The sequence below is a fragment of the Salmo trutta genome, chromosome 34 (assembly GCF_901001165.1).
Source record: "Salmo trutta chromosome 34, fSalTru1.1, whole genome shotgun sequence".
Taxonomy (NCBI): Eukaryota; Metazoa; Chordata; class Actinopteri; order Salmoniformes; family Salmonidae; genus Salmo; species Salmo trutta.
The window spans coordinates 33022715-33147282 of NC_042990.1; the positions used below are offsets into that span (position 1 = coordinate 33022715).

A 124568-nucleotide genomic window follows, 5' to 3' on the forward strand; every position below is an offset into this window, starting at 1 on the left:
CCACATGGAGTGTTATCCCAGACAGACGCCATGGTGGGCAGGGGACAGGAAGGTTTCCTTACCACTCATTTACGACATCAGAGAGAGGGAGCACTATAAAAGGAATGGATGCCATCGTCCCTGGTCACAAGTAGTGCACTGTAGAGGGTACCACTTGGGATGCAACGTTATTAGACACTGCCAGTCACTATACCAAAACAACACACCTTTACTCACCATGTTGAATCTATCTTTTGTATGTCTGTAGAGGGTACCACTTGGGATGCAACGTTATTAGACACTGCCAGTCACTATACCAAAACAACACGCCTTTACTCACCATGTTGAATCTATCTTTTGTATGTCTGTAGAGGGTACCACTTGGGATGCAACGTTATTAGACACTGCCAGTCACTATTACCAAAACAACACGCCTTTACTCACCATGTTGAATCTATCTTTTGTATGGTAGTCACAAGGAGCCACTCCACAGTCTTCCAGTAAGTTGGTATATTAATTTACACAACACCTTGCATAAGGGTCTATTTCTCCTAAAGGCTTGATGAAATGAACCGTAGCTGTAAATAGTCCTTTGAATTGTGAGGGAGAGCCCAGAGCAGGGGTGTCAAACTCACTTCCTGGAGGGCTGTGTGTCTACTGGTTTGGCTTGTACTCCTTTCAATTAATATCCAATTAGTAAGGAAAGTCCCTAACTAATCAAATACATTCAATGATCAATCATGTACAAGAGAGGAAAGAGAACTTACAGACACTAGGCCCTCCAGGAATTCAGTTTGACATCCCTGCCATAGATTAATCAATCACATTTATTTACAGGCCATTTTACAGCAACAGTTGTCACAAAGTGCTTCACAATTAGTCATAGTCTAGGTAGTGATGTAATGGTTTGAAAAGCCGATGAGCAGTGACATTGAAGACACAGCCCTGGTTGTCCTGTTCATGCTGGTCTCCCCCTGCTCTGTTTGTTGGGTCTGTGTTCATGTAATTTCTTTGTCTCAACAGGTCATCCTGGTGTAACAGAACAGACACAACCTGCTGGTAAGCTTCATGGGAGTTCAGGTTCAAACGCTGTTACACGCCTGCGTTTACAAACTGCCCAATTTGGATCTTTTTACACTAACTGGTCTTTTGACCAATCAGATCAGCTCTGAAAAAGATCTGAGATGAAAATATCTGATGTGATTGGTCAAAAGACCAATTAGTGGAAATAATGTGTAAACACAGACAGATGTCTCAGTAATGTTGATATCTAGTTACCTATCAATTTCACTACAACGGCTGCGTTTACACAGGCAGCCCAATTCTGACCCTTTGCCCAATTATTGCCAAGAGCTGATCTGATTGGTCACAAAAACATCAGAATTAGGCTGCCTGTGTAAATGCAAACATCATTGAAATGGTGTAATGTATAGATGTGATAAATGTAGCAGTTTTAGTAAAGGTGATATTTCGCTGTATAGGCTTTAATTAGTAGTAAGGCCATTAGCTGTGGCAATCCTGTGCTAAATAACAAGCTTTCAAGCTTAACAAGCTTTTTTTTAGTTGTGTATACTCTCCTGTTTAAACACATACAATTGAATCTTATAACTAATCATTTTTATTGTATGGATTAGCTACAGTAAGATGGCAGTTTCTGACTACAAGGTTTCAGGTGATAATACAGTGCTGTTATACTGTACCTTTGAAAGAGACAGAGGCAAGCTCTTGATTGGTACTACAATAAAAGTGAGTAGTCAAAATGAAAAAGGACTCTAAACAATCTATTACTACCTCTTAGGTAGGACAGAATACTACAGTATACTGCCATTATACAAAATATATTGTAATTCTGTGATATTGCATTATTTTAGTATTTATTTGATGTCTTGTCCATAGACTGCTTACAGGGTAATGAAACCAATATGTGAGATTTTGATATTTGGATTAACTATTCCTTTAATCAGCATTTGATGGTAGTTGAATTACAGATGTGTGTCAGAGACTAAAATGTATCTTCACTTCTGAAGGTGCAGAGCATGTGGAACTGGAGGGTACCTGCTGACTTCCATATGAAACCTCGTGTCAAGTTTCTACGCTACAGATTTCAGTGTACGGTCCAGTTGGCAGAGCAGAGACAGTGATCCAGCCCACTAGCAAATCTAGTTGTTTGTGTTGGTCTATTTACATTTAAAAATGACAACTTTTTGTGCAATTATTTGTAAGTTATCCTGTACCTTATGTTTTATTCGTGGCATAAACGAGAAAGACGAGGCTACCAAAAAAAGCTGATTCAGATGAATACAGATCAGTGTTTTAGTCCCTGTGAAAACTGTACAAAAGCTCAAACAATATACTAAATCTTTATGAAGGTTTGTTATTTTGTAATTTCTGCAAGTACTGTACTTCCGAGTATAGAAAGTGAGAAATATTCATCTCCACTGTCAGAAATGGTACATTGCTAAATGTATGTAATTTGAAAGTAAACTCTACATTAAAAGTAACATCTATTTTTGAACATCAATCATTTGTCTCCATATTTTTCCATGTTCTGAAAGGGGAGCACTGTTTGTATGTTCTCCAATTGCAACTACAATATCACCTTAAAAGCAGCAGATGTACAATTCATTTATTTTAAAAACCATGTTTATTTGAAACATACTATATACAAAATATTCTCAAGCATCATTTGGGATTCTCAGGCTGTGACATTGTGCTACGGTAAAATTGATAAAAGTCCAAAACAACTCAAAATTCCGCACATCAATACACCAATAATTCCTCCTTCTCCGTCTCAATGGCCATTAATTAATTTTACAAAACTAGTTTGATCAAACTCAAAATGACTTCCGGGGGCAGTATAGGTAACATTTTAAAGTTCCTCACACTTGAACCAAGATTCAATGGTACATTTGTTTTCCTAGAAAAGTATTTGACTAAAAAATAAGAACGCTCGAGGGAAACGGGCTTCCAGATGAGAAACGAGGCCCATATGACTGAGTACACATTGAGGATATACATGTCATCCTGCTTTAAATTAAACTATTCTCCAAAAAGCAATACTCATAATGGGATGTGCTGGCTCTCAAATAATTAACTCGGGGTTATTATGTCTGTCTCGTCATATACAGAAAGCGTCCTAAAAGCAGTCTGTACAATTGCATAAAAGGCCAGTCTTAATTCGATCGATTTCATTTCAAGACATGAATACTTGCTGTGAACAGAAGGGTTATCCACTAAAACAGGGTTCAAACTCATTCCTGACCCCTCCCTCCCCCCGTTTTGGTTTTTGCCCTAGAACTACACTGCTGATTCCCTGCACTAGAACAGTGTTCCTCAACTCCAGTACCACCAACAGCACACGTGAGATTCTCTGGAGCAAACCTGATTCAACACAGAGGACTTGATGATTAGTTGACAAGTTGAATCAGGTGTGCTGTTGGGCTCGCGTGGTCCAACCCAGGTACTAGATGATGTACCTAATAAACTGGCCAGTGGGTGTATATACACTTTAAAGCTAGAGTCCTTTATCAAAACAATAAAGCCCCCCTGGATTCTGTATTGGTAAAAAGCTGACGTATGGGCCTAGAGAAATGTAACCTCTCAACTTCATAGAGCTGAAGATGCAAGGACTGACCATCCGTGAGATCCCAATTAAGTCCCCCCCCCAATTTCGTGGTATCCAAATGGTAGTAACAGTCTTGTCTCATCGCGGTGACTCCCGTACGGACTCGGGAGTCGAAGGCCTTGCGTCCTCTGAAACACAACCCAACCATGTTGAGGCTATATAGTGTTTGTTTACATTTACACTGAACAACAATACAAAACCCAATATGTAAAGAGTTGGACCCATGTTTCATGAGATGAAATATTCCAGAAATGTTTCATACACACAAAAAGCTTATTTTTTATCAAATTTGTTTACATCCCTGTATTTCGCCATTGCCAAGATATTCCATCCACCTGACAGGCGTTGAATATCAAGAAGCTGATTAAACAGCATGAACATTATACATGTCCAACTTGCGCTGGTGACAAAATGCCACTTTAAAATGGGCAGTTCTGTCACAACACAATGCCACAGATGGATCACGTTTTAAGGGAGTCTGCAATTGGCATGCTGAGTGCAGGAATTTCCACCAGAGCTTTTGCCAGAGAATTGAATGTTAATTTCTGTACCATAAGCCGCCTAAGTAATTTTAGAGAATTTGGCAGTACGTCCAACCGGCCTCACAAAAGCAGCCCACGTGTAACCAGGCCAGCCCAGGACCTCCACGTCTGGCTTCTTGTCTGAGACCAGTCCCCCAGACTGAGGAGTATTTCTGTCTGTAATAAAGCACTTTTTTGGGGGGAAAAAAACTTATTCTGGTAGGCCTCTACACCCTCCAGGGCCCAATCATGGCTACACCCCTGCCCAGTCATGTGAAATCCTTAGATTAAGGCCTAATTTATTTATTTCAATTGAGTGACTTCCTGATATGAACTGTAACCAATAAAATCTTTGAAATTGTTGCATTTATATTTTGGTTCAGTAAACATTGTTTACAAACAAAACAAGAGTTTAATTTTGGGTTCTGACGGGGAACGACAGTTGAACTAAGCTCATGAGGCATTGCTAAGTTACATTCTTCTAGAATGCTTAGACGTAGCAACTAAAGGATTCTAACATTAAAACTTGAATAACTATAAGGTGCTGAAATACCAACAGCATTCCATTATGCAATGAAAACACTTTCTGCATCTAATGTGAATAAATCCAGATAATGGTGCAGTACAAAGGTTTAAAACACTTAAAATTATAAAAGAGGTACTACCCTTATATCAATAGGTAAAATAAAATAAAAAGAAGAAAAGATTCTATGCCCTGTGTTACAATTATTCTGAACACTTCCACTTTTAATAGTTAAAGGAGCTTGGTGATCAATGCTTAAAACTTGACCTGGTAATGATTAATCTTGTAGGGAGTTTAATTTAAGGCCCGCCAATAAGACCACAGATAATACAACCCAGGAAGTCATTTCCAAGAGCTGAACAAACCATGGCAGTAATTTAAGTCGAACTTCTGTTTTGATTAATCTAAAGCAAAATTCTTTCACTAGGAAGTTTAAGCCTTGAAATGAGTGAAGCTCAATAGCTCAGAGAATAGTGAACAACCATAATTTGGATTCAACCAGGTTGATTTGTCATCATCTGCACATGAACATAAAATAAAATGAAACATACTAGTACATCCCTTTATAAAACATTTCTTTAGGATAATTTGGGCGTGTCTGGTGCTGCTGTGTCAGAGGTGAGGAGTGAGACGATAGGTTCCTCTTCAGGGTCCTGGCTGAAACACAAGTCCCCTTCCAGCAGAGTGGGGAGGTCCGCCCCCCCGTTCTCACTGGTCAATGGGTCAGTCAGTAACATTGGCTGGGTGGTGTACTGGACAAGCTGCTTCCCTGCTTTAAATCAACATATGAAAACACATGAGATTATCATCCTTTTTTTGCATAGGGAAAGAAGCATAATTACATCTAAAGGCTGAGCATTGTATTATATAAATCAAGGAAAATTGGAAGCAAAGTGTAGTTTTTTTTAATTGATTGACTACCGGAGTGATCTTAATCCCTTGACAGTGATACGCTTGCTGGAGTTAGTGTTGATAACTGGAGTTGATTGAGACGAGTACGTTTAACTCCATAAGAGTAGCCAGAGACAGGGAGAGATATCCACGGGGTGAGTATCCACAGCCCCTTTACACTTCTTTGGAGAATACAGCAAGAAGTTTAAGCCGCACATTTTCCAGAGTTGATTCAACCGTGTGAATTTTCACAGTATGTGCGGAGTATGTTGCTTTTTGGGCGACGTGACCAAATTCACATTGACTGATGTATAACTCACATTTCTCTCTCATTTAAAGCAAGTCGGAGAAGTGGTAGCTCCATTCTACGTGCCCCATTTGCCTGCTTCCCATTCTTAAGTTTCGTTTTTCACAGCTGAAGGGTTTTTCCTTGGCTTCAAACAGCCGATAATACAATATTTTTGGTTATCGGAAATATATTTCACAGTGGTTTAAAATGGTACAATGATTCTCTGCACTGCTTGTTCAGTCACAAACTTAAATTAGTCGATCAGTTGAGAATATTTAGCAACCAGGAAATGTTGGAGCAAATTCCCAGCATGCTCTGTTGCAGGTAGATTTTTTAAAATTGTTTGTTTTTGTACATTGATCGTTATTGACCTTATGGTATACAAAGAAATACATTTTTCTAAACTAACCCAATTTGTAAGTGGTTGAATTTATTGCAGCCGTTAGTATACCTGTTCTAGGTAGTCATTTAAATGGATGTAAAGTTACGATTGTTGGATGTCCTTCTGGCTGGATTCCATAAGGAATTAGATGTCATGGTAATTGGTGTTAACCTGATCATTCATTCATTCATTCAGCAGTGGGAAATATGCTAATTATGCTTTACTCCTACAGTGTTAAAAGGTAGTAACCTATTGTACTCCAATTGAGTTGATAGTTCAAAACACAGAAAAATCGAAAATGACATGCGAGTTTATTAAAAACACAAAACTGTGAAACCAGAGTAGTTTTGACTCTAAAATGGGGGTGGGATCAAATGGTGTTGAATTTGACTCCATGGTGATGGCATCAGCAGTAGAAGTGGCAGCAGCAGCAGAAGTGGCAGCGGCGGCAGTAGAAGTGGCAGCGGCGGTACTAGCAGCGGCAGTACTAGCAGCGGCGGTACTAGCAGCGGCAGTGGCAGCGGCAGTACTAGCAGCGGCGGCACTAGCAGCGGCGGCACTAGCAGCGGCGGCACTAGCAGCGGCGGCACTAGCAGCACTAGCAGTAGAAGTGGCAGCACTAGCAGTAGAAGTGGCAGCACTAGCAGTAGAAGTGGCAGCACTAGCAGTAGAAGTGGCAGCACTAGCAGTAGAAGTGGCAGCGGCAGTAGAAGTGGCAGCGGCGGTACTAGCAGTAGCAGTAGAAGTGGCAGTACTAGCAGTAGAAGTGGCAGCGGCGGTACTGGCAGCAGCAATAGAAGTGGCAGCGGCGGTACTGGCAGCAGCAATAGAGGTGGCAGCGGCGGCACTGGCGGCACTGGCAGCAGAAGTGGCAGCGGCGGTACTGGCAGTAGCAATAGAAGTGGCAGCGGCGGTACTAGCAGCGGCGGCGGTACTAGCAGCGGCAATAGAAGTGGCAGCGGCAATAGAAGTGGCAGCGGCAATAGAAGTGGCAGCGGCGGTACTGGCAGTAGCAATAGAAGTGGCAGCGGCGGTACTGGCAGCAGCAATAGAGGTGGCAGCGGCGGCACTGGCAGCGGCGGCACTGGCAGCAGAAGTGGCAGCGGCGGTACTGGCAGTAGCAATAGAAGTGGCAGCGGCGGTACTAGCAGCGGCGGCGGTACTAGCAGCGGCAATAGAAGTGGCAGCGGCAATAGAAGTGGCAGCGGCAATAGAAGTGGCAGCGGCGGTACTGGCAGTAGCAATAGAAGCGGCAGTACTGGCAGCAGCAATAGAGGTGGCAGCGGCGGCACTGGCAGCGGCGGCACTGGCAGCAGTGGCAGTAGCAATAGAAGTGGCAGCGGCGGTACTAGCAGCGGCAATAGAAGTGGCAGCGGCAATAGAAGTGGCAGCGGCAATAGAAGTGGCAGCGGCAATAGAAGTGGCAGCGGCGGCGGTACAAGCAGTAGCAATAGAAGTGGCAGCGGCGATACTGGCAGTAGCAATAGAAGTGGCAGCGGCGGTACTGGCAGTAGCAGCACACTGTCACTCCATTCAAACGTCACATAAAAATTAAATGGATGTTCAGCATGATATACAGTATATTAGAAGTTCTTACCGGTGTAGTTGTCACTTCCCTCAGCCCCTTCAGGTGGATCCGATGAAAGCAAGTCCTGGATCTAGAACAACGGGGGCCACAGTGAGACTAACTTATTTCATGAACAAAACAAAAGCAGAAAACAGCTAAAGACACAATAATTTTGTCCTGCCAAGGCAGAGGGTCGATATCCATACCTCTTCCACCCCCTCAGGTCAATCACAACCAAACCTCCCACCACCTGGACAGGTTTTTCCACTGTACCGTGGCCCTTACCAACCAGGCCACAGTGATCTTCTTATTCATGGACTACAGTTTGCTATTCATCCACTGACTACGCATCCTGAGTGGCGCAGCGGTCTAAGGCACTGCATCTCAGTGCTAGAGGTGTCACTACAGACCCTGGTTTGATCCCGAGCTGTATCACAACCGGCTGTGATTGGGAGTCCCATAGGGCAGCGCACAATTGGCCCAGGGTTTCCCGGTGTAACCCGTCATTGTAAATAAGAATTTGTTCTCAACTGACTTGTCTAGTTAAATAAAGGTCAATACAAAAATTCAAGGAACTGCACATTGCTCTTTGCGCTCAGAATTGACCCAATCCAGATTTATGTACGTACATAATGAACACAAAGCTATCCTGCCCTTTGCCCTGGACTGAACCTTATTTAACATGCTGTAAAGTGCTTTATTTACACAGAGTCAAAATATTAAGAACTTTGCTAATATTGAGTTGCACCCCCAGGCATGGACTCCACAAGGCGTCTAAAGCGTTCCACAGGGATGCTGGCTCATGTTGACCCCGATGCTTCTCACAGTTGTGTCAAGATGGCTGGAAGTCTTTTGGGTGGTGGACCATTCTTGATACACAGAGGACACTGTTGAGCGTGAAAAAAAACAGCAGCGCTGCAATTCTTAACACAAATCAGTACGCCTGGCACCTACTACCATACCCTGTTCAAAGGCACGTAATTTGTCTTGACCATTCACCCTCTGAATGGCACACATACACAATCCATGTCTCAGTTGTCTCAAGGCTTAAAAATCCATCTTCAACCTGTCTTCTCCCCTTCATCTACACTGATTTGAAGTGGATTTAACAAGGGATAATAGCTTTAACCTGTCTCCTCCCCTTCGTCGACACTGATTGAAGTGACATCAATAAGGAATCATAGCTTTCACCTGGTCATGGAAAGAGCAGGTGTTCATAATGTTTTGTACACTGTGTATACATCTGTACACGCAACTCAATGCAGCTTATAGTGTCGTCTGTAGATTTTAGCTTGGTGTTCATTGTGTACATACTGTGGATTGTGTAAATTCTGTCTGTATATCGTCTGTGTATATTCTGTTCATTGTCGCAGCACCATTTCACAGTCAAATGTATTTGGCGAATAAAGGTGATTTTGATTCTGTCTAACTTACACTGTCAAGGCTCTCCAGGTCGAATTCAGAGCCGGGCAGGGAAGAACTGAAGAACTGAAAGACGAATAGTGGTAGAAAACATTATTATTCCCTGGTGTTCAGATAAAGCAGATTAACAAAAACAAGACACCGGAGGAATTAGAAGAAAAGACATGAACCAAAACGAACTCTTGTTGGTTTCATCTAGTCATTGTCCTCACCTCACACCAGGTTGACCACCTAGCATCATCCTTCACAAAGACACCGTCCCTTCAAAACACACCTAGAAATGCCCAGCAGTGACAAACCTCTAATCTGACCAGTCAGTGTTCCACATAGGAAACGCCTCAGCATACTGTTGTTGGGACAGAATATAGTAGCCCGATGTCGATCTGGTCCCACAAACAGATCTGGGATCAGGCTAAGAAAAAGGCTAAACTTACTTCAAAGAAGGGTGACGACTCAAAATTGATGGACTGTGCATTCAGGATAGTCTGGAGGTTTTCCAGGCCATTGTCGATGCTGTCCAAATGGTCACTCAGTTCACTCCTACACCAAAAAGAGAAATCAACATGGTTAATATTCATCTTTCAACATCTCCCTGACTAAACACACGCATTAAAGCAAATTAGCTATTTAAAACAAATGGTAGTCAAATAAACCAACAACTCATTTAACTTGAGCTGCAGAAGCCATTGGAAAAGCAATGAGTGGGGCACACAATCACGGAGTTGTGAACCTGATGCCCAGAAAGTGGAATGGTTTGCCTATAGTTCACTGGGCCTGCCACATTAAAACCCACTCACAGAATGATTGCCATTTGACCTAAATGGGAGGGTAGCCTATGGGGTTGAGCGGTATGCAGTTAGATTAACATTTGGACAAACCATGCTAAATCAGCTGTTTTTTCAAGCCCGTGTGTGTTCAAAACATTGTTAATAATCAACAATGACACTCTCAGTTGGTGCCAAATACTGAGAAGCACTATCCACTTGTAGACCCAGAGAAAATGTTGTTACATCCAGGGATATGGTAAACTATTAGAAATGATACAAGCCTCAATAATGATTCAATATATTTGCTCAATAGATACACAAACCACTTTGTTTATTTCTCTTACTACAGACCACATAGGTTTGACCATTCGTTTTCTGGGCTTGTTGCTGGTGGCAATGTCAGGTACAGCGGCAATCAATCAAACATTCTGGGAGAGGACAACACAACAGGGTTTGTGGGCCAACTGAAATGCTAACCCTGGGATAGGTCTGAGGTGTAGAGACGAGGAGGGGCAGGGGAAGAGGCGGGAGACCTCTGACTTCTGTGTAGAACTGAAAAGATAAAAGAACAACAGCTGGAAAGAGGAGAGCAGACTACTACACACTGCACTCATAGGTTGACTAAAGCCCAGGGATAGGGATTACATTGGCTACTCGGGCTTCTCATTGGCTGAAAATTAGAATAATGGGCATTGGGGGCACAGGAACAGAATTCACAGCTGGTTTAAAAAGGAATCCTGTAATAAAAAAATACGGACAGTCTAGGATCCATGTATTTTATCAGAGTAAGATTTCAATATGACAAACACTTTCATCTCAACAGTGACACAGAAACTGTACAAGTCATTAACTAAGACAACAACCCCCCCCCCCAAAAAAAAGAGGTAAAAAAAAAGAGGTTGCTTGGGTGAGAGATGAAAACAGCATCTCTAATGTATCATAAGCCCATCTACATAAAGATAGATGAGTAGATTAAGATATACAGTACGCATTAGTTTGATTAAACATTAAGCAGTTTATTACGTACCGTTAGTAACAACAGCCAGGATCCTACAACTAAAAAGCCAGGATGAAATGCAACAAATAAACAGAACTATGTCTAAAATGCCAAATTATCCATGTTTGGTTTGAAAGAATTAGCTAAGTCTTTGAAGTGTATACTTAGCAACACTCGGGACAAGCCAGTGGGTTTGTTAATGTAGAGCTTGTTGAACGACGGTGCTTATTAAACTAGCATAAAGCGCTAACAGCTGCCCTATTTATCAGTGGAGGAGCTGCTTTGCGTCGCTAGCACATCCTCCTGATGCAATGTGACGTGATACACACAGAGACGGTGGCGCATGGGGAGAAACCCAGGGCATTAGGCTGGCTGCAGATGTCGATTGGCATGGGACAACTGAATATAAGAGGTAATGAAAGGCTAATGTGATACAAGTGGATCGTAAGCGATGGACACACCCCGCGACGACCAACGGTTAAAAGCGCCAGGTGGCCTTCCTATCACTTGCTGTTGCCACAGTGTGTTGAACAAATTTGATATACAAGAAGTGAACCATTACTTAAAAACTTTTTAGGGTAGAGAACTAGGCTCGTTGTGGTGATCTCTGTTGCTAGGTAGGAGGGGCTGAGGGACAGACTGGCAGTGGAACCTGGTCACGGTGACATAATCTGGGGATTACTCACTTGTCTAGACAGGCGAGGCTGAGACACTTCTGCTCCGTAGGGGTCGTGGGGGCGGGGGCTGCATTAGGCTCGTTGCTCTCCTGCAGGATGGAGTTGATGAAGTTGATGGGGGACAGAGGCGTGTCAACCTGGACCCCTGCCCCGCCAATCACAACCTCAGCAGGACACACCTCCAACATGTGACTGGACGGCTCCTCCTTTATGTGGACCAATGGGCTCGTGCTGAAGACAGGAAGAAAAATTGATTTTTTCTTCATTAGTGTATAGTTGGTATAGGGTCAGGAGTTGTTCCTGAATTTTAACAGTCACTAACCTTTCCTCTATCCACTCATTGGTGCCTTCCACATGGCTGGCCTGAGCCAGGTCAGTGACATCTGAGATTATGGGGCCATTGTTAAGTGACGACTCCGCCGTGAAGAGACCTGTACTGGTGAATGGTGAGCCCGAGGGCTGGGAGTAGGACACACGTTCACAAGAATACTAAATCTGCCCTGACATCCTAACAAGATCAGTTATGTAACACACGCTTAAATAACATTACACCTTAGTGGTGCTCCAGCAACCACACCTCTCGGAATGCATTACCTCTGGCTGGTTAAGAGCCTTAAAAAGAAAGGTGACTTACAGTAGCTACATTCTCATGTCTGAGATATGAGTTGGCCGTCTTTCCTGGGGAGCGGCACATTTCTGGGTAAATTACTTCACTAGCCAACATCAAAACATGCCTTACAAATCCCTCAAATTGTAAAGTACAGCTGTATCAATAGCATCATTTGGCCTAAATATATTACTGTGAATTCAAATCAGCCTCACATCCCCCCCCCAAACTCACAATACAAAGAGTGCCTTCTATCAGCTATTACTACAGTATTTCAAGAGTGCAGGCCTGTTCCATTTCTACCACCGGAAGGTGCCAATCTAGGCTTTCAGGAGAAGGTGAACTCACAGAGATAGAGGACGAGGCCTGCAGCGAGGCCTGAAGGTGTTCCAGAGAGTACTGCCTGCTGTACTTGGGCATGGAGTGGGCGGAGCTGCTGTCATTCAGCATCAGGGGACTGTAGTACCATAGAGACCAGACAAGAGTCAGACAAAAAACAGACCACTATTTGAGTGAATGAGAGGTTGCTATTCTAAATGACTTGCATCTTTCTCTTCATCCCCAGGACTCTGTTGGACTGCACCAGGGTCACTAGGAACTGGATCAGCTGGGGGAGACATTAGCACAGTAAGCAGTTGAACAGTATGATACGAAAAAAAAAAAAAAACATTTCACAATACATTTACTGAATTATCACAATAATGATAAATAGAATGTTAGGTTTATAACATGAATGTGCACTGATTAGCCTACTTGTGCATATTACTGTACCCATAGTACTATCCCCACCTTTGAATATGGTTGTTAACGCAAAATGACAACGACTAGCTTCCAGTTTACTTCACCGTATTACCACAGTACATAGTTTCATCACACTCAAGCCAGGTCCATCTTCAGTCAGACTACTGGGCAGGCGTACTAATAACAGAGTGATAGCACCGTAATAACAGAAATATAGGGATACTTAAAACATTAACTTAATCTCCTACTTTTCTTTAAAGTCAAACATTTTTACAAAATATTTAAAAATGTCCCAAGTATTATTTAAGTTCCCCAATTACAAATGTGTTGTGCGACAAAGTTTTTATTTCTATTACTCAAGCTGCCCCTTTCCATTACAACGTGCCTTTAGAAGCACAAGACCAGATGCTCCCTTTTTAGTCAGACAGCCAGCAAGCTGTTCCTTTGTGGCCAACCACAGAATCTGTTTGATTCTCTGTGTTTGAAAAAGTTTATTGATGGTGCTAATCTCAAGACGAAGTCTTTTCTCCGTGACAGACTTGGTTGGCTTGACAGCATCAACTAGGGAGTCGTTGCCAGTGAAACTACAGTTGAGAACAGAGTTGTCAAAAAGATGGCATAGTCAATTCCATCCGCAAGAACAAGGGTTTCTCCAGCAAGTGTGCTTCGGAAAACCCTTCTGATCCGTTTTGACTGTCAACAGATGTGAGAATGTTCCTCCTTCACCCATTAACACGATTACATGTCCACCTTGTGTGCCTCCATCTGTAAGGTTCCCTAGGGAAGCATCACTGAAGACAACTAGTTTCACAGTCATCTTCTCCAACATGCTGAAACTTTAAAGTCACTTGTTATGATTTCAGTTTACGAGCAACTTTGTTTGCCTCATGGATGGTTTTGTACAGTGGCGTGTTGTGTTGGCTGCCAAGTTGCAGTCAAACATTACATGAGATCTACTGTCTAGCAACCCATAGAATTTGACCTCTGACCTCAATTGATCAGCTTCAATTCCACAGAGGGGAAATCCTTTGTTCAGCTCTTTAAGTATCCATGTGGATGGGATGAAGATTCTTGACATAGCTTTCCTTTTGCATCAGTATAGTTTAGTCAACTGCAATAAACTCTATGCCAACATAAAAACTATGATGATCCTCACGGCCGACCTGGAAAACAGCTTTGAGGTGTGGAATCACAGTTGTAGCAAAGGTCTGTGAGCCACCCCAGATGAAGTCATCAACATGACAGGCAAATACTTCAGTCACATTGCAGTCTTGATCAAGCCAATAGAAGACTGCAGGATCCACTTGTGACATTTTTCCACCTGTATTCAGCAGTGTTGCCTTGACTTTGTTGTACCAGTAGAGTGATGCATCTGCCAGGCCACACACACACACACTTTTTTCGTTTCCACAGTGTTCCTCCGCGCTTAGCTTTAGGCGGAAGTTAGATGTGAATGTCCCTTGACAGCTCTGTTCCCTGCAAAACTGCAGATTGATGTCTGTGGAATGAAGTTTCCATTTATTCTGGCAGATCACTGTCAGCAGCAATCTGAGTGATTCTGAGGCACATGTCAGTGAGTCTTTTGGGAGTCCTTTAGCAGCCAGCTTTTGAAAACCTCTAGCCACTAGACATGGTTTTCGCACTATTCAAGTCAAGGATTCTTTAAGGGTACAAGCCCACCTTGTTGAGACACATTTTTGGCCAATGTCTGACTTCCACAAACACTCAATTTGTCCTCCAATTACTGAGTTAATCTAGTTTAGCTGAGTCAAATGACATGTCCTTGGTTTCAAGTACATCATTTTGAATGTCATTCTACTTTTCTTGATTTTCCATTGGTTCAATTCTGAGACGATCTACAAGTGACAGGTCAGCTGACCCTGTTGTACCAGAAAGTGTAGCTGGTTCAGAGTACTGCAAGTTGTACCAGTTCCGGTGTTTTCCTTTGGATTTCCCTGCTCGTCCAATGACTGAATACCACTTTCTCTGTCCATGTCTTTAACAGTTTGTCCAGTTTTTAGATTGGAACAACCATGTAACTGTTGAACGTTTTCCTCATTTGAACCCTCAACAGTATTACCTGTATCATGGTTGAAGGTCTCTGCTCCATTTCCTGTGTCAGTTTCCATATCATTGGATGCGACATCTGGTAGGTTTGTGTCTGTTAATGTGTCATTTTCAGGAGGAGGCAAATTCTCAGCAACAGCAATCGTGAGTGATGCACCCGGACACTGGTGCCTCCGTGCCTCACAAATATCACCACACCATCTTGGCCAATGACCCCACTCTGGGTCCTTTCCACTCGACAGTCAACTCGTTTGTAGTACACTTTGTTTCCAGTCTCATACTTCTGATCTGTGGATCGAAGCAGATGACGCAGAGCCCTGTGAATTCTCTCTGAACACACTGCTTCAGTGAATGCTTTTCACTGCATGTAGTGCTGAAAGGTGCTGTCCCACCCATGCACTCACACTGGCCCCTTCTAGTGCTGGTGGCTTGTCAACCAGTACAGAGGGAAGATTAGGGTTCTGCCAGAACACTAGTTGGTATGGACTGTAACCATGAACATTGTGCATTGAGTTTTTTGCCATCAAAGCCCAATCTAGGGCGATTTTCCAGTTACATCCATTGTCTTGCTTCACTTTCAGCATGATCTCTGTGAGTGTTTGATTGTGTCTCTCCAGAAGTCCATTGCTCCATGGACTGTATGCAGCAGTTGTCTTTACTTCCATGTTGAAGTTCTCTGCCATTTCTCTATTTCATTATTATTGAATTCTCCTCCATTGTCACTGTACAATTACTGGGGAGGGCCATGCACACATATCCAGGAATGAATGAAGTGCCTGACGATGTCACTGGGTTTCTTTGTATTCACAATGCTTCCAGCGCTGAAGCGTGTGAAGTGGTCTATTATGTGAAGGTACCACACACTTGGTCCCAACTCATGTAGATCTACAGCCACTGTTTCATTGTACTTGGAAGCCAGTGGCAAACCAACAGCTGGTCTGGGCTTAGGTTTGCTGTATTTCTGGCATGTCTCACAACTGTTAACTATCTGCCATAGAATGGAAGTACTCTCATCATTATTCCTAAAACTGCTGAGTAACTTCTGAAGTCTGTCAACTGTAGCATGTCCAAACTGTTCGTGAAGTTAACAATACTTTGTTTATTTCTGTGGCCATGTGCTCCGTGTCTGTCAGAATCTCCATGTGCTCCGTGTCCGTCAGAATCTCCATGTGCTCCGTGTCCGTCAGAATCTTATTCTTACATGGACTCCCTGTGATGTCTTTGTCTAAAATGTTTACACAATAGTGGCCTGAGGGAGTAAGTTCAAGGTTCACTGGTTATTTAAACATCACTGCCTTGTCATTTTCTATGTCTAGTACAGCCCCTGCCTTCTTGAGGGAAGCTTTGCTTAATAGTAAGGGGATATCTGCAGGGACCACCTCAGTTTCAATGTGACAGTCTGACCAATTTTTGCTGGTATCGTGACTCTTGGTAGAATGAAAAACATGAAAGCACTGTTGCATCAATCATATTTTGTACTTCATATTTAGTTTACTGACATAACTATCAAGACATTTTGCACCACACACTGTGCGTACATACAGTTTCAATAACAGCAGATCCTAAGGATTCAACTATAAAGATCTCAGTATCAGAAGCAGATTCATTTGAAAACAGTGTAATGTTACACTGCTCTCTCTGCGTTTACATTTTCCTGTTAGTTTAACTTGTTCATTTTTATGAGGACAGTCTTTAACACAATGGTAAGTGCTTTGACAAATTCCACATTTTGATCTCCTTCTATACCTGTCCAGTGGATTTGTGGCGGGCAATGGTGCCCTCGTCTGGTTGTCTTGAGAACGTTGTTGGTGCCTTTTCTCTGCTGCTCACTGTAATATGCCGTGTCACTCACTTGCATTCCATCAGTTATTGGCGCGAAAAATCATTTTTAGTGCCGACTTCAAATGACGCAAGTCAGCACAGTACAAGCAGTCAAAGACAACCGTTTCTCGCTACCATCCAGACAGGCAGAATCTAGCAATTTGAAAGCGAACACGGCATCCGGGAGAACCATGTTCTACTTGCGCATCATATTCCGCATCCTATTCCGCATCCTATTCCGCATCCTACTGAGCAAGTACAAAATCAATGATGTAGGCCATTCAAAATCAATTCTATAGTCCGTCATTGCAACCAAAATGTCAATAGTAACACTGTCAGAGTTTGAATATGCCTCTTAGGTGAGGTCTTTCTCTTCTCTAAGAAACAGAGTCCAGTGCCTTGATCAAAGTTCACATACCGTCATCCTTGTTCAAATCCCCCACCGATATTTCCAGTGCTGTATCTCTCGCTCTTCCCTCAAGCGATAATACCACTGGAAGTGCTTGCTTTCCCTCATCCAGATTAGTAACCCGTGTCCAGATTCCAAGTGAATTTTTCTAACTTTCATACGACCTCTTCTCGTCGAAGCGAGATGGCACATTGTAGTTATTAGCCATCCTCTGCTACCAATGTTAACTCAAAATGACACAACAACAAGGTTCCAGTTTAACAATGTTTACTTCACCATATTACCATAGTACATAGTTGCCATCACACTCAGGCCAGGTTCATCTAGTCAGACTACTGGGCAGGCGTACTAATAACAGAGTGATAGCACCGTAATAACAGAAATATAGGGATACTTAAACCATGAACTTAACAGTTGTTACCATCACATTTCTCTAGTACAGGCTACTTATCGTGATTTCCGATATCAATAAAATGGCCTCGATAATTGGTTGGTATAGTCTGTGTTGATAATGTTCAGTTTATGGTCCCAGTTATCAGGACATTTGTTGATTTACACAGAACAAAAATATGAAAACGCAACAAGTGTTGGTCCCATGTTTTATGAGATGAAATAAATAAATCCTTATTTCCATAGTGAACGTCATTCCAAGAGTTATCACATGAACTACTATGTTACCATAGCATAGAAGAGCCTACTTGTTCTGGGTGGTCAGAGAAGCAGCAGGTAACGCAACTATCTTTTACCTTGTTGACGACTTTCTGTTGCTGGACGTGTTTCTGTCGGAGGCTGGCCACCTCTCTCCACAGAGTTTCATTCTCACTGGAAAGACAAAGGGTATACTCGTTTACAGATAAATAAACCACACATAACAAATCTATTGAACTTTAAAATGGAATACAGGGACAGTACATTTCCCTTCCATTCCCAAACCCATGACATCCTCTTAGGGTATGTCATGGATGCTTGCTATGATGACAGCAGTCCTTGACATTGTGATGTTTCCTACATCAAAGTTGAATAGCCCAATAACCCGTTGCAAAGCATATTTGAAATAAATCAAAAAGTAAAAATCTCAGAACAGCAAGTCATCCCTATTCTAGACCCCCAGTACATGTAGCCAAGATGGGGGGGGGGCAAGGGCTTAGGCTCTAATCTTTAAGACCCCCCCCATACTGTGGAACGCCTATCAAGGCACAGCAGATCTCTTACTGCACTGGTAAAGATTTGAGGAATACTTGAGGCAGTTTATTTTGTTAAGTTAATGGCTATTGAAAGATCTTAGCGCGCTGTATTTATTCAGCTTTTTTAGTGCAGTCTAAAGATCCTGCCCCTCCACCTGGCTCTTAAAGCCTGGCTCCTCAGACTCTGGTTCAGATACTTTGTAGTTGTGCTCATGGGCCTGATTCATCCATACACATGGCTCACATTAAATGACATGCCCTGGACTCAGACAACACCTAGCCCAGTCCCACATCTATTTGTGCTGTTCTGCAATCTCCTATGGACTCAGTCCCACTGGAGTTATCAAACAGAGTAAACAGTTCTAGAACCAGGCTAGACAATACCTTGGTGAAATATGTCAGATTGAGTCTTCTGGCGCCATCATAAAATATGTAACAATAAAAATCTTTATTTGCAAAGTACATCAACATGTACCAAGAATTTGACGTGGTGAAATGATGCTGCCACAATAAACAGAACACACATTTTAGATATTTCAGAGTTTGTTTAGCATTTTAGTCTTGTCTTTAATAAGGCTACTCTCAGATTCTGCAAATGAAACTATTCTAGACCCCCCCCCCAAAGTAAATAAACAAACATAAGGCCTAGCTTCGAGGACAAAATGAAAAATACATTTGCTGATAATCAAAGCTTAGGCCTTACATCCTGGCATTGTTACAGAGTAACGCACGTTAACCTTAAGAACCTCCAGTACACTGATGTGATATTAAAACCGCGACCAAACCAGGGTTGAAGGACGTGAGTACTGGGGTGCCATCGGAGTGCTACAGGGCCTCCATACTTCCAGTGTGGAAAAGAGAGGTCCTTTATCAGTGGTCTCTGTTGCCTTGTAAACCCACTCTTCCCTGTAAAAGCCCACCATCTGTGCTGACCTCCCTGTGGGGCAGACGAACAGGGATTTATAGCATCAGGTGTGGATTCCTCACCATAGGCCCCAACCCAGAACACCACTCTGACCAATAGTGAGGGATTATTTGACATGTGAACGGGATCAGATAATTGGAAACATACCCATTACTTTTTGGAGCGTCAGATTTGTTCGAGGGTCAGAGGGGAGGTGGAATGTGGTAATAGAGAACAATCCAGTTTTTTTCCCCCCTAAGAAAGCGTGAGAGCCACCCACCTCGGGTGATGGACAGCCATCATTCTTGAGTAACATATCTTAATCAAATAGGCAAGTTGGATAAAACAGATGATTAGATAAAACAAGGTAAATAATCCCATCTATTCTAAGACATGGTGAGAGAGACGGTCATGCCGTGCCGATGGACACGATGAATGAGGTCACAAAATCTGCTGTGCGTATTGCATCATGGTACCATGCAGAAAACGTCTGGTTCATTAACCTGTTTGGGACAGGAGAGAAAGCCCTCGTGGCAATGAAGAGTCCAAGGGTGAGGTCCAGCTGGAGAATCCAAGCGTGCCTGTGTGCGCGTGTAGGAAGCATTGTAATAATGGTGTGGGTTCTGACATGCACCCTGACGGGCTACAGGCAGCTGGTGAACAGCACACCCACATCATCCCAGCTGCATGAGAAGAACCTTACGCTTTTAGAATGGCAACCAAGTGTCCTGAAAGATGAGCCACCATTATATTGTCCCAGAGTGGGGCACACTGACACAACCCACTGGGTTGTCCCACATAACTGCTACAACATGGGAACTCTCAACTTTGAAACCACATCTGATGAAGACATTATAACCAATAATTAACCAGGTTGAGTTATGTCAGTATGCACATCATTACTGCTACAAAACATGGAACTCAGTCTGATCAAGTCATCCAGAAAAAAGGTCACACAAACAAACCCTGACCCTAATTCAAACCAAACCTGGACACACACTGGATCAAAACATGGAAACAGACCAGGTCCAAATCTCCACAGCTGCAGTTCTACCACCATAAGAATGTATATCAATAGACGTACTCCATTAATCATTGTTTCAAGCTGGTGAAAAAAGTGTGAAAGCTACAATTTATGACAGCTCTGTAGATTTAAACAGCACACGGACAGTCAGGTGCCAGCATATCTCCCACATACAAAAGTATGTGGACACCCCTTCAAATTAGTGGATTCGGGTATTACAGCAGAAAATCGAGGAAATAGCCATGCAATCTCCATAGACAAACATTGGCAGTAGAATGGCCTTACTGAAGAGCTCAATGATTTTCAATGTGGCACTATCAGATGCAAGTCAGTTCATCAAATTTCTGCCCTGGTTAACTAAGTGCCGTTATTGTCAAGTGGAAACGTCTAGGAGTAACAACAGCTCAGCCGTGAAGCGGTAGGCCACACAAGCTCACAGAACGGGACCGCCGAGTGCTGAAACGCTTAGCGCAACACTCACCACCGAGTTCCAAACTGCATCTGGAAGCAACGTCAGCACAATAACTGTTCTTTGGGAGCTTCATGAAATGGGTTTCCATGGGGGAGCAGCCGCACACAAGCCTAAGATCACCATGTGCAATGCCAAGCGTCGGCTAGAGTGGTGTAAATCTCGCAGCCATTGGACTCTTGAGCAGTGGAAACGCATTCGCTTAAGTGATGAATCATGCTTCACCACCTGGCAGTCCGATGGATGAATCTGGGTTTGGCGGATGCCAGGAGAACGTTACCTACCCGAATGCATAGTAACAACTGTAAAGTTTAGGAATAATGGTCTGGGGCCGTTTTTCATGGTTCGGGCTAGGCACCTTAGTTCCAGTGAAGGGAAATGTTAATGCTACAGCATACAATGACATTATAGACAATTCTGTGCTTCCAACTTTGTGGCAACAGTTTGGGAAAGGTCCTTTCCTGTTTCAGCATGACAATGCCCCCATGCACAAAGCAAGATCCATACAGAAATGGTTTGTCGAGATCGGTATGGAATAACTTGACTGGCCTGCACAGAGCCCTGACCTCAACCCCATTGAACAATTTTGGGATGAACTGGAACGTCGACTACGAGCCAGGCCTAATCGGCCAACATCAGTGCCTGACTTTACTAATGCTCTTGTGGCTGAATGGCAAGTCCCCGCAGCAATGTTCCAACATCTAGTGAAAAGCCTTCCCAGAAGAGTGGAGGCTCTTATAGCAGCAAGCAAGGGGACCGACTCCATATTAATGCCCATGATTTTGGAATGAGATGTTGGACGAGCAGGTGTCCACATACTTTTTGCAATGTAGTGTGTATATATACACACACACACACACACACAGTACTTCAGCCTATGACAGGCCTTTCGGAATCCTGCCTCATGCAGCCTAATCATCAGCTTTAAATAAACTGGCTTACACTGCCTTAATGCAGCATGGTAGGCTACTGCAGCACTATAGGGACACACAGTATGCATACTTGCTAATTTGGCAACACTGCAGCAAGGGGGGTGGGGGGGATGGGAGAATATCTAATTGTGTGGAACTTAAAGGGTAAGCTGGTGAAGAACGTTTTTGGCTCATTCAAGGGGCAGTCAATTCTGAAAATGCTTTTGAATCTTGCATCTATGTGGAGTTGTGGACTTGTACTTTGTACTATGGTTTGCCTGACATTCTGTTTGATTTGGTTCCCTTCAATTTATTAGTTAAACTGAGTCGACCGTCTAATATGCATGAGATTGAATCAGAATATACCTCTCAACGTTTCACTTACTGCTTCATGGCGATGATTTGGGAGTCTATGGTCTCCTGCTTGCCCTTTATGTTCTGCACGTTGGTCAGGATTTTCGAGACATCGTCTGAGCTCATCTTGAGGTCTTCATGTTTAACATTGGACACCTGAAAGGGAGAGAGAACATGATGAAATGGTTAAAGCAAAGAAAACTGCTAAAGCAAAAGAAAAGTATTAAAGTGAGGAGGGAAAGAGATGAAAACGAGCCTTCAGTGTAGGCCTTGGCCCCGAACGGAACCCTGAGGGATAGACAATGGAAACACAATGAAAAGAGTATGATTTGGTTATCAGTTTTTAGCCTGAACTGATCAGTTGGCCCGAGGCAGACTATATCAAGGTGCAGATGGAAGCGGCTGTAAATCAACAGACTGAGCAGAGTAGAAAGTGGCTGTGTCAGGCAACATCAGATTACGATCTCCCTGGCCTGCCTTCTCTAATCCTCCCATCCTCAGCTGTCTGGCTCCACAGAGGCCCCTAGATCAGCTCAATCTGGCCTGGGAGGAGAGCAGAAGAGCAGACCAAGCACTTGGAGCACATGCCGTCTGACATGCTGTCTGTCTGAGGATCCTGACTATACACTTTATATCTTGGTAATACTGTCTAGGCTATGTCAAGCCCAGTATGAAGAAAGGTTTGATAGGTGATTCAAGACATATCACATGATGCCATCTCATCGTTTTGCACTTACATTGGTAACTTTCCGTTTTATATTTTCAAGCAGAGGCTCCTGTCCGCGGATGAAGTAGGGATGCTGGAATTCCATGTCATCCTTCTCAGGCTTCACCAGACCGCCCTGCTCAATGTGGACTACTTTGCGGAAGCCGTCTGTAGAGAGTTAAAACAACAACTTACAGTTGACTATGGCACTACCATTCAATTTCTAGATACGTGGCAATTACCTAGCCTGTATTTATCATTTCTAAAATGTGCCTGGTTTCTAGGTCACTGCATGCAATTATATCTTCCTCATCCAAGTCTTTTCAGTCTTAATAAATAACATGCAAGTGGATTATATAACCAATTATAAATTGGGTGGTTCGAGCCCTGAATGCTGATTGGCTGAAAGCCGTGATATCAGACCGTATACTACGGGTATGACAAAACATGTATTTTTACTTCTCTAATTACTTTGGTAACAGTTTATAATAGCAATAAGGCACAAGGGGGTGTGCTATAGGACAAATATATCATGGCTAAGTGCTGTATCCAGGCACTCCGCGTTGCGTCATGTATAAGAACAGCTCTTAGCAGTGGTATATTGGCCATATACCACACCCCCCGTGCCTTATTGCTTAAAGACACAAACAAAAAGCACAAGGCTTTCACAGTATAAGAAATACATGTTAACATCTACCTCAACTTCCGAGAAATAGCCTCTATTAAAAAAGGTCCTCGGTTGAGTGTAATTAAAGCAGGGGCCAGCAGGCCGGATACCGCCCGAGAAGGGGTCTAATCTGGCCCATGGAAGTTTGAGTAAAAACAAACTCAATATACATTAAAATTACTAAAACCAAATGGAAACTGTGGAGTAAGGATAATGGACCTGTAGTCATACAGTTTGACTGTCCAGCTTGTTAATATATCATAGGACAGTTAGGGAGCATCGAAAATTCAAAGAATTACAGATAGAGGACTCCCCCCCCCCCCAACTTTGACTGCAAGGAAACATACATTTTTGGTGCAGCCCTCAGGACCTCGTTGAAGACCGAATGCAGCCCCTGGGTCAAAATTAGTTTGACACCGCTGGTTTAAAGGCTCATTATAATATAAGCAAATAATAGATAGAATCTACCAAAACCAATCAGTGTAGATGCTGGAGGCAAATGTAAAAGTATAAGGGTGGCTTTATATTAGTAAAATCTCTCTTCAACATAAGATTTGCTACTTTTCTGTTTACACTATACTTACTTTAGCCTTGTGGGAGATGTGGCAATTACTAGGTCATGTGTCATACCGTAAATACCATAGTATATAGACAAACAAAATAAGGATAGCAATTCAAACTATACAGGAGCTTCTCATCTAAACGATGTTGCATATAATGTAGCACACATGATTAACTGCACGATTTAATTCCATGGCATTGCCATGCCTAACATGTTAAATACATGAATGACAACTCACACATATTGAGCTGGCGTACAAAGCTGGTCATGTTATTGTGTTTGAAATACTTGGGAAGAACCTCCTTGGAGAATTGGCCCTGATCAAACACATGGAAGCTGTTGCCATTCTGTAACGGAAGAGAAAGAACAGTAAAAGTTAAAGGAATACTTCAGAATTTTGGCATAAAGACCTTTATCTACTGTATCCGTTTAAATAAATAGTGCAGAACCCCAGTTTACCTTGGCTAGGCCTATAATTATAACCAGGGCTCATTTGTAAAAGAGACATTGGTCTCAACATGACTCCCTGGCAAAATAAAAATGTACTAAAGTAAGAACCAGGTTAAGCTGCTTTGGCCGGCCTACGACAAAGCTAAACTAATTCACAACTTTGGGTCTGATAAAGGCTCTACTTACACTGATTATGGAAGGTAGAGAATGGTGTAAAGTCTAAGGCAATGGACAAGTTGGATCATGACGCAAGAACTGATTATGTAGGCTAAAGAGAAAACAATGACTCCGACCGCTAATGGCAGTGCATCCTAAAAACTTTATCAAATCAGTTAAGAAATGTCCTAATTAGTAGATTTGCTTGTACATAATCTCAATATTCTGGGGTTAGTTCACACACACAAAACCTCCTACAACTTCCCCATTGTGAAGCAATTCCTGTGCAATGACGGCTGAAATAGTGGAAATGGTCCAGCACCAAAGCACAATAGAAGTGTTTTGTCTGAATGTTTGTCAGTTATTTTGCTATTTATTCACTTTCGGGGAAATGGATGCACAGAGAAGTCTGCTGCTTAGACCAGAGTCCATAAACAGAGGAGGCCCTTGGACGGACAGCGTATCAACACATACAGGATTGTCTCCTACCCAGTAGTTAGAGAAAACATAATTATGACTGTCTATGCATTCACGCTCAGGGTCAATGAGTGCAAAAGGTAGAGGCCAGATAATTCCTTATTAGTCAGCAACATCACTTGACATTTAATAAAATAAGAATAATAAATCGGCAGGTAGCCTCGCTGTTTGAGCGTTGGACCAGTAACCAACAAGGTAAAAAAATAAATAATAATCTGTTGATGTGCCCTTTTGTGCCACAAAACAACACATTTCACAGCACCTATCCAGTGTATGACACACCACATATGCTGCTTCAACGGTTTTTCGTCTATCGTGTTGCCAAGTCACTTAAAACTTCTTAGGGCTAGGGGGCAGTATTGAGAATTTTGAAAAAAATATGTGCCCATTTTTAACTGCCTCCTACACCAACTCAGAATCTAGAATATGCATATTATTGTTCAGGTTTGGATAGAAAACACTGAATTTTCTAAAACTGTTTGAATGGTGTCTGTAAGTATAACAGAACTCATATGGCAGTCAAAACCCTGAGACAAATTCTGACAGGAAGTGGATACCTGATGTGTTGAATTACTTTAAGCCTATGCCATTGAAACACACAGGGGCTTATTAATCGTTGAGCACTTTCTATGGCTTCCACTAGATGTCGCCAGTCTTTACAAAGTGTTTTGAGTCTTATACTGTGAGATCTGACCGAACAAGAGCCATGGAACGGTGGTGGCCGATTAGACTCTGGCGCGCGAGTTCATGTTGGGTACTCTCGTTCCAATACGTTTTAAAAGAGAATGCAATCGTCCGCCTTGAATATTATTCATGTTCTGGTTAAAAAAGGCACTAATGATTTATGCTATACAACGTTTGACATGTTTGAACGAACGTAAATATTTTTTCCCCCCTCGTTCATGAAGTGAAGTCCGGCGGGCATAGATCATGTGCTAACAACACGGAGCTTTTTGGACATAAATTATGAGCTTTTTCGAACAAAACTACATTCGTTATGGACCTGGGATTCCTGGAAGTGACATCTGATGAAGAGAATCAAAGGTAATGGATTATTTACATAGTATTTTCGATTTTAGATCTCTCCAACATGGCGGTTAATCTGTATCGCAAAGCGTATTTTTCTGGGCGCAGTGCTCAGATTATTGCAAAGTGTGATTTCCCAGTAATGTTATTTTTAAATCTGGCAATCCGGTTGCGTTCAAGAGATGTAAATCTATAATTCTTTGAATGACAATATAATATTTTACCAATGTTTTCGAATAGTAATTATTTAATTTGTTGTGCTGATTTGACTGGCGGTTATTGGAGGGAAACGATTTCCTGAACATCAACGCCATAGTAAAACGCTGTTTTTGGATATAAATATGAACTTGATAGAACTAAAAATGCATGTATTGTCTAACATAATGTCCTAGGAGTGTCATCTGATGGAGATTGTCAAAGGTTAGTGCATAATTTTAGCTGGTTTTCTGCTTTTGGTGACGCCTGTCTTTGAATTGACAAAACATTACACACAGCTATTGTCAATGTACTCTCCTAACATAATCTAACTTTATGCTTTCGCCGTAAAGCCTTTTTGAAATCGGACAACGTGGTTAGATTAAGGAGATGTTTATCTTTCAAAGGGTGTAAGATAGTTGTATGTTTGAGAAATTTGAATTATGACATTTAATTGTTTTCAAATTTGGCGCTCTTGATATTTCACTTGTTGTTGATAGGGTGTACCAGGGGTGGGACGCTTGTGTCCCACATAGCCCCTAGAGGTTAATCCCTACCTACAGTGCCTTCGGAAAGTATTCAGACCCCTTGACTTTCCCAAACATTTTGTTAAAGCCTTTTTCTAAAATGGATTAAATTGATTTGTTTCCTCAATCTCTACACAACAGCCCATAATGACAAAGCAAAAATAGGCTAGAAATTTTTGCAAATGTATTCTAAATAAAAAACAGAAATAGCTTATTTACATAAGTATTCAGACCCTTTGCTATGAGACTCAAAATTGAGCTCAGGTGCATCCTGTTTCCATTGATCAGCCTTGAGACTTTTCTACAACTTGGAGTCCACCTGTGGTAAATTCAATTGATTGGACATGATTTGGAAAGGCAAACACCTGTCTATATAAGGTCCCACAGTTGACAGTGCATGTCAGAGCAAAAACCAAGCCATGAGGTCAATGGAATTGTCTGTAAAGCGCAGAGACAGGATTGTGTCAAATCACAGAATTGGGGAAAGGTAATCAAAAATGTCTGCACCATTGAAGATCCCCAAGAACACAGTGGCCTCCATCATTCTTAAAAAGGCAGAAGTTTGGAACCACCAAGACACTTCCTAGACCTGGCTGCCTGGCCAAACTGAGCAATCGGGGGAAAAGGACCTTGGTCAGGGAGGTGACCAAGAACCCGACGGTCACTCTGATAAAGCTCCAGAGTTCCTCTGTGGAAATGGGAGAACCTTCCAAAAGGACAACCATCTCTGCAGCACTCCATCAATCAGGCCTTTATGGTAGAGTGGCCAGACAGATGCCACTATTCAGTAAAAGACACATGACAGCCTGCTTGGAGTTTGCCAAGTCTGATGAAACCAAGATTGAACTCTTTGGCCTGAATGCCAAGCGTCACATCTGGAAAAAACCTGGCACCATCTCTATGGTGAAGCATGGTGGTGGCAGCATCATGCTGTGGTGATGTTTTTCAGCGGCAGGGACTGGGAGACTTGTCAGGATCGAGGGAAAGAGGAACTGAGCAAAATACAAAGAGATCCTTGATGAAAACCTGCTCCAGAGTGCTCAGGACCTCAGACTGGGCCGAAGGTTCACCTTCCAACAGGACACTGACCCTAAGCACACAGCCAAGACAACACAGGTGTGGATTCGGGACAAGACTGAATGTCCTTGAGTTGCCCAGCCAGAGCACCGACTCGAACCCAATCAAAAATCTCTGGAGATACCTGAAAATAGCTGTGCAGCAACGCTACCCATCCAACCTGACAGAGCTTGAGAGGATTGGCAGGAAATGGGACAAGCTCCCCAAATATAGGTGTGCCAAGCTTGTAGCATCATACCCAAGCAGACTCCAGGCTGTAATCACTGCCAAAAGGTGCTTCAAGAAAGTACTGAGTGAAGGGTCTGAATACTTGATAATTTGATATTTCCATGTATTTTTTTAAACTGGCACATTTCTAACCTTTCTTTTGCTTTGTCATTATGGGGTGTTGTGTGTCGCCCGAGGGGAGGAGGCAATTTAAATACATTTTAGATTAAGGCTTCAACATAACAAAATGTGGGAAAAGTCAAGGGGTCTGAATACTTTCCGAATACACTGTACATACATATCTACCTCAATTACCCCTGCACATCGACTCTTACTCATTGTATTTATTCGTCTTGTTATTAATCTTTTTTCTATTCATTGTTGGGAAGAGCCCGAAAGTATTTCACTGTTAGTCTACAGCTGTGGTGTATGAAGCATGTGACAAAACGGATTTGTGAACATAAATGATAATATTAGTTTTTTGACATGATAATGACCCGGCGTTAGCTGTACAACTTAGAGTAACAACTTATTGGCTACTGACAAGTCCAACATTGCGGCGAGAAAAGGCTGTCAAATTGTTTACACAGTCACACCCCCTTTTCACACACCCCCTTTTCACATTACAGTGCTGTAGCTAACGTTAGCTAGTCTCAATTTGGTTTTTCCCATGGCTTTTTGGACACACAGACAGCTACATACTGTCTACACTCACAGTTAACCAAATTAAGTAGTTATCTGCAGACAGGTGGCTTGCTAACTAACATAGTTAGTTAATGATAATTGACACCCAGGAACAGCTGACTCGTGGACTAACAAAACCTTCCGCCACGAAGCTCCCCCGGCCTAGCTTTTTCTCGCTGATTAATTGCAGATGAATAAATGTATCACATTAACGTTTTACCAAATTAGCTAAATTGTCTAGTTAGCTTGCCGGATAGCTAACCTAGCTACATCTTTCGGACTCAGAGTTCGTTACTCGTATAATCTGGTTAGGAAGTTAGCTAACGCTAGATAACTAGTTAACGTTAGTTACATGATAAAACATAGTGAACTAACGTTAACTAGATATAAAAGTTATGCCCCGCTAACATCACATATGAAATGTGAAACCATCTTGACTGACAAACTACTGTCTATAAAGCGAACCAAGTCTATGTTAATTTACATAGATGTCCAGCAGCTAGCTAGCAGGTTAGATAACTAGTTTGCTAGCTACTAATGCTAACTCACTGGGCTCCAGCAGATCAGAGGATCGGTGTCCGGATCCTCAATCAGAGTCCAAAGTTTCGTAAGAAATGCAGGTACGTTACTGCCACTGACCACGACCCCACCAGACCCACCACCGTGGAACTCCATATCAACGAAAAATAACTTCAAAAGTTGATCAACTTCAAAAATAGCACAAGGGAAAGAACTCCAGAGAAAAACAAGCACAATGCTCTTGACAGGTCGATATTTGCTGTAACAATTATATAATTCCGTTTGGCAATGACGCAGTATTCGCCTAAATTAACATTTTTCTAAAACGAATGAATATATGACTTATAATTGCGAAACTATTACGAACGGAAATTTCCATCAACAAGACACTGCTACAAAGTGCGTAGAAAAAGGCCATTGCACAGGCGCATGGTGGTCGCCATTTTGTGACATCACCAAGGGGAAGAACAAAATAATATATCCTTAAATCACAACTAAAATGCCATGAATTAAATGCCAAAATAGTATATAGTTAACTTATAGTATTTATAAAATAATATAGCACAATATGCGATGATAAAATATAAAATACACCAAAACAACTTTTTTTTAATACTTTGACCTCAATTAACAATTTGCAACATATTTAGGCTGAATCACTTTAGGTATCAAATTATGTTATGTACAAGAAAATCATATCATGTATATTTTTTATAATCGTTCTAGAAAAGCACAGTTTTAAAACAGACGTTCAACTTTCAACTTTGACCTCTTACCGGAGTCCCACATGGTTGGCTGTTGACGTTCAAGAAGCATGCGTACGGTGAATCTTGAATCACAGAAAAACGGCACCATGAGTAAAGCTAAAGAAAAGAGTGTGAAGAAAAGAGTTATTGAAGAGGACGATGACCAGGTACGAAAGTATTTCTGAAATGTATATGCGGTAAAAGGGTAATGTTAGCTAAAACATGTAATTCGTTGCTAACCAGCTAGCTAGGCTAACACGTTGGCTATGCTATGCAGGAAAAGGTTAACACACTTTTTTTGTGTTAATCACAGCCCCCTGATGTATTTGCTAATAAAATAAGTAAGGATGTTTTTGTATGAATAGTAACTAGCTAATTGTCTGTCTCACCTTGATCAGCTAGCAAGCATTCTTGTGCTATTGCCAATGTATCACTTGGGTCAGGTAATTAGCTAACTTTCGATGATTCTATATTCATTTTGTTTCCGTTAAAGTGCTTACTCATTCATGTTTCGCCCATCTATTCAAATCTGTATGTGTCTGTTTTTCTGTCTCTCTGATATTTCAGCTTCCCATATTTGACAAAGATGTCACTGAGAAGAAGGCTGGGGAGGAGGAAGATGCAGACCTCTCAGATAGCGAGGAGAGTGTGTTCTCTGGACTGGAAGATTCTGGGAGTGACAGCCACGATGAAGAAGAGGATGCTGAAGAAGGGGATGATGAAGAAGATGATGATGATGCTGTCATTCTTGATGAGATTTTGACGACGAGTAGTGGTGAAACAGCTACAGAACTGCCTGCAACAGATAAGAATACACCTACGGTGAATATGGGAGTCTTATTTATTTTACAGAAGCAATATAGTAGGGTCAGGAGTTTTTCCTGACCACCTGACCACGCCAGGAAAAACTTTAGGCTAGTTAAAGGCAGTTTGAGTGCAAACGTTTTGACCTAAAGGTCTTGACTTTATCAGACCTTGCACTCAGTAAACTGTGATAGCATTCAACAGTGTGCAGGAATCTATTTTATTTTGTGACTTTACATTTTGTACCTTGGCTGCTCCGGACTCAACAAGGTGACATATTTGTGTGCTTGCAAAATACATTTACACTGAACAAAAATATAAACGCAACGTGTTTCCTGAGCTGAAATAAAATATCCCAGAAGTTTGACATACCCATAAAAAGCTTCTCTTAAATGTTGTGCTCAAATGTGTTTACATCTCTCTTAGTGAGCATTTCTCCTTTGCCAAGATAATCCATCCACCTGACCGGTGTGGCATATCAAGAAGCTCATTAAACAGAGTGATCATTACACAGGTGCACATTGTGCCGGGGACAATAAAAGGCCACTCTAAAATGTGCAGTTTTGTCACACAACAGAATGCCACAGATGTCTCAAGTTTTGAGGGAGTGTGCAATTGGCATGCTGACTGCAGGAATGTCCACCAGAGCTGTTGCTTGTGAATTTAATGTTAATTTCTCTACCATTAGCCACCTCCAATGTCATTTTAGAGAATTTGTCAGTATATCTAACTGGCCTCACAACCACAGAACATGTGTAACCACACCAGCCCAGGACCTCCACATCAGTCTTCTTCACCTGCGGGATCATCTGAGACCAGCCACCCGGACAGCTGATCTAACTGTGGGTTTGCACAACCAAAGATTTTCTGCACAGACTGTCAGAAACCATCTCAGGGAAGCTCATCTGTGTGCTTGTTGTCCTCACCAGGGTTGTAACCGACTTCAGTGGGCAAATGCTCACCGTCGATGGCCGCTGGAGAAGTGTGCTCTTTATGGATTAATCCTGGTTTTATCTGTACCGGGCAGATGGCAGACAGTGTGTATGGTGGGTGAGCGAGCGGTTTGCTGATGTCGACGTTGTGAACAGAGTGCGCCATGGTGGGGTTATGGTATGGTCAGGCATAAACTACGGACAACAAACACAGTTGCATTTTTATCGATGGCAATTTGAATGCACAGAAATACCGTAATGAGATCCCGAGGCCCATTATTGTGCCATTTATCCGCCACCATCACCTCATGTTTAAGCATGATAATGCACAGCCCCACAGCCTCAGACAACAATCAACAGCTTGGTCAACTCTATGTGAAGGAGATGTCGCGCTGCGTGTAGCAAATGGTGGTCACACCAGATACTGACTGATTTTTCTTATATTTGACCCTACTTTTTTATTTATTTAAGGTATCTGTCACCAACCAATGCCTATCTGTATTCCCAGTCATGAAATCCATAGATTAGGGGCTAAGGAATTTATTTCAATCGTCTGATTTGCTTACATGAACTAACCTGGTAAAATCTTTGCAATTGTTGTATGTTGCGTTTTTATATTTTTGTTCAGTTTATACATTCTTTATTACAGCAGTAAACAGCTATTCATTTATTGCAGTGTTGGTGGATGGGTGAAGTGAGTTGTGTGATTATTAGCTGGGTAATATCAGACTGCTGGTTTGCAAATTAGTTTTCTAGCCGAAGTGGTGGATTTCAGAGTGTTTTGATTTCTCCAATGTAAGGAAGAAGCATTACTCTAACACGCTAATGTATGCTATTTCCTTAAATCAGCTTTTCGTAAAGTATGGGGCGCGGACATGTCAGAGTAAAATTGTAATATTGTTTTCTTGGAACTCCGTCGGGGTCTTAACTCACTGTTGAGAGTTAGAATAGTAGAATACACAAGGTGCAATCTAGTAATGTGGTTGTTTATCAGCAGTTTTTCCTCTGTCAGTCATTGATAGTCACTCAATTAGCCATGTCAGCCAAACATTTTAGATTGGTAAGTTAGGCTTGCCAGCTATCTAAACTTGCCAGTTGTCTAAACTATCTAATACTGACCGGGCGGGGGCCCCCCATTTGATTTTGTTAGTCACTCTCACTCAGATATCATATTAACATGGCATAAGTCATGGCAAAAGTTGTAGAATTGCAGGAAATTAGCTTTAAAACCGCAAAGATTTCTCTACAACCCAAGGCAAAATGTGTAATGTACTTTAAAACAACATGTTCTCTCTGCCATCTAGAGAGGAGCCACTATACTGTTTTGCCTGTGAGGTGGGAGGGACCCTCAACTAAATCTCGCTTAGGGCCCCAAAAGGGGTCAGGTTTTCATAAGCTTGGGTTCCAGGAAAGCACAGAATTTCTCATTTGAGTCCAAGGCTGAAAAAGTTTAAATTAATGGGAGGGAACAGCTCTCCGTTACTTGAGTTATCAAGGAATGGTAGCCATTTCGTTAGACCCGCGAGTGACATTTTGTACCCAGGCATACATATCTTTGTCTGATAAATCCATGTGGATATGAAATGCAAGAAATACATTCAGGAAATTTTGACCCACAGTCAAAACCACCCATGGGTTACTACAGAAACAGAATATCCAGTGACATGTACCCTCAAGGGAGGGGACGTGTGTCATTTAATTATGAGCTGACAGACGATCAGCTGCAGAAGTAGGGCTCGTCATATGCTCTACTGACATCCCTGAGAATTTCTATTTGCCAGGTATAACAATATGAACAATCTAAATGACCTTATATTTAATAGATCTTTTTAAAGTGTTATAAATAACACATTATGCTAGGTGGATGGGGGCAATCTGTCTTAAAGCTAAAACATTTACCATCTTGAGTTCCACTCTTCAAGGTATATTTGGGTGACGCCGATGTTTAATTTTCAGTTAAAAATGTCAGCAGGAACACTCAGGACAATTGAGGGAGTGGTTTCGATCATATTTCAGAGACTTCTGAGTATAGTGACACTGAAGTTGCACCCTTGCAGGCTCGCTCTGAATGGGGGCGAGAAGAGTGGAGGGCTGGGGTCAAAGGCCATGGTAGCAATAAAGGCTTGCAGCTGAGAAGCATGGTGATGAAACACCATATCTCGACAGAAATGGAACAGTGTGGAGGACAAAGGTGTGCAGCAGCAGAGACATGTCTAAATCAACCAGATATTACAAAGCAGTTGAATCGTTTAATTTGTTTCTGACCTTAGAGATGATTGACACGATTGCGCTTCAAACAAACGGAAGCTAAATAAAGAATACATGAACGGAATAAGAGCCATCCCGGAAAAAATGTACATTTTATTTAACTAGGCAAGTCAGTTAAGAACAAATTCTTATTTACAATGACAGCCTACTGGTCTTGTGATTATAGCAGGATTGTGTATAAATGAGACTCAAACTTCCCTCTGGTCAGAAGCTGACGGCAGACCAGTGTTTACTGCAACTATGTCCTGGAAAGATTCCAACACATTATGAAATACATGAGGTTTGACGACAGAGCAACGAGGCATGAACGAATTGCAGCAGACAAGCTTGCCCCTTTCATGGATATCTAGAGCATGTTTGTAGCCCAGCTACCAAAAATATCTTATTCCTGGCACAGATCTGTGTGGATAAGCAGCTCTTTATTTTCGGAGGTTGATATAGTTTCCGACAAAGCATCCCATTGAAGCCTGACAAATATGTGATAAAGATCTGGTGGAACTGCGACCGAGACCAGCTACCCCAGGCCTGAGCTACCCTCAAAAGTAGAGGCATACCTCGGCAAACCACATGGAAAGACACACAGTTGCTCTAAGTAAGTTCTCAAGGGCTTGTGGCCCCTTGGCGCAAAAGTGAAATATCACCACAGAGAACTATATATCTGTACCATTAGCTGAAAAGCTTCTTAAAGATGGACTAACATACATCGGCACTGTTAGATCCAGCACACCACACATTCTAGAGGCGATGAAGGCTAACCATGGCAGACAGATCTACAGGTCATTGTTGGGCTGCTTACCTTGGTGTCCCACGTTCCATCACCAGGCATGGCCGTACAGGCGCTGTCCACCAGGCACTATGACGCCAAGGTTGAGGACGAGCATCAGAAACCAGTGATCCTACAACACTACGATGCCACCAAGAGTGCTGTTGCCAATCTCAATAAGCTCGCCGCGATGTAAACATTGAGAAAAAGATCAATAGGTGCCCAGTGCTCCTCCTTCAAGCTGATAGATGTTGCTGCTGATTTTGTCTTCATCATCTGGATGGGAAACTTCCCCGGCTGGAAGTCCCCTCAGCAATGTTCCAACATCTAGTGGAAAGCCTTCCCAGAAGAGTGGAGGTTGTTCTAGCAGCAAAGAGAGCAACCAACTCCTCCATATTCATTTTGGAATGAGATGTTTTAAAAATATATATTTTATTTAACCTTTTATTTAACTAGGCAAGTCAGTTTTTAAGAACAAATTCTTATTTTCAATGATGGCCTAGGAACAGTGGGTTAACTGCCTTGTTCAGGGGCAGAACGACAGATTTTTACCTTGTCAGGTCGGGGATTCGATCTAGCAACCTTACGGTTACTAGGCCAACACTCTAACCACTAGGCTACCTGCGTTTGACAAGCAGGTGTCCACATACTTTTGGTCATATATAATCTTCAGAATATATACATTCCTGTTAATTTTTTTATCAACTTTATTTAACTAAAATGTGACTGTTTTACTTTTGTTATTTGAAGTATAATCCATTTTCTTGTCTTAATAAAGAACTTTTGCTCTTGCAATAAAATCAAATTATTTTTTCCCAAGCTTTTCCTGATCATCAACTCACATTTATCTACAACTCTAGATTAGTCTAGATAATAATATCCATCATCCAACTCTAGATTAGTCTAGATAATAATATCCATCATCCAACTCTAGATTAGTCTAGATAATAATATCCATCATCCAACTCTAGATTAGTCTAGATAATAATATCCATCATCCAGTTATACACTGGAAGAAATATCTATCAGTTTGATTTAATAGATATTACTCTTTGCTACCCCGTAGTGGAAGTTGTATTTATTACGTTGTTTGGAATCAGGAACAGGCAAGTGTGTCTATCGGTCTCTATTCTCTTGCCAGTCTACAGTAAAGTCTACATCTGCCATAGTACCATCTACCCTCCTCCTGACTCCATCTTCAAATGCACAAAGTCCTCTGTCACAAGTGGTTTGCAAATTGAGATGTAGCCACTCCAACTATGGGTAGGGTAAATGGATAGGGTAAATGGGTAAATGGGTAGGGTAAATGGATAGGGTAAATGGGTAGGGTAAATGGGTAGGGGGCCGGTGTCTGGGACTTCCAGGGATAGTTGCTATGTTTATCAGCCAATGTTAAGCTCATTGTTCTGTCTGGTGGTGTGTTCAAAAATCTCCAACAGTCATGCAAATGGCTGGGATTGACTTCATTGTATTACATCAGCTTATCCTCCCAACACCTTCATTGTCTCTTAACTTTTTGACCAGTCTCAATTCTACAATTGTGTTTATTGTCCCTACGATGAAATCGGGGAGGGGACTGGATCCGTTCATTCTTTAGTCTCATGAGCAGTCTGACAGCACTGGCCTGATTTTTCACAACTTGGGTGAATGATGCATCTTTCCATAGAGATGAAAATTACACTGATTGGCCAAATAGTGGCGCTATAACAAGAGTTTGTATTTTGAAACTGAACGGTCATGTCCCTCACGTCATTTGACCTAAAGTCATGAAATTCGGTAGGAGCGCTTACAGGTCCCTCTCCTCACAAGGAACACATTTGCCTCCGTGACTCATAAGGTCTGCTATGATGGATTTTCCACCATTTAGAATTTTGTGAAAAACACAGCGCTACTCTACTGGCACCGAATGACCGATCTGCACGAAACTTGATGTGGCATTTTGGTTGAAAGTTCTCAGCCTCGTACCTAAAACAACATGGCTGCTGTTGATCAATAAGTATTCACGAAGGTCTGGTCTGGCAAATCAATCAGTCAAAGATATTCCTATTCTAACAATTTTGTTGCGAACGCTGTCAAGACTTAACATATGCAAGAACATTCATATCAAGCACATGGTGGTGCTATAATGGGTGGATGTTTATATCGAGTGCTGCAATTTTGCAAACGTGCTCAGGGCTATGAGTCTAAATAACTCAGACACCACTGGCTCGATTTCTGACAACTTGGGTGAATTATACGTCTTGCAATAGAGAGCCGTCTTTTACAAAATTACAATGATTGGACCTTGCGTCATTCATCAGGGACAACATGTTTACTGTTGCCTTTTTAAAATTTTATTACTGCCATGCAGATTTTAGCACCACATGCATCACTCAAATCAAACACTGGTCTTGGCTGTTTTTAAGTGTGCAGTCCTTCAAGTTAGTTTGGCAATTCCAAGAGATGCAAACAAAGGACAACGTTTTTAAGCAAAACATAATAGTGTGTTTTGTTATTGCAAAGACACACTGGAACAAATTAGAAACCTTGAAATCATCATGTGCAGTTGTCTGGTAGCGGGAGGAACATCTGTACCCCGCTGCAGCGTTCTAATCCATCCAGACTCACTTTCTCTTTTCTCCTCCCTGTTCTTGTGAATAAAGAATCTGGGCCTTCAACACACCAGGCAGAAGTTAATGTGGCTGCTGGAGGCTTTATGGTCCCTGGGAGAGTCCCCTGGTGCAACGGCTGGCTGCGGCCAGCTCACTTCGATCGGGCCAGCCAGCTCTGCCGTTGGCCGGCCAGTCGCTCCTCGCTCTCGGCGTGTGAGTGGGTGGGAGATGGCGATTTTAAAATGGGGTTAGAGTTGGGGAGGAAAGGAGAGACTTTGACTGGGGGGGCTCTCATCTTACAGTAACCAGGAAGGCTTTGCTCCTAATGCACCCACGCAGGAGCTCTGGTCTTCAGACGTGTCTGGGCCACTTCCACCGTGGGTTACACATGTCTCCTCCATCCACCAGCCGTTAAAGTTTTGGAGAGGTGGAGGGATGTGAAGGCAGGGGTCAAATTGAGGGTGGACATGGGGGAATGGTATCCCAGACAACAAGACAAAGTGCATCTCCTTTGTTTACTCGATTTAGTCCCTTAAAACACTTAACTCCCACCCCCGCTAATACAACTCCCACCCCCCTAATACAACTCCCACCCCCGGTAATACAACTCCCACCCCCGCTAATACAACTCCCACCCCCGCTAATACAACTCCCACCCCCGCTAACTTTTGACATTTTTCCCTGGGCCCTGTGAGGGTTGTGTAGCAGGGTTCACCCCAGGATGACCCCTCTCTCTGGATGGAGGTGCTGCAGCAGGCCAAGCCAGGGACAGAGAGCCTAGGTAGGCTTATCGTTTGGGTTTTGCTCCCAATTAAGTGGAAGTGTGAACGGGACGTGAAGGCTTTCTGATGGATCCATTCAGGCCTGGGGCCTCCCTGTCCTCAGCCTCTCTCTCTCTCTCCTGACTGACTCTGTGCAGGGCCTCCCTGTCCTCAGCCTCTCTCTCCTGACTGACTCTGTGTAGGGCCTCCCTGTCCTCAGCCTCTCTCTCTCTCTCCTGACTGACTCTGTGCAGGGCCTCCCTGTCCTCAGCCTCTCTCTCCTGACTGACTCTGTGCAGGGCCTCCCTGTCCTCAGCCTCTCTCTCTCTCCTGACTGACTCTGTGCAGGGCCTCCCTGTCCTCAGCGTCTCTCTCTCTCCTGACTGACTGACTCTGTGCAGGGCCTCCCTGTCCTCAGCCTCTCTCTCTCTCCTGACTGACTCTGTGCAGGGCCTCCCTGTCCTCAGCCTCTCTCTCTCTCCTGACTGACTCTGTGCAGGGCCTCCCTGTCCTCAGCCTCTCTCTCCTGACTGACTCTGTGCAGGGTCTTCCTGTCCTCAGCCTCTCTCTCTCCTGACTGACTCTGTGCAGGGCCTCCCTGTCCTCAGCCTCTCTCTCTCCTGACTGACTCTGTGCAGGGCCTCCCTGTGATCAGCCTCTCTCTCTCTCCTGACTGACTCTGTGCAGGGCCTCCCTGTCCTCAGCGTCTCTCTCTCTCCTGACTGACTGACTCTGTGCAGGGCCTCCCTGTCCTCAGCCTCTCTCTCTCTCCTGACTGACTCTGTGCAGGGCCTCCCTGTCCTCAGCCTCTCTCTCTCTCCTGACTGACTCTGTGCAGGGCCTCCCTGTCCTCAGCCTCTCTCTCCTGACTGACTCTGTGCAGGGTCTTCCTGTCCTCAGCCTCTCTCTCTCCTGACTGACTCTGTGCAGGGCCTCCCTGTCCTCAGCCTCTCTCTCTCCTGACTGACTCTGTGCAGGGCCTCCCTGTCCTCAGCCTCTCTCTCTCTCCTGACTGACTCTGTGCAGGGTCTTCCTGTCCTCAGCCTCTCTCTCTCCTGACTGACTCTGTGCAGGGCCTCCCTGTCCTCAGCCTCTCTCTCTCCTGACTGACTCTGTGCAGGGCCTTACTGTCCTCAGCCTCTCTCTCTCTCTCTCTCCTGACTGACTCTGTGCAGGGCCTCCCTGTCCTCAGCCTCTCTCTCTCTCCTGACTGACTCTGTGCAGGGTCTTCCTGTCCTCAGCCTCTCTCTCTCCTGACTGACTCTGTGCAGGGCCTCCCTGTCCTCAGCCTCTCTCTCTCCTGACTGACTCTGTGCAGGGCCTTACTGTCCTCAGCCTCTCTCTCTCTCTCTCTCCTGACTGACTCTGTGCAGGGCCTTCCTGTCCTCAGCCTCTCTCTCTCCTGACTGACTCTGTGCAGGGCCTCCCTGTCCTCAGCCTCTCTCTCTCTCTCCTGACTGACTCTGTGCAGGGCCTCCCTGTCCTCAGCCTCTCTCTCCTGACTGACTGACTCTGTGCAGGGCCTCCCTGTCCTCATCCTCTCTCTCCTGACTGACTGACTCTGTGCAGGCCCTCCCTGTCCTCAGCCTCTCTCTCTCCTGACTGACTGACTCTGTGCAGGGCCTCCCTGTCCTCAGCCTCTCTCTCTCTCCTGACTGACTCTGTGCAGGGCCTCCCTGTCCTCAGCCTCTCTCTCCTGACTGACTGACTCTGTGCAGGGCCTCCCTGTCCTCAGCCTCTCTCTCCTGACTGACTCTGTGCAGGGCCTCCCTGTCCTCAGCCTCTCTCTCTTTCCTGACTGACTCTGTGCAGGGCCTCCCTGTCCTCAGCCTCTCTCTCTCTCTCCTGACTGACTCTGTGCAGGGTCTTCCTGTCCTCAGCCTCTCTCTCTCTCCTGACTGACTCTGTGCAGGGCCTCCCTGTCCTCAGCCTCTCTCTCTCTCCTGACTGACTCTGTGCAGGGTCTTCCTGTCCTCAGCCTCTCTCTCTCTCCTGACTGACTCTGTGCAGGGCCTCCCTGTCCTCAGCCTCTCTCTCTCCTGACTGACTCTGTGCAGGGCCTCCCTGTCCTCAGCCTCTCTCTCTCTCTCTCTCTCCTGACTGACTCTGTGCAGGGCCTCCCTGTCCTCAGCCTCTCTCTCTCTCTCCTGACTGACTCTGTGCAGGGTCTTCCTGTCCTCAGCGTCTCTCTCTCCTGACTGACTCCGTGCAGGGCCTCCCTGTCCTCAGCCTCTCTCTCTCTCTCTCTCTCCTGACTGACTCTGTGCAGGGCCTCCCTGTCCTCAGCCTCTCTCTCTCTCTCCTGACTGACTCTGTGCAGGGTCTTCCTGTCCTCAGCGTCTCTCTCTCCTGACTGACTCTGTGCAGGGCCTCCCTGTCCTCAGCCTCTCTCTCTCTCCTGACTGACTCTGTGCAGGGCCTCCCTGTCCTCAGCCTCTCTCTCTCTCTCCTGACTGACTCTGTGCAGGGTCTTCCTGTCCTCAGCCTCTCTCTCTCCTGACTGACTCCGTGCAGGGCCTCCCTGTCCTCAGCCTCTCTCTCTCTCCTGACTGACTCTGTGCAGGGTCTTCCTGTCCTCAGCCTCTCTCTCTCCTGACTGACTCTGTGCAGGGCCTCCCTGTCCTCAGCCTCTCTCTCTCTCTCCTGACTGACTCTGTGCAGGGTCTTCCTGTCCTCAGTCTCTCTCTCTCCTGACTGACTCTGTGCAGGGCCTCCCTGTCCTCAGCCTCTCTCTCTCTCCTGACTGACTCTGTGCAGGGCCTCCCTGTCCTCAGCCTCTCTCTCTCTCCTGACTGACTCTGTGCAGGGCCTCCCTGTCCTCAGCCTCTCTCTCTCTCCTGACTGACTCTGTGCAGGGCCTCCCTGTCCTCAGCCTCTCTCTCTCTCCTGACTGACTCTGTGCAGGGCCTCCCTGTCCTCAGCCTCTCTCTCTCTCTCCTGACTGACTCCGTGCAGGGCCTCCCTGTCCTCAGCCTCTCTCTCTCCTGACTGACTCTGTGCAGGGTCTTCCTGTCCTCAGCCTCTCTCCCACATTTTATCCTTGTCGGCAGTTGTGGTCACATGGGCTCCAGGCCAAGCTCAGCTGGAAGTCCAGTCCACTGCTTGTTTTCAAGCTGTATGATCCATTCTGCGAGCCCTTCTCTTTTGGCTGATCTGTCACACATCATCTGGACAAGTCATCTGTCGTGGTCTCACTCTCTCCCTCCACCCCCGCCCCACAATCTCCTCATCCCTGTAACAGTAAACAGATTAGCTTGGTCCTCCTCCAACAGACTTGTAGCGTAGCCAGGAAGCCCCACTCTTCTATCTGGTCTGCTATTTTACAAGCGTTGGCTTCCGTGTTGTGGAGTAAACAAGCTTCCCTCTTGGCTTTCTTAAACAGCCTCCTACGCAAACCCCACTTCACCTTGTTTGTTCAGTTCAAGACGAGGCTACAGCAGAGCGAAACTCAGGTCTGACTGAAATCCCCTGGGTGTAAAAATGCATTTAGTATTAAAACTGGGCCCAGGCAGCTCTGTCTTGATGGGGATTTAACTAGGCATCAGGGAGGAAGTGTTTCACTTAGAGCTGCAGGCCAAAAGATACTGGGACTCACAGGAGGAATAAATCATAGCAGGTTACTCACCTGCCTGTCACTGCCTCTAGGGAAATGAGACTGCAACCTCAAAGAACATCTCTTGCTCTCTCCCTCCATCCCTCCCTCTATACCTCTATCTCCTCGTCTCAAAGCAGTTCATTCCCCCTTCCTCCCTCCATGCATCCATCCCACCCTCCCTTACGTCCCTCTATCCCCTCATTCCTGTTAAGAGAGCCTTTGACGGCTCTGCGTCTGTGTGACTGATGGCTCACAGTAAAGCATGTCCAGTGGTGGGTCCTTAGATCCTTTCATCCTCGCTGGCCTTTCACTCACACAGGATTTGCTTTTCTGGTGACTGTGTGATGTGTGTGTGTGTGTGTGTGTGTGTGTGTGTGTGTGTGTGTGTGTGTGTGAATCATGTGTACTGAATGCAATAAATCAATGGGAATCCTAAAACATGGAAACTGTCATTGAGCCATTAATGGCATCAAATAATCAGTCGTCCCTTCAAGCCTACAGGAAGTTTTATTTCCTAAAACTGCTTTTATTTTACTTACAGGTCTGACAGTTGATTGGCTGTCACGCATCACTTTTTTTTCTTCTTAGATAATTAGAGGACGATGCTTTTAACAGCACCAAGCAGGGAAGTAATCCCCCCGAACTTAAAAATGTACCAGAACTTGTTCGCATAGCAACCGGTTGCTATGAACTCTAAATGTCATTCCTTGGTGTCTTGTTTTCATAGCAGCCAGATGAAAAAACTGCATCAAAACAGAAGAGGAAGATGAAGAAAGGCGAGGGAGTCGCCATGGATGACGGAGGAGAGAAGGGACTGATCACCTCCCGGCATGGGGACGAGTATGAAAATGATACCTCCGATGAAGAGGTAAGGTCGTTGTTTTAACATCAGTCGACTCGATACCCAATCAGGGAAATGCTGCTGAGACAAACCCTGCATTTGTCACACTATTTGTTTTCTTCCACTGGGCCTCCTTTTTATTTGAGTATTCATTTGACTAGCACTTCTACATGCATTTGGATGCCTAACATATTGGGGATTTGGTGTACAAATAAGCTGATCATTTGCCCTCATGGCCATGAACTGCTGTTCCTTACCTACCCACTACAGAGTTGGTTGGAGTCGTGCTTTTTCAGAAACATCGCATATAAATTGTCCTCAAAGTTTGTACGGATATTTGGTCCATGGCATGTCCACCAGTGAGAACACACACGCTTACATTACATACATACATACATACATACATACATACATACATACATACATACATACATACATTTTCTAATGTCCTATACTCTAGAAATAAGATGCATTCTGTCCGAGGCTCAAACAGAATACAAAAGAACAAGGGACAATTTCATTGATTTGAAAGAATAGATTTAGCATATTGTAGTGAAACACACTCACCACCATCCATTGTTGTAGCTATAGTACAAGGTGAGGAAACATCTCTCATGTTCCTGCTGTAGTGCTTCCTGTTCCACTGCTGTTCTCATCCCTGCAGTCTGGTGAACAGGTCCTCCAGTCTGTCTGTAGTCAGAGACTCAACAGATTGGCTTCTACTTGTTTCTCGTTATTGGGTTGAAAACAGACTCACAGTACTTTTATGGTGTTGCTTTTCAAGTGAGCTCAGAAGCAGCGTATGATGATGCAGTCGTGTGCTTCATGCCACCGCAACCAAGCAGGAGATCTGCAGGACGGAGATTTTTTCCTTATTTGCATGTTGGCCTATTAAAGTCTTATTTTTGTACTCTGCTATTTAATTTACAGGGTCCGTTGAGAAGTGAACCCTGTGGTTTAGATCATTTGCCAGGCCATACAACCTTGAAACTGTCAGCCATCCAACACTGTTTCTGGCACTTGGCTCTGGGATGAGGAATGTGTTGTAGCTAGTGAAGGGGCCGTATTGTTCTTGGGAAGGGCTTTGCTTTTAAAAGAGAGGGAGGTGGGTTTAATGCCCTGTGAAATAATATAGGACACAACTGGAATCAAAACTGCTTACTTGATTTAGTTTCTAAAGAGACTTCAGCAGAGCTTTTGAATAGCTGAGGGCTTTTTAAGAGACCAGGGGCTTGTTTAAACAGAGGTTTCAGATTCAAGTCACTTTGTCCATAGTGGGGGGGCATCCATGTGCGCGAGCCAGAGCCCACAGGTGTCTGGTACTATGACTCAGGGGTCCGGGGGGGTGGGGGGGTGGAGAGGAAGGGGGAGGGAGAGTGGGTTGAGGGATAGAGTGAGTGAGTCAAGTAGAGTCAACCACAGGGAGTCAAGAAGAGGTGTTCCAGAGAGCAGCTCCCATTGAGGGAGAGGCAGAAACTCATCCCATCCTGATCCTTCCACTGATGGCATTAGCCTCACCTACAGTCTAACAGCGTCAGAATACTCCTCTATGGAGAGATGGAATGAGTCTTTTATTTATTTATCCTCTTGTTTCATTGAAACAGATGTTCTGTGTGTTCCCCTCCCTCAACTTCAGTTTCCTCTAATTTAAAGATCTGTCGTCTTCAACCCTTGTTAGAGTTCAGGGTTTACGGACTGTCCGACGAGAGGACGGAGGAAATGGGAAAACATCATCACTGGTTCCATCTTGTCATTCTGATCATTTCCTCCAGCAGCCGGTCTAACCCTAGACTAGCCGGTCTAACCCTAGACTAGCCGGTCTAACCCTAGACTAGCCGGTCTAACCCTAGACTAGCCGGTCTAACCCTAGACTAGCCGGTCTAACCCTAGACTAGCCGGTCTAACCCTAGACTAGCCGGTCTAGCTCTAGTCTGTGTGGTCACTGTGTTGCTGCTGCCCCGCATGAGTGGAACCACGGTGGTCCTGGCCCACTTTGGCCTGCGTTAAGTTAGTCCCCTGCCTGGGAACAGGAGATGGGGGTTCCTCGTCGCCGTCCCGTCGCAGGCAGCCTTCTGTCGGTGCACAAGTTATCTATCTACAAACAAACCGACGGATGGTCAAAAATGTTGCTCGTTTATTCTTCTTCTCCTTCCTTTTGTAATAAAGGGCTATTTCCTGTTTCGCGGCGTGAAGGGGGAATACGTGAGACTGCAGCAGCGCCTGTCCGAGGCCTCCTCGCCCGGCAGGAAGGGGCTTTTTCTCCCGCAATTGCTTTTCCATGTGCTCTTTGAGATGAATGAAGACACATTGTGGAATGGGGGGGAAGAGGGAGAGGGAGAGAACCCTGGCTCCCCACTACGCCTCCTTCTTCCTGCCTCTGCATAGCTACTGCTCAACGGGACCTGTGCACAATGCAGGAGAACTCAATTCGGTAGCACACTAGACTAGGAAGGGTGTGCACTTGCGAGTGAGTGAGGGACGGGGAGCGTAGGGGGAAATGCTCAATTGGGAGATTGGCAAACAGAGTTGGCAGGGCTGCCACAGCTCTTAACAGGCTGGGAGTGTTAGTGAGTGCATGTGTGCCCCCTGCCTTGTGCATGTGGCTGTGCTCACTGCGTAGTAGGCTTGTGGCTGTGCTCACTGCGTAGTAGGCTTGTGGCTGTGCTCACTGCGTAGTAGGCTTGTGCGGTATCCAGATGGTAATACCTTCATACCGACCTTGTGCCATACCGGGATATTTGGTAATACCGGCACCTAACACAAGGGACGCTGTTTTCAAACCCCACTAATACTCAGTAAATCGAAGGTTAGCAGTCCTAATAAGTACATGTAAAATCCGATAGAGAATGCTAACGAGCGCATTGCGAACATATTTTATACAGTCTCGGACCTAAACTATACAAGTCCATAATGCTACTCCCAGTTTACAACACAAACCAAATATCAAACAGCAAGGCTCTTGATCCAGGAGGGAATTCTCTACTGATACCAAGTGAATGGTTGATTTTGGAGGAAGTAACTTGCTACTAAATTAGCAAACCAAATGCACAACTGCAGAGCATTTAGCACATTTTAGACTGGTAACTTAATAGTTAGAACATATCTAGCTGGCAAACATTTATGGTGAATGCTGCATGACAGTGAGTGACTCACAAGGCTCTGGTCTCTCGTCGTTGTCTGCTTGTAAACAAACACCACGTGACTGGGGACTACCAATAAGCTTCATAATGAAAAATTGTGAAAGTTGAAATGAACGCCGTCTTCTTTAGCTCCTAACCTATTGAATAAGTTGACTGCGGGTCTTAACTACAAATATTGACATTTGATTAAAAAATGTATTGTTTTGACGGTATTGAAAAACCATCCTGTGTCTTTTTCTAAATACTAGAGGTCGACCGATTATGATTTTTCAACGCCGATACCGATTTATTGGAGGACCAAAAAAGGCTGATACCGATTAATCGGCATATTTTTTTTGGTTTAATTTTTTTAACTTATTTTTTATTTATTTGTAATAATGACAATTACAACAATACTGAATGAACACTTATTTTAACTTAATATAATACATCAATAAAATCAATTTAGCCTCAAATAAATAATGAAACATGTTCAATTTGGTTTAAATAATGCAAAAACAAAGTTTTGGAGACGAAAGTAAAAGTGCAATATGTGCCATTTAAAAAAGCTAACGTTTAAGTTCCTTGCTCAGAACATGAGAACATATGAAAGCTGGTGGTTCCTTTTAACATGAGTCTTCAATATTCCCAGGTAAGAAGTTTTAGGTTGTCGTTATTATAGGAATTATAGGACTATTTCTCTCTATACGATTTGTATTTCAAATACCTTTGACTATTGGATGTTCTTCTAGGCACTTTAGTATTGCCAGTGTAACAGTATAGCTTCCGTCCCTCTCCTCGCTCCTACCTGGGCTCGAACCAGGAACACATCGACAACAGCCACCCTCGAAGCAGCGTTACCCATGTAGAGCAAGGGGAACAACTACTCCAAGTCTCAGAGCAAGTGACGTTTGAAAGGCTATTAGCGTGCACCCCGCTAACTAGCTTAGCCATTTCACATCGGTTACACCAGCCTAATCGCGGGAGTTGATAGGCTTGAAGTCATAAACAGCACAATGCTTGAAGCATTGCGAAGACCTGCTGGCAAACGCACGAAAGTGCTGTTTGAATGAATGCTTACGAGCCTGCTGGTGCCTACCATCGCTCAGTCAGACTGCTCTATCAAATCATAGACTTAATTATAACATAACACACAGAAATACGAGCCTTTGGTCATTAAAATGGTCGAATCCGGAAACTATCATTTTGAAAACAAAACGTTTAATCTTTCAGTGAAATACGGAACCATTCCATATTTTATCTAATGGATGGCATCCCTAAGTCTAAATATTGCTGTTACATTGTACAACCTTCAATGTTATGTCATAATTATGTACAATTCTGGCAAATTAATTACGGCCTTTGTTAGGAATAAGTTGACTTCACACAGTTCAATGAGCCAGGCGGCCCAAACTGCTGCATATACCCTGACTGCTTGCACGGAACGCAAGAGAAGTGACACAATTTCCCTAGTTATAAGAAATTCATGTTAGCAGGCAATATTAACTAAATATGCAGGTTTAAAAATATATACTTGTGTATCGATTTTAAAGAAAGGCATTGATGTTTATGGTTAAGTACATTGGTGAAACGACAGTGCTTTTTTTCGCAAATGCGCTTGTTAAATCATCACCCGTTTGTCGAAGTAGGCTGTGATTCAATGAGAAATGAACAGGCACTGCATCGATTATATGCAACGCAGGACACGCTAGATAACTACACATGGTTGATGATATTACTAGTTTAACTAGTGATTATGTTTGTTTTTTTACAAGATAAGTTTAATGCTAGCTAGCAACTTACCATGGCTTCTTGCAGCCCTCGCGTAACAGGTAGTCAGCCTGCCACGCAGGCTCCTCGTGGAGTGCAATGTAAGGCAGGTGGTTAGAGCGTTGGACTAGTAACCGGAAGGTTGCAAAAACTAATCCCCGAGCTGACAAGGTAAAAATCTGTCGTTCTGCCCCTGAACAAGGCAGTTAACCCACCGTTCCTAGACCGTCATTGAAAATAAGAATGTGTTCTTAACTGACTTGCCTAGTTACATTATTATTTTTTTAATCGGCAAATCGGTGTCCAAAAATACCGATTACCGATTGTTATGAAAACTTGAAATCGGCCCTAATTAATCGGTCGACCTCTACTAAATACCCATAACTGCCCAAGCCTACTGCGTAGCCTCCTGGTTGGTTGTTCTTGTGGCTGTGCTCACAGCGTAGCCTCCTGGTTGGTTGTTCTTGTGGCTGTGCTCACAGCGTAGCCTCCTGGTTGGTTGTTTTTGTGGCTGTGCTCACAGCGTAGCCTGCGTTGATGTTTAGGACATCCATGATGTAGGCCCCCACCTCTAAACTCCCCATCCCAGATCCTGTCTACTTAGTTTGGGTACCCCTGCCAAGCTGCCCCTATGATGATAACTCCAGCATGGTGGGCCTCTTGCATACCTGAGCTCTTGTGGTGCTAGTAGTAGACGGTAGACGTAATGAAATCAGTCATTTTTTTTGTTTCTCTCTCTGTAAAGCTGTTTTTGTGAGACTACGGCTCAAGGGTACATTTACATCACAACATTTCCGTGTTTGGTGCACTCAACTCTTTGACATGGCATAATATCAATTTTAGTGTGTGCATTACTGACGGAGCGGCCAGGGACATGGAGATGCATTTAAACTCTCCACCTGACAACCTTAGATTACCCTGCAATGCTCTGTTGCTTGACTTACCAGCAGTTCCACAGGAACAGAACACAGTTCAGCCGGTCTTTTGAGTCCACCATTCAGTGTAGAACCAACATCCATGGCAAGACGTGAGTTTCCTGAGAGTGAATTGGTATCATCACGCACGGCACACCATCACACGTGCTGTGCTGGGAATAAAATAAATAAATAATACTTTATCATTGGTGAAAAGTTTCCTCACCATGTTTTGGTCAAATCAAGCCTTTTTTCACAACCTCAAGATGGAAGTTCCTTGAATAGCCGGCCTATGTCTAACATCTAGGATATGTTAGGGTTATGTTACTCTGGCTTCTCCGGCATGTGCTGAGACGGCCTACCTTTAAAAAAATAAAAAAATAAATCCCTTGACCCCCCCCCCTCCTATTATTCCAGCCTAATCAACAATAGGACTATTCAGATGTGGACTGGCTTTAATTGTGTGATCCTATCTGTTTCAGGAAGGCTGTTCCTCTGTCAGAACTCTCAGGTGCTCAGGAGCGAGCAGCCTGTAGGAGGTGGCTTATTTTCATTTCATTACCAACCATAACAAACAGGCTCTCTATGTTGTGACGTGTTGGGTGTCCCGTTTAACCATGAGCTAAGAGACCAGACTCGTATTCTCCTCCACGTCCTCCTCCACCCTCCTCTCGGAAATCTGATGAAACCAGATTTTGAAAAGGGGGTTGGAAATAGAGGTACTCATGTCTGGAAGTGAGGTTTTTTTCCCCCCGCAAAATGTTAGTAATCCCAAAGTTTAATTTTGTGATTGGGATGTCTCCAGGTGGTGGTTTCTAATGCCTTCCAGATGGTATCCACCACAATCCCAGTCCAATTCGTGATGGCAGTTAATTTCTTTTAAAGCAGGGATTTTCAGACTCTCTTTCGGACTGGGACTGGCGGCTCTCTGACTGGATGAGGGAGACCAGACCACAGCGTCCTCCTCTTTGTTTTTATTAGCACCTCTGATTGACAGCAGACAGGGAGAGAGTGGTTCTATTTCCAGTGTTGACATCTGGGCCCAGCTAGAGAGGACAGGACACGGTGTGATCTGGACCCAGTGTCCCTTTGACTGAGGAGGTCAAACTCTCCTTTGTCTCTCTCCGCTTTCCCCCCCTCTCTCTGTCACTCTGTCTCCATCTCTCCTCCCTCTCACTTTATCACTCCCTTGCTCTTTTCTTCCCTCCCTCTGTCCTCCGTGCTCAGCCACAATGCGCTGATTGAGCCAGAGTCTCATTGGGAACAGCTTGTTACCTAAAGCAGTCAAAATAAATGTTTTCAGGTTCCTCCTGGGTATAGTAGCTGTGGTAAAATGTAACAAAAACCTGCCTGTGTGGATTAGGAAAAAGAGAGGTGGATATCAACTCTGATTTCAGGAGAGGCTCATTGGCGTGTTTAGCTATCAGTGCTTTAGCAGAGTTTGCTGGCTGTTCCTCAGCTAAACTGAGGCCATGGGCATTGGTCTTAGTCCCTCCATAACTTCTCCCAGGTCCTTCTTCCCCATTATTGAGTTAAGAGCTGTCACGGAGGGCGGTCCATGGTTTCCTCTGGTCGTGTCGCTGCGTTCCAGCAATGAAATCGAATCGATTAAGGGAGCGTGGACCAGGGGGTCTATTTCAACACAACCTTAGCCCAGGAAGAGGCCTGAGGAGCAGGCCTGAACTCACCCCTACTCCCAGTACATTGAGGGTCTACTTCTATTATAAGTCCTAAATGTTCCTGAAGACCAGCACCAATAACTTGGGTGTGAGTGCAGCCTTTTTAAATGGGGAAAGCAGAGGGCCCATACATGTGTGAGACTGGAGAACATGTATGTATGTATGTATGTATGTATGTATGTATGTATGTATGTATGTATGTATGTATGTATGGAGAGGATGTTTCAACGCTGGTCTGGTCATGCCGTGGTTAAACCGATGGCCCCATGCTCTGTACAGACTTCCTCTAGTCTACAGCATTGAACTATGATTCTTTACCCCACTCCTGTTTATTCAATTAATTTCACTCCAACCAACCTCCCTCCCTCCCCAAATATTAAGTATTTTTATATTTTTACAAGCAGTAAAGTCCATGTTGCCGCAAAGGAGTTATGGCCATCCACCGCAAGCCAGGTACATCAGCAGCGGTCGGAGAATGGGGCCTTGCGTTCGACGGCTGAAATGAAATAACCATTGCCAGCCCTCAGCGGCCACTAAAACTTCCTTTATGGAAGTCAATGTAGCCGGCAGGAATGGTGGAAGTGCCGTTGGTTGGTTACGCCTTAACCCAAAGACATAATCAACCCTACTTTTCCAATATCTGCGTCTGATTTCAACTGAAACCCACCGCTTATTCGCTTAGTGGATTATTCCCTTGTTTTTTCTTCTCATTTTATTAGAGGAACAACCAGACCTGACATTTTAAATAGAGTATAGGATCTTTTGTTTCGCTTTTTTCCCCCTCAGCCGTTTTGTTTCTCTCTCACGAAAATGTCATCCAATGAGGAATATATTCTTGTGCTTCGGCAGACACGGCCATGGTTTTTATGAAATGTCTGCTGCGACGCTAGAGTGGTTTTGTTCAAGAATCCATTCTTAAAGATTTATCAAATTGAACCTAATAGAACGTTGGTGGTGATCTGTTTACCAGTATTAGAAGGTAGGATATTCATAAGGATTCCATAAGGAGCCATATAGACCCCTCTGACTACCCCTCTGACTACCCCTCTCATACAGTGTTGCCATCCAGATGGATGTCATAACCAATATTTCTCTCTTTTTGAGGGTGTTAATCTCAATATATTATGAAGCCAACTATTCTGAAGTAGAGTAGTTTTTCCAATCCAACCTGAGTAAAGAAATTCACGTGAATACCATGCCTATCCATACCTATCTGTGACAGAGATTTCCACTTGGGACAACTCATTTTTGTCATTGATTTAAATGGCTTCCGGTCCATAGACTTCTTGGAAATGGTCCGAAGTCTAAACCTCCTCCCAGCCACTTGGTCTCATTTTACCTCCTACAATAGTTAACCCATACCCAGCCAGCATGGAATTTAAGTCCATCCACTTTTTTTTTTTAAATAGTCAAGTCAGTTGACGGCCTACCCCGGCCAAACCCTAACCCGGACGACGCTGGGCCAATTGTGCGCCACCCTATGAGACTCCCAATCACGGCCGGTTGTGATACAGCCTGGAATCAAACCAGGGTCTGTAGTGACACCTCTAGCACTGAGATGCAGTGCCTTAGACCGCCTTGCCACTCGGGAGGCTTTACTCAGTGTGGTCATCTGAATGCAGCTAGCCCTACGGTTGGTGCTGACGTGTTTCACATGGACCCTGAAACAATGTCATGATTGATGGAGTCACCTTAGCAGGTTACCTAGTAGATGCATTCAGTGTCTCCTCAAACAGTCCAATATTGATCAGTGAACGCTGTGCTGCCCTCGGGCCAAACAAAGGACCGTGAGAGGCCTCCGAGGAGAGGACCAGGTCTGCCATTTGTATTGACCGAGAATAAACTACTTACCAAACCGTTCCTGTCCTAGGGACACAAACATTTGCATTCAAGCTCCACTACACTGCTGAAATCAATATGGTGATAAAATGAACAGATAGGTGGTAAATGATGTGGAATCTTGGCCTGTCTCTGCGCTGTCAGCAGGAAATCTCTTTTTAATAGTCTATTTAAGGAGAAGCAGGGATGTGTTTTTCTAAGTCAACGGGGGGGGGGGTGTTGATCCAAAGTCTGGGTGGATTGGGGGGGGGTCTTGAAGTGGCTGGGTGAATCGCGTGCTGCTCCAACAGAGCAAACCTGGGCCGTGGCGCGCCGGGCCCTTGCAGGTGCGCGGAGGTGGGAGGGGGTGTGAGTGTGGGGCTGCCAAAGCAGCCACCTGTCGTTCCGTAGTTTTTAGGACTTCCTTTTCATCCGGTCTTCAGCACAGCTCCCAGTTGGCCCAGTGTGTGTCCTGTTGCCAGAAGGCCTGATTGAAACCAACTGCCAGCGGGGGCTGCCATGTGTTTCAGTTAGAAGGGGGAAGTTCGGAGATGGAGGGGTGGGATTGTGAGGCGAAACCCTGGAGTGGGAAGCGGGGGATGGGGTTTGAGTGAAGAGGGAGTGGGGGGGCAAGCTGAAAGCTTGAAGCTCTCATCTTCTGCACAGCTGAGAGATGAGCTGTCTAGACGGCTTTATTTTTCATTTACACCATGCAGGCTCCCCCCCTCTCAGAGCTGCAGAGTTTCTACACAGAGACTGGGGTTGTAAAAATCTATTACGGTGGCTCTGGGTGAGGAAGAGCGTAGTGTGGCTGAAAAGCTGTCCTCACCTCGATTCCCTTCTGTCTTTATCCTATCTCTCTCTGTTCCTTTTGTAAAAAGTCTTCCCTCTATCTATGTACTCTGGCAACGGCCCTCCATTTTTACCTGAAAATATGCGTTTGTGCCATAGAAACCTATGGTGGTGGCCGTCAGGGCGAAAGTGAATGGAATTGACATCACTGGGATATTGGAGTTTATGGTTAGTTGGGAAATCTGCGTTCTCAGAGGCAAGCAAGCGAGGGAAGGCCTGGTTCTCTTTTTACCCAATGTTTTTCTCTTCTGTCATAACTGCAAGCTTTAGCAGAGTGGAGGGGAAAGGGAAGCTTCAGGGCATCATTAGATATTTAATTTCCAATAAATAACTACTTTCTCTGAATGATGTACCGGACGCTTTCCCCCAGGTGGAAAAACCATTTTCAAATAAACCTGGACGGGCTCGGTCGGAATGCAAAGTTTCCACAAGCCGTACACACTCCAAGGTTAAACGGCGTGTACGAGGATCCTCCAGAGTGTTTATCAAGTTAGCGTGTCGTGCGGTCCTCACAGTGGCCTGGCCTCACTGTGAGGCCTCACACTCAGCCTCACTATGAATAATGAGTGCCTGACCTCGCCGTGACCTCTCTGAAATTGTGGTTTTGCTATTTTGCGAAATAATGAACAGATTTATTTTTATAGGCCCCGGTTCCTACAGTACGACCGTATAGTATAAGACGTTGGAAATGAAAAGTGGGAGGAGGTTGGGACTCCTGGTTTCCTGGTCTCCAGCTGCAGTGTCAGATGAGAGATTCGTCTGGCAGAGCTAAGGGTCTTCTGCGTCGCTAAGTCTGGGTTTCTACACCCCCCTGTGGTTATCCCTAGCCCTGTGTAGGGTAAGCCTCCCACCCCTGGCCTCCCTCACGGTCATCCTCTCATTGGGCTTTGACTGGAGAGGAACCGGCTGATGTTGAACAGAGCTTCTACAGTCTATAGACATGAGTCTCAATGGGCTGGCTGCTAACTGCTAACCATTCCCTAGGCCAGATTGGGACCCATGGGGACTTAGAAGAGACAGACCAACCAACGGCATCATTTCCAACCCCATAGGAAGCTTACTCTGATTCATCATAACTGTCCTCAACGCCATGCAGAGACAGTACTCTCTGGTGTTCATCTGTCTGGGGGGCTTCACTTGTAGTCTGATTATTTCTGTCCTGTACTCTGTCTCTTTGAAGCGCCACAGATTATTCTGTCTGTCTCTACACCAGGAGGCAGAGGAACAGGAGAACAGACAGTATTTTACCACAGATTATTCTGTCTGTCTCTACACCAGGAGGACAGTATTTTACCACAGATTATTCTGTCTGTCTCTACACCAGGAGGCAGAGGAACAGGAGAACAGACAGTATTTTACCACAGATTATTTTGTCTTTCTGTCTCTATAGCAGGAGACTGAGGAACAGGAGTAGATTGTATTTTACTTGGAAGTGTAACAGGTGAAAACCATGTACTTTAAACTTGAAGTAGTAAAATTCTGCCACCCAGTACATTTGCAATGGCTTCCCGGTGTTGGTGCCACAACGTGGGCTGAAGTGATCTCTAGATTTCTCTACACAAAGGAACAGTAGCTAGGTTTCCATCCAATTGGTGACAGATTTTCATGCAAATATTTAAAAAAAAATATCCATCAAGAAAATGTGTGCATATTCCACCAAACGGACTTGTTGTGGATAAAAATCAGTGCGTGATGACATGGTCCACACACAATGTACCATTCACTTCATTTTTACCGAAATGAAAATTCAAAGTAAAATGTGTTCGAAATGATGGTTAGTATATCAATATGAAATGATGGTTAGTATATCAATATGAAATGATGGTTAGTATATCAATATGAAATGATGGTTAGTATATCAATATGAAATGATGGTTAGTATATCAATATGAAATGATGGTTAGTATATCAATATGAAATGATGGTTAGTATATCAATATTTGCGCATCAAGTCGTTTCCACCACCATTTCTCGCATAAATCATTTTACAGATGCAAAGAGAACCCACCGTGGAAACGTGGTCAGTGTCATGTTCTTAATGTCAATTTCACCTTTATTTAACCAGGTAGGCAAGTTGAGAACAAGTTCTCAATTACAACTGCGACCTGGCCAAGATAAAGCAAAGCAGTTTGACACATACAACAACACAGAGTTACACATGGAGTAAAACAAACATACAGTCAATAATACAGTAGAAAAATAAGTCTATATACAAAGCAAATGAGGTGAGATAAGGGAGGTAAAAGGCAAAAAAGGCCATGGTGACAAAGTAAATACAATATAGCAAGTAAAACACTGGAATAGTAGATTTGCAGTGGAAGAAAGTGCAAAGTAGAAATAATGGGGTGCAAAGGCGCTAAATAAATAAATAAATAAATAAATACAGTAGGGGAAGAGGTAGTTGTTTGGGCTAAATTATAGATGGGCTATGTACAGGTGCTGTAATCTGTGAGCTGCTTAAAGCTAACGCAAATGCTGTATGCATCTGGGGCAGCAGGTAGCCTAGCGATTTAGAGAGGCGTGCCAGCAGCTGAAGGGTTGCCAGTTCGAATCCCGGGTCAACAGGAACAATTTGTTGGGAATTGAGCTGGCAAAGGGAGGGTTGCTGGTATCAAATCCTAGATGCCATTGCCTTCCGTTGTGCCCTTGAGCAAGGCACTTAACCCCCCACAACAACAACTCCCTGGGCGCCCAGAGTGGCAGCCCCCCCACACCTCACCAATACCTGTATATGTGGTTGGACGTTCTGTTAAGTTGACTAATAAAGTGAGAGAGCGAGGGAGAATTTTTGCAAAGATAAACAAAATCTCTCGGTTTTCTTTTCTTCCTTTCCAACATGACACTTGAATCTATGGCCCTTTAAACATTACATTGCAAATATTTATTTTAGTTGCCATTAGAAAATGTGCACACGTACACAGAAGGTTAGTGGGTTCGTCCAGATTGTCATGAATGAAAGGAAAAAGAGCAGCTAACCTGGCTCCCAGCGGTCGTGAACATTTTCACATTTAGTTTCCACCGCTGACTGTGACAGGGCTGATGGGTGAGAGTGACAGCAGGGGTCAACCAAGAGGCCAGGCCCCAGCGGGTGGCAGCCCTGGTGGGGGAGAAAGACAGGAGGGAGCAGAGGGTGGCCTGGAGGTCAGGGAGTAGGGAACACACAGCTTTTTCTGGCGAGACCGACAGACTGAGAGAAAGACAGATTGGGAGACAAACCTTTTGGATTAGCTGGGGGGGAGGGGGGGGGTTCTTTAGGGGCGTGGAGACATTACGCGAAAGGGGAAGGAATTCCAGACGTGTGCAGGCTTCCTTTGCAGACAGATGGGATGGTCTGTGCTGGGGGACAGTGTGGGGGGCCGGGGGACAGTGTGGGGGGCTGGGGGACAGGTTGGGAGCTGGGGGACAGTGTGGATGCCAGTGTTCATTTCGTCAACAAATAGTGACTCAAATATTTGTCGACACCTATTTTTATTTGTATTTTTTTACATTTTATTGATGAGACGATAATTTATGGGTCTATTTAGTCACTTAACTAAATTATTTTTCATTTTACTAAAATGAGACGTGACTAAAATCTGACTACTAAATGGACTAGACATTTTTGGAGAGATTGAGAGCTTTTCAGCGGCACAGATGCGCAGTTCTGTTAAGCAGTGGCAAGGACGTGTCCTGCGAACAGCCTACTCAGCTGGTGAGCTGTGAGGAAGCAAGCCGTGAGTGTAGGCAGACCAGCTCTGCCTCCAATTATAGCCTACACATTGCACAGGCGACTCTTGTTTCACCACCAGCCTTCTAGTTAGCATCCCTGGGCCTGGTTAAGAAACACGAGCTGCTTTACAAAAATAAAAACAATAGCAGCATTGAGTTTAATAGTAAAACAACAGTGTAGCTATTTTTTTTATCTCCCTTGAGTAGGCCATGGAAAAGTAAATCAAAGGTTTTGAATTTGTATTCTTGCACAACACTTCCATTTTTTCCCCCCCCCTGCATTTCATATACTGGTTCTGTAGTCAAGTCTCACTCCTTTCCTCAGAAAATGTCTTGATTTTACCGTTCAAAAGACATGAGCTGTAATACCGGCGCTACGTTTTAATCAATCTTACATTGGCGGCTGCATTTTAAATTCCTGAAACATATATCATGGGCCGTTCTAAAACTAGGCTACTTGTGGACCGGATCGTTAACCTTCAATCATGTTACCTCATTAGCTAGCTATAACTAACAACCAGGGGGCGCATTCAGCAGGACGCAACGTTTTGGATCGTTCAGATAGGCGTGTTTGTTCTACATAGAATATTTCTGTCTGAAATGGTGAATATGGAATAAATTCATAGAAATTCTATCAGCAACGTTCAGTAATATTACCAGTAGCCTATATGCAAATACTTGGTGGCACAGAAAGAAAGGAAAATGTATCGCCAACAATTTGACTAAATTCCCCTTGCCTCTACGCTATATCTGACTCGGAAAATAACTTTATTTTCAGTTCATGTGGACCCAGTGACTCAGAGTTGAGCACTTGACCAGGATTCCAGCAGAGTGACTCAGACTTCAGCCATAGGGACTCGTGACTCGGACTCTGGCACAGGGACTTGGGACTCGATTTGAGTTTTAGTGACTTGACTAAATCAATGGGCAAAGCAGTCTTTAGCTTCCGTTGAGCCATTAGCTCCCGGTGAGCCATTAGCACCCGGTGAGCCATTAGCTCACGTTGAGCCATTAGCTCCCGTGCCTACTTGTGGATGTAAATGTGGCTGCAGCGTCTGGGGAACATGGATAACAATGTCAATGACGCAACCGAGTGATGGAGGTGCAACCCATACTACTTAGCCAGTAGTTTGCTGGTGATTGCTCTCTCGCACGCTCTCGCTCTGTATGTTTGTTTTGTATGTGATGTGGGCCGAAATTAGGAATTCCCATGGCCAGATAATTCTTCTATAATATTCTTCCTATATGTTTGTCCCATTGCTGCTGTTGGGAAGAATAGGATCTTATTCAGGAATATATGTTGGTAGGACATATGTTTGTGCACATAAGTCTGATTTTGTTTACTAAAGGTTCGTGAGGCAATGCAAATGTGATGTGACTAAAATTAAAGGACATTAAGTTGACACACATGGCCCACTGTTTTCATCATTTTGCCAATAACTAGACTGTCATTGTTCAAATATCAAAAATGTGACTTAAGACTTAATTGCATTTCAGTCAAAATGATTTAGACTAGAGTAAATCTTTAAAAAAAAGAGTGCCAAAATGAACACTGGTGGGTGCAAGGTGGGAATGGGCTGGGGGATGATCCAATCATCCCTCGCTAACCCACACAGATGACCCTTAACCTCTCTGGGCTATGTGGGACGATTTCGTCCCACCTACGTAACAGCCACTTCAATCCAGTGGCGCGATTTTTGAATCGTTAGAAATGCTATAACTTCAATTTCTCAAACATATGACTATTTCACAGCTATTTAAAGACAAGAATCTCGTTAATCTAACCCCACTGTCCGATTTCAAAAAGGCTTTACAACAAAAGCAAAACATTAGATTATGTCAGCAGAGTACCCAGCCAGAAATAATCACACAGCCATTTTTCAAGCTAGCATATCATGTCACATAAACCCAAACCATATCTAAATGCAGCACTAACCTTTGATGATCTTCATCAGATGACACACCTAGGACATTGTGTTATACAATACATGCATGTCTGTTCAATCAAGTTCATATTTATATCAAAAACCAGCTTTTTACATTAGCATGTGACGTTCAGAACTAGCATTCCCACCGAACACTTCCGGTGATTTTACTAAATTACTCACGATAAACGTTCACAAAAAGCATAACAATTATTTTAAGAATTATAGATACATTACCCCTCTATGCACTCGATATGTCCGATTTTAAAATAGCTTTTCGGATGAAGCACATTTTGCAATAATCTAAGTACATAGCCCGGCATTACAGGGCTAGCTATTTAGATACCCACCCAGTTCAGCCTCCACCAAAATCACATTTCCTATAAGAAAAATGTTCTTACCTTGCTTGTTCTTCATCAGAATACACTGCCAGGACTTCTACTTCAATAACAAATGTTGGTTTGGTCCCAAATAATCCATCGTTATGTTCCAACAGCGACGTTTTGTTCGTGAGTTCTAGAATGCTTCTTCGCGGTGTCGCGCATGGCGCATTGGCGTGTCAAAAATGTCTAAATATTCCATTACCGTACTTCGAAGCATGTCAACCGCTGTTTAAAACCAATTTTTATGCCATTTATGTCATAGAGAAGTGTTAATATTCCGACCGGGAGTATGCATTGAGCCTAAACAGCCGAATAAAATTTCTCCTCAGAAGCGACTCATGCACGCGCATCATTGAAAGGTCCTCCGAGCATCCACTTACAAAAGGCGATAATATATTTCAACCTGAGGTTCCCTCGTAAACCTTCAGTTATTTCGCGGGCTCTGAGAGCCTATTGGAGCCCTGGGAATTGTCACGTTACAGCTAAGATCCTTACTTTTCAATAAAAAGAGGTAAGACGCACGACTCCTTGTCAGACAGGGTACTTCCTGCTTGAAGCCTTGTCAGGTTTTTGCCTGCCATAGGAGTTCTGTTATACTCACAGACACCATTCAAACAGTTTTAGAAAATTCAGAGTGTTTTCTATCCAAACCTGAACAATAATATGCATATTCTAGCTTCTGAGTTGGTGTAGGAGGCAGTTAAAAATGGGAACATATTTTTTCCAAAATTCTCAATACTGCCCCCTATACCAAAGAGGTTAAAAGGCCCTAGCAACCGGGGCTGTGGCACCCTGTAGCCCTCCCCCCTTAGTGTGTTAGTCTGTAGAGACGGTAGCTTACTCCTGGGCTGTGGCACCCTGTAGCCCTCCCTCCTTAGTGTGTTAGTCTGTAGAGACAGGAGCTTACTCCTGGGCTGTGGCACCCTGTAGCCCTCCCTCCTTAGTGTGTTAGTCTGTAGAGACAGTAGCTTACTCCTGGGCTGTGGCACCCTGTAGCCCTCCCTCCTTAGTGTGTTAGTCTGTAGAGACAGTAGCTTACTCCTGGGCTGTGGCACCCTGTAGCCCTCCCTCCTTAGTGTGTTAGTCTGTAGAGACAGGAGCTTACTCCTGGGCTGTGGCACCCTGTAGCCCTCCCTCCTTAGTGTGTTAGTCTGTAGAGACAGGAGCTTACTCCTGGGCTGTGGCACCCTGTAGCCCTCCCTCCTTAGTGTGTTAGTCTGTAGAGACAGGAGCTTACTCTTGTCTCTACGGACTAACAGGAGGCTGCACAAATCACCTGGCTGATTCGAAAAACAAATGTTCTGTTTGTTTCAGTTGTCGAGTTCTTTACTGGCCAGTCTAGTTTTCAATAGTTGCAATATGATATTTTTGTTGAAGAAGCTAGATGTGGTCTTAGAAAAATCCCAGTCCCATTTCAGTTATCTCTCCAGTATAATAAGGGTTTGAGTGAACAGCTGTGTGCGTGAGTAGTGAGGTGTGGGAAAGACGGTAATCTAGCTGGAGAGAGAGAAGGTTGTGCTTCCTTCCTTATCACGTCACTGTTTTTATAGCTGTTTGTAGTGCTATAAGATCCTCTTGACCTGATTGGTGTTTGTTTTGACCTGTACTAGTGTTCCATACAGTACATCGTCAAACCCATCAGCAAAAAAAGATTTATCGCCCTAAGGGCCAGACTTCAAATATCTAGAAATTTAATTTTGGGTATTGCAAAATAACAATAAAATAAAGAAAACTTACATGTTTGAAATAAATGTAATTAATTCATAAGCATATTTATTTATTCACATGAATTTTAACACAAGCATCATTGAACAGCATATCAAATAGCATCAAGCCGCTGCATGTTGTCCTATCATCTTCAGGAGAAAGGCAGTTGTCCATGGGGGTAGAAACTCACTGTCCAGAACACATTTCAAGTGAAAGCTGTTATATATTTGGCTTGTGGAACAGTTTGGTCATTTTCCAGGAAGTAACCTGATAGCCAATCATCAGTTCCTGTTTGGCCTTCCCTTGTCCTTAAAGTCCCTCCTTACCACACCTTTAAGTAACTGTGGCGCTTCTCAGAGTCCGTCTCGTGCAGAGGCTGTTGTGGTTCTAAGGTTTCAGCATTATCAGTCTACGTATGCAGACGTTCTCCGGTAAAGAAACAATAAGACATTTTTGGTGTTCTCTTCAAGTCTTTTGTGAGGTCATGGAATCGGAAGTGTAGAATGTTTTTTTTTTTTAGAGGAGAAATTATTCTTGATACCCCCCTTTGAGTCAGGGCATGCTTCCACCGTCCAAGAAGTCCCACCGTCTCTTTCAATCAAACATGATTACCTCTTCAGAAACTAAACTTAGCAGTTCTGAGTTAGAAAAAAATAATGTTTTTTGGGGGGCATATAATTAAATACCGATTTGATATTTATGTACACTGTAAGTGTGTCAAGTTTTTGGTCCACAGTTCTGGTCCATATTCTGTCGTCCTCCAGATATTAACTTCTTAGAGCATTTTTTTGCCTGTCTTTGCTCTGAAAGTAAGAAGAAAAACAGTTAGAATTTCTAGTCAGCTCTTTATAGTCAACAATGCAAAACACTGATGTGAAGAATACATTTCCTGGATTGATTCTAACTCCTAACAATTTTACAATACACTTATTGATGAGGTAAGTAAAGAAAATAAATTGTTGAATTTCTTTTGTATAAAGTCTGACATTTGTCCTTTGAGTGAGTACACTGCTCGCTACTGTCAGTCTGGCCTAGTTCTAGTCTAACCCCCAATGAGTGTTTTTTTTATGTTTTATTTATTTGACCTTTTATTTAACTAGGCAAGTCAGTTAAGAACAAATTCTTATTTACAATGACTACCTACCCCGGCCAAACCCGGACGACGCTGGGCCCTATGGGACTCTCAATCGCGGCCAGATGTGATACAGCCTGGATACAGCCTGGATAATGCCCACTGGTCCAGGCTGCTGTGGAGGCTGTGTGGACTGGGGATGGATGTGTGGACTGGATGTGGATGTGTGGACTGGGGATTGATGTGTGGACTGGGGATTGATGTGTGGACTGGGGATGGATGTGTGGACTGGGGATGGATGTGTGGACTGGGGATGGATGTGTGGACTGGGGATGGATGTGTGGACTGGGGATGGATGTGTGGACTGGGGATGGATGTGTGGACTGGGGATGGATGTGTGGACTGGGGATGGATGTGTGGACTGGGGATGGATGTGTGGACTGGGGAGGGATGTGTGGACTGGGGAGGGATGTGTGGACTGGGGAGGGATGTGTGGACTGGGGATGGATGTGTGGACTGGGGATGGATGTGTGGACTGGGGATGGATGTGTGGACTGGATGTGGATGTGTGGACTGGGGATGGATGTGTGGACTGGGGAGGGATGTGTGGACTGGGGATGGATGTGTGGTCTGGGGAGGGATGTGTGGACTGGGGATGGATGTGTGGACTGGGGATGGATGTGTGGACTGGATGTGGTTGTGTGGACTGGATGTGGTTGTGTGGACTGGATGTGGTTGTGTGGACTGGGGATGGATGTGTGGACTGGGGATGGATGTGTGGACTGGGGATGGATGTGTGGACTGGGGATGGATGTGTGGACTGGGGATGGATGTGTGGTCTGGGGCTGTAGCATTGCCATGGGGAGGTATGATGTCTGTGGCTTTTTTTCTATTTTATTTTTTAGTGCCACTTTAAAGTCGCAAATTCTTCAGCTCCAGGGATCACTTACACCCAACTAATAGGATTTTTGTTTAACATTTGTTTTTCATATCCTGTATAACACATTGTAAAGATGTATAGGGCTAATTCTGCTGCAGCAGGTGAAACGTGAGGCTTTGTTGATTTGAACTTGCAGCTTTTTCTCTCTCCTATTTTTAAAAGGCTTCCACTTTGTTTGTACAGTATCTAATGACATGGGAAGGTTTTGTTGTTTTCACGAACACAAGCAACACAACATATTACATTTCCACAGACACAGAAGCCGATCTGTTTTTCTCTCCTCAGTTGTCACCTCAGGCTTCATTCTTTAGGCAAATATTTGGTTTGGTCTCGGCCTGACGGGTAACGTTGGCAGATTGGTTCAAGATTACAATGGAGGCACTTGTCAGCTGCTCTCACTGCTGGCCTGCGTGTGGGTGTGTAGATTTTCAGACATGTAACTCAAGCCCTAACAGACGATTCATCTGTTTGGGTTATTAAACGCAGCCCTCTTCTGTTCATCCTAACTATTCTGTGTGACTTCTTTACACCCTCTGTTTTGTCTTTGGACAAAAGTTGGACGTGATATTGCGTATTATTGAACAACTTGTTGGACAGGTGTTTGTGGGTGGATGTTTGTGGGTGGGTGTGAGTGAAAGTGTCAATTTTTATTATCACATGGGATTATTTTACAGTTGGCCCGTAGATTGAAGATGAGATATTTCAAGTGCTCTTTTTGTTCTAGCTTGCTCCTCAGCCCACTGTTTGGTTCACACTGGATAATTTCATAATGTGTTACATGTTCACACTGATTGGCTCCTGTTGCAGGGAGAAACGCTGCTCTAATAACTTCCATATGGCTGTAATGAAGGAACTCAAGATAATTACAGTACATATGAGCCTTGGGCTGCCAGGCTAGCGCATGGCTTTGGGAGTGGACTCTGAGGCTGACTGACTATACTCAATTAGTAATCCATTGGGTTACCCTCAGTCCCAGTACACAGAGAGAACTCGCCAAGTCCTTTCCCCTGCACTCCTCAAAACCGTTCCTGCACACGTACCGTCCATTTGACTAGGGTTTGTCTGCCCCTGTGTGTCCCGTTATGCAATCCCCTCGCCGTCCTTCATAACCCCTGTCTTCACCTGCTACAGCTATTAGGGAGAAGGAATGCTCCCTTTTCTAACGGACTGTGCTTTGCAGCCCCCAACGAAAGAGGGGGTGGGGGAGAAACGGCCTCAATTTTGGTGAATTTCTGACTTATGTCTACTTATGGGGGCTGTAGTTGAAGTGTGCTTTTACACAATGAATTAGCTGTCAATAGAAATGGAAGATGTAAAATGTTTCGTGATGGTCTGACTCATATTGGGGGGGGTGTGTGTGTGTGTGTGTGTGTGTAAGCATAAGATATTTAGCTCGTCTATGTTACATAGAATATTATATATTCCACTCAGTCCAAGCAAGTGAAATCTGTGCCAGTTGGAAAACATTGTATCTGATAAGATCACAAACACACACATCTGTTAGCCACTAATTGATAACTGTGTGTGTGTGTGTGTGTGTGTGTGTGTGTGTGTGTGTGTTTTTTTACACAAATTTGCCTTTGACTTCAGTGGCAGGAAAAAGCTTAGATAATTCAGTGTGAATGTATGACTTTGTGTCTCTCTGTTGATATAAAATGTTTGATATGATGACTGATCCGAGGAGTAGATTATAAAAGACCACATTGGAGCACGTTGAGTCCAAAACACTAACAGGTGATATCCGAACACTATGCTCATTTATTAATGAAGCATCTTCTAGATCAGACAACAACTCTGGAGTGGTGTACTTCTTCACCATCCTGTCCTCAATTTGTTCTGTCAGAATTGGGAAACTGTTTTGGCAACAAAGCGTTCCGTCCATTTTAATGTGTTCTACAATACCTCAATGGGTTCCTCATTTTATTTTCATCTTTCTTTAGAAAGTATAAAGAAATGTGTTGGCCGAGCAATGCCTTTCACAGAGTAATGAGCGCTAAGTACGGGTAAAGAGTAATGCCTTTCACAGAGTAATGAGCGCTAAGTACGGGTAAAGAGCAATGCCTTTCACAGAGTAATGAGCGCTAAGTACGGGTAAAGAGCAATGCGTTTCACAGACTAATGAGCACTAAGTACGGGTAAAGAGTAATGCCTTTCACAGAGTAATGAGCGCTAAGTACGGGTAAAGAGCAATGAGCGCTAAGTACGGGTAAAGAGCAATGAGCGCTAAGTACGGGTAAAGAGCAATGCGTTTCACAGAGTAATGAGCACTAAGTACGGGTAAAGAGTAATGCCTTTCACAGAGTAATGAGCGCTAAGTACGGGTAAAGAGCAATGAGCGCTAAGTACGGGTAAAGAGCAATGAGCGCTAAGTACGGGTAATGAGCGCTAAGTACGGGTAAAGAGTAATGAGCGCTAAGTACGGGTAATGAGCGCTAAGTACGGGTAATGAGCGCTAAGTACGGGTAAAGAGAGTAGTGCGGTTTGGAGCGGGTCGCTTCGATTCTGAAGCCTCAACTACAAAGCTGGGGCCCAATCTGTTTCAGATATCGTCCCGGCTCAGCCCTCTTATAGACGGGCCTTTCATTCAGAAAACGCAAACTGCCATTATCTCATTTGCTGCTTTGTTCTGCCTCACTGAAATCAATGAAATGGAGGAATAGAATTGCTTCCAGTCAAGGCGAATGTTGTCCATTAGTTTTTATTTGATTCATTGTGAGACTCTTGCATCTCTGTTGCCTCCATGCTCTTTTAAAGGCCTTTTGTAGCCGTGAATAAATTGGAAGGCGTCTGCAGAGCATTACATTAATAATTGGCTTTAACTTGAATTAGTTTGATGGATTGATTTATGATTCACTCTGTGGCGACACTGTAACTAGGTTGATCCAGATATGGTTCATGGGGGAGCGGGCTTGTGCTATTACACTTGTGAGTAGGGCATAGTTTTTCTCTTAGATTTGTCCGGGGTCAGGAGTTGACTTATCACTTTCTTTCATCATAAAAGAAAAATAGCTCATTTCCAGTACATTTCATTATATGAACCAGTGAAGAATACGGTAGGGTTCTGTGGATGTGCTAATCATCATCTCTAGTGAGCTGGTGGTGTTGTCCAGAATGACAAGTCATTATAGTCTTCATCATTATTTATTTTGGAAGCCGGAGGGGGACGGTTGTTAACATTGTTATTAATTGGAGACCTAAGAAGAGCCTTAGGTCAAAACAGGATGTGTGTAGAAATCGCTCAGAATGGCTCACTGGCAGATTTGGCAATACAGCAGATGTTCCCAGAATGCTTTGGACCTGCCATCTACCTCTTGGTAAGCGCGTAACCATAATCTTATGTTGTGACTTTGTTCCACCAGGAGCTAAAAGTAAGTCAAGTGTCTTCTTTTTTTAAGTTTAGGCTATTTGTCATTTTAGAGGCCTAACAAATCACTCAAACCACATTCAGCTCTAAATACATTGTAGACTCCGGGCTTTTTCATCTGTGCTTTTTTCAATGAAATGGGTTTTGGACGTGCTTCAAGTTTTCTGAGGGTAGAATACATATTGTGGTGGTTATATACCGAACCAAAAATGTTCCAGTGTCATGGTTGACTCTAATTATTTTGGGCGTATGGTGTATTTCAAGTTTGAAAGCTGCTTTGCTCTTGTGAGTTGAAATTACAGTTTCCCCCTCTGGTTTTGGTTATTGTTTCCCATGCTGTGATTTAGGGTTTTATTTTGAATTCGGTGTGGTGTTGGCTTTATGAGCCAGAGTCTGCCCAGGCGTATGCTGAGGAAGAGAGATGGATGTGTTTGTGTTCACTGTGACAGTACCTTGTTAATTTTCCGTTAGCCTCGGTTCAGTCGGTCTCTCACTACTCAGACCAAAGAGACAATGGGAAGTGCTACTGAATGCCGGCACCAAATTGAGAAGTCTGGGAGAATTGTCTTGGAGTTGGGTCTAACTGTTAGGTTTAGTTGAAGCTTGCCTACTGAGCCTCCTCATCTCACTGTCTCGGAGTATTGAGGGGCTGTTCTCTTACTCCTTGGGACAGCAGAGACCATATTATACTCTTTAAATTCACATTTTGAAAAGGTTTCTTTTTTTGTGGGTGAAATTTTCTAAAGGTTGCTTGTCTTCGAGTAAGTTTGAAAGCTTTTTTTAGTCTGAAATGTTTTTAAAGAATCATATAGGAACAACCATTCACTAAACCATGAAGCGTCATAAGTAAAACTCCCACTTGCTGGATATTACTGCCCTGAAGAGATTGGAGTTGTGTGGTGTTTTGTTGTCCTAGTTGTGACACGATGGCAAATGCATGGTGAGGATAGATGGGACATCTACAGCCAAACTCAACTCACCATTTTCCTCTGGTTGCTGAGGCAGAAGGTGCAGATCTGTTTGGGCTGTGAGTTCTCTGCGTCGCGGCCTGGCGATCCATGGTGATTTAGGTAGTGAGCAGAGGAGGTTGCTCCACCGTGGCAGGGCTGCCCGTCCCCACACATCTCCCCAACCAGCAGCACGTTGCCCAGGTGGGAGATGTAGCTGGACGCCAGCCGCAGTGTCTCGATCTTGGACAGCTTCCTGTCGGCCGGTTCGGTGGGGATAAGGGTCCTCAGGGCGGTGAAGGCCGTGTTCACACTGTTGGTGCGGTCCCGCTCTCGAGCGTTAGCTGCGTTGCGTTGCCGTGGCAGCCCGCTCGTCGGAGAGATGGATCCATCTGAGACCTGGAGGTGTGACATCTGGGGCGGAAGCTGACCCCCTCCCAGACGGCCCGCTCCGACGCTTCCAGGTTTCCTTTTGCGGCCCCCGACCTTTATGTCATAACCTCTGGCGTCCAGCCTGAAGGAGCGTTCGTCGGAGCCCGAGCTCTCGTTGCCGTTCTCTTCGTCCTCAGACAGCATGGAGATGTCGGAGTACAGGTACCGGCTGGGCGCCGGCCGCACCATGGCGAAGGACATCGTCAACGTTACCGTGCTCTGCTGTTCCACCAATTAGCTAACTCGAGCTCTGCTGTTCCACCAATTAGCTAACTCTAGTTCTGCTCTGGGCTTTGTTTACTACTGTGACACCTGGACTCCCCACTGCTGCTCACACATGCATGGACAGTTAAATGATAACACAGGAAATAAGTTACAAGTTTTACCTCAGTATACTTTCCTAAGTCCTTAGCTGCCAGTGCACTACAGTCCAGTATCACAGGCTCCTCTGTCATTAGAGTCCCATGTAGAGTTTGGACTTTTCCTTTGGTGGGAAAACCGAAACCAAATGGCTGAATGGCAGGTTTCACTGTGTCTTTCTCAGGTCCTCTTAGGATATGGTTGGTCTTTCTTTATTTCTCTCTTGCTCTCTCCTCTCAGATCGTCTGTCTCCCTCAACTCAGTTCCACATCTGTCCCTCGCGCTTTCTCTCTTACCCTCCCTCCTGCTCTCTCTCCCAGTGCTCAGATCCACGTGTGGTTTCTGTCTGAACGTTTCAGTATGGTTGTGCTTTATAGCCAGTGGGAGTGTCTGGTGCTACCTCCCCCTTCCCTCTTTCTCTCCCTCCTTCACTCCGTATGCAAATGTCCCAGCTGGCTGTGGGAGCTTTGGGAGGGAGGGAGTCCAGCAGAGTGTGGATCTACTATCTGCAACTTTCTGCTTCCTTATTTTTAACACTTACAATACTGGATCTTCCATATTTAAAGGTGGAATATGCAGAAATCGCTCCACCAAATTCTAAAATGTTGCCTAATTTCAGTTTGTGACAAAACAAGCAATGTAGCGAATTGTTTTACCACTGTGAAATATCTTTTCAATAAACAAAAATATTGTATTTTCAGCTGTTTGAAGCTGGTGTACAAAACTGAACGTAAAAGACATAAAAACGAAACTTAAGAATGGGAAGCATAGAAATAGCACACACAGAAAAGATTTACCACTTTGTAGACTTAATTTCAATGACAGATACAGTGCCTTGAGAAAGTAGGGGTTGCAGGTAGCCTAGTGGTTAGAGTGTTGGACCGGAAGGTTGCAAGATCAAATCCCGGAGCTGACAAGGTAAAAATCTGTCGTTCTGCCCCTGTACAAAGCCGTTAACCCACTGTTCCTAGGCCGTCATTGAAAAATAAGAATTTGTTCTTAACTGACTTGTCTAGTTAAATAAAGTATTCACACCCCTTGTCTTTTTCCACATGTTGTTGTGTTACAGCCTGAATTTAAAATGAATGAAATTGAGATTTTATGTCACTGGCCTATGCACAAAATACCCCATAATGTCAAAGTGGAATTATGTTTTTATTTTATTTTTACAAATACGTTTTAAATGTCTTGTTAATAGGTATTCAATCCCTTTGTTGTGGCAAGCCTAAATAAATTCAGGAGTAAAAATGTCCTTAACTATTTGCATGGACTCTCACTCTGTGATGATTTCAGTATTACTACCTCATCTCTGTACCCCACACATGCAATTATCTGTAAGTTCCCTCAGTTGAGCAGTGTATTTTAAACAAAGATTCAACCACAAAGACCAGGGAGGTTTCCAATGCCTCACAAAGGGCACTTATTGGTAGATGTGTAAAAATTACACTTTGATGTATCAATACACCCAGTCACTACAAAGATACAGGCATCCTTCTTAACTCCATTGCTGGAGATGAAAGGAAACTGCTCAGGAATTTCACCATGTTACCAATGGTGACTTTAAAACCGTTACAGAGTTTAATGGCTGTGATAGGAGAAAATTGAGGATGGATCAACAACATTGTAGATACTCCACAATACTAACCTAAATGACAGAGTGAAAAGATGGAATCCTGTACAGAATAAAACATGTTTTAGAATATTTATCTTGTTTGCAATAAGGCAGCAAAGTAAAACTGCTAAAAATGTGTCAAAGAAATGTACTATGTCCTGAATACAAAGCATTATGTTTGGGGCAAATCCAACACATCACGAAGTACCACTCTTCATATTTTCAAGCACGGTGGTTGCTGCATCATGTTATGTGTCATCATAACATGCTTGTCATCGGCAAGGACTAGGTATGGCAAGGATAAAAATAAACGGAATAGAGCTAAGCACAGGCAAAATCCTAGAGGAAAACCTGGTTGTCTGCTTTCCAACAGACACTAGGAGATAAATTCACCTTTCATCAGGACAATAACTTAAAACACAAGGCTAAATATACACTGGAGTTGCTTACCAAGGCAACATTGAATGTTCCTGAGTGGTCTAGTTACAGTTTTGACTTAAATCGCCTTAAATCTATGGCAAGACTTGAACATGGCTGCCTAGCAATAATGTGCAAATATTGTACAATCCAGGTGTGGAAAGCTCTTAGAGCCTTACCCAAAAAGACTCACATCTGTAATCGCTGCTGAAGGTGATTCTGACATGTATTGACTCCGGGTTGCGAATACTTAAGTAAATTAGATATTTATGCATTTCATTTTCAATAAATTTGCTTAAATATAGAAAAACAAGTTTTCACTTTGTCATTATGGGTATAGATGGGTGAGAGCGAGAAATCAATTTAATCCATTTTGAATTCATACTGTAACACAACAAAATGTGGAATAAGTCGAGGGGTATGGATACTTTCTGATATCACATTTCTATGTGAATTTGGTCAGGTTGCCCAAAAAGTTACATAATGCAGCTTTAGCCATTCCAATACTGGATCTTCCTGATTGAACCCTTCCAATACTAGATCTTCCTGATTGAACCCTTACAATACTTACAATAAAATAAATGAATACAAATAAATCTTCCTGAAACCAGTGCGTGAACGAGGGAGTCAGGTTGTTTTGTGTTGAGGAGCGGCTGCTCTGGGCTTTCTCTCTTACTGACAGATTGTGTGTGAGTGCTGGACACACACCGGGTGTCTCATAAGAAGCCCATAAAAATCCTGCAAAGTTCAAGATGGATTAAATGTCAGCGGTTCAAAGTGGGAATCCCTTTCCTCATCTTTTTTTCTTTCCCTAAATTTGGTGCATAGCCCCTAAATTACCCCCAATGCTGTCAGGCTGGGAGCTGAAACCTCTTACTTAGCTAGACAATGTGTCATCATTCAGCTCCATCTCTTCCCTCCATCAATGTTTTCCTCCCTATGACAGAGTGATTTGTTTTGGTGTTTTATTTAGGTAGTGAAAGGACTTTACTCCCACTGTAAAGACCTGATGCTGTCACCGTGTCTACACAGCTCCTCTAGTTTAGGTCCAACCCCCACAAGACTGATGCTGTTACTGTGTCTATACTGGTTCCACCACACTGTGGTGGGAGTGAGTTGTTTCCATTTATGAGTTCCTGTGTTAAACCCGGACTGGATCCATTTAGTCATGCTGCTTGAAGCAAAAATATACAATCTGGTCCAGAGGGACTATAGGTCAGGTAGTTTGCCTAGCACACCTGTTTGTCACTGAATCATCCCGTGGCAGAAAGACGAATGGAAGAACCTTTCTCAAGATTAATTGTTAGGTTTGCACAAATACAGTGCATTCGGAAAGTATTCAGACCCCTTGACTTTCAATATTTTGTTACATTACAGCCATATTCTAAAATGGAATTGAAAAAAAAATGTTTTTAGACAGGTTTTTCGAATTAAAAAATAAATAAAATGTATTTTATTTTTTGGGAAATGTAAATGTGATTTCAGGTTTTTATTTTGAACACATAAGTATTCAGGCCCTTTACTCAGTACTTTGTTGAAGCACCTTTGACAGCGATTACAGCCTTGAGTCTTCTTGGGTATAACACTACAAGCTTGGCACACCTGTATTTGAGGAGTTTCCCATTATTCTCTGCAGATCCTTTCAAGTTCTGTCAGGTTGGATGGGGAGTGTCGCTGCACAGCTATTTTCAGGTCTCTCCAGAGTTGTTCGATTGGGTTCAAGTCCGAGCTCGGGCTGGGCCACTCAAGGACATTCAGAGACTTGACAGTGCATGCTCTGATACACTGTCAACTGTGGGACCTTATATAGACAGGTGTTTGCCTTTCCAAATCATGTCCAATCAATTGAATTTACCACAGGTGGACTCCAAGTTGTAGAAAAGTCTCAAGGCTGATCAATGGAAACAGGATGCACCTGAGCTCAATTTGAGTCTCATAGCAAAGGATCTGAATACTTATGTAAATAAGCTATTTCTGTGCTTTATTTTTAATACATTTGCAAAAATGTCTAAAAAGCTGTTTTCACTTGTCATTATGGGGTATTGTGTATAGATTTATATTTTTTTATTTAAGGCTGTAACAATTTTAGAATAAGGCTGTAACATAACATCAAATGTGGAAGAAGTTGAGGGGTCTGAATACTTTCCGAATCTACTGTATATGACAGATGTCAGCCCTGCTGTTTGTGTGATTGGACGTTGAAACATTGAGGATGGTTATGTTTACTCATTACTGAAAGCAATTTGAACTCACAAACCAATTCTTAATGTTCCAGAAGCCCCAGAGATTTTTTTCCTGTTGCCTGACACCAGACGGGCATTAAACAGATTGTTCATCTAGCATGAAAATTCTCAATTACTCACAGTACTATACGTAATGTTTACATACAGACTGGGACAGATTGTAAGGGTTGACAGGGTCATTCTCATAGGGTTACGAACTGTTTGGTAACAAACATTAACTTCGGATGTACCCAGTACTTTCTAACATTTTCCCAGGGGTATCATCCAACTGCTTTCAATTGTGTCAGTTGAAAGAATATCAAATTAATTTCACTGGTCAAATTATTAAGGAAGTCCTTCAAGTGACAAACCAAACATTCTAATCTTGTCTGAATATTCTAAAGTTTGTGAGCAGCCCTCTCCCCTCTTTGTCCTTATAATTCATATCCTTTATACCGGTCCGTCAGTTCAGGGCTAGACGGCTAGTCTGACTAGTCCTATTTAATGATGTGGTCTCTCTTCATCTGTCTTAACAATTCTTCACAAATTGATGGCTTTGATATTCAATTTAATAATGGTGATTCAAAAAAACCCTAAAGCCGTTCTGGTTTTGGGGATGCCGTAAATCCACTTAAATGGCAAGTCTGGTTCCCCCCTTGGTCTGAGCCGACCGAAGCCTGTGCCGTCAGCCTCTTCCTGATTGTAACTTGGAGTCTAACAGGGCTGCTGGTCTATAGAGGACAGGTCATTTCCAGGAAGGACAGTGACGCTCCTTTTGTCTAATTCTTTGTAGTAACCTAGTTCTACCAGGGACAATCCCTTACTGGCTTCTCCTACTGAACGTACAATGTAGCCTACTGTCCATTTTTTTTAAGTCCTATTTTCTACATTTCATTAGAGCTTTAGGTAAGATGTTTATCGTTTTGTCAATGTCACTGCTGATTGAACTTGTTTTAACAAGGTTGGGACATACAAATGGCATATTTCATATTTATATCCACTCCTGAATTCAATAGAGAGATGTTGTCTATTGTAATGGTTGGAAGGAAAAGTTGTAATGTGTTATTAAAGAAGGGATGTTTGTTATATTTGCAGCAGTAAATAAACACTTTCCTCATGTTGAAACATGTCCTCCGATTAGCCCATCTTTGGAACAAGACCGGCTAATCGGAGGACATCTTTGGAACAAGACCGGCTAATAGGAGGACATCTTTGGAACAAGACCGGCTAATCGGAGGACATCTTTGGAACAAGACCGGCTAATCGGAGGACATCTTTGGAACAAGACCGGCTAATCGGAGGACATCTTTGGAACAAGACCGGCTAATCGGAGGACATCTTTGGAACAAGACCGGCTAATCGGAGGACATCTTTGGAACAAGACCGGCTAATCGGAGGACATCTTTGGAACAAGACCGGCTAATCGGAGGACATCTTTGGAACAAGACCGGCTAATCGGAGGACATCTTTGGAACAAGACCGGCTAATCGGAGGACATCTTTGGAACAAGACCGGCTAATCGGAGGACATCTTTGGAACAAGACCGGCTAATCGGAGGACATCTTTGGAACAAGACCGGCTAATCGGAGGACATCTTGTTCCAAATACACGGTTCCTTTTTTTTTCTCCCAGTCAAAGCAATTGGAATAAAATCTTGAGTTGTCTGATTTCGTTTTTTATTTCCCTGTGAAACCAATTTTGAAATAGAATGGATTTAACAGTCAACGTTTTATAATGCTCTCTGCAGACTAAAAAGTATCAATTTGCCCTCATAGGCTGAAATACAGTATTAGTCTTATTCCATGAAGATAAGTAGGCTATAAGTCAATGACGATTGAGGTATTTTTATATACTTATTTGTCCGTTGTTCGTTGCAATTTATTTTGACAGAGATATGTCTAACAGTGGGTCCCCAAACAAGCAAGGTCGTAAATCGTGAATGTTTTCCCCTCCAAATTTTCAGCACTAAATATTTATGATCGTTTTTACAGTAAAGAGAAATGGGCACCATTTATTCAGAATGCTAAATGCATCTTTTAATCCTCTTGATGGATTCATAGTGCTTGAAATTGGCACTCGATGACCAACATCAGATCAAATGCATGTGGTCTGACTGTGGTCATCTGTAGCATATGATTCAGTTCATGAGTAACTAAGTTCAGAAGGTTTTCATTTGACCAATACAATCCATGATCTCTTTTTAGGGTTGAGCTAATGCTCCCCTGTCTTGCTGTCACAGACAGAGGGCCATTTATCTGGCAGCACTCAATTAACAAGGGAAGGAATCGTCTTATAACGTGACGGCATTCATTGAGGCTCTGCAGCCCTACTTAGGTCCTCTTCTTCAGATGTCTCGTTTTGTTACCTCATAAATGCTGACATGCAGAGTAACAAATGACAATGCTTATTATCTCCCTGTCACAGAGCGGCCCTCCCACTCTTTCCTTCCCCCCTTAAAGGGGAAATACAGTCAGTCTGCCATCTGACAGTCATTAGCTCCATAACCTCCTCTTCCACGGTGCGACATCTAATCCAGTCCCCCATCTGTTGAAAGCACTCTCAACCCCCTCCATTCCCCCCGCCACAGACCTCCCTCCCTCTAGCCAGACACCAGCCCCCTCGCGTGGGTTTGTCTCAGGCCAGAGTCCTGTCAGGAGTCAGATACGACTCCCACTCTCCCCCGTGCCTGACCACAGCTGGCCCCAAACGGCCCATCAGAGAGGAGGCTTAGGCTGCTGTCCGGTGCGACGTGCTCTCTTTCCTTTATCTCTCTCTTGTGGGCTGCTGGACCTGTGGGTGTCTGTCTGGTCTGGACGGGCCAGAGCCGAGTAAAGGGCCTTGGCTGTATCACATTCAGTCTCCCAGCTCAGCCTCAGTACTGCTCCTAATGTAACCCAGACGACATAGCGGCGAGAGCAGCTGCGCTTATAAAATAAAGTACAGAGTGGGACGGCAGAGAACCTGTTAGGGTCACAACAAACCATGACTTCAATTAATTTATTCAATGGGGACGAGGTAAGTTCAAACCCCTGGAAAAAAATGACTTAAAAAATGCAATTAGGTCGGACCTTTTGTTCTCGGGTTTGAAATTGTTCTTACTCCTGCTTTTCCGTCGTTAAAGTGTTATTTTCTGACCCTTTTTCTTTCTTTTATGGCGTGTTTTCTCTCGGGTACATTTACAATCCATTAAGCATATAAACAGGCTGGAAATACAAGGGAACCAGAGCAATACTGCTCAGTTCTGTTGGTCTAAAGGTCTAGTAATAATGAGAGATGGAGAAGAGGGGACCACATTTGGACCTAATCGTCTGGATGTGTTCTGTCCAGTCACCCATGGAACACTCTACCCTGTTACACTCTTGATCATTAAACTGTATCTTTTTAACCTTAGGCTGGCTTTATTTAGATCGCTCATAAATACATGTTATCATATTGAGGAATTACATGTATTCAATTAAGAATAAGGCTAATAAGAATAACACCGATTTTAGTAGCGCCATTTCAAGGACCCAAAGTCACCATTCATTTTCCTCTGCAAAATATATTGTGGAGATCTCAAGAGAAAATTGAAACAAACTCTCAAAGCACAGCTAAATGGCTCAGTCATGGAGATTAATTATGGTGGAGGTTTTCATATTTCAGTGATACATGTATGTAGCATCACTGTTCTTCTGTCCAAACTGCAGCAACTTATCTCTTACCAGAAGGATCTTGCTTGCTGTAAGCAACAGACCCTTAAATGGACCTGGAGAAGTAGTAATGTGAAAATCTTTTCCCCCTGGAGTGTTTTAGGCCCGTGTTGATTTTTACCTATTATTGATGCATGCTTCTTGGGACCTGCCCAGTTTCATTTTTCCAGAGGCTGTTAGTGGTGGCTGTAAGCGACAACTCTAATGGGCTGCGTGCTGCTGCCAGTCACAGAAGCCACACACACACGCTCGCTCGCTCACATGCAACACACACACTCGCACTCTATAACACACATCGCACAGGCGCACTCCACACACATTATAATACACACAGCCACATCGTACACACAGTAACACACACACAGTAACACGCGTTTGCACATGTTCTTTCAGCAGGCGCATCATCCTGTTCTGGATGGGCTGAGTGGAAAGTGTAGGGGTGGTTAGATTCCTTTAGTAGAGTAAAGATTACTGGGATTATAAATGATCCCATTAGAGGGAAATGCAAACCTACATTTGTGGAGAGAGGAGGAGGCTGAGGCAGGCTGCTGTGTCTGCACATGCCTGTTACCAGTGACAATATCTAGCTATACGCTGAAGAATGGGCTTCAGAAGGTAGCCGGGCTCCAACTCCTACCCATTTTAAGTGAACTTTTTACTGGAGCTTTTCCATTTACTTTTCAGTCCAAGACTAGGCTCAATCTGCGTCCAGGCGGAAAACCAGCCATATCTCCAAGTAACCATGAATGTACATAATCTTCAGCTTCAATGCATTTCCATAGATGGCTACTGTATGTGTGACGTCAATTGAACTGACCAAAGAGGACCTGCCCAAACCAACCAGCCTGGCACTGCCCGTATAATTAGACCCACTTCAGCAACTGGGAAGGGGAAAAATGTGGAGGCCGCAGACACAATTGTAAATCATATCTGAAAATGTCAGGACTTTAAGTTTTCTAACACTTTGCAAACTTTAAAGCTCTGTACTCATATTGCTTATACAATATAATTTGCCCCAATAAATCATTTAAATGTAGTTCATTTCATTTAACTCGTTTCTTTTGTGCGTGAACAAGATGACCGACCGTTCCAAGCAAGCGGAGCAATTTTTGGGAGTTCAAACCCCCTCACTAGTTACTCTAATCCATCCAATCCCAATTTAAAGTTGCTCATACAGGGCTTTCTTTATGTTACACACTGCAGTCAGTAAAAACTGTTGCATGTGACTGTGCAGCCTAGCCTACTGGCTGTTATTCACAATAGGCAATACAAGTTTAAATGTGTCATGGACATGACAGCCTCAGATCTTGGTTGTTAAGAAGCAAAAGCATATTAATGACAGAACGCACAGGTCGATCAGGAGACTAAAAATGCATAGAGAGCACATTCAAGGCCATTTCGGTTTATCCTGAATGCTTGGATAACATGGTCACAGGTGCAGTCGAGGTGGAGACGGATGCTCATGGTTCTCATTAGAAGGCCACAGGAGCGTGAGCGGAAGACTAAAGAGGAATGCATGCGATGTCCCTTTTTAAAACCATTTTTTTAATGACATTCCTGTTAAAATACAAATAAAAGTGGACATTTGTGACAATTTGAAACAGTGGCTTTGAATAAACAAATCCTCCCCATCTAATAAAGTTGTTTGTCATTGAAAAGAAAATGAGCAGAAATGTGTGATTGTTTTTCCATCAGGCCAGCGTAGTGTTGCGGAGCGAGGACTGTCATTATTGTTTGATCAGATGGAGATGGGGCATGGAAAACTTTATTTTAAGGGTCCATAATATACCATATATAAGACATTTATAAAAAAAATGTCACCATTTATTAATCATCATTCCCACTGACAGATGTTACAGAATATTCTACATAGAAATTACAAGTGTTGTTTTTGTGCTCAATGGTGGATCTATTCATAATTATTTAAGAGATGACTAATCATTCAAGTTTACTAATCATTAAAGTATTTTTGCTGTCCCTAATCTTTAGCGAGCGTTTTGTAGTTTATTAATACTTTATAAATGTTTTCAGTGACCAGTGTAATTTCTCACAAAAAGATTGCCTCGCTGATTTTTACAGGTTTAGGGCCTAATGTAACATTCCTACAGTAAATTATCAAAATTATTGCTTTTTGTCTTTAAAAAAAACACTGTCTTTAGTAGGATAATGTGGATATGATTTAATGCTGTTGACTTGCTTTTCTCTATGGTTGTCTGTCTTTTACAGTAACTGTCTGTCACTTGACAACCAGTAAGACAGCAGCTCTATCTGTTCCCCGGAGGGTCTCGTTCTCCTCTGTTCCCCGGAGGGTCTCGTTCTCCTCTGTTCCCCGGAGGGTCTCGTTCTCCTCTGTTCCCCGGAGGGTCTCGTCTCCTCTGTTCCCCGGAGGGTCTCGTTCTCCTCTGTTCCCCGGAGGGTCTCGTTCTCCTCAGCCTCAGAGACAGACATAAATGTCTGAAATATCAAACACACTTTGCTAATAGACTTCTGTGGTTGTACAGGGCCCAGGGAACCGGGACCGCAAAACCTGCAACACAAACCAGCACATCCACCCTCCACCCCCTCGTCAGCTGGTGAAAGCATTAGCTAGCTAGGGGTCTGGTCCTGATTCCTGTGGTCCTTCATATGGGCCCCTCCACACTATCTGTCCCTTTTTTTTTTTTAAACCTGTTAAATCAGGAAAGCAGCTTAGTTTGACAAACTATCATGAGATAATTTAGTTCTCAGAACATCCATCTTATCTGGGTTATCATGATGTGCCCCTGTCGTTATTGGGGAACCATGACGCCAGTTGGTCCAGAACCATGACGCCAGTTGGTCCAGAACCATGACGCCAGTTGGTCCAGAACCATGACGCCAGTTGGTCCAGAACCAGTTGGTCCGGAACCATGACGCCAGTTGGTCCGGAACCATGACGCCAGTTGGTCCGGAACCATGACGCCAGTTGGCCCGGAACCATGACGCCAGTTGGCCCGGAACCATGACGCCAGTTGGCCCGGAACCAGGACGCCAGTTGGCCCGGAACCAGGACGCCAGTTGGCCCGGAACCATGACATCAGCTGGTCCAGAACCATGACGCCAGCTGGTCCAGAACCATGACGCCAGCTGGTCCAGAACCATGACGCCAGCTGGTCCAGAACCATGACGCCAGTTGGTCCAGAACATTTTTCCAGTGCAGAAACACTGACCAGTGGGTTGGACTTGAGAAACTGTCTGCAGGATCAGTTGAGTTCTGTAGTAGTTAAAGTCAGCATAACAATTTGTTTGCTGAACCGGAACAAAGTTTTGTCAATTTAATGTTTTATGAATGGATCCACTAGACTAACGGATCAACTAAATTCAGCCGCAGAACCATTTTTTAATTGAGAGGATGGTATATTTATCTATACTTGCCAATTGATGTTTGTTTTTGTATTGTGCAGGGCTCGCTTGCAAAATAGACAGACTTTAGTCTCTGACATCCCTGTTGAAATAAAGGTTAAAAAAATGATGTCCAAAAAATCTAACTAAAAACTTGGGGAACCAATGGATCCACTTGCTGAGTGGTGTTTTTATTGCTAATAAGTCATCTGGACAGTGTCACTGTGTTGCACGATGACTTTGAGACGGGTCTGAAATCACTTAGTGGAGAGATAAATCAAACAGACCTGTTACAGTGAAGGAGCAGTGGGCAGCCATGTTCAGACGTGTGTTTCTGACTGCGACGGACAGACAGCGATCCGGAGGGCTGTGACAATGGCAGAGGGAGCGTCTTGGAGCAGAGCAGAGCGTATGGCTAAACCTGCTTCGGCTACACGGCTACATCCTCTTAGGGGAGAGACTTGGGAAGGTGCGAAGGGGTGGAGAGATGGGAGGGGATGGGACACCCCCGGGAGAATCCTTAGACTTTTCTCCAGGGACCAGCAGAAGCATCTCTCATATGCAGAGCCACTCGTCTAAAATCCAGGCTTCTCTACTCTGCTATACTCAGCAAGTCCGGCTACAGCCTACAGGATCCAAAAGGAGAAATGGACTTTACTTGGGTGAGTTGTTGGGAAGAAGTGATGTCAAGCGGGAACTATTGTCTCCAGCCAGAGTTTGTTCACCAGTTTCTCAGTTACCTACAGTCCAGTCACTTTATTTTTAGGGAAGCTATTTTTGAGAATTCTCAACAACAAAAAATTCAGCTTCCAGGATTTAGCCTTGCCGGAGAGCTGGGAATGCTGCACGTGTTCCAGGAATGTGGCTCCTGGTCCAAAAACAACTTCCAGACTAGTGGTCCCAAGTGACAGCAGCCTGGCTAGAGAGGGAGGGAGGGAGGGAGGGGAGGGAGGGAGGGGAGGGGAGGGTAGCTAAAGAGGTTTGTTGGTTTCGGGTCATACGGTAAAGGGAATTTTATTCTGTCTAGTGATGTGGCTCTGTTGCAGACAGAAACACTATCCCTCTGACCTCCGTCTCATTGATGGACATAGACCTTCGTTCTTCACTAGACATAGTATGTAGGCTAGAGGTAGAGTTCAACATTTATTCCAAAATTACAAGATTTTCATGAAATCCTGGCCTTAGGATTCCTGGAATCAGGGGGGAATAAGTGTGAAATCAGGAAACCTGTAGCCAGACTTGTGCAACCCGAGCTAGACTGAACAGTAATGTTGAATGAATCTTCAGACTGAGATATTTCTAACGGACAGTCACATACATGTGTTGATGATTTGCTGGTTCCACTGAGTCATTGGGTACGGGGCTGATTCATTCCCTATGACACACAGTGGATTGGAGGAAGGACTGACTGGACTGAGACATCAGCCATCCCTGTGACCTTAGATTGTCATTCCTTCTTTCAGACGAGTGATAAGCAAGTGTCTTTCCATCGCAGAGAGAGAACCAGAGAGGGTGAAAGTAATAAGGCTAGTATTTTTGTATATATTAGGGTTCCCCATTATCTGCGGCCAAGGCAGAAGTTACTCTTCCTGGGGCCCTAACACATGAAGGCACTTAAATTACACACAAAACAAAAAGAAAACAGTACATATAACATGTATTACACCACTACATAACTACAATACAAAATGTATAATACCACCATACAACAATATTACAATGTACGTGTGTGTAGAGTGTCTTACTATCGCAGAGATAAATGAGAGCCTAAAGGTCATGACCCCCTCTGACATCAAATTCAGGATGGCACCACTGACCACTTAATTTCCCCCGAAGGATCAATACAGTTACATGTAATTGTTTACACGATAGAAGAGATAATCATGTCGGTCTACTAGTCTGTATATCCTCTAATGCTCTACTAGCCAGAAGGTTGATGCTTTTGATTGTGATAACACTATAAACTATACTGAACAACACTATAAACTATACTGAACAACAATAGAAACGCAACATGTGTAGTGTTAGTCCCATGTTTTCATGAGCTGAAATAAAAGATCCCAGAAAATGTACATATGCACAAAAAGCTTATTTCTCTAAAATGTTGTGCACAAATTTGTTTACATCCCTGTTAGTGAGCATTTCTCCTTTGCCAAGATAATCCATCCACCTGACAGGTGTGGCATATCAAGAAGCTGATTCAACATCATGATCATTACACAGTGCTGGGGACAATAAAAGGCCACTCTAAAATGTGCAGTTTAGCCTTCCCTGTAGCTCAGTTGGTAGAGCATGGTGTTTGCAACACCAGGGTTGTGGGTTTGATTCCCACGGGGGGCCAGCACAGAAAAATAATGTATGAAATGAAATGAAATGTATGCATTCACTACTGTAAGTCGCTCTGGATAAGGGCGTCTGCTAAATGACTAAAATGTAAAAATGTAAATGTCACACAACAGAATGCCACAGCGGTCTAAAGTTTTGAGGGAACGTGCAATTGGCATGCAGACTGCAGGAATGTCCACCAGAGCTGTTGCCAGAGCATTGAATGTTCATTTATTTTCCACAAGCTGCCTCCAACGTTGTTTTAGAGAATTTGGCAGTGCGTCCAACCAGACTCGTAACCGCAGACCACGTGTATGGCGTTGTGTGGGTGAGTGGTTTTCTGATGTCAACGTTGTGAACAGAGTGCCCCTTGGTGGAGGTGGGGTTATGGTATGGGCCCCATGGTGGAGGTGGGGTTATGGTGGAGGTGTGGTTATGGTATGGGCCCCATGGTGGAGGTGGGGTTATGGTATGGGCAGGCATAAGCTACAGGAAATTAACACAATTGCATTTTATTGATGGCAATTTCAGGTACCGTGATGAGATCCTGGCCCATTTTTGTGCCATTCATCTGTCGCCATCACCTCATGTTTCAGCATGATAATGCACTGCCCCATGTCGCAAGGATCTGTACACAATTCCTGAAAGCTGAAAAATGTCCCAGTTCTTCAATGGCCTGCATACTCACCAGACATGTCACCCATTGAGCGTGTTTGGCATGCTTTGGATCGACTGCGTGTCCCATTTCCCGCCAATATCCAGCAACTTCACACAGCCATTGAAGAGTGGGACAACATTCTACAAGTCAAAATAAACAGCCTGATCAACTCTATGCGAAGGAGATGTGTTGCGCTGCATGACGCAAATGATGGTCACACCAGATACTGACTGGTTTTCTGATCCACACCTCTAATTAAAAAAAGGAAAAAGCTAACTGTGACCAACAGATGCATATCTGTATTCTCTGTCATGTAAAATCCATAGATTAGGTCCTAATGAATTTATTTCAATTGACGGATTACCTTATATGAACTGTAACTCAGTAAAAACTTAAATTGTATGTAAAAGTTGCTATAGCTGTTTTGGTTTTTCGAAGGGCTCTTCAGCTTCACTCTGGCTTGGAGCCGTGCTCACTCTGTGGAAAGCACTAGTAGGCGTGAAGAGAGAGGCTCATTGGAGCGCTTTGATGCATTTGGTAGCAATGAGCCAGTCTGCTTCCCCCCTCTGTCTAGACAGACTCAGGTTATAGTCCATTTAAATAAGTGGTTGTGAGTGAGCAATATGGAGTTTTTTTTTTCTCCCTCTGCCTAGTGGAATAATGGGTACATTAGTGATGTCATTTCTGTCTGACTAGAGGAAAGGAACACTGGGATTTAGTCAAGAATGCACAGAAAAGTCTCCTCGTCCGCTGGTGTAATCTAAATCTCACACACACACACACACACACACACACACACACACACACACACACACACTCACTCTGCTTCTCTAGTGTCTAAATCACACACACACACACACACACTGCTTCTCTAGTGTCTAAATCACACACACACACACACACACACACTCTGCTTCTCTAGTGTCTAAATCACACACACACACACACACACTCTGCTTCTCTAGTGTCATAATCACACACACACACACACACACTCTGCTTCTCTAGTGTCTAAATCTCACACACACACACACACACACACACACTCTGCTTCTCTAGTGTCTAAATCAGACACACACACACACTACTTCTCTAGTGTCTAAATCAGACACACACACACACACACACACACACACTCTGCTTCTGTAGTGTCTAAATCAGACACAGACACACACACTCTGCTTCTCTAGTGTCTAAATCAGACACACTCTGCTTCTCTAGTGTCTAAATCAGACACACACACTCTGCTTCTCTAGTGTCTAAATCAGACACACACATCTCCTCTACTGTAAATCCTAAATCAATCACCCCACACCCACTCTCCTTAGCAAATATGATTGACTTTTTAACTCTGCGTTATTGGGAAGGGGCATGTAAGTAAGCATTTCATGTTAGTCTACACCTGTTGTATTCGGTGACCAATAAAATGTGATTTGATTCTCTAGTGTTACTCTATACTGAACAACAATATAAACGCAACATGTAAAGTGTTGGTCCCATGTTTCATGAGCTGAAATAAAAGATCCCAGAAATGTTTCATACTCACAAACAGCTTATTTCTCTCAAATTCTGTGCAAACATTTGTTTCCATCCCTGTTAGTGAGCATTTCTCCTTTGCCAAGATGATCCATCCACCTGACAGGTGTGACATATCAAGAAGCTGATTTAAACATCATGGTCATTACACAGCTGCACCTTGTGCTAGGGACAATAAAAGGCCACTCTAAAATGTGCAATTGAATGTTCATTTCTCTACCATAAGCCGCCTCCAACGACGTTTTAGAGAATTTGGCAGTACGTCCAACCAGCCTCTCAACCGCAGACCACATGTAAGCAGGCCAGCCCAGGACCTCCATGTCTGGCTTCTTCACCTGCAGGATTGTCTGAGACCAGTCCCCCAGACAGCTGAGAAATACTCCTCAGTTTCATGTCTGTAATAAAGCCCTTTTGTGGGGGAAACCCATTCTGATTGGCTGTGCCTGGCTCCCCAGTGGGTGGGCATATGCCCACCCATGACTGCACCCCTGCCCAGTCATGTGAAATCCATAGATTAGGGCCTAATGAATTTATTTCAATTGATTGATTTCCTTATATGAACTGTAACTCAGTAACATAGTTGAAATTGTTTCATGTTGCATTTTATATTTTTGTTTTAGACCAACAGGAAAAAGGGACACAAACCAAATGTGTTCTTGTTTATCAGCTAGACAGACTGGGAGGAAGCCTGGGTACTGTTATATAAATTGTCCCATCATGTTGGTCCTCATACTTTGTATTCTGTTTGTTCAGATGCCCCATTTCTCATATTTTTCTAAAAAAATCCATCCACACCCCTTTATAAAATGGTAGCTCTATGTGCCCACCTTTCTATTTGTGACCCACCTTCTGGATTCGGTCCTATGTAGCAACATTTGAAATAAGATTTTCTACATTGGAGAAAAATAGAGACTCTGAGCTATAAATCATATACTGCAGGTGAGGAACAATGGGAAAGTAATTATTGCCCTCTTGAATGTTTTGGTATACCTACTAAAGCGCTCTTTGTCTACACCCAGTCCGTGTAGTTCACACCCTCTTAAACCTCACCCAGCTCTTTAAGGATTCACATGTGAGGCCATGTGCTAAACAAAGTGAATAGTCTAGTAAACAACCAAAGGTTTCAAGAAAGTGGTAAAAGTAGTAGTCTATAATAAGGAAAAACTCCAGGTAAAAATACACTGGTCCTTGGCCTATATCCTAATCGGACTTTGGTGCAGGTCATGTGGTTGTTCACATTACCGTCTCTGGTAAACTCACACTATATCAAATAAAATATAAATGTATTTGTCACATGCACAGGATTCAGAAGGTGTGAACGGTACAGTGAAATGTTTACTTGCATATAGTAGCCAGTAGTGGAAAAAGTACCCAACTGTCATACTTGAGTAAAAGTAAAGATGCCTTAATAGAAAATGACTCAAGGAAAAGTCACCCAGTAAAATACTGCTTGAGTAAAAGTCAAAGTATTTGGTTTAAAATATACTTATGTATCAAAAGTTAGTGTAAATCATTTCAAATTCCTTTTATATTAAGAAAACCATATTTTAGTTTACGGAAAGACAGGGACTTTTGATTTGACACACTCCAACACTCAGACGTAATTTACGAACGAAGCATGTGTTTAGTGAGCCCGCCAGATCGGAGGCAGTAGAGATGACCAGGGATGGTTGATTGATACGTGCGTGAATTTGCTAAGCTTTTAAAATTTAACGAGTACTTTTGGGTGTCAAGGAAAGTATATGGAGTAAAAAGTAAAATATTTTCTTAAGGAATGTTGTGAAGTAAAAGTAGTCAAAAATATATAAATAGTTAAGTACAGATACCCCAAAAGACTACTTAAGTGGTACTTGAAAGTATTTTTACTTAAGTACTTTACACCACTGATGGTAGCAATATCAAAAACAGAACGTGTCCAGATAAAAAATGTTTTATAATTATTAGATGATGTTTACCCAGACACTTGTTTTTAAATTGATGGGTCAATAAATGCTATAATCAACCCCTAGCCACATCTAGCTAAGTGGATGGGTCACTATTGTCTCTAGACAACCCCTAGCCACATCTAGCTAAATGGATGGGTCACTATTGTCTCTAGACAACACCTAGCCACATCTAGCTAAGTGGATGGGTCACTATTGTCTCTAGACGTTCATGAAATACAATAGATGGCTGTAATCACCTCCAGACACACCTCGCTAACTTGATGGGTCATGTAATCGTCTGGTGAAATGGAGTCTCTTGTTTAGACATGTAGCTATCTAGCTAAACAATGAACCGGAATAATCCCAACTCCGACTACTACCAATACAAACATTGCCATACCTGCAGATTCGTACTACAGCTATCTAAAAATAAGCACCTACGTTCAATGTTATCTAGCGAACATTAGGCTATAACTAGCAATGCAAATAGCTGTCTGATTCAAATAATAGTACAACATAGATCATACATGTAACCTTAGCTAGCAAGCCAGAAAGCTAACTTTCACTAGCTAGCTAACAGTACGTTTTAACTTGCCATGAAAACAACTTTCTGACAAAATTAGAAACTTATACTATCTGAAAATGAAGCTGGACTCTTACCCGTTTTCATGGATGAATGCTGCACGACAGACTGGAACCATTTAACACCGCTTTTTTTGTAGCTGCATCTTGTTGGGTCAGTGTTGTCAAGTCCCTCCAGTTCACACTGACCGTGGGGTATGCAGAAAGTAGCCCATCACAACTTTTTCCAACTGATCTGTTGATAGCACCTGCTAAATTCAGAGCATCAATGTTTTTGCGAAAAGTAGCTTAACTTTAGTAGTTCGCAATGGCTAACATTATATCTTTAAAAAATGCTGAAGTAGAATGGACTATCAACACGTACTGAGCAGCTCACATGATAGACAGAAGCATGCTACATGGCAGACTAATCCTAATGTAACAGTGTAGGTTCCGTCCTTCTCTTCGCCCCAACCTGGGCTCGAACCAGGGACCCTCTGCACACATCAACAACTGACAACCACGAAGCATCGTTACCCATCGCGCCACAAAAGCCGCGGCCCTTGCAACGCAAGGGGAACAACCACTTCAGGTCTCGGCGCGAGTGACGTCACTGATTGAAACGCTATTAGCGCTCACCACGCTAACTAACTAGCCATTTCACATCGGTTACACTAACTCCTCTCCCGGCATTTCCAGCCCAGCCATTCTCTCAATCATGGCTAGGTTCCAGTCTTTTTCTGTGGCTAAACCATCTAGGCTCGTAATTTAACAATTTTATTTGTATTTACAGATGGAATACAAGTTTTTTTAAATTTTTTATTAAGGCACATCAAAGTGTGCATGTTCCAGAAGGCATTTCTGCCATTTTGATAAAAAAAAATAATCTAATGCCTCTCCTGTGAAGTAGTGACATGCGACATACGCCTAGCTTCCTGAAACGGGTCATATTAGGCTATTCCAATATTGGTGGACTGTAGTGATTTTACTTTGCCTTCCAGCTTTCACTTTCAGTTGCTTTTTGGCCATCCTCTGTGTCCACATTTGTGTTGATCTGTAGACCACTATCAATCAATGACCTTCAAATGCACACTGACTGCGTTAGACTATGTCATCACTGGGATAACATTCAACAGTGAGGGAAGATAAATTATCTTAGGTATTTTTTGATGGTCAAGGCACCTAAGGGCATATCTTTCTATTTGTAATGAAGGATGAAGTCATGCTCTTACCCACATTCCATGCTGCAATCCTCCTGTTATTCCTGCAGCCAAGGAATTTCAGCCACTATGAGGAAGAAGAGGTCAGCTCCACAAAGGAGCGGAAAATGTGAGACGCGCTCCCTCCTTCATTATGGAGAGAGACAGACCTGGATTTCCCTCCACCAACCGCAGCTGGTCTGCTCTCTGACAGGAGCACCAGCTTACCCCTCAAAAGCTGCAGGCTGGGGGCCCTAACCAAAGCTGCAGGCTGGGGGCCCTAACCAAAGCTGCAGGCTGGGGGCCCTAACCAAAGCTGCAGGCTGGGGGCCCTAACCAAAGCTGCAGGCTGGGGGCCCTAAACAAAGCTGCAGGCTGGGGGCCCTAACCAAAGCTGCAGGCTGGGGGCCCTAACCAAAGCTGCAGGCTGGGGGCCCTAACCAAAGCTGCAGGCTGGGGGCCCTAACCAAAGCTGCAGGCTGGGGGCCCTAACCAAAGCTGCAGGCTGGGGGCCCTAACCAAAGCTGCAGGCTGGGGGGAACTGATTAAGGGACTCGGTGTATTGAATGATTACCATTAATTTCTCCCTCTTTGTCTTCTTTCTTTGTTTTCAGTCTCTTTCCCTCTTTCTCTTTATTTCTCTCTCTTTTTCTCTTTCTCTTTATTTGACGGTTGAGGTTTTGGGACCTAGTGGCGTCTGTTGGCCTGACTATGGCAGGCTTTGTACCACCATGTCAGCCATGAGCCCTGGCGGCCTGGCATCATGGTCAGCATAATCAGCGTTGTGGATGATGGCACGCCTACAATGCTTTTCTCATTGGAAATGCTGTCTCATTCAAGTTCTTGACCGTTGTTATTCTAAACCCAGGTTTGCATGTTTGTTTGCTTCATGATTTTCCTTTGCTTCCTGAGACAAGTTTCAGAACAAAACACATACAACAAGGACACCGCTGGATGGTAGTGCTGCGTTCCTCAGTTTAGCTGAGTTTAGCTGAGTTTTGGATGCATCAGTTTGTCTGGAAGCACCCTATACCATTACTGGGAGCTGAACCAAGTACCATAGAAGTCATGATTCAGTTATGATTGGCCAGTTGGTCCTATCTTATTTCAAGTTGTCATCACCCGTCCTCATGTTGTGTGTCTCTCCCCATAGGCCTGTGAGAAGTGTTGGCATCATGTTTTTACAGAAAGAGGTGGCTAAACATTCTCAGTTCTCGTATGATAGATGACTTGATAATAGTCATGATTGTACAGTGATCAGGCTGGTTGACTTACCCAGTGTTGTGGTAGAAAGGGTGTGGCCGCCGTCTTGAGGGAGGTGGTCACACAAACGCACGCACATACACACACACACGGATACACCCTGGAAATGAAGGGGGTCAGAAGGACCTCTTTAAGAGCAGGTCTTACTGAAAACGAGGGGTGTCAAGTTGCACTCAATTGTAAGATCTGTGAGAACGCTGAGGTGTCTGTTTGATGTTGTCATCTCATTAAGACACTGGTTTGGGTGGGATGGCTGTGACACACTAGCTAAAACATTGTAAAGAATAAATCAACCTGAGAGGAAATGTGTAAAGTTTTAATACAGTGAGTTCCAACAGTATTGGGACAGTGACACGTTTGTGGTTTTGGCTCCATACTCAAGCACTTTGGATTTGAAATGATACAATGAATAGGTAAAGTGCGAACTGTCATCCATATCGGGTGAAACGTTTAGAAAGTAGTGTGTGTGTGTACATACATACATACATACACACATACACACATACACACATACATACACACATACATACACACATACATACATACATACATACACACATACATACATACATACATACATACAGTTGAAGTCAGAAGTTTACATACACCTTAGCCAAATACATTTAAACTCAGTTTTTCACAATTCCTGGCATTTAATCCTAGTAACAATTCCCTGTCTTAGGTCAGTTAGGATCACCACTTTATTTTAAGAATGTGAAATGTCAGAATAATAGTGTAGAGTGATTTATTTCAGCTTTTATTTCTTTCATGACATTCACAGTGGGTCAGAAGTTGCACTTGAAATACATACGTGAATACGTGAAATACACTCAATTAGTATTTGGTAGCATTGCCTTTAAATTGTTTAACTTGGGTCAAACGTTTCGGGTAGCCTTCCACAAGCTTCCCACAATAAGTTGGGTGAATTTTGGCCCATTCCTCCTGACAGAGCTGGTGTAACTGAGTCAGGTTTGTAGGCATCCTTGCTCGCACGTGCTTTTTCAGTTCTGCCCACAAATTTTCTGGGGATTGAGGTCAGGGCTTTGTGATGGCCACTCCAATAACTTGACTTTGTTGTCCTTAAGCCATTTTGCCGCAACTTTGGAAGTATGCTTGGGGTCATTGTCCATTTGGAAGACCCATTTGCACCCAAGCTTTAACTTCCTGACTGATGTCTTGATGTTGCTTCAATATATCCACGTACTTTAAATTCCTCATGATGCCATCTATTTTGTGAAGTGCACCAGTCCCTCCTGCAGCAAGCACCCCCACAACAAGATGCTGCCACCCCCGTGCTTCACGGTTGGGATGGTGTTCTTCGGCTTGCGAGCTTCCCCCTTTTTCCTCCAAACATAACAATGGTCATTATGGCCAAATAGTTCTATTTTTGTTTCATCAGACCAGAGGACATTTCTCCAAAACATGCGATCTTTGTCCCCATTTGCGGTTGCAAACCGTAGTCTGGCTTTTTATGGCGGTTTTGGAGCAGTGGCTTCTTCCTTGCTGAGCGGCCTTTCAGGTTATGTCGATATAGGACTCGTTTTACTGTGGATATAGATACTTTTGTACCTGTTTTCTCCAGCATCTTCAAGGTCCTTTGCTGTTGTTCTGGGATTGATTTGCACTTTTTGCATCAAAGTACGTTCATCACTTGGAGACAGAACTCATCTCCTTCCTGAGTGGTATGACGGCTGTGTTGTCCCATGGTGTTTATACTTGCATACTATTGTTTGTACAGATGAACATGGTACCTTTAGGCGTTTGGAAATTGCTCCCAAGGATGAACCAGACTTGTGGAGGTCTACATTTTTTTTCTGAGGTCTTGGCTGATTTCTTTTGATTTTCCCATGATGTCAAGCAAAGAGGCACTGAGTTTGAAGGTAGGCCTTGAAATACATCCACAGGTACACCTCCAATTGACTCAAATTATGTCAATTAGCCTATCAGAAGCTTCTAAAGCCATGACATAATTTTCTGGAGTTTTCCAAGCTGTTTCAAGGCACAGTCAACTTAGTGTATGCAAGCTTCTGACCCACTGGAATTGTGATACAGTGAAATAATCTATCTCTAAACAATTGTTGGAAACATTCCTTGTGTCATACACAAAGTAGATGTCCTAACCAACTTGCCAAAACTATAGGTTAACAAGAAATTTGTGGAGTGGTTGAAAAAATGAGTTTTAATGACTCATTACATTACATTTACATTTAAGTCATTTAGCAGACGCTCTTATCCAGAGTCCAAGCTAAGTGTATGTAAACTTCCGACTTCAACTGTACATACATGCACACACCACACACACTGTCCAGCTGTGACAGTCAAAGTCCTCTCAGGCCCACAGCAGTGACCAGTCCAACAGTTACTCCCATCAGCACAGTCTGACACTCAGTCCTGAAATCCCATCCTAACAGCAGCCAGCCAGGCGACAACAGGCAGCCTTTTGTAAGTGCTAAAAAAAAAACATTGAGTAAAGCCAGCTAATAACCTCGGCGGTCAATATAAGAATAGTTCTTGGCAACATGACTGTGTGATGGTAGAGTATGCAATCTCAGTTCTTCTGTTTTTTTGTTGATTCTCGTTGTTTGTTAGCGTACTAACTCCTTGTGTCTCTTGTCAACCCCGGGATCAAATCATTTTGTTCTAAGTCTATTTAAAATGTATTATTTCCAGCTTATTGGGTTGTCGTGTAGGCCTGCTAGTCTGTTTGCTTTTCTTTGTCCCTGTAGTGTTATATCAGTGTATTGGAGTCATCCTTACCATAGTAAAACAAAATAAACGGTTGTGTTTGAAAGTTGAGATTAAGAAAACAGGAGTTAACATTCTGGCAACACGTTGGAAACAATAATGCATAAATCACGAATCTAACCCATCTCGTTGAATCTCATTTGCTTCGCTAGCTTCCTCTCTTGGTGCATTGGAGGAGGTGAGAGCCCACTCTTTGGCGAAACTCGATCCCTCGGACAGAAACACTTTCTCTCTTGCCCAGAAGTCGTCTGTGTGATTCTGGAGCTCGTCAAATGGAACATTTTGTCTGTCGTTGGCCCCGTTACTCTCTCTTTGTTCCAGGCCCCAGTGAAGCAGGGAGGCATTGGTGACAGTGACACAGGCCAGGGGGACTGGGGTTGGTTGGACTTGACCATCACGGCCGGTTGTGATACAGACTGGAGTCGTACCAGGGTCTGTAGTGACGCCTCTAGCACTGAGATGCAGCACTTTAGACTGCTGCACCACTCGGGAGCCCATATGAAGTGCAGCAGTGTATATGGAGAATGTGTGTGTAGTTTTGTGTGTGTGTGAGACAAGGCTAGGTGAAGGGCTAAGGTTAGGCGTAGAGTTAGCAAACCACCACACGGAACCATTCTACATGTTTTGTTTTTGCAGTAGCATGTAGTTCTGTCTCCAGAGGCGGCGTGATAGCTCTCTAGAGGTCTGGACATAGCCAGCCAGCCAGCAAGGCAGGGTGACCTTTTATAGAGGTCACCCATTAACAACCAGCAAGTTAGATTGTGTTTCCAGACAGGAAGTATCACAATAGTATTTATTCTGTTTCTGCTTCCTGACTGTCATGTTGCTATAGTCGTAACAACACAACCTTCTCAACCTCTCAAGGGTCACCTGGAGCTAGAGTTGGTGCCAATGCCCATTCTGTGTGTGTGTGTGTTGAGTGGGGGCTTTGAGGATGGACAGTGTGTGTGGGAGGGTCTCCCCAGCTGGCTTTGAGAAAAAGCATGCCACCGCTGCCCACTCCCTTCTAATTGGATCTGGTAGGGGTGTTATTGAAATCACTCACAGGTGCAGGCTCCACTTTAAAGAGAGGCTCACTACTTCTGAGAGCTTTCAGCTGTGCGCGTGTGCGTGTGTGTGCGCGCGCGTGTGTGTGTGTGTGTGCGCGTGTGTGTGTGCGCGCGTGTGTGTGCGCGCGTGTGTGTGTGCGCGTGTGTGTGCGCGTGTGTGTGTGCGCGTGTGAGAGCGAGAGCGCGTGTGTGTGAGAGCGCGTGTGTGTGTGAGAGCGCGTGTGTGTGTGAGAGCGCGTGTGTGTGTGAGAGCGCGCGTGTGTGTGTGTGTGAGAGCGCGCGTGTGTGTGAGAGCGCGCGTGTGTGTGAGAGCGCGCGTGTGTGTGAGAGCGCGCGTGTGTGTGAGAGCGCGCGTGTGTGTGTGTGTGTGTGAGAGAGAGCGTGTGTGTGAGAGCGTACTCCACCATCCAGGCCAGGCCCTGTACTCCACCATCCAGGCCAGGCCCTGTACTCCACCATCCAGGCCAGGCCCTGTACTCCACCCACCAGGCCAGGCCCTGTACTCCACCCACCAGGCCAGGCCCTGTACTCCACCATCCAGGCCAGGCCCTGTACTCCACCCACCAGGCCAGGCCCTGTACTCCACCATCCAGGCCAGGCCCTGTACTCCACCCACCAGGCCAGGCCCTGTACTCCACCATCCAGGCCAGGCCCTGTACTCCACCCACCAGGCCAGGCCCTGTACTCCACCATCCAGGCCAGGCCCTGTACTCCACCCACCTTACCGTCCCAGGCCTCATCCAGCCAATAGCATTCATAGATGAATGGAGGAAAAGGATGATGAGGGTGAGAGTGTTTGCAGGCCAGTCCAGCCTGAGGGTCTATTCATGAGGGTAAAGAAAAACTCTATTCCCAGAGTACAATTATCCACTCCGTATTCCACTAGACCAGAGGGGTTCTATGAGAAGTGATATGAAGGACTGTAACAGCCCTTGTGCAAGCTTGTCTAATGCTAAGACAAACATTTCGTCCTCAAGTGTTTTTTGACACGGTTATTGACACGGTTCTCTCTGTCTCTCTCCTTTCTCTCCCAGGACATTCGTAACACGGTGGGCAACATTCCCATGGAGTGGTACCAGGACTATCCTCACATCGGCTATAACCTGGATGGGAAGAAGATCTTTAAGCCCATCAGGAACAAAGATGAACTGGATGAGTTCCTGGACAAGATGGAGAACCCAGACTACTGGTGAGATGAGGAGGAGGAGAGGATGAAGATGAGCTCTCTCTCTCGTATACTTCTGTGACAAAAGAGGATGTGTATACCTGTTTTCTCACCTGGCTTCTCTCTCTCCCTCTCTCCCTCCCTCCATCTCCACCAGGCGTACGGTCCATGACAAGACGACAGCCTCAGACATCCGTCTGTCAGACGAGCAGGTGGACCTGGTGCACCGCCTTCAGAAGGGCCAGTTCGGCGACGTCAACTTCAATGAGTACGAGGTAAAGACTCGGGTCATGTTATGACTGTTCTCAAGTCTGCTCGGCACCAAGGTCTTATTCATCAGGGCAAAACGTAGCAAAACGTTTTGCAATGGCAAACGTTTCTTATTGGATAAAGTTTTAAGTATTCCCTCCCTGTTTCAGTTCGTCCGTCCCCTGTTTGGTGTGTAGGGAATATGACCCAGTTTTGACTTGACGTGTCGACGGCTGGTGGCTCTGTTCAATGACTGAGCAGATAATGACTACAGCATACCCGCCATTAGAGAGGGCAAACTAGACCTCAGTCCATTAACCACTTACGTTCCTAACATAACCCAAACCTCGTCTGCACTCCCTGCTCTCTTCACCACTTGGAACAAGTCGGTCAAAAGCAGACATGGGTTCAAATACAATTTGAATACATTTCAGGTACTTTAGCTGTGATTGAATGAGCTTGCTTGTTGCAATGGAACCAGTTGAAATGTCCCACAACTGCAAACCCCGTCCACCTGGCACTGCAGGCAGACTGGCGCAAATGCTCAGTCTGTTAAAGAATTTAAGTAGTATTTGAACCCACATCTGGAGAGGAGAGGGTTGTCCTGTACTGCAATAAGCAGGGTTTGCTGGAGAGGTTTTAATTGGGTTACACACACACTGAATTGTGAAGGCACTGCTGTAGTGTCTGGAACCTAGATGGTGTCATGGATGTAATGGCTCAGCTCTCTGTCTCGTGTTAATGCCAGTGGTATTACAGAAGCATATAAACTAAACCGATCACTGCAAAGCAAGCGACAGATGAGTCACTTGGTTCCGTGTGTCTGTTGGTAGAGTGTGGCACTTGCAACACTAGAGCTGTGGGTTCGATTCCCACGGGGGACCTGTACAAACATATATGAAAATGTATGCACTCACTACTGTAAGTCGCTCTGTATAAGAGCGTTTGCAAAATAACTCAAATGTTTAAAAAATATACATTGTCAGGAGCAAAAACAAATCTTTAAACTTTTAACACCAGAACTGTAAAATAAAGAAAAATCCCAGGCTGTCAGTCAGTCATGTTGTCATCAGCTGCTACCTGTCTTGAGCCTTTGGTGGTCCAATGATTCTAGTTCAGTCTGTCTGTTAAACTTCCCACAGCTTTTGATATGTCTCTCTCCTTTTCGCTCTCATAAACTCTGTTTTTCTTTTAGCCGTCAGTGGACTTCTTCACCAACGAGGTCATGATCCATCCGGTGACCAACAGGCCCCAGGACAAACGCAGCTTCATCCCCTCGCTCATAGAGAAGGAGAAGGTTCTCTCTCTCTCTCTCTGTCTGTCTCTCTGTCTCTTTGTTAAAATGGGGATTCTGAAATTGGAGGTTTACAGACATTAGAGACCCCCCTCCCCTGCATTATAAACCATAGCTTTATTAACCCACCAATACCATGAGACCCCCCCATGCATTATAAACTGTAGCTTTATTAACCCACCAATACCATGAGACCCCCCCCCTGCATTATAAACCGTAGCTTTATTAACCCATCAATACCATTAGAGACCCCCCCTGCATTATAAACCGTAGCTTTATTAACCCACAATACCATGAGACCCCCCCGCATTATAAACCGTAGCTTTATTAACCCACCAATACCATTAGAGACCCCCCCTGCATTATAAACCATAGCTTTATTAACCCACCAATACCATGAGACCCCCCCCTGCATTATAAACCGTAGCTTTATTAACCCACCAATACCATGAGACCCCCCCCTGCATTATAAACCGTAGCTTTATTAACACACCAATACCATTAGAGACCCCCCCTTGCATTATAAACCATAGCTTTATTAACCCACCAATACCATGAGACCCCCCCTGCATTATAAACCGTAGCTTTATTAACCCACCGATACCATTAGAGACCCCCCCCTGCATTATAAACCGTAGCTTTATTAACCCACAATACCATTAGAGACCCCCCCCCCCCTGCATTATAAACCGTAGCTTTATTAACCCACCAATACCATGAGACCCCCCCTGCATTATAAACCATAGCTTTATTAACCCACCAATACCATTAGAGACCCCCCCTGCATTATAAACCGTAGCTTTATTAACCCACCGATACCATTAGAGACCCCCCCTGCATTATAAACCATAGCTTTATTAACCCACCAATACCATTAGAGACCCCCCCCTGCATTATAAACCGTAGCTTTATTAACCCACCAATACCATGAGACCCCCCCTGCATTATAAACCATAGCTTTATTAACCCACCAATACCATTAGAGACCCCCCCTGCATTATAAACCGTAGCTTTATTAACCCACCGATACCATTAGAGACCCCCCCTTGCATTATAAACCATAGCTTTATTAACCCACCAATACCATTAGAGACCCCCCCCTTGCATTATAAACCATAGCTTTATTAACCCACAATACCATGAGACCCCCCCTGCATTATAAACCATAGCTTTATTAACCCACCAATACCATTAGAGACCCCCCCCCCTTGCATTATAAACCATAGCTTTATTAACCCACCAATACCATGAGACCCCCCCTGCATTATAAACCATAGCTTTATTAACCCACCAATACCATGAGACCCCCCCTGCATTATAAACCGTAGCTTTATTAACCCACCAATACCATGAGACCCCCCCTGCATTATAAACCATAGCTTTATTAACCCACCAATACCATGAGACCCCCCCTGCATTATAAACCATAGCTTTATTAACCCACCAATACCATTAGAGACCCCCCCCTGCATTATAAACCGTAGCTTTATTAACCCACCAATACCATTAGAGACCCCCCCCCTGCATTATAAACCATAGCTTTATTAACCCACCAATACCATTAGAGACCCCCCCCCTGCATTATAAACCGTAGCTTTATTAACCCACCGATACCATTAGAGACCCCCCCTGCATTATAAACCGTAGCTTTATTAACCCACCGATACCATGAGACCCCCCCTGCATTATAAACCATAGCTTTATTAACCCACCAATACCATTAGAGACCCTCCCTGCATTATAAACCGTAGCTTTATTAACCCACCGATACCATTAGAGACCCCCCCTTGCATTATAAACCATAGCTTTATTAACCCACCAATACCATTAGAGACCCCCCCCTTGCATTATAAACCATAGCTTTATTAACCCACAATACCATGAGACCCCCCCTGCATTATAAACCATAGCTTTATTAACCCACCAATACCATTAGAGACCCCCCCCCTTGCATTATAAACCATAGCTTTATTAACCCACCAATACCATGAGACCCCCCCTGCATTATAAACCATAGCTTTATTAACCCACCAATACCATGAGACCCCCCCTGCATTATAAACCGTAGCTTTATTAACCCACCAATACCATGAGACCCCCCCTGTATTATAAACCGTAGCTTTATTAACCCACCAATACCATGAGACCCCCCCTGCATTATAAACCATAGCTTTATTAACCCACCAATACCATTAGAGACCCCCCCCTGCATTATAAACCGTAGCTTTATTAACCCACCAATACCATTAGAGACCCCCCCCCCTGCATTATAAACCATAGCTTTATTAACCCACCAATACCATTAGAGACCCCCCCTGCATTATAAACCGTAGCTTTATTAACCCACCGATACCATTAGAGACCCCCCCTGCATTATAAACATTAGCTTTATTAACCCACCGATACCATGAGACCCCCCCTGCATTATAAACCGTAGCTTTATTAACCCACCGATACCATTAGAGACCCCCCCTTGCATTATAAACCGTAGCTTTATTAACCCACCGATACCATGAGACCCCCCCTGCATTATAAACCGTAGCTTTATTAACCCACCGATACCATTAGAGACCCCCCCTGCATTATAAACCGTAGCTTTATTAACCCACCGATACCATTAGAGACCCCCCCTGCATTATAAACCGTAGCTTTATTAACCCACCGATACCATGAGACCCCCCCTGCATTATAAACCATAGCTTTATTAACCCACCGATACCATGAGACCCCCCCTGCATTATAAACCATAGCTTTATTAACCCACCAATACCATTAGAGACCCCCCCTGCATTATAAACCATAGCTTTATTAACCCACCAATACCATTAGAGACCCCCCCTGCATTATAAACCATAGCTTTATTAACCCACCAATACCATTAGAGACCCCCCCTGCATTATAAACCGTAGCTTTATTAACCCACCAATACCATTAGAGACCCCCCCTGCATTATAAACCATAGCTTTATTAACCCACCAATACCATTAGAGACCCCCCCTGCATTATAAACCATAGCTTTATTAACCCACCGATACCATGAGACCCCCCCTGCATTATAAACCATAGCTTTATTAACCCACCGATACCATGAGACCCCCCCCTGCATTATAAACCATAGCTTTATTAACCCACCGATACCTTCTCTACATTTTTTGACATTATTATTATTTGTGCGAACACACAGACTTAAGTTTCACCACTGCTGTTGTCCTCTCTCTCTCCCAGGTGTCGAAGCTGGTCCATGCCATAAAGATGGGCTGGATCAAGCCCCGTAAGCCCAAAGAGACCACCCCTCAGTACTACGACCTGTGGGCCAAGGAGGACCCCAACGCCATCCTGGGGCGCCACAAGATGCATGTCCCCGCCCCTAAGATGAGGCTGCCTGGACACGAGGAGTCCTACAACCCACCGCCTGAATACCTGCTCACAGAGGAAGAGGTAAATAGTTCATTCATTATGCGGAATTATGAAAGTCTTTGTTGGAATGCATTACATGCTGCACACACATACTTGGACAGATATTTTTTTGCAACATCATGAATAACCTCATTCTCTTAGTAATTGGCTAAAAGTGTACAGTAGCAGATCAATTGGTAGCATAGAATAACTGTAGCATTTTGGTCCCGAGATCCCTCCTTGTAACTATAGTCACAGTACACAGACCAATCATTAACCAGTATACAAGCCAGTCATTAGTATACTCACCCACCATTGGTTCTTTATCCCCCTGTCAGAGAATGGCGTGGGAGCAGCAGGATGCAGAGGACAGGAAGCTCCCGTTCCTCCCCCAGAAACACTCCTGTCTGAGGGCCGTGCCCGCCTTCTCCCGCTTCATCCACGAGCGATTTGAACGCTGCCTTGACCTCTACCTGTGCCCCCGCCAACGCAAGATGAGGGTGAGACTACAGACCCTGAATGTCTGGATAAATAGGACGTTGATTTGAAGATGCTCATTTTGAAGGACCCATCTATGGTCAGTTCAATTGGGTGGTTCTCAACTCGTTCCTCAACTCTTCATCTCACTTGGTCTCCACAGGTGAATGTGAATCCAGAAGATCTGATCCCCAAGCTGCCCAAACCCAAGGACCTGCAGCCCTTCCCCACCACCATGTCCCTGGTAGGTCAACCACTGGAACCACTGGGAATATTTTATTTGAAGTGTACCTCATTGTAAGGTCCTGTATTTTGCGCAATCATGTGACATGCCTGGATTTTAACCTTTTTGTTTAAAGCTTTTTCATCAACTTGTCCCCTTTTTTATGTCAGATGATCCACCACCATTCTCAGAAAATTGCTTACATGTTTGGTCTGATTGTCATTTCTGGATAAGCATTAAAATACAGGATCATTTATTGTTTCATTAGAATCCCCATTAGCTGTTGCCAAGGCCGCAGCTACTCTTCCTGGGATCCAAACAGAGAAACATTACATCAAACAAAACATTGTGCATTATACAAATGTACATTTCTCCATTATTACGCAATTACAATACTACATTACTAAGAATAGTGTGTGTGTGTGTGTGTGTGTGTGTGTGTGTGTGTGTGTGTGTCTTTTCACAGTCCTCTTTGAGATGTTGTTTTTTATGTTTTTTAAATCTGATTTTACTGCTAGCTTGAGTTACCTGGGATGGAAGACTTCCATGTATTTGTTAGAAAGTCTTGCTATGTCACATGGTGGGGTGATGATCCTAAGTAAGTAAGTTAAGTCAGTACCAATCATAATGATGTGTCCTCTCAACAGGTGTACATTGGCCACACCAGTCTGGTGCGTTCCATCAGTGCGTCTCCCACTGGCCAATGGCTGGTCTCAGGTCAGTGTTTTCTCCCTATTCATCTTTCATGTGATGTAGTAACATCTCTGACTCAGCTGCCGTTTGGCTAGCTCATCAGTTTGCCTTTTTCTTAGTCAGTAGCAAACTGTCTTGCTGGCACTCCATTTCTTTATTATGCCTGTTTCTGAGTCAGTAGTTAACTGACCGCTTAAATCGTCCCGAAAGTGTGAGCCATGATGTCATAATGACTGTGTGTTCCAGGCAGTGTCAGAGAGGGAGGGAGGGAGGGAGGGAGGGAGGGAGGGAGGGGCAGGCCTTACTTACTGCCTGGCACATATCTAGAAGGAAAAATCAAACACAGATAGCTTCCTAGCCGGTCTCCTTTTCCCCTCATCCATCTTAGACTTAAATAGTCTTTGTCTTTTCTAACTTCTGGCTAGCTGGCTGTTCTCCACGGTCAGTCAGAGAACAGTAGGCTAAGACTTTACTTGGGTTGTGAATGTTAGTACTATGTAAAACAGGGATCATCAACTAGATTCAGCCGCGGGACGATTATTTTTCTTGAGTGGGTGGTCGGGGGGTGGCTGGAACATAATTAAAAATCCTTTCTAAAAATGCAAATTGACCGCAAGAAGCCCAAACTGATATATTTGACTAAAACATAAGCATTTGTCATACCTTGGTTACATGTGTATATGATCACTTCTCTCTATTATCCGTGGGATCACTTGGGAAGTGTTCCTACGTTAAAATCACTTACAGCTGATTTCCTGGTGTTTTTACAGTCTGTCTCTGAAAACCAGTTTGGCCCACGGGCGGCCAGTTGAGGATCCCTGATGTAGAAAGTCATCCCTAATTGTTCTCCTTTTGGTGATGAAGAGTAGCCGTTAGAAGTAGATGTAATTATACACATTGACTACAGATTCTTACCAGGAAAACAACGTACGATTCAAAGCACTAACTCTTGATAGACATGGATGTGAATTTAATAACATGGAGGTGAGGGAAGAAGGGTCTGTAGATTGCTCACTCAGTGTTGGCTAGTTTCCCTCAGTTTAATATGTTCTGAGCCTGGGGGACACTGTCAGATATGAAGTAAGGGCCCCAGCCATATAAAATGAAGGTGGCTTTGTCTTTCCACAGTCATGAGGTATTGCTGACTGGAGATTTGAACTCTACTCAGCACCAGGACAAAGGCCAGTGTAACTTGGTCTGAATAGGTCAATTATTGTCGTAACTATACAGTATGAAAAGTTCAGGACATATTGAGAATAATATACATTTATGAAATGCACTGAACAAATATATAAACGCAACAATTCCATAGATTTGACTGAGTTACAGTTCATATAATGAAATCAGTCAATTTATATATATGTGCGTGTACTGTATGTGTGTATACTATATGTGTGTGTGTGTGTGTGTGTGTGTGTGTGTGTATATACACGTGTGTGTGTGTGTGTGTATATGTATGTACGTAAATATATATATATATATATATATATACACGTATGTGTGTATGTGTATATATACACGTGTGTGTGTGTGTGTGTGTGTGTGTGTGTGTGTGTAATACACACACACACACGTGTATATACATATATACACGTGTATGTGGGGCAAAAAAGTATTTAGTCAGCCACCAATTGTGCAAGTTCTCCCACTTAAAAAGATGAGGCCTGTAATTTTCATCATAGGTACACGTCAACTATGACAGACAAAATGAGAAAAAAAATCCAGAAAATCACATTGTAGGATTTTTTATGAATTTATTTGCAAATGATGGTGGAAAATAAGTATTTCGTCACCTACAAGCAAGCAAGATTTCTGGCTCTCACAGACCTGTAACTTCTTCTTTAAGAGGCTCCTCTGTCCTCCACTCGTTACCTGTATTAATGGCACCTGTTTGAACTTGTTATCAGTATAAAAGACACCTGTCCACAACCTCAAACAGTCACACTCCAAACTCCACTATGGCCAAGACCAAAAAGCTGTCAAAGGACACCAGAAACAAAATTGTTGACCTGCACCAGGCTGGGAAGACTGAATCTGCAATAGGTAAGCAGCTTGGTTTGAAGAAATCAACTGTGGGAGCAATTATTAGGAAATGGAAGACATACAAGACCACTGATAATCTCCCTCGATCTGGGGCTCCACGCAAGATCTCACCCCGTGGGGTCAAAATGATCACAAGAACGGTGGGCAAAAATCCCAGAACCACACGGGGGAACCTAGTGAATGACCTGCAGAGAGCTGGGACCAAAGTAACAAAGCCTACCATCAGTAACACACTACGCCGCCAGGGACTCAAATCCTGCAGTGCCAGACGTGTCCCCCTGCTTAAGCCAGTACATGTCCAGGCCCGTCTGAAGTTTGCTAGAGAGCATTTGGATGATCCAGAAGAGGATTGGGAGAATGTCATATGGTCAGATGAAACCAAAATATAACTTTTTGGTAAAAACTCAACTCGTCGTGTTTGGAGGACAAAGAATGCTGAGTTGCATCCAATGAACACCATACCTACTGTGAAGCATGGGGGTGGAAACATCATGCTTTGGGGCTGTTTTTCTGCAAAGGGACCAGGACGACTGATCCGTGTAAAGGAAAGAATGAATGGGGCCATGTATCGTGAGATTTTGAGTGAAAACCTCCTTCCATCAGCAAGGGCATTGAAGATGAAACGTGGCTGGGTCTTTCAGCATGACAATGATCCCAAACACACCGCCCGGGCAACGAAGGAGTGGCTTCGTAAGAAGCATTTCAAGGTCCTGGAGTGGCCTAGCCAGTCTCCAGATCTCAACCCCATAGAAAATCTTTGGAGGGAGTTGAAAGTCCGTGTTGCCCAGCGACAGCCCCAAAACATCACTGCTCTAGAGGAGATCTGCATGGAGGAATGGGCCAAAATACCAGCAACAGTGTGTGAAAACCTTGTGAAGACTTACAGAAAACATTTGACCTATGTCATTGCCAACAAAGGGTATATAACAAAGTATTGAGATAAACTTTTGTTATTGACCAAATACTTATTTTCCACCATAATTTGCAAATAAATTCATTGAAAACCCTACAATGAGTTTTTCTGGAATTACAGGCCTCATCTTTTTAAGTGGGAGAACTTGCACAATTGGTGGCTGACTAAATACTTTTTTGCCCCACTGTACATACCTTTTTTTTTTTATTATTATGTATGTATCTGTGACTAACAGATGCATATCTGTATTCCAAGTCATGTGAAATCCATTTATATATATATATATATATAAATAAATGGATTTCACATGACTTGGAATACAGATATGCATCTGTTAGTCACAGATATGTTTAAAAAAAAAGGTAGGGGCGTGGATCAGATAACCAGTCAATATCTGGTGTGACCTGCAGCACAACACTTCTCCTTCGCGGATAAATGGCACGACAATGGGCCTCAGGATCTCGTCACGGTATCTCTGTGCATTCAAATTGCCATCAATAAAATGCTATTGTGTTCGTTGTCAGCTTATGCCTGCCCATACCATAACCCCACCGCCACCATGGGGCACTCTGTTCACAACGTTGACATCAGAAAACCGCTCACCCACACAACGCCATACACGTGGTCTGTGGTTGTGAGGCTGGTTGGACGTACTGCCGAATTCTCTAAAATGACGGAGGCGGCTTATGGTAGAGAAATTAACATTCAATTCTCTGGCAACAGCTCTGGTGGACATTCCTGCAGTCTGCATTCCAATTGCATGCTCCTTCAACTTGAGACATCTGTGGCATTGTGTTGTGTGACAAAACTGCACATTTTAGAGTGGCCTTTTATTGTCCCCATCACTGTGTAATGATCATGATGTTGAATCAGCTTCTTGATATGCCACACCTGTCAGGTGGATGGATTATCTTGGCAAAGGAGAAATGCTCACTAACAGGGATGTAAGCAAATGTGTACACAGAATGAGAGAAATAAGCTTTTTGTGCGTATGGAACATTTCTGGGATCTTTTATTTCAGCTCATGAAACATGGGACCAACACTTTACATGTTGTTTAAGAACTTTATTCCCTGGCCTTACTCTTCTGACAGCCATGGAAATCTCTATTCCCCAAGCCATAGTCATACTGTAGGGATGTTTTACTGTATGGTCTGTAGTTTAATATCAGCACTGAATAGACTGGTCAGTAGCCTACAGGGATGACTACAACATGGTGGCAATAGCACCTGTTTTGATTACGTTTCCATTCACACTAGTACTAGGCCCTCCAAGTGAAGGAAGGAGTGAGAGAGGGGTGACGTGGGCTAGTCAGAGAAAGACGGGAGAGGGAGGTGAAGAAGGAAGGATAGAGTGAGCGAGTGAGTGAGTGAGCGAGCGAGTGAGTGAGTGAGCGAGCGAGGCTGCCTGGCAGCAATTTAGTGGCAATATCTGTTAAGCCGTCCATAATAAAGGATTCATAAAGGCCCATATGCAAAACCACTACAGTCAGCGCCACTCTTTTGTATTGCTGTAAAATATATTAAACCAGTCATAAAACCCTCTTTCCCACAGTAAAAATGGCAGTTGACAACCTCCCAGGAATTGCAGCTCCCCCCTTCTTCAATTTGTTTTCCTATTGTGTGAGGGTTGACAGATAATTCATTCCATATCAGTGTGTGGTGCTTTTTAATGATGGCTGTTTCTTTGACCCACCCTGTCTCCAAATAGGGGACTGTCTGGGGTAGTGCTAGCTAGCGCAGGGGGCTAACGCCAACCCCACCACACCAAGCCTGTACTCACTGCTCACTAACTCAACCACGATAAAGTTGGAAAATATTATTACGAAGAAGCTACCAAGGCCAACAGCAGTAAAAACACAGCCAGACAATGTCCCCATGTAAAAAAAAAAAACTTGTAACAGGAAACCAAAGTAATGCTGTGAAATCATTTGTCGGTTGTGTCATACATTCTTCTGGAGACGTCCAAAACTGTAAAACATGACGATGACCTACCCCACACCCAGCATGCCCTCTCTTCTTTCAGGACTGGAGTGACTTTTATACACTTTATAAGTATGCAACAAAAAATGTATGTTAGAGGCATTCCGAACCTCTTACAACTGTTATAGTCAGAGTCCCAAGTGGAATCCTCTTCCCTATATAGTGTCCTACATTTTACTAGGGCCCATAGGTACAACCACAGGGCTTTGGTCAAAAGTAGTGCACTGTGTAGGGCAGTGTTTTCCAACACTGGTCTTTGAGTACCCTCAACAGTACACATTTCTTTTGTAACCCTGGACAAGCACACTTGATTGAACTTGTCAACTAATTATCAAGCCTTCAGTGAGTTGAATGAGGTGTGTTTGTCAAGAGGTACAACGAAACTGTGCAGTGTTGGGGGTACTGGAGGACCAGGGTTGGGAAACTGTACAGTGTTGGGGGTACTGGAGGACCAGTGTTGGGAAACTGTGCAGTGTTGGGAGTACTGGAGGACCAGGGTTGGGAAACTGTGCAGTGTTGGGGGTACTGGAGGACCAGGGTTGGGAAACTGTGCAGTGTTGGGGGTACTGGAGGACCAGGGTTGGGAAACTGTGCAGTGTTGGGGGTACTGGAGGACCAGGGTTGGGAAACTGTGCCGTGTTGAGGGTACTGGAGGACCAGGGTTGGGAAACCCTGATGGAGGGAATAGAGCGTTATGAGACACAGACGTGGGACATTGTACTGATCATCCTGGGTTGGACTCGGGCTTGACTCTGTGTACAGTATATTCACACCCACACTCCCAGCAGTAAACAAACTGGGGTTCTGGTGTTCCCGGCTCCACATTCCATACTAATGATGTGGCCACAATGGGTAACTTGGTGCAGTGGCAGCTCCTCCAGCTCCAGCCCTGCGGGTGGCGTTCCCTCTGAACTCTGGATAGGGCTGAACCTTCAACCCTTCCCTGGTGGTTAGGACCGGGAAGGACGGAATGCCTTCCTCCACACGCTGGTCGGGTTGGGATTAGAATGTCACTGGCTTTTTATGGAACTACGGAATCCTATGTATGGAACAGGTTTGTCTCAGAAATGTAGCCCACCTTTTACTAACCACATCTGGTTGGGCCAGAGCTGGCCCCTCACATTTTTGTTCTGAAGGACCTGGGACATCATAGACACTAAGGTTAGGTTAACTCCCCTAGCTAGTCCCCTTCTCTCTGTCTCTCTCTTTCTCCTATCCACAACATCAAACCCAGCTGAATATAGCTAGTCATTCTTGTAAAAGAACACACAAGTGTTGCTTTGGAACACAACTACAAATTATCTGGGCTGGTTGTGGACATGTGAGTGGTCCGTCCCAGGCGGGCAGCCCAGGGACAGAGGCCTCTGTGAGGTCACAACAGGAAGAACACAGCCCTGAGAACCAGAGGGAAATGACACCCACCACGGCACCACTACCAAGATGGCACCATAAACTAACTGATTGTCATGTTTTTGTGAGTTAGTTGACTGTTTCTGTGAGGGTCCTTGTCAGAGTGTACAAAACATTAAGAACACCTGCTCTTTCCATGACACAGACTGACCAGGTGAAAGCTATGATCCCTTATGTCACTTGTTGAATCCACTCAAATCAGTGTAGCGGAAGGGGAGGAGAGGTTAATAAAGGATTTTTATGCCTTGAGACGTGGAGGGTGAATGGGCAAGACAAATTATTTAAGTGCCTTTGAACGGGGTATGGTAGTAGGTGCCAGGCGAACCGGTTTGTGTCAAGAACTGCAACGCTGCTGGTTTTTCCATGCTCAACAGTTTTTCATGTCTATCACCCAAAGGACATCCAGCCAACTTGACACAACTTTGGGAAACATTGGAGTCAACATGGGCCGCATCCCTGTCAAATGCTTTCGACACCTTGTAAAGCCCCATTCCCCAACGAATTGGCAACAGGTCGCGCAAGCAATTATCATTGATATTTTACCTGGATGCTTCTTGTGCAACCCTGCTCATTTTTACTTGTGGATAGCGACAAAGTTACAGGTTTTCATGGAACACATTGAAAAGTAACTTGACACTGTGTTGGTAAGTCTGCGAATTTGAAGTATATTGATAAAAAGAAAATGTAATTGACAGAGGGAGCGTACTGAATCGATGGATCTTCAAACTGCGACACGACTGTTCTGGTGTGTAAATGTATTATAAATTAGCAGCGTGTCAGTTTTCCAAAGGTTTGGTGAATCTAACTGGTTATAATGGCAGCCAATGACGTTCACTAGCTTATTTGTTTGTGCTTTGATTGAAACCTTCTTTAGCGGAATATACCTAGCTAGTAGAAGAATAATGCTGTTACTACATGGCTTTCAAACCAAGGTGCCCTAGAAAGTCCTCAGTCCGTCATTCCCTCCGCCCTGAGTCAGTTGATCGTGCTGACCAATAGCGCTGCTCCTGTCTGTTGACTAACATTGTGGTTTGCACTCGTCCACTGTGCCTTGAACTGTGCTCTGATGTTACAAACCACGCGTCCGTTTTAGTTTTATTCTCTAATTTTGCTAAATGTTCTTATCCTGTCCAGTGACACAGCCTTGTATTTATGTCAGATTGATGTCCGTAGCCCCACCCAAAAAAGATCCTTCTCGTATTCTCAAGTAGGTGAGTAAGTGTACTCCAAACTCTTGGATCTGCCCCAGTTATGTATTTGAGTAAACCATTGACATTGACCTAGCATTTAAGGAAGTCCCCTCAATAGAAAAGACGAGGAGAGTTCTTAACCCAGTTTTACAGCCTTTAGACCTCTCCCTCTCCTCAAACACAAGTGTTGAGTTTCCAATGTGTCCACATGCGACTCACTCGACCCTTCGGCCAATCCACCGGCTGAACCACAGCTATGCGCTGCCAGACGGACTGGTCTCGCACTCATACTCTCTCTCTAAACCGCAAGCTGGACACAACCTCACCGCCGGGCCGGGTCGGGCCTGTCCGTCCAGTTCTATATCCGTCGCTGCCGCAGGGCTCAGTACTTAAAAAGTGATTATGGTTTTCCGAGTTATTACACTCCACCCTCCGGTCTGGAGCCCCCTCCTTGTTTCCTATGCGTTTATGGAGCATGCAGGTATAAAAGTAAAAATAAGACATTTTATTTTACTACTACTGCCTCCCGCTCATACGTTGGAGTAGCATAGCGTCGGTGGTGTTATCGAAGGTGGTTGGTTTGCGTAGTGCCTTCGGGTTCACAGTTTTCCTTATTTTATGCCAGCAGTAAGGAGAGATATGGTATTGATTGGGACCTCTTTTTTTCACTCTTTCTTTCTCAAACAAACCCCCTAACAGGAAAAGGGAGACAAACATAAGCAGGGGTTCATTCATGCCAAAGTATTGTCCAAAGAAAAGGTATATTAGAAATGTCAGTGCTCCGTTGGCTCCTAACAGAGGTGTAGTGGCAAACCAAACAGCAAAAGCAGACCAGTACAGGAGGTTGCCAAAGATTCTAGAAAGATCTATTTGAATATGACTGCTCCATGGCTAGTAGACACTATGGCAAAGAAAAGACATGTCAACCTGAATGCAAATTATCTTTTGGCAGTGCTCTCCAGTGATACTGCACGTGTAACAGTATAGCTTCCGTCCCTCTCCTCGCCCCAACCTGGGCTCGAACCAGGGACCCTCTGCACACATCAACAACTGACACCCACGAAGCATCGTTACCCATCGCGCCACAAAAGCCGCGGCCTTTGCAGAGCAAGGGGAACAACTACATCAGGTCTCAGAGCGAGTGACGTCACCCGATTGAAACGCTATTAGCGCGCGGCACCTCTAACTAGCCATTTCACATCAGTTACACACGCACTCCCAGAAGGCATTATGCCTAAATGGAGTCCTATTCCCTACATAGTGCACTACTTTTTACCAGAGCAGCCCATACGGTTGTACGATGTAGGGAATTGGAGCGCGGCCTTAGTGGGTCCAGATCGGCCAATGATGTGTCAGGCAGCAGCGGTGGTTTCACAGGCAGTTGGAGAGGCAGAGCGAGGGAGCGAGAGCTGCGTTCAGGATGAGGGTCTGTTTTCACTCAGCTGATGAGCAGCGGGCAACCCAGGACATCTGTACCGTCCCTCTGTATGTCTGCTTATATACGCACGCACACACACACACACACACACACACACACACACACACACACACACACACACACACACACAGAGAGAGAGCAAGATAACTTTTGAACACGTGAAATACACACAAATGGATAACTTTTGAACGCATGTGAACCACACACAAACATACAACTTTACAGACACACACACAGTTAATTGATAATGTATTGAAGAGGCTTACGTTCTATTTTTGCTATATAAAGATGAGCTACATTACCCTGAGGTAATGTCTGAACTCCTACTATTACTGTGTATCACATTATTATTAATCAACACAGGTTGCATCCCAAATGGCACCCTATTCTCTATATAGGGAACTATTGTTGACCGGGGCCCGTAGGGTCTGAAGTAGTGCCCTTCGTATGGAATAGGATACCAGTTAGGACGCGCGTACAGTCTCCCATAAACGAACCCCTGTCTAAGCAGTGACACAAACCAGGCCCAATCCCCCTCTACCCCTGTGCCATTAGTTTGTGATCCCCTCTCATATAGGTTAGTCAGCCTGCTAGCTCTGAGCTCTCCCGGTTTATTTATGGGCTACTTTAACACTTTCACGCTGTGGTAACTCAACGAGGCCCGGCGTCCAGAGACCACACTTTCTGCCAGGGCACACACAGTCACACACATTGCTGTTATGGGCCCCCTGTTGACTCTGGTGGTCTGACCTTTGACCCCTCTCTCTCCCTCCAGGCTCAGACGACTGTACGGTGCGCTTCTGGGAGGTCAACACGGGGCGCTGCATGAAGACGCTGGAGGTGGGCGGAGCTGTGAAGAGCGTGGCGTGGAACCCCAACCCGGCCGTCTGCCTGGTGGCTGTGTGCTTGTAAGTCTCCTCCTCCAACAGTCTCTTTCCTCCTAATGGTAGCTCTACTCTTTCCTATGTCCTGAGTTCTCCTCTGTGTCTTCATCACTGAACATACAGTATACTGTATGTGTTCACAGACCGAATGATTTCATAGTGTAGTTTCAGAGGTTAACCAATAACCACTGCAACCAGTTTATAATTGTTAGTATGTGGTACTACTGATGCCGCTGTCAACAAAGTTTGAGAGGACATTTCCTCTTTACTGCTGTGACATTATCGTGACTTGAGCAACCTGACTTCTAGATAACCCTGTAGGGTCCTATAGTCCACTGTCACTCTGACTCTTTCTCTCTTGGTCTCTCTCTCCCCATCACTCCATCCCCCTCTCCCTCAGTGAGAGAACAGTGCTGCTGTTGAACCCAGCTCTGGGAGACAGGCTGGTGGTGAGCTCCACAGACCAGCTGATTACCTCCTATGAGCCCCCAGAGGAGGACAAGGAGCAGGCTGTTACGTGGGCTCTGTCTGAGGGCCCAGAGCACGACAATGGCCACCGCCTCACCCTCACCCACCCCAAGGTAAGAGTCCTGAACCTACCCTCACAGACTAACCCTCACCCCACCCCAAGGTAAGAGTTCTGAACTAACCCTCACAGACTAACCCTCACCCCACCCCAAGGTAAGAGTCCTGAACTAACCCTCACAGACTAACCCTCACCCACCCCAAGGTAAGAGTCCTGAACCTACCCTCACAGACTAACCCTCACCCACCCCAAGGTAAGAGTCCTGAACTAACCCTCACAGACTAACCCTCACCCACCCCAAGGTAAGAGTCCTGAACCTACCCTCACAGACTAACCCTCACCCACCCCAAGGTAAGAGTCCTGAACCTACCCTCACAGACTAACCCTCACCCACCCCAAGGTAAGAGTCCTGAACTAACCCTCACAGACTAACCCTCACCCACCCCAAGGTAAGTGTCCTGAACCTACCCTCACAGACTAACCCTCACCCACCCCAAGGTAAGAGTCCTGAACCTACCCTCACAGACTAACCCTCACCCACCCCAAGGTAAGAGTCCTGAACCTACCCTCACAGACTAACCCTCACCCACCCCAAGGTAAGAGTCCTGAACCTACCCTCACAGACTAACCCTCACCCCACCCCAAGGTAAGAGTTCTGAACTAACCCTCACAGACTAACCCTCACCCACCCCAAGGTAAGAGTCCTGAACCTACCCTCACAGACTAACCCTCACCCCACCCCAAGGTAAGAGTCCTGAACCTACCCTCACAGACTAACCCTCACCCCACCCCAAGGTAAGAGTCCTGAACCTACCCTCACAGACTAACCCTCACCCACCCCAAGGTAAGAGTCCTGAACCTACCCTCACAGACTAACCCTCACCCACCCCAAGGTAAGAGTCCTGAACCTACCCTCACAGACTAACCCTCACCCACCCCAAGGTAAGAGTCCTGAACCTACCCTCACAGACTAACCCTCACCCCACCCCAAGGTAAGAGTTCTGAACTAACCCTCACAGACTAACCCTCACCCCACCCCAAGGTAAGAGTCCTGAACTAACCCTCACAGACTAACCCTCACCCCACCCAAGGTAAGAGTCCTGAACCTACCCTCACAGACTAACCCTCACCCCACCCCAAGGTAAGAGTTCTGAACCTACCCTCACAGACTAACCCTCACCCCACCCCAAGGTAAGAGTCCTGAACCTACCCTCACAGACTAACCCTCACCCACACCAAGGTAAGAGTCCTGAACTTACCCTCACAGACTAACCCTCACCCACCCCAAGGTAAGAGTTCTGAACTTACCCTCACAGACTAACCCTCACCCCACCCCAAGGTAAGAGTCCTGAACCTACCCTCACAGACTAACCCTCACCCCACCCCAAGGTAAGAGTTCTGAACCTACCCTCACAGACTAACCCTCACCCACCCCAAGGTAAGAGTCCTGAACTTACCCTCACAGACTAACCCTCACCCACCCCAAGGTAAGAGTTCTGAACTAACCCTCACAGACTAACCCTCACCCACCCCAAGGTAAGAGTTCTGAACCTACCCTCACAGACTAACCCTCACCCCACCCCAAGGTAAGAGTTCTGAACTTACCCTCACAGACTAACCCTCACCCCACCCCAAGGTAAGAGTCCTGAACCTACCCTCACAGACTAACCCTCACCCCACCCCAAGGTAAGAGTTCTGAACTTACCCTCACAGACTAACCCTCACCCCACCCCAAGGTAAGAGTCCTGAACCTACCCTCACAGACTAACCCTCACCCCACCCCAAGGTAAGAGTTCTGAACCTACCCTCACAGACTAACCCTCACCCCACCCCAAGGTAAGAGTTCTGAACCTACCCTCACAGACTAACCCTCACCCACCCCAAGGTAAGAGTTCTGAACCTACCCTCACAGACTAACCCTCACCCCACCCCAAGGTAAGAGTTCTGAACCTACCCTCACAGACTAACCCTCACCCCACCCCAAGGTAAGAGTTCTGAACCTACCCTCACAGACTAACCCTCACCCACCCCAAGGTAAGAGTTCTGAACCTACCCTCACAGACTAACCCTCACCCCACCCCAAGGTAAGAGTCCTGAACCTACCCTCACAGACTAACCCTCACCCCACCCCAAGGTAAGAGTCCTGAACCTACCCTCACAGACTAACCCTCACCCCACCCCAAGGTAAGAGTCCTGAACCTACCCTCACAGACTAACCCTCACCCCACCCCAAGGTAAGTCCTGAACCTACCCTCACAGACTAACCCTCACCCCACCCCAAGGTAAGTCCTGAACCTACCCTCACAGACTTATTGTCACAGGGCTCGACATTAACACTTGTCCTCTTGTCCGGGAAAAGCACCAAAAAATTGGACAAGAATAATATAGATTTAAATTCTCCGAAAGGCCAAGTAAAAAAAAAATCACGCATCACAATATCAAACAATTACTCTGATCAGAAAGCCTACAGGTAAAGTGTAGGTGATATGCATGTTGCCTACAGGCTCCTGTCCAAACCCATGCTGACATGAGGGAGGCGCCAGAAAATGTAGCATAACTTTAATGAGCCTTTTAATTAGGGCCTACATAAATACAGGCTTAACGCCAGTCATGTTTTACAAATATAATTAATGTTGACATCTAAACATACTCGAGGTGTGGTTTGTTCATATCAAATGGTCGCAAGAGAATAAAGGACAGTACCTGTGGCACACCGCACAGCACCCACCTTGAGTCTGATCGGAGACGGTCAGCATTTTGAAACTGTGTAATCATTAACTTCATTGTTTAAAACCTGGACGTTTTCTGTCGTTTTCTGAAGAGTCTTACCTTGTTTCAAAGTAGCCTAGCCAAAATATGATCCTAGACATTTTTGGGCAATTCTTTTATAAATACTTAATATGGCATAGAAACCAGCATTTTTCATGTTGGTTTTCAAATCAACGTTATTTTATTGTCCGGCAGCAAAAGGCATAATCCTAGTCATATTAGGGACCCATGCTAGTTGGTGATAATCCTAGTCATATTAGGGACCCATGCTAGTTGGTGATAATCCTAGTCATATTAGGGACCCATGCTAGTTGGTGATAATCCCAGTCATATTAGGGACCCATGCTAGTTGGTGATAATCCCAGTCATATTAGGGACCCATGCTAGTTGGTGATAATCCCAGTCATATTAGGGACCCATGCTAGTTGGTGATAATCCCAGTCATATTAGGGACCCATGCTAGTTGGTGATAATCCCAGTCATATTAGGGACCCATGCTAGTTGGTGATAATCCTAGTCATATTAGGGACCCATGCTAGTTGGTGAAAATCCTAGTCATATTAGGGACCCATGCTAGTTGGTGATAATCCTAGTCATATTAGGGACCCATGCTAGTTGGTGATAATCCCAGTCATATTAGGGACCCATGCTAGTTGATGATAATCCCAGTCATATTAGGGACCCATGCTAGTTGATGATAATCCCAGTCATATTAGGGATCCATGCTAGTTGGTGATAATCCTAGTCAAATTAGGGACCCATGCTAGTTGATGCATCTTTAGATCTCCCCTCTTTTTTAATTTCTGTCACACGACACCGCTCTTGAGAACAGTCTTTTCCCACTACTTATATTTTGGAACATTTGCGTATAGCCTACAGCCATGTTGTTGAATTTATAATATGAATAAATACAACTTTCAATATTTTAAGCTAAAAGGACTGATCTGTTGCATCAGCCTCATTGCTTTTTTTAACAGTTTATGTGCAGTGGTTGTATGAATTTTGGATCTGAGTCAGTTTTTTCCCGTAGACCCCAACAAATCCAGGGACGATTGGACACCCTTAATTCCGAGCCCAGGAGGGAATTTATAAAGATATAAAAAGTATTTTGGTTGTAAATGTTTCAATATTTTATAGGCTGCCCAATGATCCTCCAGGAAAGCCTTATTAAAGGTTGCAGTGTTGTATTTTCAGACAGGCTTGAATATGCAAAGATCCTGAAGGCAGAGTTTAGCCTACATTTTGTCAGATTTTTTTATGTTATAAAATATAGTAATGCATTTTAAGTGGTTCATTGCCTCATACAATGATGTGAAAATGGTGTTACTTGAGCTTTTGGACAAGTAAAAAATCTGTCCTCATTGTCCAAAGGAAAGCCCTGCCTCACCCACCCCAAAGGCCCCGAAACACTCTCAATCCAAGTTAAATCCCTACCTAACCCAACTCCCCCTCACTCGCTCATTCACTCCCACCCAATCCTTCTCATGACTACTTTAAAGTTAGTACCCTTCCCTAACCGTCTTCAAGGTAAAGGCTATCCTTAGTACCTCCCTAGGATCCTGACCAAGGTTTATCCTTAGTACCTACCTAGGATCCTGACCAAGGTTTATCCTTAGTACCTCCCTAGGATCCTGACCAAGGTTTATGCTTAGTACCTCCCTAGGAACCTGCCCAAGGTTCCCTAGGAACCTGGCCAAGGTTTATCCTTAGTACCTCCCTAAGAACCTGGTCAAGGTTTATCCTTAGTACCTCCCTAGGAACCTGCCCAAGGTTTATGCTTAGTACCTCCCTAGGAACCTGCCCAAGGTTTATGCTTAGTACCTCCCTAGGAACCTGCCCAAGGTTCCCTAGGATCCTGACCAAGGTTTATCCTTAGTACCTCCCTAGGATCCTGGCCAAGGTTTATCCTTAGTACCTCCCTAGGATCCTGACCAAGGTTTATCCTTAGTACCTCCCTAGGATCCTAGCCAAGGTTTATCCTTAGTACCTCCCTAGGATCCTGACCAAGGTTTACCCTTAGTACCTCTCTAGGAACCTGACCAAGGTTTATCCTTAGTACCTCCCTAGGAACCTGACCAAGGTTTATGCTTAGTACCTCCCTAGGATCCTGACCAAGGTTTATCATGTACCTCCCTAGATCCTGACCAAGGTTTATCGTGTACCTCCCTAGGAACCTGACCAAGGTTTATCCTTAGTACCTCCCTAGGATCCTGACCAAGGTTTATCCTTACTACCTCCCTAGGATCCTGACCAAGGTTTATCCTTAGTACCTCCCTAGGATCCTGACCAAGGTTTATCCTTAGTACCTCCCTAGGATCCTGACCAAGGTTTATCCTTAGTACCTCCCTAGGATCCTGACCAAGGTTTATCCTTAGTACCTCCCTAGGATCCTGACCAAGGTTTATCCTTAGTACCTCCCTAGGATCCTGACCAAGGTTTATCCTTAGTACCTCCCTAGGAACCTGACCAAGGTTTATCCTTAGTACCTCCCTAGGAACCTGACCAAGGTTTATCCTTAGTACCTCCCTAGGAACCTGACCAAGGTTTATCTAGTACCTCCCTAGGAACCTGACCAAGGTTTATCCTTAGTACCTCCCTAGGATCCTGACCAAGGTTTATCTAGTACCTCCCTAGGAACCTGTCCAAGGTTTATCTAGTACCCTCCCTAGGAACCTGCCCAAGGTTTAAGTCACAGGGACCAGATAGAAACATATTCCACTGGAGATACTGGGAACCCCTGTGATGACGTTCAGACATAGAACGTTTTTGTCTTTACCCCAGTAAACCTAACATGTGAGCTGTAGCTTGGAGGCCTTTCAGGATTGGCAAAACCGGAGTAGATTGTGGTTAGCCTTTTTTCCTCAAGTAAATGGAAAGAAATATGAGTTCTTTATTTTTCCCCCAATTAAAACAAATATATATTTTATTGTCACAGAATGCTTATGGCATTTGGAAAGCCTACAATACTAATAGAAGCTAAAATAACTGCAGGGAGATTTTCAAGTGTCTGGAGAGGTTATCATTGGATTAATGTACCTTAGCTGTAGTCCTAGATGCACTGTAAAACATGTATTATAATGTGTTACTATAATAGTGTATAGTAAGTAGTAATATCTCCTCCTTTCTCTTTTTATCCCTCTCCCTCCCTGCTTCCTTCCTTTTCCCTCCTTCCTTCCTTCCTTCCTTCCTTCCTTCCTTTTCCCTCCTTCCTTCCTTCCTTCCTTCCTTCCTTCTCTCTCCTTCCTTCCTTCCTTTTCTCCCCTTCCTTACTTTTCTCCTTCCTTCCTTCTCTCCTTCCTTCCTTCTCTCCCTCCTTCCTTCCTTCTCTCCCTCCTTCCTTCTCTCTCTCTCCCTCCTTCCTTCCTTTTCTCTCTCTCCCTCCCTCCTTCCTTTTCTCTCTCCCTCCTTCCTTTCTCTCTCTCTCTCCTTTTCCCTCCCTTTCTCCTTTTCCCTCCCTCCCTTTCTCCTTTTCCCTCCCTCCCTTTCTCCTTCTCTCTCCCTCTCCTCCCTCCCTCCCCCTCTCCTCCCTCCCTCCCTCCCCCTCTCCTCCCTCCCTCCCTCCCCCTCTCCTCCCTCCCCCTCTCCTCCCCTCCCTCCCCCTCTCCTCCCCTCCCTCTCCCTCCCCCTCTCCTCCCTCCCCCTCTCCTCCCTCCCTCCCTCCCTCCCCCTCTCCTCCCTCCCTCCCTCCCCCTCTCCTCCCTCCCTTTCTCCTTTCCCTCCCTCCCTTTCTCCTTCTCTCTCCCTCTCCTCCCTCCCTCCCCCTCTCCTCCCCTCCCTCTCCTCCCCTCCCTCTCCCTCCCCCTCTCCTCCCTCCCCCTCTCCTCCCTCCCTCCCTCCCCCTCTCCTCCCTCCCCTCTCCTCCCTCCCCTCTCCTTTCCCTCCCTCCCCTCTCCTTTTCCCTCCCTCCCTCTCTCGCTCTCTCCTTTTCCCTCCCTCTCTCTCTCCTTTTCCCTCCCTCCCTTTCTCCTTCTCCTCTCCTCCCTCCCTCCCTTTCTCCTTCTCCCTCCCTCCTTCCTTCCCCCTCTCCTCCCTCCCTCCCTCTCTCCTTTTCCCTCCCTCCCTCTCCCCTCCCTCCCTCTCCCCTCCTCCCTCCCTCTCTCCTTTTCCCTCCCTCCCTCCCTCTCCCCTTCTCCCTCCCTCTCCCCTCCTCCCTCCCTCCCCCTCTCCTCCCCCTCTCCTCCCTCCCTCCCCCTCTCCTCCCTCCCTCCCCCTCTCCTTTTCCCTCCCTCCCTCCCTCTCCCCTTCTCCCTCCCTCTCTCCTTTTCCCTCCCCTTTTCTTTCTTTTCCTTTCTCTCTTTTTCTCTCTCTCTCTCTCTCTCTCTCCTTTTCCCTCCCTCCCTTTCTCCTTCTCCTCTCTCCCTCTCCTCCCTCCCTCCCTTTCTCCTTCTCCTCTCTCCCTCTCCTCCCTCCCTCTCCTCCCTCCCTCCCTCCCCCGCTCCTCCCTCCCTCCTTCTCCCTCCCTCCCCCTCTCCTCCCTCCCTCCCTCCCCCGCTCCTCCCTCCCTCCTTCTCCCTCCCTCCCTCTCTCCTTTTCCCTCCTTCTCCCCTTCTCCCTCCCTCTCCCCTTCTCCCTATCTCTCCCCTCCTCCCTCCCTCCCTCCCCCTCTCCTCCCTCCCCCTCTCCTCCCTCCCCCTCTCCTCCCTCCCTCCCCCTCTCCTTTTCCCTCCTTCCTCCCTCTCCCCTTCTCCCTCCCTCTCTCCTTTTCCCTCCCTCCCTCTCCCCTACTCCCTCCCTCTCCCCTTCTCCCTACCTTCCCCTTCTCCCTACCTTCCCCTTCTCCTCCCTCCTCTCCTTTTCCCTCCCTCTCCTTTTCCCTCCCTCTCTCTCTTTTTCCCCTCCCTCTCTCTCTCTTTTTCCCTCTCTCTCTCTCTCTTTTTCCCTCTCTCTCTCTCTTTTTCCCTCTCTCTCTCTTTTTCCCTCTCTCTCTTTTTTCCCTCTCTCTCTCTCTCTTTTTTTCCCTCTCTCTTCTCTCTCTCTTTTTCCCCTCCATCTCTTCTCCTTCTTTTCCCCTCCCTTCTCTCTCTCCTCTTTTACCTCACTCTCTCTCTCTCTCTCTCTTTTTCCCTCCCTCTCTCTCTCTCTCTCTCTTTTTCCCTCTCTCTCTCTCTTTTTCCCTCTCTCTCTCTCTCTTTTTCCCTCTCTCTCTCTCTCTTTTTCCTCTCTCTCTCTCTCTTTTCCCTCTCTCTCTCTCTCTTTTTCCCTCTCTCTCTTTTTCCCTCCCTCTCTCTCTCTCTCTTTTTCCCCTCCCCTCTCTCTCTCTCTTTTTCCCTCCCTCTCTCTCTCTCTTTTTCCCTCCCTCTCTCTCTCTCTTTTTCCCTCCCTCTCTCTCTCTCTTTTTCCCTCCCTCTCTCTCTCTCTTTTTCCCTCTCTCTCGCTCTCTTTTTCCCTCTCTCTCGCTCTCTTTTTCCCTCTCTCTCGCTCTCTTTTTCCCTCTCTCTCGCTCTCTTTTTCCCTCTCTCTCGCTCTCTTTTTCCCTCTCTCTCGCTCTCTTTTTCCCTCTCTCTCGCTCTCTTTTTCCCTCTCTCTCTCGCTCTCTTTTTCCCTCTCTCTCTCGCCCTCTTTTTCCCTCCTTTTCCCTCCCTCTCTCCCTCTCCTTTTCCCTCTCTCCTCCAGGCAGTGAAGCAGGTAGTTTGGCACGGTAAGGGTGACTACCTGGCCAGCGTCATGCCTGACAACAGCAGCAACCTGCAGGTGCTCATCCACCAGGTGAGCAAGCGGCGAACGCAGAACCCCTTCCGCAAGAACAAGGGCCTGGTGCAGTGCGTCTCCTTCCACCCGCTGCGGCCTTACTTCTTCGTGGCCACGCAGCGCTACGTGCGCGTCTACAACCTCATCAAGCAAGAGCTGACCAAGAAGCTGATGACCAACTGCAAGTGGATCTCCAGCATGGCCATTCACCCTGGAGGTTAGTGCCGCACCGGAGGTCACAGGTCCCCCTCAGAGAAGAATTATGTTGTACTGTAAAGGGTGTGGAGAGAAGGTGAACTGCACTTTCAATAAAGTTTGATTTGAAGTTCATTCTCAAGGATTCAAAGTGTTAATATGATTGATAGAGAAGTCTGAGATGTGTGGAATATCTGGACCATCAAATTGTTTAAATATGTTTTGATCTACGGCTACTTAGAGAATCCAGGATATAGAGTTGTTCTGACCCATCTCTAATTCTCCCTCCTTAATCTTCCTGGTCAGGTGATAACTTGATCTGTGGCAGCTATGACTGCAGACTGGCCTGGTTTGATCTGGACCTCTCCACCAAACCCTACAAGATGCTGCGGTGAGTGAACACCATCCATTCACTTATTCATTTGGAATTATTGACAATGAATCATATTTTCTGAACATGGGGTTTTTGTTAAATGATGGTTATTCGTAAGATCTGTGTTTTAGTGGTTCTGAAGTTTTATTGTCTGTTTTGTCCCAGGCACCACAAGAAGGCTTTGAGGGGCGTGGCCTATCACAAACACTACCCGCTATTCGCCTCTGGTGCTGATGATGGCAGTGTGATCGTCTGTCACGGCATGGTCTACAAGTAAGTCATCACACCTACTGTATAATACAATATTACCTCTTTTCTCTCTCTCTCTCCTCTTCCTCACTTCTCTCTTCTGTCTGTCTCTCAAGTCTCTCTCTCTCTCAATGTCTCTGAACCCATTTTTGGCTGTCCTCCATCACATATCCACAACCATAGAGCCAGTTAGGTCATAAACCTCTATTTTAGTAAGGGTAAGGGCAACACATCTGTCCATCCAACCCCTTCACCAGTCTCCCTCTAATTAGATCTCTTTATATTACATCCAAAGATGGAATGTTATGTTTCCAACTCGCCGAAATGTCGATGCCTATTGTACAGACTGTTTTCTGTATTGTACCTTTTATTTAGACAGTATAACCCTCAACGGCATTTGAATGAAGAAAAAGTAACTTTATAATATTGTCTGTGTTCCATCTTCTGCAGTGTTCTGATGTCATAACTCATCTCTCTATCCATCTATCTTTCTCTCGTTATCTCTCCCTCTTCCCCTACCTCTCTCACAGTGACCTGCTCCAGAACCCTCTCATTGTTCCAGTCAAGGTACTAAAGGGTCACCAGATCACCCACGACCTGGGGGTCCTAGACGTGACCTTCCACCCCACCCAGCCATGGGTGTTCTCCTCAGGGGCCGACGCCACCATCCGCCTCTTCACCTAAACCATTTCTACTGTCACCTTGGTTACGTCAAATTACTCCATATTCCCTGTATAGTGACAAAAGCTCTGCACTATTTAGGAAATAGGGAAAACTCCGGTTACATCTCAAATGGCGCCCTATTCCCTAGACGGTGCACTCCTTTTGAACAGGGCCCTTATGTGGGTGGAGCACTATGTAGGGAACATGGTGTGACTTGAGCCAGAGACCACATTAAAGTACCTGACCACAGCTTGTTTTAACCTGCGGCCTCACCTGAAAACAAATGACCAACAGAGGCTGATTTTGAGATATGTGTGTATTTAGATGCTTCCCAGACTCCTCCCCTGTCCTGTGATGGCTATCCCTCAGGGAATAATCAATTAAGTGCCTGATATCATGCATATTATCCTCATGTTTAGTAGCCATGTTAGTATTTGTCCAAGCTAAGAGAACACCGAACACCGAACACCAACCACACAGCCATAATCTCTCTCTCTCTCTTTCTCTCTCTGTCTCTGTCTCTGTCTCTGTCTCTGCCTCTGCCTCTGCCTCTGCCTCTGTGTGTGTGAGACTGTAAAAACATGTCAAATCTTGACTGGGCAGGAAAGCCCATTTCCGTCTGTGTAGCTGTTCTGTACAGCTGCCTCATAGCAGCGGAACCACTAATGCTTGGACCCTTCAGACATCCCCTGTGACAAAATATACTGTATATCCAGAGAAGGAACTTGCCAATAGAAACAACTATGGAGAACAAAGCTGTTGTGGGCCCCCAGAAGGCCCCTGTCCTATAAGTATCTGTGTAAATCTCTGAGTGTACACAATGGATGTCCAGTTGAGGTTCCTGAGGACTACTGTCAATGACATCAGACTAGTGTTACGATATATGAGCCTTTTTTAACCTCGTTGGAATTGTAAAACCTTCGGACTGCTTTTCACGACATCTTTGTCTTTCTGCTACAAGTATTTCTTTATAATTAAAACTGGTGTTCCCTGAAGCGTCTGAAGTGTGTTTTGTTTGAGTCTCGCTCTTCATTCTTTTTTGCATTGCCGGGTCAGGGAGGGTGAACTCAAAACCTCTGAAATAAATGCAAGCAGGGATGTGGGTTTTCCTACTCATCTCAACCCCAGACGAGAGCCATCACAAAGTGGAGGATTATAGATCAGTCTCTGTCAGAGCAGGGCTGTGCTACACTGCACACCTGTGTTTCTATCAGAGCCTTTGTCTGAAATTACACCCTATTCTCTATGTAGTGCACTACTTTTGGCCAGGGCCCATCGGTCTCTGAAGCACTACTTTTGACAAATGGCCCATAGGGCTCTGGTTGAAAGTATTGCACTATATAGGGAATAAGGTGCCATTTGTGTCTCCAGTCCAGTGGATACAGTGTACTGCACTGCTGTCTGAGCCTGTTAAACATTCATGGCTTCACTGTGTACATGGTCACAAAAGGTTTCTGGCTCAGAAACAGTCAATGTTTTAGCTGACTGAAAGCATTGTGAATGAAATGTGATTTGAGAAATGTTGACATTGTCTTCAAAGCAATGCTATATCCGATGCTCTAGATTACAATAGGAACGATGACGACCACGACCGTGAGAGAACTAAGACGTCTGCACTACAGCGGAGTGATACGCATGTTCTTGATAATGTCTGTGTATGTTATAGCCTAGGCCCTAGATATTTGTACCTCAGCTGTTGGAGTCATCTCAACTGTTGAAGTGTTATGTTGTTTATCACAATGTATGGCCATGAATCAAATGCCAGGTCGTTTATAAATCGTCTAGCATTTCTAGCCGTTAACCCTACATTTCCTCTTCCACCTAATCAGGTGGTTTTTGAATATCCTCTCTTCCTGGTTTGTGGGTTAGGTTTGCTCTCGTGGATTGATTTGGCCAATATTGTGCCAGGATTTGCATTGAAATCACTAACACTCATACTAGTCATTGGCCAATATTATGCTAATATTCAAAGAGTTGACTGATCCGTATGGCTTTTAACACACTTGGCATGTTCACGATGGGGAGTAAGTAGGCTTTTAATGGGTTTGGGGAATACAATGCAATTAGTTCACTTCAAACCACTTGTCTACTGTAGCTCTGAGAGATGGCAGTTTGTTTCCTCACTGAACACCATATATACATTTAGAATGACTCGGGTGGTCTTGAAATCAACTCTCAATAGGGTCCAAATGGAAATAAATAAATGCCAACTACTTTAAACCACAAAATTGTTTGACAGGACAAAAAAAAAGTAATTTTTCTAGTGTTTAGATGAAGTTTCTCCATTCCCTTTGTCCTGGAAAGCATGCTAGAGCTAAAGAGATGGACAACTTTAGCTGTTGCCACGAAAGCCCATTCAGAGGGCAGTGACATTAGTTTCCCCTGAAGCTTCTTGTTGCTGACAGGGAACAAAAAATGTGAAGATACATTTAAGGAGCAGTCCTAGTAAGTATGGTGCTTTGATATTGCACACATGCATGAGATTGGTGAACAACTCCAATGCCTCAAAGTATATTTCAGTCTCTCCCCCACCATTTAATCTGTTTCCACTCTTGAATTTCCGCTTTCAAAAAAAGCAAAGCAGGAATATGTTGGCCTTGGTTCGCTTTACCACATTTATCAATTAACACTGGCAGTAGCCTGGGAAACCATTATATTGATTGCAGCTGCCCCCGTTTTGAAGTCCTGTTTTTCCCAGGTCTCCCAAGTCGTACCGGGACAGAGGAAATGGACACGCGTAAAAAAATAAATATATATTAACGCAAAGGGATTGGTCCCATACATGGCATAAGAAAACCTGAAGGTTTCACAAGGCCATGTGGGCTCAGTCAGAGCATGTTAGTAGCTGACCTGTAGGGCCTCCTGAGTGGCGCAGTGGTCTAAGGCACTGTAGGCGGCGCACAATTAGCCCAGCGTCGGCCAGGTTAGGGGAGGGTTTGACCGGCCAGGGTTTCCTTATCCCATCGCGCTCTAGCGACTCCTTGTGGCGGGCAGAGGGCCTTCAAGCAGACTCCGTCGCCAGCTGGACAGTGTTTCCTCCAACACATTGGTGCGGCTGGCTTCCGGGTTAAGCGAGCAGTGTGTCAAGAAGCAGTGAGGCTTGGCAGGGTCGTGTTTTGGAGGACGCTTGGCTCTCGACCTTCGCCTCTCCCAAGTCCGTAGGGAGTTGCTGCGATGGGACAAGACTGTAACTACCGATTGGATACCATGAAATTGGGGAGAAAAAGGGGTAAAAAAACATGTAATAATCATTTGCTGATCGGTTGCCAGTACCCGGAGAGACAGGCGAAACTCTGTAAGAACATCAGACCAGGCAGGGCCTCGAGACTGAGACTGGGTTCGGCGGGAGGGAGGACCTCCACCTGTTCTACATCAAAACTGAAAATGGCACGAGACAAATTCCAAAGGGAAAACCTCTCTGTCTGAAACTCTGAGATGACGTCATAAAGTCTTAAGACTTGTTGACCTTTTAATGTCTTCCTGCTCTGTTCCTCTGACTCGCCACTGCCACACCAATTTGAGCCCTGCCCAGGGTCCCCACCATTACACTCACACATACTCTGAGCAGGGGCCCCACTGCCACAGAGCTTTGAACCTAGCCCTGCCTGCATGGGGGCCCCACCCAGAGCCTCCATTGTAAATGTGTTGTCATGGCCCATTATTATGTGTGTATGTTTTGTGTTTGGGTTCCTACGTAAGATAAATGCCTCTGTGTGTCTCTGTAGTTCTGTCATTACGGTTCCACTCCGTTTCTGTGGAAGACTTTAGACAGTGGCACTGAAGCGGTCTGAAAAGCACAGACTCTTTGGAGAGGCCTTGGATGTCTGTTACTGTGTGTCTCACCCACAACACTGAGGTGTGTGTGTGTGTGTGTGTGTGTGTGTGTGTGTGTGTGTGTGTGTGTGTGTGTGTGTGTGTGTGTGTGTGTGTGTGTGTGTGTGTGTGTGTGTGTGTGTGTGTGTGTGTACCTGCGGTTTTCCTGTCAGTGAAACCCAATAACACTCCCATTGCATCACTCTGAATAGTTTTAAAAGAAATTGCTGCAGTGTTCTGGCAGACGGTGAGTGTTTCCATCGCTTTTTCTTGCCTTCTCTTCCTCCTTTTCTGTTTTTTCACCCTAAGGGAGCGTGATCAAAACAAACAGCAAATATGCGGTCGGTGTAGAGAAACTGGGCTTGGGGAAGGTCACATTCCAGGATAAGTGGAAAAAATTTGAGCCCCATTCTCTCCTGCCTGTGTTCTGAGGCTCCTTGAGATCTCGCTTCCACAAAGTTCATTTGAGAACCTAATGGCTCTGGGTGCTGGTTTCCCCAATGGGCTCTCTGGGTTTTCTGTGATTGTCAGCAGCTTTGGACCAGGCTGCCGTGTGGGTATTCCACTGCTGCCTACCATTCAGACTAACTACGGAACACTGGTGGTGTGTTATTACTGTGTCATAATGAGCTAGTTTTGGAATTCACGTCTTCACTACGAAGTGGTTTACACTGAACAGGCAAGATTTGTACCGTCTGTG

The 124568-nt window shown here is 44.5% G+C and overlaps 3 protein-coding genes across 7 annotated transcripts; 1 reads left to right on the forward strand and 2 right to left on the reverse strand.

The window, feature by feature from the left end:
• Positions 1-2604: 2604 nt before the first annotated feature.
• On the reverse strand, positions 2605-29962 carry LOC115174052 (heat shock factor protein 1). 4 transcript variants are annotated; one of them, XM_029732684.1, is made up of 14 exons: positions 29415-29962; positions 24305-24413; positions 22869-23005; positions 22163-22287; positions 18032-18107; positions 12793-12854; positions 12596-12704; positions 11963-12099; positions 11650-11871; positions 10444-10518; positions 9634-9739; positions 9212-9265; positions 7808-7868; positions 2605-5417 (listed from the first exon to the last, which is right to left on the reverse strand). In XM_029732684.1, exons 1-14 carry the CDS (start codon positions 29538-29540, stop codon positions 5227-5229), a joined length of 1590 nt encoding a protein of 529 aa, XP_029588544.1. In that variant the 5' UTR covers positions 29541-29962; the 3' UTR covers positions 2605-5226. The 4 variants fall into 4 exon arrangements, with proteins under 4 accessions (XP_029588544.1, XP_029588542.1, XP_029588546.1 ...); XM_029732682.1 differs by having other exon boundaries at positions 2605-5420; positions 29415-29959; XM_029732686.1 differs by lacking the exon at positions 10444-10518 and having other exon boundaries at positions 29415-29959.
• Positions 29963-30114: 152 nt separating this feature from the next.
• On the forward strand, positions 30115-121050 carry LOC115174051 (ribosome biogenesis protein bop1). 2 transcript variants are annotated; one of them, XM_029732681.1, is made up of 16 exons: positions 30115-30297; positions 30698-30952; positions 42575-42712; positions 93271-93425; positions 93559-93676; positions 94846-94947; positions 98170-98382; positions 98679-98840; positions 98981-99061; positions 99688-99757; positions 109484-109616; positions 109993-110173; positions 118501-118792; positions 119077-119161; positions 119309-119416; positions 119923-121050. In XM_029732681.1, exons 1-16 carry the CDS (start codon positions 30199-30201, stop codon positions 120074-120076), a joined length of 2346 nt encoding a protein of 781 aa, XP_029588541.1. In that variant the 5' UTR covers positions 30115-30198; the 3' UTR covers positions 120077-121050. The 2 variants fall into 2 exon arrangements, with proteins under 2 accessions (XP_029588541.1, XP_029588540.1); XM_029732680.1 differs by having other exon boundaries at positions 30118-30297; positions 42572-42712.
• LOC115174053 (basic helix-loop-helix transcription factor scleraxis-like) lies at positions 60601-68018 on the reverse strand. Its single transcript, XM_029732687.1, has 2 exons — positions 66917-68018; positions 60601-61363 (listed from the first exon to the last, which is right to left on the reverse strand). Exons 1-2 carry the CDS (start codon positions 67514-67516, stop codon positions 61328-61330), a joined length of 636 nt encoding a protein of 211 aa, XP_029588547.1. The 5' UTR covers positions 67517-68018; the 3' UTR covers positions 60601-61327.
• Positions 121051-124568: the final 3518 nt, after the last annotated feature.

Excerpts from the sequence above, each read along its gene's own strand:
- LOC115174051 (XM_029732680.1), top strand. The coding sequence starts at position 30,199 with ATGCGTACGGTGAATCTTGAATCACAGAAAAACGGCACCATGAGTAAA. Across the intron at positions 30,298-30,697 it reads TTGAAGAGGACGATGACCAG|CTTCCCATATTTGACAAAGA; the intron begins GTACGAAAGTAT and ends CTGATATTTCAG. Across the intron at positions 30,953-42,571 it reads CAGATAAGAATACACCTACG|CAGCCAGATGAAAAAACTGC; the intron begins GTGAATATGGGA and ends TTGTTTTCATAG.
- LOC115174052 (XM_029732682.1), bottom strand. The coding sequence starts at position 29,540 with ATGGAGTTCCACGGTGGTGGGTCTGGTGGGGTCGTGGTCAGTGGCAGT. Across the intron at positions 9,266-9,633 it reads AGTCGTCACCCTTCTTTGAA|TTCTTCAGTTCTTCCCTGCC; the intron begins GTAAGTTTAGCC and ends TTCGTCTTTCAG. Across the intron at positions 5,421-7,807 it reads GGGAAGTGACAACTACACCG|CAGGGAAGCAGCTTGTCCAG; the intron begins GTAAGAACTTCT and ends GTTGATTTAAAG.
- LOC115174053 (XM_029732687.1), bottom strand. The coding sequence starts at position 67,516 with ATGTCCTTCGCCATGGTGCGGCCGGCGCCCAGCCGGTACCTGTACTCC. Across the intron at positions 61,364-66,916 it reads TCAGCAACCAGAGGAAAATG|AGCAAAGACAGGCAAAAAAA; the intron begins GTGAGTTGAGTT and ends TCTTACTTTCAG.